Below are 144,179 nucleotides of genomic sequence, written 5' to 3'. Positions count from 1 at the left end.
TCTTCAGTTGATTAAGACACTTCATAGTAAAGTTGGATTCTGACTCATTTGTCGGGCTAAAATTGGTTCAGAAAAAATTAAGTTGGGCTAAAGTCAGATTCAGTCTAAAATGAATCTAGTTGGGCTATAGTTGGGTTCAGACAGAATTTAGTTGGCATAGATTACACAAATTTCAGATATTTTTATTTAATTTACTGTAGATTCAAACAAAATTCTGGATTAAAATCGATTCAGAAAAAAAAAATCAGTTATGTAAAACTCATATTCAGTCCAAATTTCCTTAAGCTACAGTTGATTCCGACTGATTTAAATGGATCTTCACTGTGCAGAAGAAGAAACCTCATTTTCACTGGTCTACAGTAAGTTCAGACTGAATCTAGTTAGGCTTTAGTTGGGTTCAGACAGAGTTTTGTTGGACTATGTTATATGTAGTATTTCAGACGTGATTTTAGTTGATCTTCAGTTGATTCAGACATTTTTTTTGTTAAGGTAAAATTGGATTCAGACTGAATTGTCTTGGGTTAAAATCAGTTCTTGTCAGTCTTAAGAATTGTCTACAGTAAATTCAGACTGAATATCTTGGGGCTATAGTCGGGTTTAGGCAGAATTTTGATGGGGGTACGTTATATTTAGAATTTTAGAATATTTAGAAAGATTTTCTGAGGTAAAGTTGGATTGAAATGTAATTTTCTCGGGTTCAAATCGGTTCAGACAAAATTTTGTTGTGCTGAAGCCAGATTTAGTAAAATTTTTCTTAGACTACATTTAATTCCAAGAGACTTTATTGGATCTTTGCTGAGTAGAAGAAGAAACTTCCTTTTCACTGGTCTACAGTAAGTTCAGACTAAATCTAGTTAGGCTATAGTTGGATTTTGTTGGGCTATGTTATATGTGGAATTTCAGATGTGATTTTGTTTGATCTATTTGATCTATAGTTGTAGAAGTAAAACTGGATTAAGACTGATTTTCTTGGGCTAAAATTGGTTCAGACAAAATTTTGTTGTGCTGAATTTTAAGATCTTCATTGTATCTTTGCTGTGTAGAAGAAGAAACCTCATTCTCCTGGTGACCACAGGAACTCTAGGACCAGGTCAGGTCAGTTCAGCCTCAGGAAGAACATTTTTCTGATCTATTTTGGTCAGAATATATCAGGTCAGAGGAAAGCTGTACTTTGTGTCCGAGCTCTTGTTTCTGCTCCGTCTCTCTGTGTAGATGTTCTCCAGGCTCGGCCCTGTCCATCCTGCTCTGTTTACGGAGAAATGGTTTATTAGAAAGCCATCTGTTGCTGGGGAGAAGGAGCAGAATGCATTCTTTTCACAAGTTCTTTCTCTCTCTCCTCTCACCAAGCCTGTCACTCCGTCTCCGGGGGAACAGAAACACCATCACTCTCACACACTCGCACGCACACACACACACAAGCTCACATACACACTCCTGTACACACACACACACACACACACACACACGGGAGAGAGAAACACCATCACAGCCCGGAGTGACAGCAGAGTGGAGGCAGATGCCACCCAGGGAATTCCCACAATGCCACAGGTCTCACTCAGCACGCATTTTTCACACACACACATATACACAAACACACTGAACAAACACACAAACGCACACACACAACTCATTAACACCTAAAGCTGCTTGTTTCCCTCGTCTGCCCTCCGGGCTCACCCTCAGGCTGCTCTCTCTCTCCTCCCACTGAGCCTCTCTCGCTCTCTCTTTCTTTCAATTTCATTTATTTTTAATTTGCTCATTTCTTTTGTCACGTCTGCATCCAAATGGTGCCGCAATGTTGAAAATAAAACAACAGACATGTTCTTTATAGTTCTAACAGCAGCCTTAGTGACATATCATTGTGTAAAAGTGTGTAATGCTCTTCCATCTGCTCTTTAGGTGGCAATATTACGCTGCTACTACACTATGGAACAATGGTGGGATCATTGCTGCACAAGACCTTTCTCCAGAACAGTGCAAAGCTGTGTAACCTGGGTTTTATCTGTGTAAAATCCTGTGTAACTCCTTTACTACTTCAGCTTGCATGCTTTTTCTGACTTCAAATGCTGCTTCTGTAGCTCTCAGCTTGTCCAGAAATGCATGTCTGTCAATAGCGCTTTCCAGGCGGGATTAGTTTCTCAGGGGGACGTCTGTGAAAAATATTTCACATTTCTACTCAGTGATAAAACTCTTGCATCTGGACTGCAGTTGAAAAAACAGGAGGGCCAGTGAGTTCAGTAGCTCCTCCATTTCCACTCGCTGTTGTGTTTACGTGGACCTCCGTGGAAACGTACATCCAAAGTATAACTATGGTGCGTGGCAGTGGACAAATATCTATTTCATTAAATGCAACCGTGGAGTTCAGGGAAAAAACGTAGGTAATTCAGCCTGTAAATACCCCAGGACCCCCTGAGAAACGAATCCCTTCCAGATATGGCTAATGAGGGGGTGTTCAAAGTGCAATTTCTATTCACGCCAAAAGTGAAGCAAAACTGAATTACACTCCCCACCTGTAGGGGGAAACCTGGAGTAAAACACATTATCAATTCTCACACAGTTGTCATACTCTAGGCCTCCTTTCTATCCTACCTCTGGCTCTAAATACTACATTTCCCACAATCCTCTCTCTGTGGAGGTAAACAGTTCCCACACTCACCTGAGTCACCTGAGTACTAACTTGATTTATCTGTGATTCATTTACCTGCCTGTAGACACTGTTTACTTGTGATGGTCCAATCCTTTGCAAAGTATTGCCAACCTTTTCCATAGCATACAAACTATTCTCTTGTGTTATGTCAGCCTGGTTATCAATCTACTTGTTGTCACTGGTCTCTATTTTTTTCAGAGTTATTGTGGGTGCACCACGATGTTCACAATAGTGCATAGAGTTGATGAACTTTTTTGTGTTCTACCATGATTTTATTGCTGGAAAAATAGACAAGGTTTTGTTCTTGCTGGATGCACTGTGTTTGCCTTAAGGACCATTGCACCAAATCGGTGCCATTTCTGTCCCCAGGAAATTACATGTATAAATGTGCACACAAAAGTTTAAACTTTAAAATAAATGTTATTATTAAGCAAGGTGTCTTGTACATTGACCTAATTGCAAATGTAACATATGTAATTATATAATAAAATAACTTTTTAAAATTTTATTATAAAAATAATAAAAACTACTTAGAACACTGGAAAAATAGCATTTATTACCTGTCCCCACTCTCTAACTATACAGTCATATGCAAAAGTTTGGGCACCCCTATTAATCTTAATCATTTTTAGTTCTAAATATTTGGGTGTTTGCAACAGCCATTTCAGTTTGATATATCTAATAACTGATGGACACAGTAAAATTCTTAAACACATCTTGCTGCAGATGGTGTCACTGTGCATCGGCCAACAATATAGCGCACTTTGCACAAGGAGATGGGAGAGTGGGAGAATGGGAGAGTGATGCGAAAGAAGCCATTTCTGCAAGCACGCCACAAACATAGTCGCCTGAGGTATGCAAAAGCAAAAGCACACCTCAGGCGACTCTGTTTGTGGTGTGCTTGCAGAAATGGCTTCTTTCGCATCACTCTCCCATACAGCTTCTCCTTGTGCAAAGTGCGCTGTATTGTTGACCGGTGCACACCGATGACACCATCTGCAGCAAGATGATGCTGCAGCTCTTTGGAGGTGGTCTGTGGATTGTCCTTTACTGTTCTCACCATTCTTCTTCTCTGCCTTTCTGATATTTTTCTTGATATTATTCCTGTTACCGTAACACATTACCCCATCTGAAACATCTGAAACATTCTACCAGTCACATCTACAACAGGAAGTGACAGCAGTTGGTCCTTTTGAAGATCATGGGAAGACCAAAATTAAGTTCCCTCATTTGTTTTTCTGTATATTTAATCTTATTGTAACTATGATTGAGCATGTCAATCTCAACACTCTGTCCTGTTACCTAAACTAATTCTTAGATCTTATTTGTTTATTTTAAAATACATATTTTAAAATCACTAACATCACTAGAATATTTATATATTTCTTTATATTTTTAGATTTTCTATGCTAAAACCCCATTCCTGTTACCTCAATTCCTGTTAGTCAAATCATAAAAATTAGCAGGAATGAGTTCGAGTAAGTCAAGTCAAGAGTCAAGTCAAGAGGCTTTTATTGTCAGTACAACTGAGTACAGGTACACAGTGTAATGAAATTTCGTTCCTCTGGAACCATGGTGCAACATAGAACAACAAGCAATAGACAACATAAAGTACAAAAGTGACGATAGAGCAACATAAAACTATAACACTAAATAACAATAAATACAATAAATACAAAAGACGAGACAATTTAAAGACAGGACAGTGCAGTACGGATACGGTATAATAAAGTGTTTAGTAAGGTGCAGAGATGTGTAACATACTGTAACATATAGAACATATATAATCACAGCAGTTACTGAGGTAGATAGTTTATAGTTTTTGAGAGTAGCAGCAAATATTGCTGATAGGAAAAAAGACATTTCAGTCTCTGTGTGCTGAGTGGGTGTGTGTGTGTGTGTGGGGAGGGGGGGTTTAGTCTTTGTGTGTGTAAAGGGTGGTGGTGGTGGGGGGTTCAGTTCAGTTTTGTGTGAGTGTGCTGGGTGTGTGGTGGGTGGGGTAGGGTTCAGCTCTGTCTCTGTGTGTTGAGGAGTCTGACTGCCTGGTGGAAGAAGCTGTTGCAGAGTCTGGTAGTGGAGGCTCGGATGCTCCTGTATCTTCTGCCGAACGGCATCATAGCGAAGAGTCCGTGTGAGGGATGGGTGGGGTCGTTCACAATGCTGGTAGCTTTGCGGATGCAGCGTGTGGTGTAGATCTCGGTGATGGAGGGAAGAGAGAGACTCCGATTATCGAAATTAACCGAAATTAGTGCCATTAACAGGAGTAATTTATTTTTTACTTAAATATCATTTACTTGAACATGCAGTCAACCATTTCTTTAAAATGATTTTTTGAAAAAAAAAAAAAAGTCAAAGGAATTACTGCACTTGCTTTTAAACATGCTTTTTAAATGTCACATGAGTTTTGTGCATTTGTGCTTTAAGTAAAGCTGCCTGAGTTTGACCAGTACATGTTTTGTATGGTTAAATATATATGTGATATTAGATTCAGAGTTGAAAAAAAGATAAAAATAAGACATTCGCATAACATGCGAATGGCACCTATTCAGTGGAATAGCCCTTAAATGTTTTTTGAGCTCATTCAGACCGTAATTTGGATTGTTAAAAGAGTCACTTTAGAGTCCATCTAATGATCTAATCTAATGTTGTTGCTGATTATTTATAATTGTTTTGCTAAAACTAGAACTATTACGATTACTATCAGTACTACTAATAATAGTACCAGCAGTAATAACACTTATAGTTTGCAGCTGAACGTGTGGCAGAATTGTGGTTTTGTTGTTGTACATATTGTTCTGCTCTTTCTATGGGCTTAATTATTTTAATAAGAAGGCAAACTGCACTCTGATGCCCCTCAGATAAAGTGGTCTGGATTATTTTTATTGTCTCTGAGCTCGGCTGGAGCCGCAGTGTGGCCTGTAATTGGACATTAATTAGCTCTCTGTGGCCCGTGTGTCTTTTTAACATGCTTATTAAGTGACTGAGTGGGTAGATGGGGGTTAGAGTTGGGTCTGCTGGGACGTTTTCCTCATCCCTGAACTCGCTCACATCACTAATGACGAACCCACTGTAGCAGCTCGTGACATTCAGCTAAAGAGCCCATGAAGCGTTCATACAAAACAAACTCTTCTGGCAGCAATCTGGAGCTTTAATAGATTTGCTATCCAAAAATGCAGGCTATATAAATATATTTTAACAATTAATTGACTGATTGAGGGCTAAAAATGACAAAAGTGACATATTATACCCTTTTTTACACAAGTTAGAATAGATCTATGGGCTATTTTCATAAAATCACTCTAACATAAAGAGATCCCACCAGCTCTATTCTTGCCAGTTTCAGTTCCTTCCAGAATGAGCAGTTTAAGGGCTCTGTCACCTTTATGCAAATAAGATGCTGTTGCTGGCCACACCCCATGTATATGCAGGTTAATTTTAGCTTGTGCTAAATGGCAAAACAGGAACAAGCTAGTCCATGCTTAACCCTTAGAACCCTACGGACGGATTTTCCGTCCAAAATCGCACTTTGTGTTCTCAGCTTAATTACTCAGGAATTCCTTCACACATAAACATAATCCATAAATGGTTAGAAAGGACAGAACTTACTCTTTTTAAAAATAGTGATGATATCCCAGTGCGGTAAAGCTAAATCTACAAGAAACCCATTGAGAAAAACATCAAAGTGAGATCTCCTTCCCCAACCAATATTATTTACCTTTAGTGCTTCAAACATATTTATATGATGTTTCAAACCAAATAATATCAGTAAATGACTCAAAAGTGTTCACAGAAAAAGTGTGAAACTACCTGCTTTACTCAAACTAAAGCTAGGTATGGCACTACTTTATATAGTTTTTATTTTACTTGCACATTTTTACTAAGCAGTTATTTTGCACTAAACATTTTTATTTATTTAGACTAAAAAGTTTACATTTTTGTATCTAGTTTTCTTTGTGTGTCCTGATCAAAATACTGAACGGCATAGGCTGCTATGAGTGTCAGGTTTTTAATAATCTACATGTATCCTAGAGGTGTGATTAACAAAAAAGAAAAAATCCGCCTGATGCTCTCCATGTATTTTGTCAAAGTAATAATTAATAAGCCATGTGATAAACTATCATCAGTATTCTTATGGTTTCAACTCTCAGACACTCTAGTCTAACCATTTTTGAAAATATATCCTAGGTGTGAAGATATTTAAAGTCTATACATTCAAAAATACTTAAAAAAAAAAAAAAAAAAAAGAGGCGCTTGGTAAAATTTTGACCAAAACATGACCAGTCCCATGAAAATATAACAATTCTGCTTCCTTTTACATTTTAAATGATTATATTTTTGAGCAGCCGCATGGCTTCTGAAGTAAAAGAGCTCAGGGCATGTGACTGTCTGATATAAGTACTGTGTTGTAAGACCTGAAAGAGGAACTGACAAAAACAGAGAAAAAACACACCAAAACAGCCTAGGGTTCAAACGGTTAACTATGATAGAAGCACAAAACCCATTATTTAAAAGTACCTATTGTAGCATTCAGAATATACTCAGACACGTGCGGATGAAATAAACAGATATATTTATTAAATAGAGCAGAATGACAATAATCACGGGGTAGTCAAATGAGAAACAGGTCGACAGGAGCAAACAACAGTCAGAGAGGATAACAGAGAGACAGTCCAAGGGTCATGCACGGCGAGGCAATAACAGAGAGCAGGACAGGACAGTTCAGGTAGTACACAATCATCCAATGGCAGAGAGTAGACAAAAATCTGGGTAAAAAAATACAATACAAAAAGTGTCAAAACCAGAAGAACAATAAAGGCAACAGGAAAATGCTTTGTAATATAGGATAAACAAACAATACTCGGCACCAGTGTGTGCGTAAAAGGGCTTTAACTACTGTTGAAAATCAGTATTCAGGGCTTCCGGGTGGTGTAGCGCTGAGTGTGGGGGAGACAGGAGTGCTTTGAGCACCAGACCTGACACCTATATCTCGCTCATCTGCTGACTTGCCACAGACAGTAGGTACAGATTCCTCCTTCAGACAAAGTCTGCTTTAAAATCCTGCTATGTAGTGTCTAACCTTTATCCAAGGATGGAGGAGTGCAGAGGCCAGGGGGGAACATAAGTCTTATCTTATTATGCTTGCCGTCAGCAGCCGGAGTCCGAGAGAGCACAGTTGCCCTTGCGCTCTCCAAGCACAGGCGTCTGTTAGCTGATGTTTTAGAGCTGGGTCGCTGCGCTTTCTTCCGAATTAGCTACCCAATAAAATTTGAAATAAATTATTTAAGAAACATAGCTGCATGCTTTTGAAGGTTTTTAACTCCTTCCCTCCTACCCTATCTCTCTCTATCTCTCTCATACACACACACACACACATACACATACACACACACAAACAAACACACACTGTCACAGTCCTACATGGGCCAACTTCGACCAGCCTCCGAGCAACAACCTCCCAACCTACCCGCAGCTTGTGCCTGTGTGTCCCCACTGCTCTCGAAACAGAAAAAAAACTAAATACGGACACACTATTACTGTTTAAATACACTGAAATTATTTCTACATGTCACATCTTGTCGTCTCTATCACATTTCAGCTCTGAAGGTCCATCACTTTTCAATCCTGTTTCAGTACAAGCCACAAATTTGCCACAAATCATTTAAATAAATTGAATTTTTCAGCTGATTTTCAGCGCTGGTGTCGCCAGCACCTGAAAATAAACTGGCTTTCATTATGGTGAAGGGCAGGACACACACATTCACTCACACACACACACACACACACACACACAAATGAATACTGGCATCTGTCTATTAGATTACTCCCATTCCATCTACCTGTCTGAGTGTATACCACATTTAAATATACCTAAAGCGACATGCTTTTGTAAACATACACACAAAAATATAGACAATGATACACACACACACACTGTTAGCATTTATTTAACGACATGAGAATATGAGATTTAAGCATTTGAAGGATTTCTTTGTGTTTGTGTGTGTATGCACCTGTGTACTTGTAGTGACTGTATGTTTAATATGTTTTGTGCATGTGTGTGTGTGCATGTGTGCGTGTGTGTGTGTGAGTCTGCAGTGATGCTGCAGAATGGCCACAGTCCCTATGACTCACACACTTGTGACGTTTCAAGAGCAGTAATAGGACAGACGGACGGACGCGATGGAGCAGAAATCTACTGCATCTGTGTGTGTGTGTGTGATTGTGTATGTGTGTTTGTGTGTGTGTGATTGTGTATGTGTGTGTGTCTTTGCATGAGTGTGAATGTGTGTGTGTGTGTTTGTGCTACATTTCTTTGAGCTGCAGGCAAAACCCAACAGTAGGATTAATCAGGCATTAAGGAGGGAAACGGCTACCTTTCCACATTTCATCTAAATTTCAGACGCATATTGTTATTATAATTGATTATTATTAATACACAGTAAAATCCATATTGTTATTTAACCCCCTGTATTTATCCTAACGACCCTCAGTGTTAAACAATCTACAGAGTTTATATCACTTGTAAGAGTGAATACATGATGGGCAGTCCTTATCCAACGTCCAACCCAACACCAACACAATTTTCCACCTGTGCAAAAGACATAAATATGTGGCACTCTAAAATAGTTAAATGTGTGAAAAAGTAGCCCCCTATTTTATTTTTATGTATATTTTTTCTCATATAACTACTGTTAAGATTCCTTTTATTATATAACAGGGTAATATAAGTTTCGCCAGTAGAGGGCGCTCGGTGACAGGCACCAGGGTCTAATACTCTAACCAGCAGAGAAAATTAGTCAGTACCTGGTGGAGCAGTTAGCAGATAACACAGCGAGTAGCTCCTGTAACCTTTTTCTGCTTTTTCTGTGTTTTGCAGGTAAGCTGGGTGATAAATTGTAGATAAAGTGAGAATTAAGTAGTAGTGACTCATAAGAGCTTTTTGTTGTGAAAATGTCAAACTTGTGTTCGAGGCAGTCGTTTTAATGAGTTTCAGAGCTGTTTTAGGTTTGAGAGCTAATCGGTAGAAGCTAAAGCTAAATGTGAATCATTCTGAGCCTCGTGCTAAGCTGTGGAGCACATGTGGTTTTATACTTGAACTAGTCTAGTTACTCGGCTAGAATTAAAGTCTGTATTTTCCATTTTTGCTATTTTTGAGCTATTTTTGGTTTAAAGCTGCACTATATATGTTCTGTTTACCAGATTAAGTGTAAATGCTTTCTGTTAATTCATTAATATGGAACATAAGAGGCATATGCTAAAAAGATATTCATTTAAAATGGATTCGGTTTAAAATACAATTCATAAGGACATTTGAGTTAAAAAGGGATTAAAAACGGATTAAAATGGTCGTTAAAAACACTATAAACTAGAATAAGAGTTAATGATACTTGTTTACACAGTAAATGCATTCTGATGACTTAGTGAGTTTACTACAGTGATGTATGTGGAAATAAAACTGTAAAAGTGCAGAGACAGTAATGTAATTAGCTATAATAAGAATTGTTTTGATAATACTGTTTTGTTATTTGGGATTTACTATACAAGTGTATTATGTCACTGTTGCTATAATGCAGAGAAAGTTAGTCAGTACCTGGTGGAGCAGTTAGCAGATAACACACCGAGTAGCTCCTGTAACCTGCTGTTTCTGTGTTTTGCAGTGCATATACAAAAATAAATATGTTGCACCGGAGATGAGTTGGCCCATCATTTTCAGCAGTGTAACCAATACGCACATAACCTTACACAAACAAAAAAACCTTAATAAACCTATCCAAAAAAGAAGTTCAAAATAAGGAGGCTTTTTGCAGAGTTAATCATTACAGACCTCTAAACATCATGTGGCCTTTAGATTAGCTTAAGAAAAGCAGAGCATAAAGAGCTTCATATAATAGGTTTCAATGGCTAAGCATCTGCACCCAAGCCTAACATCACCAAATAAAAGCGAGTAGATAATTTTGGTAATATATGTGCAAAATGTTAATTTATATCTATTAAAATGTAATGAAAATGGCAGGTACAGGCGAATGGGCTGTGACACAATCAGAAAACCATGAAAAACAGTAGCTATACTGAAGAATAAGGTACATTTTATCCTAGAATTGTTCAGATTAGGCTGCACCAGTGGAAACACCACAATCAATTAAAGCCCATTTATTCCCATTTAATTGCTGTTTATTAAATACATAAACCCATAAACACAAAAACTCACACACACATAACCAATTACCCCATACAAAAAAGAAAGGCAAAATAAAGAGGCTTAACCTGTGAGACAATCACACTGTGAGGTGTTGAAACTGCATATGATCTGTTAAGTCTGACAAATTACACTAAGGGGGTTGTTAACACTATGGATTTTACTGTGCAGTCTCCTAAATACCCCCACCATGTGTTTCTGTATTCCTTTACCACATTCAGCACATTTCCCATCTCTCCAAAAGCTTGTGTATAGGTTTCATTACCCTGGATACAATAAAATATTATGTCAAAATGTTCATATTTTCATCATCCTGGGGAACATCTGGTTCAATAGATACACACACACACACACACACACACACACACACACACACACACACAGGTTTTTATTTTGCTGTAGATCTGCTCGTGCTCTCTCGCTGTCGTTTCCTCTTCGTGTCTGGCCGAGGCAGAATGACCTTTTCGGTGGCGGCCACAGCTGATAGCCATGTCACTGAGATCAATACTGCACTAATGCATTCCCCTCACAGTCTCTCTCTCTCTCTTTCTCTCTCTCTCTCCATCTGCAAAGTCATCTCTCTCGTTCACTCACCCACAGCGCCTCTGTGACAAGTTTCATCAGTTCATGTGTCCATAAACCCTCCAGGCATGTCCCAATTCCCACAAATACCCCCGCCCTCTGGAGGGTCTGATAGAAGGACCACTGTGGCGTCTTTCAGGATCAGAAGATTAGTTTTAAGACCTGAAGAAGATTCTGTTTAAGTCTATAGAGATAAAACTGGCAAAGCATCCAGCACGTCATTCATCGCTGAGCGACTTCTGGTGAAGCTGGTTGGCCAGTTTCAGCTGTTGATGGGTGTTGCTGCCATTAAAGCTGAATGGAAAAAATATATTAGTTCACTCAACACTCCTGCATCTATTGCATTGTGAAAGATTCCATTTTACTTTGTTTAAAAGGAGAATACACATACCACAAAAAAAATCCACTGCTCAGTTCAGTCAATGCGTAGACAGTGAATGTGCGGGCTGCTGGAAACCGGAGGAGGTACTGTCAGCACCATTGCCATCTCACAATGTCCAGCATTTGCCAAATACTTATTATTTTTTATCATATACATGAACCCTAGGCTATGTTAAAGTAATATTCAACTAAACAATAAAACATTAGGAACAAGCATTGCCTTATTTACTGGTCAAAATGAATGGCATTTAGCTTACACTCTTATCCAGAGTGACTTACAAGGTTATTCCTATTACAGAGTTGGGCCAACGTAGTGTTAGGAGTCTTGCCCAAGGCTCTTATTGGATTACAGCAGTATGGTCACCTAGACTAGGAAACTGAACCCCAGTCTCCCACATGAGATGATCGCATAAATAGCCTGTAGTGGTGTTATCCGCTGTGCCACACAAACCACACTACAAGCTTACTGTAAGTAACCATAGGGTATTCTTAGTTGATGATAGTTCTTTGCAGTATTTGCTCCCCCCAGACACACTAGACATGTGTACAGTCTTTATAAGGAGCAGAAAGTAAGTCAAAATTTCCCGAACAGGACAGTTTTTTGTCTCACAATGTAAATGTTAGTGCAGTAAATCAATGTTAGGAAATATATTAGCTAGCTTAATGTTAGCAATTATTTCTTTAATTCAATCGATGAAAAAATTGATGGGAAACATATAACCATCATCACTAAGCTGTTAGGGCTAAATAACTAACTCAACCAAACTGGTTGACCATTATAACCAGCACAAACAAACAGGTTGACCAGTATAATAACCGTAAATAATCTGGTTAAATACTATAACCAACATTTAACCAACTATAACCAACCCTTATTACCAAGTTATTTGACCACTAAATTCAGCACAACCTAACTAGCTAAAGACTATAACCAACATGACCAAACCGGCTGACCAGTATAAACAGCATTACCAAGTTATTAGGCCAGTGTAACCATTACAACCAACTTAGTTGACAGGTATAAGAAGCTCAATCAATCTGGTTGACCAGTATAACCAGAATTACCAAGCTATTAGACCGGTATAACCATCACAACATACTTAGTCGACCAGTATAACAAGCTCAACCAAACTGCCTGACCAGTATAAACAACCAAACCAACTTAGATGATAATTAATAACAAGCTTAACCAAACTGGTTGACCAGTATAACCAGCATTACCAAGCTGTTAGACCAGCCTAACCATCACAACCAACTTTCTTGACCAGTATAACAAGCACAACCAACCCCCTTGTCCTTACAACAAGCACAGACAAACTGGTTGACTAGTGTCAGTAAAACCAGCACAACCAAACTGGTTAAATGCTGTAACCAACACAACCAAACTGGTTTACCAGTATAAAGAGCATTGCCAAGCTATTAGACCAGTATAAACAAGACAACCGACTTAGATGACCATTAATAACAAGCTCAAACAAACTGTTTGACCAGTATAACCAGCATTACCAAGTTGTTAGGCCAGTGTAGCCATCACATCAAACTTAGCTGACCAGTATAACCAGCATTACTAACCTGGTTAACCACAACATCCAGCACAAACAAACTGGTTAAATGCTGTAACCAACAAAAAAAAATGGTTGATCAGTACAACCAGAATGACAAAGATATTTGGCCAGTATAACTAACATGACCAAAGTGTTTGACCAGTATAACCAGCATGACCAAACTGGTTGACCAGTATAACACATACAACCAAGCTACATTCAACACAACTAGCTAAAGACTACAACCAACATGACCATACTGGTTGACCAGTATAACCAGCATGACCAAACTGTTAGTCCCGTGCAACCATCACATTAAGTGACCAGTATAATAAAAACAACCAACCTGCTTTTCATTATAACCAGCACAGACAAACTTATAATCCTTACTACCAAGTTATTTGACCACTAAATTCAGTACACCCTAACTAGCACTATAAACCACATGACCAAAATGGTTGACGAGTATAACCATCACCACCAACTTACTTGACCTGTATAACAGTACAACCAAGCTACTTGACCATTATAACCAGCACAGACAAACTAGTTGACCAGTATAGCCACTCCAAATAAACTGGTTAAATGCTGTAGCCAACAAGATCAAACTAGCTTATCAGTACAATCAGCATGACCAAGCTCTTTGGCCAGTATAACCACCACAAACAAACTGCTTAAATACAATAACCAACAAGATCTGACTGGTTGGCCAGTATAACCAGCACAACTGAACATGTTGATCAGAATAACCAGTAGAACCCAACTGGTTAAATGCTATATCTATCATGATCAAACTGGTAGACCAGTATAACCAGCATCACTAAGTTAACTGACCTTCAATATCAGCACGATCAAATTGGTTACATACTTTAACCAACAAGCTCCAGCTGAGCATCAGCAGACGAGGTACAGTCTGTTAAAAAGCACCAGCAAGGTGGAGCTACACGAGGGGGGCGGCGGGGGGTTTCTGATAAAGTGGCCGAGGTTGGTGTAATATATATCTCATGCTGCTGGAATAATAATTACCTAAGATTATCAGCGTGTAAATATGTGCATGCGTGCAAATCTTACCAACACCCCTCCTCCCCCACCCCCCATACATAAACACCTGCTGTAATAAGGTTCGCTAATGGTTCCTAGCTAGCACAATTATAGATAGCCCTGTGCTACACCTCTGTCAAGCACATGCAGCAGATGATTACCGTCATTTATTTATTTACTTACTTGCTTATCCTGGAAAGTTTAAATATTCAAAGTGAAGGAATGAGGTAGCGCCCCAATTAAACCACCTCAGTACACATCTAAAGGAGGCGCCATGATGGAAAATGAAGGATCTCCCAGCAGCACAGATAAACACACAGAGGATACATATATAACACACCTCACTCATACCACAAGTTTTTAGATGTTTTAAACACACTGTGATCTAGTCCCAGATTAACGCTTAAAACATATAAAAAATATTCTTATTAAACACATACACTTTAAATCATTATTTAGGCCAACTACGATTTAAAATATACAATTAAAATAACTAAACCTTACCAAATTCACAAGAGAATTTCGCACCTTTAAAAAACTCGAGTTTATGAATATATCTAAACTGATGGCCGTGGTCTGGAAGTGAGGTGTTTCTATCATGGTGGTGGGAAATACAGGTGCGCCACTGACTGATTAAAACCCTAACAACAGTCAGCAGTCAGCTACCCAATCCTGTCTTAGCCATGCAGTGCACCCTCGCCGCGCATACACCCCCACTCGTTACACACAAAACCATGGATGCAAAGCAGCTCACAAATCCAGCTTTTACATCAACAAAAAACAGAGTAAAGAATAAAATTAAATTGCTGTTTCCTTAAATGAGTTGCTGGCACATCTTCACAGTGTAAATGAGCAGGTTAGTATCCTCTGCTGAGATACATAAAGCACCGTGCTGTTAAGATCCCAATGTGCCAAAGTGTGCCAAATGTGCGCATCTGGCTCTTAAAGGGAATGATAACTGGCACTCTGATTGGTTTATTTCATTTAACACCCAAACACACCCACAATTAATTAAAATAATTAGTTCATGCCTTTTGCGCATTTTGAGATGCGTAAGGCACATTTTTTGCGTCCTCACGATACCAAACACACCGACACGCCTTAAATCAAACATCGCAATGCGCAGTTTACTGGTGAGCTATAGATACACTAAAATAGGTCCCCAGGTCTTCTAGGAGATATTTCACGAAATGCATCTTCTTTAGACTGTGGAAGAAAAAACAAATGGCATTTTTTGGAGTTTATTCGCACAATTCTTTTGTGTCCGGACATATACAGTACCAGTCAAAATTTGGACTCATCTTAAATTCAGATGTTTTTCACTATTTTAAAATTGTTTGCACTGTATATTAATAATAAAGTCATTGAAACTATGGCAAACATTTGCACATCTTGACATTTTTTCAGTCAGCTTTATTAATTATTATGTCAATAACTACTCAACTAAGTAATGAAAAGAAAAATACTTTAAGAAATGAAGGTTAGTCAATCCGAAATGTGCAGCCGCAAAGACCATCAAAAACTTTATGATGAAACTGGCTCTCATCAGAACTGCCCCAGAAAAGAAAGATCAAGAGTTAACCCTGTTGCGCAGGATAAGTTCATCAGAGTTACCAGCCTCAGAAAGCACAAGTTAACAGCAGCCCAAAGTATTTTAGTTTGTTTAACACTTTTAAGTTTAATAAATAATTTCTTATGAGTTCCTTCACAGTCTGGTTGACTTCATATTAATGTTCAATATAGGAAAAGTATTTAAAAAAAATGTATAAGGAGAAGGTGTGTTTTTGGTACTGTACATTGTGTACATCTTCAGGACCCTGAGTATATTTTCAAAAATTAAACATGGATCAATTTAGTCTCAATAAGTATTAAAAACTGTACACTACATGAACAATGAATATTAAACTTGGGAAATATACTTGAATTTTGTGCGTTTATTTAAGACAATTAACTTTAAAGTGACTTTTAATGATTAAGTGAGGTGGTTATGTTAAAGTGTACCCATAATCTGCTTTTCCGACAGTAGAGGGTTATGAATAAAGCGGCTGTATCTGCTGCGGTTAGGCTGTGTGGGTGTTTCAGAATGAAGAAGGTCTAGGAGAGAGCAATAACTAAATGCTGAAGATTAACTGTCTTCCACGCAGCCCTTCTTCATCAGCCCACGTACAACACCGCTGCCTCGCTAAAGGTTAAAGCATATTAAAGCTAAGTTATACTTTGCTAATTTAGTCAGAGTAAATTGAATTGTAGCTGTGGATTTAATAAAGAGGAATGAGGAGAGCAGGCTTACGCAATAAGATATCATCACTTTCAGATGAACAGTGAGTTTTTATTACAGTTTTATTAAACCTGAAATCCTTAAACTTTCTGCACTGAACAGTTCATGTCTAAAGTGAGATTTTAGCTTTTTTGATTTTAAGTTTTAAGCCACATGCAGTCAAATTCTCCAGATAAAAATATGCAAATTCACCCAACTGACAGCATGTTAGTTTGCTGAGCCAATCAGAGCCAGCCAGGTTTTGATATTTATCCAAACTGAAGGCATACACTGTAAGGGTCCAGGGTTCAAGTCCCGGTTTGGGCGTCTGCTAATTTCTTACAAGTATGAGTTTTAGAATGCAGGAGTCTCTTGATTTCAAGATACTTTCCGGCTGTTCAGAAGACAGTCAAGGCCTCGGCATACTTCTAGCGAAACGAATTTCGTGAGCATTGCACGAAGTCAAGCGCGCTTTCGCGAGCTTTCGAGCTGGCTTACTTTCTGCGGCTTCGCTTTGCCTGTCTCGCATGCTCCACAACTGCAGGTGGTGCTGTTACGTTAGTAACGCTTAGTTTCATGACTACCGGAAAACCATCGCGCTCCGGTATGGCAACGTGTGAAATACTCAAGGTGTATAAACATTCCCTAGAAGAAGAAGAGGAGGAAGAACTGTTGTCGCTGCTCGGTCTGTACGTAGGCAAGAAAACAGAAAAACGCAGGTGGTACGTGAGACCTTTAAATCGCACAAGGGATAAAGATGGCGAGTTTACAATGCTTGTAAAACCTATGAGATATATTGACGAGGAGACGCACTTTTCATACTTCAGGATGTGTGCAAGTCGGTTCGATAGCTTATTGCGTAAAGTTGCTCCGCATGTAAAACATGCAAGAACGCACAGTTCTCCGATAGACTTCGCAGAAAGACTTGCCGTGACCCTACGGATTCTTGCCAGCGGTTGTACTCAACAGAGTGCTGCAGAAAGCTACAAATTAGCATCATCGACAGTACGTGCTATTGTATCTGAAATGTGCACAGCTATTTGGCATGCTCTTGAAGACTTTGTGGAGTTTCCAAAGCCAACACAGTGGACTGATATTGCTAAGGAGTTTTGGAATTTATGGAATTATCCAAACTGTCTTGGATCAGTTGATGGCAAACATGTGCAGATAAGAGCCCCACCAAGAGGTGGTAGTGACTATTTTAATTACAAAGGCACACATTCCCTTGTGCTTTTGGCAGCATGTAATGCCAGGTATAAATTCACAATGACGGAGGAGTTTTTCAGGAAAGTGAATTTGGATCCAAACTGTTGCAGGGAAAATTAGGACTGCCACCACCATCCTTTGCCTGGTTGCCAGATGACCTCACCGTACGTGTTTGTGGCCGATGCAGCTTTCCCTTTGCATGTCAACCTCATGCGTCCTTATCCGGGTAAGTACTAAATACAACAATTTAATGTTTTACCTTCTATAGAACAAAATGTTAAAATACAAATTATTGTTGTTGTCATTTGTTACATCAGGACTTGAATCTTTGAATGTACACAGCCAGGCACTATCACAAAAAAATCTGATCTGGGCTCTTATGGGTTAATGTTTCTTCATCCTTTTAAATAAAATATTGCTTAAGTAGAAATACAGTCATTTTAGCTTAATACTTGATAAAATGAATGATGAATTTCAAATGATTGCACTAAAAGATAAATAATAATGAAGAGCTAATTCAGTATGTTGAGAAGGGGATTAGTTGATTTTACAAGAGTATATTAAATGATTTGTAGCAATAGTTTACACATACCTATATAACTTATTTGTTCCTGATATTTTTTTTTTGTTCCACTTTTTACAGGATCCTGTTTGTCAGAGGATCAAAGAATTTACAACTACAGACATTCTTGAGCACGAGAACGAGTTATTGAAAATGCATTTGGGTTTTTGGCAGCAAGGTGGCGGATACTTGGGCGGCCAATTGAGTGCACTCCTGAAAAGACAGTGAACATTGTAAAAGCATGTGTTGCACTCCAGAATTACCTGACATGCACAGATACAACCAACACACTCACCACATCATACGTTCCACCACATTTTGTGGACATGCCTATTGCATGTGGAGAAACACGGCCTGGAGAGTGGAGGAGACAAGTAAAGGGGGACAACAACCTCCAGCACCCAGGAAGATTCTCAAATGCACAAGCTACCAGAGCAGCCATTGCCACGCGTACTACCTTGATGCAGTTCTTCTGTTCAGCTCATGGATCTGTGCCCTGGCAAGATGCCATTATTAACAGAGGTGTACTTAATCAGGTGTGAGAAGAAATATTTCTATTTAGCTTAGGTAACAGAGCTATATTCTAACCCCACTCATCTTTGACTGTTATTTACACAAGTTTTATAACATGGCTAAATAATCAGAAATTTGAGAAAAAATTGCTTCCAAGCATATGTTTATTTAAACAAAAAATGTTCTGTATTATAATCCACATCAGTTGAACTGTTAACTTAAATGTGAAAGCTGTTTCCAAAGTTAAGCTCAAAGTAAAAAACAATATACAGTTTGCTGTACAATGTACATTCGTTCAACTGTAATTTTAGCACAATTAAATGTACTACGTTCTTTGAACATTTCTCCAAACTCAAGTTAGATCAATAAAAAAAAAAAAAAAAAAAAAACAAGTAACAGTATTTGCACTGTGTAATGGAATTTGGTTTAGCTGTAAGTGCTGGATATAAATGAAGTGCTTTCAAGACTTTATGCATTTCTTTGCAGTTAAATGTCGTAACAATGTACGAACTAGCAAATGTGAATAAAACATTTCACACATTACAAGACCTGGATTTTTGAACATTTGAAAGTGTGAACATTTAGTGCAAATTAACTCTGAACATTTAGAAGACTTTAGAAAAAAATGCACTCAAGTGACTAAAGCATCTCAAAATTTCCTTAGGTTTGCCTGGCCAGGACTGATTTTTCTGTCTCAAACATTAGATTCTGCAATTTAAATTTAAACTCGCAGCACAACTCGGGGGGTATAGGGACCGCATGAAATCAGCCACATGCTGGACATAACGAGAGAAGCTGTCATTAGTTTTCAGTACTTTTTCAAACTGCTGATCTCTTTCAGATCAACACTTATCAAGCATCTCTGTGATGTTTTTTAAGCTCAAGCCCTCAGAGGAGTCTCTCTTTCTTTTCTGCACTCGTTGGTTGTTCTCCCTTTTCTCCTCTGAAATATCAGAGGATGCATCTGATGAAGTGGATGGTGTACTTGACGAGGGGCCTGGTGCTAAAGGAGTAGATCCTGGAGATGTGAATACTGGGCTGTCAAGGTCTTCGTAGTTTATAGTGGCAATGTCAGAAGGTAGGTCAGATGGTGGCGTTGAGTTCTGGCAGAGATCTGTTGCTCCTTGGTTTGGAAATGAGTACATTTCCACCTCCCTGGTTTTCTTTTGGGGACACAAAAAGAGATTATTTCACAGCTATAAACATACATATATACACACATCAGTGTCTCAGAAAATTAGAATATTATATAAGAACAACTGATACTTTGGGCAGTGTGCCAAATCCTGCTGGAAAATGAACAAATCTGCATCTCCATAAAAGTTGTGAGCAGAGGGAAACATGAAGTGCTGTAAGATTTTGTGGGAAAACACTGCACTGACTTTAGACTTGATAATATAACACAGTGAATCAACACCAGTAGATAACATGACTCTCCAAACCATCACTGATTGGTGGACACTAGACCTCAAGCAGCTTGGACTGTGTCTTTCCACTCTTCCTCCAGACTCTGATGCTTGATTTACAAATGAAATGAAAAATTTACTGATGATCAGTGATGGTTTAGAGCCTTATCATCTGCTGATGCTGAGCTACCTCTTGAACAGCAAAGTAAGTTAAATACCTAGCAAGTTAGTTAACTTAGCTACGTTGTAAACAATGTTACAGGCTTGCAAGCAATTCATATATTTAACTTGCTAAACTCCTTTGTCTTTGTTAGGACATAGAATACACACATACAGTATTACTCACCTCAGAGGAGTTTGGCATGTTTGTTTCTGTCTCACGGTGTTTTATGAAGCCAGAGAGCCAAGACAAGGCTGTGTACAGTGCAGGGGTCTTGTTGCCACCAGCATCTCCACTGCGACCCTTCATTCGCTTTTTTGCCTTCACAAATTTGTCACGGAGATTTTTCCACTTTTGGCGGCAAAGATTAGAATCTTTTCCAAGAGTTTCTCCGATCTCTCTCCACGAGTTTAAACCAATCTGGGTGTCTTTGTATTCTTTTAATGACGAATCGTAAAGGTGAGGGTACCGCTGTACCTGCTCAGCCAGCCCCTCTTCAAAATCGTCCATGTTTGTTTTCTTGGCACGCCTCTTTTTTAACGACCAATCACAGCCTTTGTCGCGTTGTGTCTTCGGCCGTGGAGTTCGCCCAGCTTCCATGTGCACGACACGGCGAACGAAGCCCCTGTGCGACGTCCGCGCCTGTTCGTTTTCTCCGCAATTACGTCACATTGTTCGCTAGAGCCACGCGAACGTCGTCTCCGCATGAAGTATGCCGAGGTCTTCAGAGGCCAATCCTAGAAAATATTCCTCTATTTACTTCTTGACCACCGTGTATCAGTTGAACAATGTAAATCCGCTATAAGAAGGCATCCTCAAGGGCCCGGATAGCTCAGTCGGTAGAGCATCAGCCTTTTAATCTGAGGGTCCAGGGTTCAAGTCCCTGTTCGGGCGGCCAAAGCCTGTGCTTCTTTGTTACCAATTAAACCTTTAAACGCCTCAACTGAGCATGACCTATAGACGTTAAAAGTGCCCTTCAAGTGTCTCACATAACTCTGTGTAACTGAGGTAATTTTAAAGCTGTGCACAAACTGTTTAGACTCAATGACTAGATTAAAAGCAACACTTGACCCCAACATGATTTAAACACGCAACCTTCTGATCTGGAGTCAGACGCGCTACCGTTGCGCCATGAAGTCATCGATGCTGTGTGACTTTTGTTGCCTGCTTTTGGACAGCACTGTTATTCAAGAGTAACTCCTTTAACTGGAGACAAACTGGATAGCTCAGGAAGATGTAAACAAGGCATTTAATGTGGAACTTTAGGTATGAGGACAAAAATGGATTAAGTAATGGGATAAGCAACCTAATTCTCGATTTGCTGAGATGTAGTATTTGAGTGAGAGTGACCTTGTCTGGCAAGATAGAACTTTGAATCAGGGCCTGGATAGCTCAGTCGGTAGAGCATCAGTCTTTTAATCTGAGGGTCCAGGGTTCAAGTCCCTGTTTGAGTACCTACCAGTTTCTTACAAGTATGAGTTTTAGAATGCAGAATTTCAGAAGACAATCAGAGGCCAACCCTAGAAAATATTCCTCCATTTACTACTTGATCACCATGTATCAGTTGAACATTGTTAATCCGCTATAAGAAGGCCTCCCCAAGGGCCCGGGTAGCTCAGTCGGTAGAGCATCAGACTTTTAAGGCAAACAACTTTAAGTCAGCTGAACAAGAAATATTGAATTGCACCGTAAACTATAGCAAACTAGTTGCCTTAACTAATTATGTTTCTTGTTAAAGTTGGCATAACGTAAGCATTTGTGTTGGCAAAATTTACAAATTGTAGTTGAGGCTCTTTATTTAAACAGGGTCTACTGAATTTTCACCTGATGTAGGTCACGCTATTTGCATATTCGGTGTGTCCTCCCATCTCTCACTCACCATCAGTGTATAGTCATTCTCCACAGGCTGCCTTCTCTTGACTTTTGTATATTTGTTATATAGTGGTTAACTGAGACAGGTGAGCTCGGACTTTGGCGCATTTGTATCTTAACAGTGCAGTGCTTTGTCTGTCTCAGCAGAGGACACTGACCTGCATGTTCACTCTGTGAACTCCTAACCATCTCTTCTAGGATTAGTAGGACCTAATACGTATAAAAATTTTGTTCTTGTACAGGAAGTCATTGTTTAATGGGGACAGCAGTATTGCAATCCACACAACATTATTTGTAACATACCAGAGTTCAAAAGAGGACAAATTGTTGGTGCACGTCTTGCTGGTGCATCTGTGACCAAGCCAGCAAGTCTCCAGCCACGGTATCCAGGGTAATGTCAGCATACCATCAAGAAGGACCAACTACATCCAACAGGATTAACTGTGGATGCAAGAAGAAGCTGTCTGAAAGGGATGGTAAGGTGCTTACCTGGATTGTATCCAAAAAACATAAAGCCAAGGCTGACCAAATCACGGCAGAATTCAGTGTGCACCTCAACTCCCCGTTTTTTACCAGAACGGTCCGTCGGGACAATAAATTATTGTGCTCAAAAACTAGGTGTTTCAGTTTCATTGTCCAACACCTGTAAATAAATCTGACAAAATCACTTTTTTTTAGAGCGTGTTAACATAAGGAAGTCATGTTTGAAAAGCAGCTTAAGTAATTCTACCATTGTTCTCCATAATGACTGTGTCACGTCTTAGCCCTGTCTCATGTCTCTGTGTGTCTTCCCCACGTGACCTGTGCCCCTCTGTGTCTCCTGTCAGTAGTTTTCCATCACGTGTTTCTCATTTGTAGCTCCGCCCCTTCCCCAGGTGTTTCCAATTATTGCGTGTTTCATGTTACTATAAATAGCCCTCCTCTGTCACTTGTCCCTTGTTTCATTCGTCGCTCCCTAGTTCCCTGCTTAGTGTTTTGCTTCTTGTTGTTTTTGCCGTGTAAATATATCCCTGCCCTGTTTAGTTTATGTTCTTAGCTTTGTTTGTTTCTTTGTTTATTTACTCCCTGTTTGTTTATATCTTTAGTACTTCTTGTTTGTTTAGTTTATGTTCACTAGTTCCTCTCGTTTGTTTTGGTTTACTTTATTATTATGTGTTCTTTGTTATTTGTTTATCTTTGTTATTTATTTATATATATATTTATTAAATTATTCGTTTCGTCCCTACCTGCACTTGCGTCCGTCTCCTCGTCTCCCTGCCTGGGTCAGTTCCTGACAGACTGCCTCTAACATTTGATGTCTTTTTTAATATTAATGAAATTATTTAAGTCATTAATTTGCTGATAAAGTAACTAATCCAAAATAAACAAACAATGTATGTTATTTATTAACACCCCCACCAGCAGGCTGTCTCTGTTTCTCTCCGGAGCTTTCCACAGAGCAGGGTTGTTCTCAGCTGTGACTCAGGACAGATTGTAGTTTCTGAAATGTAATTACCACAGCGGGAGGTGAGAGAATCCCCAGGCCTGTACGGACATCGACACATGCCCACCAGTTCCCCCACGCTGGTGTTTACCATCTCACACATCACTCGCACCTTCTCACTTAGCTGCTCCTCCAGCTTTCTCCTCAGAGAGCATCGTGAAGGGCCATGGAACTGTACGACATAATGTTCTCATCCACTATAACCTAAAACAACCTTTCAGACAATTATCAAATTAGGTGCATCACAAAATGTTCAACTCAGGTTCATTTGTATCACATTTCAGGCCCTATTTTAGGGATCTATAGGCGAGCTGTCAACAGCGCAACAGACAGCTTGGTTTGGGAGGGTGTCAGTGTGTCTTTGCTATCATAATGACGGGAAAAGTACACCTTGCATGTTTCGAAACGTACAAAAGGCAAATACTAATTCTCTTAAATAATCATTGGTATGTTTTGGGAATAAAGTGCAACAAACAAATCATCACGTCACTTGCCCCCACATTCCGTTTAAGAGCCAGCTGCACTCTGACTTTGGTGGATTGCTATTTCAGGGGCACAGCTAAAGCTGGATGTGTCACTTCTCAGCAGCAGAAACTGACCTGCTCATTCATTCTGTTTATTGGTAATGTAAAATCTTGCATATCCAAGATAGCAGTGAACGCCTGACTGTTGACGGAAGGCGTGAAAATAGACTGTTGACAGAGTGCAAGTTAGTAATGAACATCGCAATGCTGCTTGTGCAGGGTGTAAGACAGCGCCCTTCATGTTTAACACATTTTCGTTAAACATTATGACAGTACAGACCTTGGCTTTAAGGAGAACTTCGGTGTAAAATTGACTTTTGGTGTAGTAAAAACAGATCCAGTAGTTTTGTGCTTTTTGCCCAGCACTCGTACAACAGCTGTAAATCGCTTTTTGCACTGTTATCCAGGCTCAAAGTAGCTCCACACCTCTGGAAAGCCCTGGCATTTAAATCGAGGCATTAAGAAATGTGTACAAGAAGCTTATTGAAAACTAATGTTTACATCCCATAACACTAGCTTTCAGCTCTGATCGCCGCCATCAGTGTACTGATAATGATAGACCTATATACATAGACTCTGCATACCCTGCCACATGGTGTAGCAGCCGGTGCCAGGAGGCATGCTATACGGAGTCTATGTATGTATGATTTAAATCTCGATGTAAATGTCAGGGCTCTCCAGATTCTACCAAGAAGGTGTGGAGCTATTTTGAGTCTGGATAACGGTATAAAAAGCCCATATATGCCCCAATAGGGCCGTGGTACAGACTGCTGGGAAAAAAGCACAAAATTAATGGATCTTTGAAAGCTGTAGGAGAGCGGAGGTGGGCTATTTAACAAAGGTAAGTACTTTTTATCATGTTTTACTACACCCAAATCAAATTTACACCGGAGTTCTCCTTTAAGTGAATTCCTCTAATAATAATAATAATAATAAGAAAAGTGCTTTAACTGAACCTTACTAAACTCTAATTAAATACCTGTGCTTTAGAGCACCTGGAGTAATAACAAACTCATTGAAAGATCAGTTAACTGGTCCCACCAGGTTCTCTCTACAGCTACAGTTGGTCCACAAAGCATCCCGGGAAGAATGCATAACACATTAAGTGAAGTTTGCAGCCTCCGAACACGCACAGGCAGATCTAGGCGAAGACACCCCCCTCACCTCCCCATGGACTGCACAAAGCTCAGACCACAGTTATTAATTAATTGTCATGCAAGGTAATGAGGTCTGCAATGAGAAATTCCCACCTGTACGGAATTGCGAAACACGTGAAATATGTGTTCCGTTTGCAAATGGGACTCTTCTGGGCGCGGTGGTCCGGAAGGAGAAACTTCGACACTGAACGATGGTACAAATGTATTCTTTTCAACCCCAGGCCAATTTGCTCCCAGTGTAGCCGCTATTTGTCAATGTCTGGAGGTTTTTGTCAGAGCCCTCATGCTCTCCAGGTGCAGTACAGTACAGACATATGCAGTCTATGTAGAAGTTAGACAAGCTGGGGGAGAGAGAAGTGAAAAAAATAAAAAGAAGGAGAGCGTGTGTGTTATCTACTGGTTCTATTTGGTTCTTAGGATGAGTGAAGAAAGAAAGCATGACGTCAGTGTCAAGCTGCTTCTGATTTCTAAGGGTGTTTTCACACCAGCACTATTTGGTCCAGTTAAACGAGTTTGGTGGGTGTGAAAACAGTAATCGCACTTGAGACCTCAAAGAAGAGGTGGTCTGGTCTCTGTCTAGTCCCAAACAAATTTGGTAGCGATTCCTATATTCCTGATTTATTACCCACATCATTTCTATAGTTATTAACAATTGCTGTCTCTGCTGCTGCTTTTCACACTGAATGCATCCTCTCTAATCCGATGAAACTATGCAGAGCTTTAAGCAATATAGCATATTCCACTGTTAATTTTTTTTTAAGTGAACACTGCAAAAATATATGTGCTAGTTCGGAACACAGGAACTTCTTACTGTACTTATTTTCTAGCTGCGCCCCAGACTGCTCTGACCAACAAGCGAAGACAGTGTTTTTTCTTCTCCTGGATGTTAAAGTTACATGAATACTGGTCTGATTTACCTACTGAGTAATTTCAGGAGTTATTTCTGCCTTGTGCCCAGTGATTCTGGCTGGGTACTTTCCAGACCCAATGACCAGAAAGAATCAAATAAGAAACTGAATGAATGGTTGGATGTTTTGGTCATACTTGGTCATACCTGTTGGATGAGCATAAGCTGGGCAGAGAGTATGATGAACGGGTCATGGTTCTGCTGGCTGGTTTCGGTTCTTCTCAACAGGTTCTTGCATAGGTTCACTACATTTAGACAAACATGGTCATTGTGTGGCCAATATCTGGTAGTTTCATAGCTCGAAGCATCTAGAATTTTGGGTCAATCCGTATTTGCTTTGTATGCTCTGTGTTAAAGTAAATGTATATTAACTCCAGGCTGAGTTAAATTTTGCAGGACACCCTTTCATTTAGTTTTGAAAGGCACCATATTTTGTTCCTAAAATAAAAGAGTGTACTGCAACTTTTGACTCTTTTAACCTTGTAGAAGTTTGTATTGTTTCTTCTTGTTAAACTCCAACACATGACTAATCTATACCTTGGTCTAATTTTACCCTGCAATTTCCAGGATCTGAGCCTTTTAGTCTGTTTTGCTTTTTTGTCAGAGCAAAAGTTGCTTTTTAAGAAAGAGTGGCTGATGGTGTAGAACAGGTTATGGCAAAGCACCTCGACTCACAGTTTTGGAGACAGAAACTGGGCCACTCGCTCCCACTGGGATGGTGAGGAAAAATGTTTGTTTCAAACAGCAGAGAAAGTAAAGAGAGGTGGGTAATGTTCTGAACTGAGGCACTGTCTGGTTATAAAAGGACAGGCTGAACAAATATGCTTCCTAAAGCCAACCCTAATTAGGCTCTACGACACTAATGAGTCCCGTATGATTAGCATTATGTTAGATTCATGTTAGGAGTGTTCTGTCAGGCTGACTAAAAAACAAACAAACATATACATAAAAAACAGTCTGATTTTAAATAACCTAAAATCCCCCCTTTATAAGTAGACTTTTGTTAGAATTTTGTTACTAGTCATGCAATCAGTGACTGGAGAAGACTTTAAAAAGATTGACCAAAAGCTCCTAATGTGATTATGATTAAATATATATATATATATATATATATATATATATATATATATATATATATATATATATTTTTTTTTTTTTTACAATAAAAGCTATTCAAACTCAAGTAGGAACATGCAAAATAGTTTTTATTAGCACTATGTTAACATCTCTGTAGCAATGGATACATTATAAAGATTTTTGTAATGTGACTGAAGTACAACTAGTCAGTTGCTTATGTAAATAGATAGATAGACAGATAAATAGATAGATAGATATCAGTGGGTATACATAGTACACAAGTATATAATATACTTATACAACAGTTAGTTCCGACCTCACAATCTGATTGGTTGAGAAGTGATCTAGCCGTGATGATATTTCGTGATAATATCACGGCCTTCTCACACTAAACTTGTATCTCTCCGCCGACGCGTTGCCGAGTAACGGCGTATATACACAGGACACCCGCAGCAGCGTTAGCTTAGCACAGACTAGCGCTCAGCCGCGGCACGCTCGCCCGCAGCACTGGCTCGTCTTTCGTGGAAAAAAGGGAACGAAAATCGCTCGGTTAATGCCGTCTTGCAGCCAGAACGCTAACCAGCCAGGCTAGGCTAAGATAAGTTAATGCTGAGCTAAAGCAAGCTACTCTAACCTAACCACAGTCCAGCCACCTAGCTAAAACCAACACCACCCAGGAAAATAAGCAGAAATACTAAAATTCGCGGCTTTCACCTGAAGACGACTCCACGGAGCTGGAGAGGAGAGTATTAGCGTTATTTCACGCTCCTAACGTTACCATCTTCACTATTCCCAATTTTGCTTTCAAGCTAACTTTCGTGGCGTTAGTCTGCCTGAACCATACACTGTATGTAGTTAAGTTGTGGTGGAACTACTTTTTGGCGGAAGGCTCAGTCCATATTAAAGCATATTCAAACTGAATTTCTTAAAGTTCTTTGATTTATTTTCTTTCTTTATTTAGTAAAAAAAGAAACTGTTGTGTAAAAGCAATAGAACACTCGAGGGAGTGTGTTATCGCGAATAAGATCACGGTGATGTTATTTCGCGATAACACACTCCCTCTCGTGTTCTATTGCTTAATTATAACATGATACTGTCAAAAATTTGCATTAGTGCATTACACCATTTAGTAACAATGATAATTTCGCTACAAATAATAGCTACCCTAGCTCTGTTAACATGATCTTAAATTGTTATTATTATTATTATTATTATTATTATTATTATTATTATTATTATTATTATGTTAGCAGTCCTGTACAGATGTGAAATGAATTGAAATGGAGAAACTGACAAAAAGGTCTAAAAAAAAGTGCTAACATGGCTTTAAGTGAACAAAAGCAATCTAAGGGTAATTAACATATTGATGCTAATATTAATAATGATTCACATCAAGTTAACATTGTATTAAGATTATTTAATCAGGGGTTTTAGAGGAATTAAAAGAACAGAAATAGAGAGTGACCAAAAAGCCTAAAGTGCTAAAATAACTGAATGAATAAAAGCATTCAAATTATGATTAGCATTGTGTTAGCATTTTGTTAGCAGTCATTTACTGACAGACTGGAAAAGAACAGAAATAGAGACTCACCAAAAAGCCTGAGGTGCTAAAATAACTCTGAGGGAGTGAAAGCATTATGATTATGATTAGCATTATTTTAGCATTTTTTATTAGCACTCATTTACTGACAGGCTGGGAAAGCAAAAAAACAGAAGTAAAGACAAGCCAAAAAGCCTGAAGTGTTAACATGGCTGTAAGTGAACAAAAGCTAGCTAGCTCAGTTTAATTAACAACAAATCCTGTATGGTTAGCATAATGCTAGTATTTTTATTAGTGTTATTGTTTAAGCCCTTATGTATAAAATGACTTAAGGAAGTTTTAAATGGACAGACTGTCTAAAAGGCTGGCATGGTTGTGAATGAACAGTTATCTCAGGTTAATTAGCATGATGTTTTGTTTGTGGTTGTGTTTATATTAGCATTTGTGGTGGTGCTGCTTCTTTAACAGCAGGCTGTCTGATAAGCCCTCCAGCAAAAGTCCCTTACACACTTTGCTAGTTGCCTTCCCCCCTGCTGGTTCCCCCGGGACCTGCTCGCATCAGCCTGTTCTGAGTGGTACAGAACGTTCACAGCAAAGTTCTGGCAGTATGTGAGTGTCTGTGTGTGTGTGTGTGTGTGTGTGTGTAGCGTAGAGTTTAAACAGTGGCTATAGTCAGCTGGTACTGATGCAGTGGAATAGGGAATATAATTTGGGTCATAATCTGATCGGTTTTCATAACTTTTAGTAGACTTTTATTGTGTAAAATGTTATGGGAATTTGTTCTTGGTATGGGTGTTCTGTTTTGTACGAAGAAACTCAGATTGGTTTGACCTAGAATAAGCTGGCTAGCTTAACCCTTTAACATCATCAACATGGGAAAACAAGCAATGTAATATTGTATTGGTTGTTTAGGACAATAATGAAAACAATTACAGTCCTATTTTTCTCTTTAAAGGTCCCATTTTTAAATAAAAAAAAGTGTGCAATCATTTATGTTTTGATTTTTTTTCTAATATATTTACAAAAATGTCTGCAATTCTGATTTTACTTTCACATTATGAGGTATAAAGTACAAAAAAAATAGGAAAAAACGTTTTTGTTTTTTTGTGAAAAAAAGGTCGAAAGATATGAAGACTTCCTGACTGCAATGTATTCATTTATTTGAAACGTTAAATTTGAAGTGTATTTCTTCTTCTTCATACAATGCCTTTTCAGGCTATAAAACAGAATCTGAGAGCGGAGCTGGGTGCCGTTATCTAAATGAACATTTATCATGGTTGGCTTTTTACGATCACATTACCATATGGTAATTCCCATCATGTGCTTGAGTGGCTATCTGGTAAGCAGAGGGGATGGAGAGAGAGAAAACGAGAAAAAGAGAAAGCGAGAGAGACATCAGGAGTGTGTGTGTGTGTGTGTGTGCTGAATGCTGATGGAAGCAGGGATAATTTGTGCAGTGTGTTTTTTTGTAGTGTGTAGATAAAGTAGGGCTGTGTTGACTGTACCAGTTCACAGAGGTCAAGTGGACTGACCTCCGCTGTCTGAGAGAGGAGAGCAAACTGCTCACAGCTACACACACACACGCACACACACACAGACTCATTCACTAATGCCCTGCCCCATTTAAGTCATGCAAAACACATTCCTTCAAACACACACACACAGTCTGTGCCTGTCTGAAACACAGTAGACCTACTTTAGGAAGGCAAAAAACATTTCTCAAACACACACACACTCACAGCCCCACACACACTCTCTCTCACTCCTTATGATTTATTGAGGGTTCTTAGCTCCATGACTCATCTTGGATTCTGAAGATAATGGCTATACAGTCGAGCACCAATGGCAGTATTTATATAAACAAAGCTTCTGCTACATCATACTGGTACAGAATAGAGGGCAGTGGGTCTTAAACCTGAAGCCCATCTATTTGGGACTCTCCAGCATATCAATAGTGATTACCTGACACCAACAAATTATATATATATATATATATATATATATATATATATATATATATATAACCCTAATTCTGATAAAATTAGCACAGTATAGAAAATACAATGCAAAATACATAGTTACTTACATTTACATTAACTTTTATTAATAGAATTCTCCAGACATTCCCTAGGCAGGCTAATCAGGCCAGATCAGTTCCTGTATCAACTTCCTTTTTCTTCTGCTGCCATGCCTTTTATCATGTGCAGCATGTGGTTTTGCATTGTCTTCTAAAGAATCACCATCATTGATCATCAGTAAATTTTTAATTTCATTTGAAATGAAGGTACGAGAGTCTGGAAGAAGAGTAGAGAAGCTCCAAGCTGCTTGAGGTCTAGTGTGAAGTTTCCACAATCAGTGATGGTTTGGAGAGACATGTCATCTGCTGGTGTTGGTCCACTGTGTTATATAAAGTCCAAAGTCAGTGCAGTGTTTTTCGGAAAATCTTACAGCACTTCATGTCTCTCTCTGCTGACAACTTTTATGAAGATGCGGATTTCATTTTCCAGCAGGACTTGGCACACTGCCCACTCTGCCCAAAGTATTAATTAGTCTTAGTACCAAAATCATAAAAATAAAAAATTCTGAATGAGAAGCAGAATTAGATGCAGAGCAGAATTTAGAATTTAATTGATGCCCCAAAACACCAGGAGGGTGAAGACTAGCAAATGCCTCCTCTGATACACGTGAAATCAGCCACCGCTTCTTTTCGAGCTGCTGCTGATGCAGCATTACCGAGTAGCATCACAGTGCACTCGGAGGAAAGTTTAGACTCAGTTCTGATACATCAGCTCACAGATGCCCTGTGCCCCGGACATCACCCTTTAGTGATGTGGGGAGGGAGCAGGGCCAATTTTGCTCCCTCTGAACGCCGGCAGCTGATGGCAAAGCTGCATGAGCTGGGAGCATGAGGGGGTCAGTATTCTAAATTGACATTAGAACCAGAACTAGTATTGCACTGGTGACTTCCTGATTAAACAATCCAAATACTCAGTTCCCTGTGCAGCTCTGTGCGCAAATATTGTAAACAAGTAAACTCAAAGTGCTGTTTTTTTGTGTATGGTGTATGTTCCCTCCCCCTGCACCTGTTGTGTTAACCTGAACTTCTGAAGTGGGCGGATTAACAGTTTTTCACTCTCCAGAAGCTCCTCCCCCTGAGTGGCCGTAGGGACAGCTGGCCCTCTCAGACCTCAGTGGCCTGAGAGAATACTAATAAACGGCACATGATGAGTGCATACTAACTACAGCATTGATATTCTAAACTATTCCAGCACAGCAGGAGGCCAGGACCCGCCGCAGTCGCTCCACAGAGGAAGTGACGGCTCTGTGTGTGTGGCAAAAGGAGACGTCCTTATTAACCTTTATTACACACATACACACATACACACACACATTTATAGATATACTCAGCAGCAGCCATTAATGTCAAAAACAGCTGGCAACAACAAAAAAAAAAACGTCCAAATTGTGTCAAAAGTGTCAATATGTTGTGTGGCCACCATTATTATCTAACACTGCATTAACCCTCACCCCAATTCACCAGGATTCATTCACAGGTTTAAACTGGAATTATTTTCCATTCTTCTCGAATGACATCAAGCAGGACACATGGTGCTCTATTCACTCTAAAAAACAGAGGTACGATATGAGTACTTTTTTGTACTCAAAGGTACATTCTTTATAATTGTACCCTCAATGGTACAATACTGGTCTTTACAGGGTCAGATTTGTTCCCTCTGAAGTACAAAGTGTTTTCTAACAGCAATAAGTACAAATTTGTACCATTTAACCAGCCAAAGGGTACATTCAGTATTCTGTATCACTGAACTAATAAACAATATTTATTTTAATTGCACATTTTTTATTTGAAAGCCAGACAATTTTGGATCATCAAGTTCTTGACACATATTCAGTTGATGATAATGTTTATAATCTTTATAATCTTTACTGGCACAAAAATATGGGTACAAAAAAGGACTTTCCCTGAAAGGTACTTTTTTGTACCTCAATATAAGGTACAGCCCCAGCGACAAGCTTTGTACTCTTTTAGGTACAAATCTGTACTTATTTTTCTTAGTGTGTTGGGTTTAGGTCTGGATACCTAATTGTCCAGTCTTAATCACCTTTACCTTTAGCTTCTACTGCAAAGTAGTTGTCATCTTAGAGGTGTGTGTTTGGGGTTGACCTCCCACTTCTTCAACCTCTGCAGCAATGCTGGCAACGCTTATCTGTGTCTATTTTTTAAAGCCAACTTTTTTGGTTGAGTATGGCCCGTTCTAAATAGAAACTTTCCAGGAAGATCTATAAGAATCTTTTTGTAGTCTTTGCAGAGAGCAACGATTCTGTTTTTGCTATGAGATTCTGTTATTTGCTATGAGATGCCATGTTAAATATCAAGTTGCTATTATGAGGGAATTGAAAGGGTATTTGGAAAAACCAAATACGGGTCTGGGGATAAAAATTAAACAAACCATACCACACTCAAAGAAAAATGTATATATAAACAAAACAAAAGAATAGACAAAAACAGCAATCCATTAAAAAACGAATTAAAAACAATCACAGGCTTTTTGTGCAGAATAATAAAAGTTTTGGTTAGTTTCAGTTTCAAATCATGAAAACAGCTCATCAAAACCTCAACCTATCCTTTATATTTGACAATATTTGATTAACTTGCAGGTCCTTACTTATTTTTATTTAACTGAACTGAGTTGTATTTTATTTATAGCCTCTCGCTGAATTCAGCTCCGCGCTGCAAAAGAGAGAGAGAGAGAGAGAGAGAGAGAGAGAGAGAGAGAGAGAGGCGCAGCGCATTTTGACTGATTTCTCTTGATTATTATACACTTGTCCAACCTTATTTATTAAACGTGTTTTTTTTAGAAGACAGAGGTTATTCTGCGGGCAATGCCACTTTGCGTGCCTGACATTTTAGAGCGCTGGACGAGATTTTAATTCATAAATTAATATATTTCATATTTTAATAAATTTGCCCTGGTGATAAGAAACGAATGCTAACATATAGCTTTATATTTCTGTGTATTTCAAATGTTTTAAGTTTTATATAATTGACGGGCAGCACCAGACGCCAGGGTGACAACATGCTTTATTTTTCAGATATAAAAGTGAAATTCTTAAATATAAATATAAATCCTTAAAACTGACAGAAACAAATATAACTAATAATAATTTATAGTTACTGTGCAGATTTTAAGTATATTTTATTTTTTATAGTGGGTGAGGTTTATTTTTCTGTGATGGTATGGGGTATTTTGGAGTGCAGGGTGATTAATCATGCAAAGCTTTTTTACCTGAACACACATCATTTCCAGACCACCCCGCCTATCGGCGTTAATATATTCCAGAAGTCCAACGCTATTTTAAGGACGCGTGCAAGGCGTAAAAATAGACTGTTGATGGGGTGTACGATGGCAACGCGCCACGCTACACGCCTTGCGCGGGGTGTACGATAGGGCCCTTTGTCTGTATGCGCGAAGTAAAAAAAAAGTTTATTCAGCTGCTAAAGTAACGTGCAGTAATGGGGTGTCGGAAATGGTAACGGCGTTATAGTTACAGCCAGAGTAATTTGTTAAATTACTCGTTACTGAAAAAAGTAACGGCGTTAGTAACACCATTTATTTCAATGCCGTTACTACCATCACTGTATATGAGTTTGTACATCAATACAGTGTAATACAAACAGATAAACTGGTGCAGGCACACACATAAATAACAACACACACACACACACACACACACTCCTTTCAGCTAGCTGGACAGTGTGTTTGCTCAGGGCTTTGCTAATACCTGCATGTGCCCATTTGTTCCGTGTTTACCATGAGGCTGACTGTCAGAAAGTAAACACACTCGTCAGGGCATCTGTCGCTTCTTCAACAGGAGCACACACACGCACACACACACACACACACACACACACACACACGTACGTTTGGTAAATAATTAGCAGTCAGAGCACTAATCACAGTTCAGCTGTTGTGATAGGACTCCCATGACTGAGAAACCTAGAATACTGGAATACACACACACACACACACACACATATAGATATATGAAACAAAGTGCCCTGGGGAACATTGAAACATTATTACAGTGCCCATCAGAATTTGATTAAGAATGAATCAGAGTCAGAATTTGGAAGAGAATTAGAATCTGAATTTGGACCAAAATCAATCAAGAATCTGAATATGAATTATATGAATATGAACAGTCAGAACAAGAACCATTTTTAGAAACACAATCAGGGTCTGAATTAGAATTCAGATTTTGAACATTAATTATTCACTCAAAATAAGAAAAAAAAATACACATATACACTCTTGTGTGTATGTTTACTGCTATATAATTATAAACCCCTATTATGTGGGTCCATATGAGTATTTCATTTTGTGTATTCTTTCTCATTTTGCTATTGTATTTGAAGAGGGAAATTTTGCTTTGTCTCAAAATATGTAATTAGGTTTTCTGGGGGCTTTTAAAAGTATCACACAGGTGATGTAAGGATAAATATATATATTTTTTTGCAAAACTGAATGTGCATGGTTGTTGGAGGAGCCTGTCCAAAAGCGCTTACCTGATTGTCCAGGGTGGTTTTTCATGTATAATAGTAGTTTGCAGTTGTAGAATGCTAATTTACACTTTTATTAACAATGTGCACATTACGTACAATGTACGATATAAAATATATATATATATAATATATAATATATATATATATATATATATATATATATATATATATGAAGTAGAGACTGACAATTGGTGGTTACTATTTTTTAAAGTTTTGCATTAACCATACAATGATTTAATCTTTATAACAAAAAAATTAAAGAGTGTATAAAAACACAATTAAATAATGTCTGAGTTCGTATATCTTGACCTAAAATGACCTAAAAAAACAAACCATATATTTTTTAGTTTAATGCTTTGTGATTTATTAAGTCAATAAATTTGACATTTGACATAAAAGAAATCCCATGTGTGTGCCTGAAAGAGTTATTCAGAAAACATTAATAAATATTAATAAATAACAATAATATTTTATACAGACCATTCTCCAGTAGCAGCTTTTTTCATTCTTTTTTTATTTCCTTTTTTCTTTTATTCTTTTATTTCAATTGAAATCAGTTCCGTTTTATTTGTATAGCCTTAATTTATAGGATGCATTTCCCTAAGCAGCTTCAGGCTCAAATAAAAAAGACCTCTTTCTTTTCTTTCTTTCTTTCTTTATTTCTTTTCTTTCTTTCTTTTGTAGAGGCTCGGTTTGCTTCTGCTGTGACTCTCATTCTTCACCTGTCTGTATTTCTGGTCGCTGTTGAATAGATGCGGCGGGACGGCTATTCTCTGGGCTGCTCCTGCGGGAGACCCTGCCTGCAGTGTCCCCAAAAACTCCTTAAAAAACCCTGAGGGTCTGCATCAGAACATCCATAAACCCCCCCCACTACCCCACACCTCTGAATCAGGATGAGAGAGAGCGTAGGCGAGAGATTGAGAGAGAGCACAACTCAACACGAAATACGAATTCGTTTTAAAAAACAGTCATTTTTTAACAGTATAATGGGCCCCTTTTTAAGGATCTATTAAAATAGTCCATTGCAGATCACACAGCTGGATTTAGGGTGTGTTCGTGTAAAAAAAAAAAAAAAAAGTGCACAAAAAAACACCTTGCACGGCTTGAAACTCGCAAAAGGCATGTACTAATTCTCTTCATTAATCATGGGTTTGTTTCGGGCATAACGTGAAATAAACCAATCATTGTGTTATATATTCGGTATTGCCTTTAAGAGCCAGGTGAGCTCTGACTTTGGCACGTTCATATCTTAACAGCGTGGCACTTTTGCGCGTCTCAGCAGAGGATACTGACCTGCATGTTCACACAACGAAGGTACGCCAGCAGCTCATTTAAAAGAACAGCAATGTTATTTTATTTTTTATTCTGTTTATTGTTGAGTTGTGTACGGGGGTTTACATGTGCTCGGAGTAAGCATGGACCATGACGATTGACTGTTGTCTAGGTTCACTCTTAAAGCTCCAATGCTCTTTGAACGGCGCAAGCTCAAAGTGTAAAAATAGAGTGTTGAAGGGGTGTAAGATAGCAAAAAGCATCGTGACACGCCTTGTGCAGGGTGTACGATAGGGCCCTATGTATTAAAATACATCTGCGCTTCTATAATTCAGAGATAATTGAGCGATACTGTGGCGATAGCAGCACAGAGCCGATTTGCATCCGTTAACATTTAAAGGGCTGTGGGTGAGGATTGTGGGTAAATGTGGTGACCTCTCTGTCTCTCACAAACACTCTGTGACAGACAGACACGCGCACACACACACATGCACACGCACACACACACACACACAGAAAGGAGCAGGGATTTTCCTCTTTTGTAATGCGATGACAGTCAGTCAAACCTCAGCCTCAATAAACACCCTTATCACCCGCAGGCCTGCACACCGGTATACAGTGAGAGGGGGCGGAGGAGGCAATCATCACACACAGGAGCACAGACACCCCAACGGACACAACCATTTCAGTTCAAAACAGTCATCCTTTCAGAAAGAAAAAGAAAAGTTTAAATCGATTCTGCCGGACTTAAACTACGCTGATGGACACAGGGTCACCTAGCACACCTCTGTGAAACAGCCAGACAGGCTAAAAAAATAAATACTGCAAATAATCAGTCAACCTGAAAACTGACCAGTAAACAGTTTATTGCGATTTAAATCCTTAAAGAGGCACTAAACGCAAAACCGTATTTTTTATCAATATCTGAAATGTGTTTATTTGAAGTAATGAAAGCGCTACCACTATGATCAGGAGATCGCCGGTTCGAATCCTGCTCATGTAACTTGCTGCATCAGTTGCCGGAGCCCTGAGAGAGCACAATTGGCCTTGCTCTCTGGTGGGTAGATGGTGCTCTCTCTCCCCACATCACTCCAAAGGGTGATGTCGCTCAGCACATGACGTCTGTTAGCTGATGTATCGGAACTGTGTCACTGCGCTTTCCTCCGAGTGCGCTGTGATGCTACTCAGCAATGCTGCAATAGCAGCAGTTTGAAAAGAGGCGGTGGCTGAATTCACATGTATCAGAAGAGGCATGTGCTAGTCTTCACCCTCCTGGTGTTGGGGCATCACTAGTGATGGGGGGAGTCCTAATGAGTGGGTTGGGTAATCGGCTGTGTAAATTAGGAGAAAATGGGATAAAAATTATAAATAAAATTATATATATATAAAAAAAAACATTGTTATAAACCTTTTCTAACCTTTTCAAAATTTCTGACCTTACTGCAGAATCCTTTTAGGTTCAATGGTGCTATAGGCGAGGATGATGTTGCTGTGTATCTTGGTAGACAGACACATCACAATGTGCAAATCAGTCAAACAGTAATACCTGCCCCTGGTGACGTCCAACCATCTGTACCTCACCACTGCTCAGAGCCCAATCAGCTCTTCCTTCTGCCCTCCCCTAAACCCATACATCACTCAGTGCCCCTCCAAAACTGCCCCTCCCATTTTTCAAATTTGAGCTGAGGGTGGAGTCAGATAAAATCAGGGGTTTAATTACACTTTAAATACAACAGAAGGAGTTATTAGAATGAAACGAAACTTTATACAGTACCAGTCAAAACGTTTGGACACACCTTAGATTCAGTGTTTTTTTTTTAATAACATTGTCTGTGTAATAGAGTAATTAATACTAAAGTCATCCAAACTGTGAAGACATACATATGCAATTATTTAGCAAATAAAAAAAGTTAATTACTTAAATTTGTATGCCCTCTTAATGTCAAGAACTTTAAAAGTATCCTCAAAACATTATGATGAAACTGGCACCCATTAGGACTGCCCCATGGAAGGAAGTCCAAGAGTTTTCTCTGTTACACAGGATAAGTTCATCAGAGTTAGCTGCATCAGAATCCACATAAGAGCCAACTAAATGCTTCACAGAGTGTTTTGGTTTGTTTAACACTTTTAAGTTACTACATCATTCCTTATGTGATCCTTTATAGTCTGGATGATAGTCTGAATCCCTGTGCACAAGGGACAAGGTCAGCGGTCAGGAATAGATGCTGGGGATCTTCAGGCCCTCAGGTGACACTGGCTTTCTGTACTGGAAATCTTATTTTACATTTTAAACATGGCTTCTATATGGCTTATATATAAACATTAGATTTTCTTACTTACTTGAGATGATGTAGAGCACATACTTGGCATTGCCACTGAAACCACCTGAGATACCATAGCAACCACTGGGTAGCATAGCAGGGACTTAGAAACAACATATTAGCCACCAAACAAACACCTGGGATACATCTGGGATCAAGCAACACCCAAAAGAACTTTGAGTAACACCATATGAACCACTTCATAACCAAATATCAAATGCCTGGAAGTTACATACATCTCTTTGCTGATCTCGCATAATTGGAACATTGTTTTCATCTGACAGATACGTTTTTAAAGAAAGAGACTGTGCACTTTTGTTTTTAGAGAAAGAGAGAGTGAAAGAGAGAGAGAAAGAAAGAGAGAGAGGGAAAAAAGAGAGAGAGTGAATGAATGAAATTAAAGGAAAATGCCTCCAGCAGTGTGTGGGTCACTTTGAACACTGCAGGACTCCCCAGTGGAAGTGGACTTACTTAGTGAAGGTCTCTAATGAACAGCAGTGTTGGAGCTCAGTGTGTGTTTTTGTTTGAATGACTGAGTTCAGGTAATCTCTCCTTTTGTTCTTCTCCTTCTCTTTCCTTTTACACTTCTCTACCCTTGAAGGTCAAACACATCCCAGACATCTAGAAAAAAGAGTCAGTAGGGACCAATAGGATTGATTTATCATCTCAGAAATGACCAGTGGTGTTCTGGCAGGACTTTCTGAGGTATGAAATCAGGTCAGGCTTTTACCTCAGTGTGTTTCTAACAAAGACGAATAAAGAAGAAAAAAGAGATGTTTGTATTAGAAAATGTGAGATCTGAATTCTTAGTCATGATTTTAACCAGGCAGAGACAAATCTCACTGCGTTTTATGTTTATGGTTATGCTCTGCAACTACAGGCTTTAAAGTGTTGATCACTTTTTTGAAGATCCACCAAAAATTGGATTTCAATTTAAAAAAAATTGTAAAGAAAATATAGATAAATAAATTCTAACATTTTTGCCCACATTCCCTTTGCATTTAACTTTCTCTAATTGGCCACTTTATTAGAAAAACTTATTTTTGATTCCACTCACTGGCCACTTCGTCAGAATCACTCACCTTGTGCTTCCACTCACTGGCCACTTTATTAGAAACACTTACCTTGACTATATATTTTTACTCACTGGCCACTTTATTAGAAACACTTACCTTGTACTTTCACTCACTGGCCACTTTATTAGAAACACCTACCTTGTGTTTTCACTTACTGGCCATTTTATCAGAAACACTTTCCTTGCGCATCCACTCACTGGCCACTTTATTAAAAACACTTCACTTGTACTCCCACTTACTGGCCACTTTATAAGAAACACCTACCTTGTGCTTCCACTCACTGGCCACTTTATTAGAAACACTTACCTTGTACTCCCACTCACTGCCAACTTTATTAGAAACACTTACCTTGTGTTTTCACTCACTGGCCACTTTATTAGAAACACTTACCTTGTGTTTTCACTCACTGCCAACTTTATTAGAAACACTTACCTTGTGCTTCCACTCACTGGCCACTTTATTAGAAACATTTACCTTGTGCTTACACTCACTGGCCACTTTATTAGAAACACTTACCTTGTGCTTCCACTCACTGGCCACTTTATTAGAAACACTTACTTTGTGCTTCCACTCACTGGCCACTTTATTAGAAACACTAAATGCTAAATGTTTCTAATGAAGAGTAAAGCTACCACATCTGCTCCACACCTGCTTAAGATCCACAGCTACACGATGCAGGTGTCTACTGTAGTTACCAAAACTTTAACTAATTTGTTTTAAACTCTAAAAGACCTTGAGAGTGTGTGAAGGACACACAGGGACTCAGGGAGGAGGGACACACACTTATGCACGAGTCTAATGATGATGTGCAAGAGGCTGGAGGAGGGAGCTGAGATGGATTACACACACAAACACACGGAGAGTTGAAGAGAGAGACAGAGAGGGAGAGAGAGGGAAAGGGAAAGGTTGGTGTGTGATGGATGAGTGTGAGCACTGTTGGTCTGCTGTTGGAGATAGAGGGTAATGTTGAGGGGTCTGATGGATGTTCCTCAGGTAAAAAATCAACGTCTAAACACACTCTTTACACTACAACCACAAGTATGAGAGCAACTGAGGAAAAAAATGTTTAAATATCATTCTTAAGTGATTTAGTGAGGGCTAACAGTCTAAACATGGAGTTACAATGCTAATGAAGATGTGATGCTAATGTTGCTGGAGGGTGACTGGTTCAACTGTCATCCTAGCTGAGGCTAACAGGCTAAACATGTATTTTACCGGAGTGACAATGTTAATGTTTATGTGAGGCTAATTTGCTACAGGCTACATTAGCCTAGTCTTCCTAGCTGAGGCTAAGAGGCTATTGCATGTTTTATACTGAACACTGACATGGTCTAATGCTGCATTCCAGTTAAAAATTCAGATCAGTGTTTACTATTAAAAAAAATCAACAAAACATTTAGCTAAAGCTTTAATCTAAACTAATTTAGCGAGGGTTAACAGGCTTAGCTATGTCGTACACTGGAGTGACAATGCTAATATAAATATGAGGCTAATGTTGTTACTAGATACATTAGCCTAGTTATCCTAGCTGGGGAAAGATCAGTGTTTACTAATTCAAAACATTTCCAACAAAATAGTTATCTAAATAATTTAGAGCTTAAACTGATTAACCCGACCAAAATATTTCCTCTTTCTTTGTCCTGTCTTATAACTGGTAGAATTTTCCAAGGTCAGCATTGTTAGCAATACCTGCAGTTCATCTAAACACCATGTAAACATGTCCACAGATACATGTCGGGCAGTGTTGTGTGTACAACTGATTGAAAGACACACAAATAGAGAGAGAAATGCTTATTAGGTATATAATAGGTATAAAATATATATCTATTATCTTTACCACTGTTGATAAGCCATCTGAGCTTGGAATTTCGCAAGTTTCCTGTTGAAATGTGTTACTCGAAACTAGGACATTCTGATACCGGTTATTAATTATTATTATATTATTATTATTATAATTATATTATTATTATAATTATTATAATTATTAGGCTATAAACTCCTGGTTGTTAGCTACATTGGCATCATAGCTATAATCAAAAAACTAAATCAGCTAAACTTCAGCCCGGCAAACTATTTTCTTAATGTTACAATTAACGTTCTTAGAGCATTCAATCTGACATGTTTTCTTAATGTTCTTATTTAAAATTTTTAAACAGTCCTGTAACTTCAACGTCACTTGTGATAGTGTTTATATTTGGGATGTTTAATATTGCCATAATTTTAGTATCTGTCTAGCTGGGAACATTATGTGAGAAACATTCTAATAACGTTGCGATGCAAAACACATTCTCATAACATTCTCTGTTAGCTGGTTTGCTGTTAGTATCATCATCGATTGTTATGCTACAAACTTCTGCTTGTGTTAGCTATATTGGAATCATAGTGCCAATCTGAGGCCAAATCCCTTTTTACCCCTTGGCCCTACCCCTTACCCCTACCCCCCCCCCCCCCCCCTACCTTTGCACGTGCACGCTGAAGGGTACAGGTGTCTCGATTCTTGTTAGGCTGGAGGGGTAGGGGGAAGGGATAGATAGGGCTTGTTAGCCCTACAAATGGAGATTTTTCAGGGTATGAGAATCACTGGTTGGAAACCCACAAATGTAAATATTATCCTTGTTAAAAATGACGAATAGCACTAACTACCATAGTTTAATGTGTAATTTCAATGGTAGTTGGTACAACAGATGGCAGGGGCTGCAGCATTTAGGGTGGAACAGAAAAGTAAAATAAAATAAAATAAAATAAAAGCTAATCAAAGCTAATTTTAGCTCGCCCTTCACAGAGAAATTAAGAAATATACAATAATAATTCATTTCTGTACCATCTCAAGACATACAATGCCCTAAAGTGAAGGATTTTCACAATTCTTAGGGGGGGAGGATTTCACACTTGAAAACAAGGGGTAAGGGTAAGTGGTAGGGCCGAGGGGTGAAATGGGATTGGGCCTTAAGACTAAAGAAACAAAACTTCAGACACCAAACATGACTTGCACTTGAGCCACAGGTCTACAGTAGCACAAAACCTAATGTTGATTCAAGTTAGCTACTTTAGTATAGTTTAGTTCCTGGTTTAAGTTAACAGGCTAATGTAGGAACATTAGCCTTACAGCCTATATCTTACAGTAAAGTGACGATGCTAGTATAGATATAAGGCTATTGATGCTACTTTCTCTCTCTCTCATTTAAGGTTTAGTGACTCTCACACAGTCTTTGTAATATATCAGATTTATCTGGTCAGGAGGATCGAACCGGCCACAGTGAGCATGTTTAGATAGCCGCTACATCCATTATCTGTCCAAACCTGATTTAGCCTTTCACTCACAGAATTAGTCATTCTGCTCCACACGTACCCAAACACACTCTTTCTTTCTTTGTACACTTGTGGCTTCTCTCTCTCTCTCTCTCTCTCTTTCTAACAATCTTCTCACATCTGTATTTTTTTTTTCTTTGGAGAAGAATGTTAAGTTTGCAAACCATGTGAAAATGTAAATATGTGCATATTGGTTTAACCTCTCTGGGGCTCACTCGCCGAGCGCGGGGCATAGCCTCGCCGGGGCTCACAGTTTAGAATTGCTGTATTTCTCTTAACTTTATGTAGATTGTGTAGATTCAGCCTGCTGAATTTGGCAACCCGAGTAACTTTCGTGGCTGGGGAGGGGTGGGCGGAGTAGACTACGCTCTGTGGTGTTTTGAAATTGGACTGCTGTAGCCATTTCACACGCTCTCTCTGGGGCTACATAATGCACCTTTAAATAAACTTAAGATGAGTAAGGACATGTAAAGTTAATCAAATATTGCCAAATGTAAAGAATAGGTTGAGGTTTTGGTGTTGTTTCCATGATTTGAAAGTGATTTAAAAGTGAAATGTTGGCCTCTAGCTTTATCTGTTCTAGTGTTAAAGACAGTGAACATCTGGCATATATGGATACTGCTGAACATGTTCCAGTCTGGTTGTATGCTACTGTTAGTAATTAGTGGGAGGCGCTCCCTTGAGGGGGATTCTGATAACAGTGTTGCTGTACTTGTGTTGCTGTTGTCTGGGGGCCCCAGGCCAGCTCGGGGCCCTATGCAATTGCTTGATTTGCCTTTCCTGTTTCAACAGACCTGAGTACAACCAACAGCTCAGTTGGATTGAGGTCAGATCAGGTTAACACCACAAACAAAGCTCATCAGAGCTTGTCTGGGACCAGATTGAGGCCACTTTCTCTCAAAGGTATGGGTACAGTTGTTTTGATTCGAATCCAGATTATTAATCATTGTATTCACACCAAGGTTGAAAACAGAATCAAACTCTGAATTACAATAGCGAAAATCTCTCTTGTGTTTAATTGGCCCATTTATCCTTTAGTTCTTTGTGTAACTCACCCCATAGAAGGAAGAAGCAGTGTATTGTAAAAATAACAAATGAAACAGTATTATGGGTGAAGGACTGGAGAACACTTTGTTAGAGAACAGAAGATTCTGATTCTCAAGCAGTTTTGAGGCGATTCAGTCTGAACAGGGGGTTCTCAACCCTGGACCACACTGCCCTCCCAAAGGAATCCTAAAAGGGAAATAACAGTAAATAATTTCTGTCAGGAAAAACCAGAGCACAGCCATGTTCGTGTTGATGTTTGTTTCTGTTAGATTATCATTTTGCTTATTAAATAAAAAATATATATATATTTATATATTATTTATCCTAACAGGAAACATCACTATCCATTAATTCATCTTCTTTTCAATTCTCCAAAGTCATTGTTGTGGTGGTGGGTCTGAAACCTGCCAGGACGGCCTTGTTTCGATGTGGCACGCCTTGGAAACCCAACACATCTGGTTCTCCAGTTTGACAGAGGAGATTTAGAGGAGCTCAGGCTGGTAATAGATCTAAGGTAAGGAAATTGATCTTTATCAGCCGTGTCTCTCTCTCCGTCTCTTTCCTTTCTTATGGAATCAGGAAAGATGAAGGGAATATGTTAAATCTACAGGAATCCTGATAGGAGATTACTGAACTGTGAGACGTCAAACCTCAAACAAATCCTCCCCATTCAGGTATAATCCTCCACTTTATTCACAAAAAAAAACACACACACTACTACCTTTTCTGTCAAATGTTAACATGCTAGAGCTTTAATACAAACACATCCACACACACATATGCTGATTTGCTATGGTTTCTAGAAGACCTTGACCTTTGGTTTCTGTTTGGTTTTACCCTTCATCAGTAAGATCAGTAAAGGTACAGTAATATACTTCTTTAGTTATGTATGTATTTTTTGGACTATAATGCACAATTACACACAAAAACTCACCAGTCTGGCGGCCTTTTATTGTGAATTAGTTTCACATTGAAGGACAGCCTTTAAAAAGGGCTTTTTAATATGATGTGACACAATATCTGTCTGATTTGCAGCCGCAATTCCATTATAGTTAGCTAACTATTGAATTAAACCAGCATGTCCGCTGTTTTATGACTAAGCAACGCGCAGCCCCTTCATCACAGTGCTGAGAAGGGATTAGACAGCCATGGCCCCGCCCCCGTAGTGAAAATCATGAATCTGATTGGTTAAACTGTCCTACGACTTTGCTAACAGATTCATTACTACACCCTTTTAAAAAATCAGGAGAAGGGTCCACACAGACACAGGGGGCAGAAACCATTTTAAAAAGCTTTGATTGGTTAAAACAGCTGTCAGTCAGATAAGACGCAAGGCAAGGCAAGTTTATTTACATAGCACTTTTCATACACAATGGTCATTCCAAGTGCTTTACAAATTAGAAAATACACAGAGAAATCAAATTCAAAAACGTAAAATAATAACAGTAAAAATGGAAATAAAAACTAAAATAAGAATAAAGCATGATAGATTTCCCATAGCAACTGAAAAACGCAGACTAATGCTTTGAATTAGTTGCTGTTTTTTATTTTAGTTAATTTATAAAATATATACTTATAGTTTACAATAACTATAATATATACTTCCTGATTAAATATGATTTGATGATATGATTGATTAAAAATCATTTCTGGTTATGCTTACTGACCTCAAATTGATTTTACGTGATACATGGCCCTCAAAAATCGGTCTAAATGTTTTAGTACAATTTGGCAATTTGGGTAAGCTACGAAGCCGCATCGCTTGATAGATTGTCGTAGCATTACGGCTACCATAGTCAGGAGCCTTGTGGAATAATACTAAATGCCATGGTGGCCTCTATTATTAGCTATTTTAATCAAAACTATGGAAATAAAAGGTTAAAATGTGCAGAAATATGTGTAGATAAACACCCAGGACTCATTTAATTTGGAAAGAAAATGGCTTTTTTTTCACCCAACTTACTTTCTGCTTAAAATACGCTGGAAATGGGTGTAATAATGCCTATTTTCAAAGTACTGAGGACCACGTCTGTGCCTGCACCACCTTTGTTCTGTGTGGGCATCCATACACTGATAACATCAGAAAAACATGGCAACACCCTTGTTTACTTGAATTTAGGCATCCTTAGTAGGGTTGCTTAATGCGCTTTGTAGTCCTGTAAACCTTATAGTCCAAAAAATACGGTAGTACCTTGCATGGATATAAAAGTTGTCAGCAGAGGAAAGCATTAAATGCTGTAGGAGTTTGCGGGAAAACACTGCACTGACTTTGAACTTAATAATAAAACACAGTGGATCAACACCAGCAGATGACATGTCTCTCCAAACCATCACTGATCTTCAGTAAATTTCACATTTCATTTGGAAATCAAGTTGTACACTTGACTAAAACTTCCCAGATTTGCTTAACTCAGGTCTTGTAATCATTGGAGTAAATCAAAATGTTCTTAATGTAAGCAAAAGGGTATTAATTTATTTAGCATGTGCTATATGATATCATTAATGAAGGCCTGGAACATGTAAGGGGCATTAAATAACCCGAATGGCATGACAGAATACTCTTAATGCCCTCTAGTGGTGACAAATGCAGGGTTTCACTTTGTACCCTTCATCATGCGCTATGGATTGCATGTGTGATACGAAGGTCGAGCTTAGAGAAATTTGTTCTAAGTGTTTATAATTTAGTGTATAGCATTTAAAAATCTTTTTATGAATGTGAGTATTTCCAGGTGATCATGCAGTGTGTAGGTGGGTCGGTTTTGGAGAGATATGACTGCAGGTTAGGTGGAACAGCAGCGGTCACTGAGCAGCGCTGTGTGACCATACAGGAGGACGACAGGCAGCCCTGCTGCAGGGAGGCGCGGCTGTCGGCCTCCTCTCTGCTCCATTAGGCTGAGTGAGTGTGACCTCACACACACACAGACACACACACACAGCAGGAAGAGAAGTGTGCTACCTTTATTCCTCTCTTTTGTTCTTCAGGCATCTTCTGAGTCAACGGTTTCACATAAAAGACATGTCATGTGCTTAAACCACCGGAGTTTAACACACACACACACACACACATTAAAGGCTCAGGATCACACGATTTCACAAAGACAAATCCTACGCTATTAAAAAAAATCTTCTCTCCAATCATTGTGGCACTTTCTGTGTGTGTGTGAGTAGCGATCTTTACATCAAATGAAAAGTGAAAGAATTAAAGTGGTGATTCATCATCATGTCAGTGTCCAAGACATCTTCCCCTTTATCTAGCTCTTTTGCTCTTTTCCACTCTCTCTCTCTCTCTCTCTCTCTCTCGCTCTCTCTCTCACACACAGACTCTTTGCTGTCACTCGTCTATTATCTGTTAACACCCACTCCAGCTCTCGCTCTTTCTTTTTCAATTTCATGAAAAGAACAGCCCTCCATCTGTTAAGCATGGTGGTGGGTGGATCAAACTTTGTGCCTCTGTTGCAGCCGAAGGCATTGGAAACATTTCTCTGGTTGAGGAAAGAACAGATTCAATAAAAAAAACAGCGAAAATACCAGAAAAATCACCAAAAAATGTATTTATTTAAATTGTTACATGTTAGCATTGTTAGAGGTACCAGTTAATTACAATACTTATGGCATTTTCTGAATCGAAACAACCATGAAATCACCCGCAGAATGTGTGTAAAACTGATTTAGTGAGACACAAAAAGACAGTAGTGCTAATAAACTGAACTATACTGTTTTCACTACTCTAGATGTGTGGCACAGCCATTGTGGATTTTTGAAATTTGTGTTTTAATTAAAACGTGTTGTGTAAAACCCAGTTCAAATAGATCTGTCAAAGGTGTCAAATGTTTTGACATTCATTGCTCAGGTAGAGGTATAGATACTAAGTAAAATAGTAAAAGTACTGGTTTCAAAACTACTATTCTTTAAAAGCTTTAATAACTATAATGTTATATTAAAATGTTAATGTTGGAAAATGTGGGCTGCACTAGGCTGCTTGTTTCAGCCGCATATATACTCAATTAAAGAAAATCATGCATTTTAGTACAATGCACATATATAAAAGATAAATCTTAGTTGGGACATTTCACTCGAGTTCTCTTGAGTCTCTGCCACTTATAATCTTCATGCTAGGTTACATACGTCTGCTATGTTCTTGCTGTATTTTGGAGTGTGACCTGATATGATGTGCAGGTGTGATGGATCACATATGAACCAATAGGGAGTCGGAATGGTATATGTTTATTCTTCTCATAATCAAACCACAATCAAATTCACACTATCTGAAACCAACATTTCTACTTAAGTAAGCTAACACAGTATTAGTACTATTTGTACTATTTTGACCTCTTGAATGAGTTGTTGCTGTGCTCTTGGGGTAATTTTGGTCGGCCGGTCACTCTAGAGAAGGTTCATCACTGTTCCACATTTTTGCTATTTGTGGATAATGGCTCCCTCTATGAATTGTTGACGCCCCAAAACTTTAGAATGAAACCAAAATTTCTACCTAAGTAAGGTAATGAAGTATTCGTACTTCATTACTCAACATCTCTGTACTTTGCATATACAGCTCTGGAAAAAATAAAATACCACTTAATTTCTTTTTATTTATTTTTTTATTTTACCAAATTAAAAACCTCTGCAATATAATCAAGAGGAAGATGGATAATCACAAGCCATCAAACCAAGCTGAACTGCTTTCATTTTTGCACCAGGAGTGGCTTAAAGTTATCCAAAAGCAGTGTGTAAGGCTGGTGGAGGAGAACATGCCAAGATGCATGAAAACTGTGATTAAACCAGGGTTATTCAACCAAATATTGATTTCTGAACTCCTAAAACTTTATGAATATGAACTTGTTTTCTTTGCATTATTTGAGGTCTAAAAGCTCTGGATCTTTTTTCATTTTTCTCATTTTCTGCAAATAAATGTTCTAAATTGCAATATTTTTATTTGGAAATGTTGTTTGTAGTTTATAGAATAAATAAACAATCTTCATTTTACATATAAATAGCAAAATCAGAGAAACTGATTCAGAAAGGTAAAAGTGGTCTCTTAATTTTTTCCAGCGCTGTATCATATTTTGTAAATTTGGAATGTTGTGTTTAGACATTTTAGACAAATTTATGTAATTTGTGTTATTTTAAGAATATTAATTCTATATCATTTCATGATCATTTAGTAATAATTTAATTATCACACTCATGTTTCAGAGGTTTCAAAAACTTAAAAAAGGTCTCAAATATTGTCTAAGATTTAATGGGTTAAACTAATGAATAAAATGTATCACCTATATTTTATACATTCTGGAAATCCAGTACTGTAGCTATTCACTGCATTATAAAGATAACAAATGTCACTCAGTTTCTATTTGACTATGGAGGCGTGTCTGGGGTCTTCAGGACCCTCGAAACAGAGCAGGAAGGTGAAAGCGTGTGACTTTCACACTCCCATCGTGTTAAGCTGCGGGAGGAGTGAGGTGTGAGTGGACTGCTGATGGGCCTCGGAGTGAGTTGTTATTTCCACGTTCATTTACAGCCACTTTCACGCCTTAACTTCTTCAAATCAAACAAAATGAAAGGAGAAGTCCGCTGCACAAAGCCCACTCATTAGGACCCCCACTCTCTCTGTTAGAGATTACAGCGCAGCTGCAGCTTCAGCACCACAAACCCTCTCTGAGGTGGAGGTCTGGGGGGCATCAGCACAAACTGAACAGTTAAACATCTTAAATGAGTCAGCAGAACACACACACGCACACACACACACACACACACACACACACACACACACACACACACATACACACACACACACAAACAGACTTGGTTTTATACAATGTCAAAATATGGAGCCCTACAAGTTTATGTACATTACATAGACTGTGTATAGCTGGACAGAGCATCATCTCTCAAAAGTGAAGCCACCACAGGTCGGGCGCCCCCTGCTGTTCGGTTTCAGAAAGCTGTGTAACCCCACCCATCCCCATAGGTTTCAATGGCAAAATAGACAACATTCAATCACGTTTTTTTCTAATATACTGTAATTCTACCTCCATTATTTAAATGCAACAGCTAGTGTAATCTCTGCTTATATTGTCAATTTTTTATATCCCCACATAATTCGGTTTTTAAAACGTTATTCAGCTCTATTCAAAAAAGTTGTGTTTATTGTAAAAGGGCTGGTTATGGGCGGGACCAGTAACAGACCGTCAGCTCCGCTCCGCTCTGCAGTCTGTGACCGTAAGGCAGCCCTCAGGGGCGGGGTTATTTAAATGAGTAGGCTGCTCTCCACAGTCTTTCTCCCTCCTCTGGTCTCTACTGCGCAGAATCGGGGGTGTCAGGATCGCCAACATGGCGGAAGATTTTGGCTTCATTTTCATTGAATGAATGGGAACTGCGACACGGTGTCCATCTTTTTTTACAGTCTCTGGTACAGTATCATTTGACTTGTATGTAAACCAAAGACAGATTAAGAATAGTGGCTCTCACTGTGGTTCGCTGGATTCCCAAAACTTTAGAAATGGCTTTAGAACCTTTTCCAGACTGATAGATCTCAATTACTTTCTTTCTCATTTGTTCCTGAATTTCTAGGATATTGGCATCATGTGTAGTTTTCAGTATCTTTTGGTGGACTTCACTTTGTCAGGCAGGTCCTATTTAAGTGATTTCTTAATTGAGAACAGGTGTGGTAATAATCACTACTGGGTTTGGCTAGAGAAACTGAACAGTTATTTTTATGTTTTGGGGCAAACACTTTTTCACACAGGGCCATGTAGGTGTGTTTGTTTCTCCATTTAATCTTCATTTAACTGCATTTTTTGTTTAACTTGTGTTGTCTTTAACTAATATTTAAATTAGTTTGATCTGAAATTTGTGAGTCACAAAAAATATGAATTCATGAAAGGGCAAACACTTTTTCACACCACTAATAATAATGATAACAATGATGTTTTACATAAGATTTTGTCCTGAAATGTATGAAACGTATAAACACACACACACACACACACACACACACACACACACAGTGTCCTGGGGTAATTGCTGTAATTATGTTTTTTTTCTCCTCCATTATCTGTCCTTTAGTCCTCTTATCATAAGGTGTTCCTTATCAAGTGCAACTCTTTAATTAAATCCAAATTCAATTAATAAAGTTGATTAGCCCGAGTGTTAAGCTCTTCTGCACTGTCATCAAACAGCCGTGGGCTATTACACCCTTTCGCCCGAGCATCTGAGACTTTATTCAAGTTTTTTTTTTTTTCCCAAGAACACTGATAGAGAGAGGACTTAGTCCAGACTGTGGGTGTAATTTTTAAATAAAGTTTTTTTACTATCTATCTCAGGTCACTAAAGGCCCTGTTTAACTGTGTAATTTAGCGCGAAACTCAGATAAATGAGGTTAAACTGAAAACAGGAGCAGAGATTTTGATTAAAACCAAAACAACTGACTAACAATCTGTCAAAAATCAAGTTTCACACAGTTTTGCTTTGAAATCTTGAAATAAATTTCCAATCATGGAATTTCCTCTACAAGGTAAATGTGCAATCATTTAAAGATTGATAAAGCAGCAAATAACATGTTAAATAGATTTGAGTACAGGCATATTAAGCATATTGTTCATCACACATTGCACTGAATTGGATTAGAGATGGCCAGAGATTAATTTCATCCACTTTTTTTTCTAATTTCTAATTTTCATCCCATTTTCTCCTCAATTTACAAGGCCAGTTACCCAACCCACTCATTAGGACTCCCCCTATCACTAGTGATGCCCCAACACCAGGAGGGTGAAGAATAGCACATGCCTCCTCTGATCCATGTGAAATCAGCCACCACCTCTTTTCAAACTGCTGCTTGCTGAGTAGCATCACAGTGAACTCGGAGGAAAGCGCAGCGACTCGGTTCTGATACATCAGCTCACAGACGCCGCCTAGTGCTGATTTCTTAATTTTTACTTTTCTATGAGCATTACAAATCTACTAAATACTAAAATTGTATTTCACTTGACCATAACATTCAAAGTAGAATTGATATAACAAAACATAAAAATTAATTAAATGTTCTTACAATTTAGACATAATAACTAAAAGTGTTTAGTCGAATTAACTTAAGTTGTCAGTAAACATTACTTAAAAATCTTAAGGAAACCGTTTTTCTCATTTTTTTTTAAAGTAAATTCAACTTATCTGGGCTTACAGTGCGCATCTTTACAATACTTTTATCCATCTCTGTCTTTTAAACACCATTAATTGCTAATAAAACTTTATAACAGCATTATTAATGGAACAATGCTTTGAAAATGTTATTCAAATCCGTCTCCTTTTACTCCACACACACACAACAGAGGCTGTATCAGGTAACCAAGACACAGAGCAGGTGTGTGTGTGTGTGTGTGTGTTACAATAGGTCATATAAAATGTCCATAGCTCCACCTACCTCATGTTCCAACACTAGAACTGAAGAGACCTTTGGATAGGTAGTGTGAACCTGGAGCATTCAGAATGGATCCTGGAAAATAGCGAACCTGTGAGTATTCACTTCTTCACTTTAAATACAAGACGTTTATGAAATTGTATAAACTGATATATGAGTTGTGGCCATTGTGAACATCACACTTGTGCAGTAGTGTGATTTACTATTACAGGCTTGTGGCTGTTAGTAATAGTTAGTTGGTAATAAGCCTCCGTTGGTCTCAGGCGTCTCTGAGATGACAATGGAAGTAAACAGTTACCTTGGTAGCAGCGCTATGCCTCAGCTGCTCGTGAAGATCGCTGGAGGAAAACAACTTAAACTCAATTCATTGATCCGAACAGGCATGTTTTATATACAGTCATTTTATATACAGTACACTTCTCGTGCAGAACTGCGGAAGTCTTAGGCAAGTATAAATAGACTCTGTATGTAACCCATCACATCCTGTTTCACTCTAATAACTAAATTACCATTATAATTAACATCAGTATCATAGACGCTAAAACATAGAACCCTTTGCGACTTCACAAGGTATGCTAAAGCAAATGCCATATTTTTCGCACTCTAAGGCGCACTTAACCTCTTTTAATTTTCCCCAAAATTAGTCAGTGCACCTTATAATCCAGTGCACTTTATGTATGAATTTTACCTGTCAGGTTGTAAGAAGCAGTAAAGCTACTCTGCAGAAGTACAGAGTTACACAGGAGTTTCAGTTTAGGTCTCTAGCAGTATTAGCATTAGCTGCTAACCATACTAAGCGCTAGCTCTTACGCCATTCAGAGGTGAGTATTATTGGTCTGTAGCCTGCTGCTAACCCTGGCTAGCACTGCCAAAGTAATCTTAGCATTAGCCGCTAATGAGTATTATAGGCCTGTACCCTGTGTGTTTACCAGTTTTAAAACAAGCTACGTGGGTCAAACCGCTAGTGCTGTCGGGCGACATTAGGAGTTAGCTAGCAGTTATGTTGCTGCACCCAGCCTTAGTGAAAATCTGTGAATCTAAGGTTACTGTAAATAAGTGGAAGCGCTTTACTTACCCAAATGAACATCCAGTGCTTGTTTGGCTTTAAAAGAAAACAGTTTTTTAGGGATTACAGTTGTTTATTTAACATATCTTAGCTTTACAGGTCACCTGCTGAAGAACACCCGTTTCATACCCTTTATTAAAGTAAACTATCAAAACTCTAAACAAAAAAGAGAATTGTTGGACCAACTTAAAAAAAGTACTTCAATTGGTAACATGTAATTGAATTAAGTTTTTCAAAATTAAGTTAACAATTTAAATGAACACAGTTACTTTAAGTTAGCTCAAGCTAATTATCTGACTGTTTTGATTAGTGGAATTTAAATGTAGGGCAAGTGAACTTAAACCATTTAAGTGTTAATAAGTTAAATTATTTGAGCCTTAATAACAAACTGAACCAAGTACAGACTAATTAAGTGAATCAAGTTTACTGTCCCGTTTTTTTACGCACAATAATGATAATAAATTATGATCTGGTGATCCTTGCGTATAAATTTTACCAATCAGGTTGTAAGGAGAAGTAAAGCCACTTCGCTTAAGTACAGCTTTATACAAGAGTTTCAGTGACATTTTTACACCAGTATTAGCAGAGCTACTGTAGTTATATCGCTATTTAGAGGTGAGTATATCGGACTGTAGCCTGCATGTTTGCGGTGCTAAAACAAGCTACCTAGAACAACTAGCTGATAGCAGACATCCCAAGTTGCAAAAGTTGGTTTCAGGGAGGTTACCCCCCACCCCTGCCAAAAAAAAAAAACAAAACAAAAAAAACTTGCACACACACCAAGAGATAACGAAAATGTACTTTTATTTTAATTAATTTTACTTTTTTTTAATTAAATTTAGAGTATTCAGAGGTGAAATTAGTTTTATATTTTTTCTTTTTTGAAGGCCCTGCCTCTGCTTTCCCTGCCTCCGTCATGATCTGCTTTCTCTCACTCACTGAACAATTCCCGTCCGGGAGGGGGAAAAACACTGCCCGCCCACACTAAAAACTGATTGGCTGTCTCACAGATTCTTTGCAGAGAACAGGCCAATCAGAACCCTCTCTGTTTTCTCTCTCTCCTTCCCACACGCGATTACAGAAAAAAAGTCTGTCGCCTGTGTGCACTCTTGGGGCACTCGTTCTGAATTCCGGGACATTATATGTGACTCGCGGGCATCAGGGAGCCACTACCAAAATGCGGGAGACTCCCGCCGCTTCAGGGAGACTTGGTTTGTCTGTGATAGTGCCTTGGTTTACCGGAACACTTACTGTAAACAAACAGAAGCGATTTACTCACACAAATAAACAGTTTTCAGGAGAAAAATTTGTGTAGCTTACTCTTCTACACCCTTGTCCTAGCTATTGTCACTTAAAATGTGTCTTATAACCCAGTGCAGCTTATTTATTATAAACATTGATAGTCACTTTATAATATGGTGTACCTTATAGTCCGTAAAATACGGTACCTAATTTATGTTGACCTTGAATCCAGGATATAGTACTGGATTTTGTAATATTTTGTAGGTGTGGTGTTACCTGTTCCTTTTACTTTCAACTAAAACCTGAACAGAATTAAGTACACAGCTTACCGATCAAACATTTAATTCCGTCTCTATTCTCTGCATATCTCTGACAAAATATAATCTGGGGCAGTGTTAAATTAAACACTCTAAATTTCACTGTGTAGCATCACAGTGTCTCCTAGTGGAACTTTTGCTGGAGCTTAATTTTTACAGCTTTATAGAAGACCTCTTTTAATGGCATTCTTAAAACCGGAAACTTTTGGGTGAATCCATGTATTTTACTTTTTTTTTTTTTTTTGAGGGGGGCAGTAGAGGCAGTACAGTAAATTAGCACATTGGATTTTTATTCAGTGTTGAGTTTTGTGAAGTGAAATGCTGAGAAAGTGCTTATTCCCTCAGGCTTCAGACAGTGTGTGTAACGGCTCACAGTCCTACATCCACCTCAAGAGACCTGCTTCTAACAACCTTAAACAAATGCAGACAAAACCACACGTTACAGAGGTAAGGAAGCATGGAGGAGCATCATTATGGCCTCTAAGGTGGTTTAGTGTGCACACCTAGTAGACTTGACCTTATTGCAATATTAATGTACCTCCTTATTGTCATATTTATCTTAATAATCCACATGCTATGAGAATACTTATAGAGTATGTATCTTGTTGAAAATGTTTCAGCAGATAAGGTTCTTATACCCTGAGGACTCACTGCTCCTGGCTCTCTCAGAGGAGCTTAAGGACTTGGAACTTCACTCATTGGAAAGAATTGAGAAGGATATTAGAACAGCTCTTGACACCTCCCGCAGAGGGACCATCCACCAATCAGAGCTGACCTACCTGTTCCTCAGGTGGAAGGTGCCTCTCAGGTTGCCCACCCTGGCATCTCTCATGAAGACCTTCTCTAGCTCCACCCACCCTGAGCAGGTATAGATAGATGATTGTCTTAATGATATCCTTGCTTGGGCCGGAGGATTTTCAGCCACAATATTAAAACCACTGGCACTTTAAGTAATTTACATGTAATACCTGATTCCAGTGGCACATCTCGTTGGGTAAAAACATTCAAATGGGCAAATATAGAATTCTGTCCATATCTTGGTAGTTTGGAGCTGTCTTGATGCTGCACAATACAAAGCATGTGGTTTTAATGTTATGGTTGGTTTGTGCATGTTTACATTTTGAATGAAACTAACTATAAGCTGTAAAATTCCATGTATGGCAGATATATCATTAAGTTTATAATCTGTAGTTTACCCTCACACTATTAATTTGCAATACATGATTCAAATAATCCAAATGATAAAGATCCCATTTTCTTGATTGATTTCTTATTGTGTTAATTTATTGTTTAACATAGCATAAAAAGGATTTTACTTCTTTTACTTTAAGGATCAATCAGTAATAAATGCAAGAGAGTGTGTGCTAGCTGTGGATAGCAATCGTACTGAAGCTCAGTGATTTCATCATTCATGCTGTTGTCTATACCTGGCAACCCTGACTGTGGAAATGGGACTAGAGGAATGGCGGTGGGCAGATTCAAAGTCCAAATATTGTAAACTAAATATTATAAACTCTACTGACAAGAGCTCTCAGTGCTTAAACTTAGAGAAAATATTGTGTTTAATGTACCAGTGTGCTGAAATCCCTGCTAAGCCTAAAATATTCATTCTAAAAACTGGGTTGTCGTGTTGCTTTTCGCAGGAGTTCTTCTGGCCACGTCACAATATCTGATGATACTTTCTTATCATGTTTTAAGTTTCTACAGAAAATATCATCCTTAATGGTTGTTTAATTTTGAATAGAAATAGTTAGTGATGGAGTGTTCATTTCTCTTATTAAGGCCGATATTACCTTTCTATTTTACAGGTGCTTTATAAGGAGCTGCTGCAGTTCATACAGAAATTGATTCAAAATCAGGAGTTACGGGGAGGTAGGCCTGCAGTTTCATATGTTACTTTTTCATGTTACCTCATACAGCGTTTATCTCACATAGCACAAGTACACAAGCACAAGATACCACACTAGACAAACTTCATGTAGTTAGAAACAGTGGTTTCATGTCTTCCATGTCAATCCATGTCTTTTTTTGGGACTACACAAAATCCTGATGTGTCAAAAACACAACAAATGTTGGCCAGTCCAACCCTACTCTTAAACGTTTTGCCTGAATAGGGTATCTGCAGTTATAGTAAAATTAAATATAGCACCTTTCCAATTTTTTAATACCACAGAGAATTATTTAAAGGAGAACTGCGGTGTCAAATTGACTTTTGATGTAGTAAAACATGATAAAAAGTACTTACCTTTGTTGAATAGCACACCTCTACTCTCCTACAGTTTTCTGAGATCCAGCAATTTTGTACTTTTCCTACTGTGGATCTTGAATAATGGAGGACATATGCCACCTGCTGGTGCTGGTCTGAAGTTCTGGAGCCCAAAAAATTAAATGTTTTTTGCACATCCTTTTTACAAAAATGTATCAGTAAACTGTACAATTGAAACCTTCTAGACACAAAAATAGCAGAATAATTAAATCTAAACAAGACCCAAAAAAACATGCCCAAGTCTATGTTTATGTCAACTGGAAACTGGAAAGTTTTGCCCATGGTTTCCATATGAACCCCACATATGGATGTCAGTGATGAGTCCCATCAGGGTCAGTGCTGAGATCAGGAGGAGTTAAGCATGGACCCCATCTGCTTTATCTATTGCACATAGGGCCTAGATAGGACACCTGTGAGATTAGCGTGGGCCATTTATCAAACCCATTAAGAGCCACTAATATTGTACAAATGATCATTTTTTAAGTAGTCAGGAAAAAACCAAATACAAATCAAGAGAAACAATTTTGTCTTGCAATTTTTACTTTGTTTTGTATTTTTTTATTATTCAAAAAAAGTTTTAAAATCATATCCTAAAAATTAAATCCTAAATATTGTGGCAGTTTCCCAGACAGGGGTTAGGCCGAATTGTAGACTATATTTTCTTTTCAATGGAAAAAAATTCATTCAAACTGCTGGGTAGTCCAAGGCTTTGTTATCTGGGAAACTACCTGATTAAGTCTGTGCTTCCACTCAAACAATTACTATTATTATAGTTATTATACTAACACATAAGCTAAACCTGGGGCGTTGTGATTTTTTCCAGATAATAAGACAATATATCAAATTATCTGGTTATCAGATTACTGGCCCTTTTGGCATCTCATAACTTGATTTTTTTATCTTTTAATTATAGTGACTATCATAGCTCAGACTGCACATCAATAACTTTCTCCAGCGTTATATTTGTACTTTTTCCTGTCATGCATGTATTCATTGTGCCATGGCAAACTGCCTGAGAGAGTGGACAACTTAATTTGAATTTGGCATTTGAATAAAACATGGTCAAGTTGCATGGTTTGCATAGATTTTCAATGGTCCACAGTGAATTTGATATATTTTGACACCTTGATATTTTACCATGACAGAACCGGACAGATTAAATCTTACCTCGGCTAAACATAGAGACATTATGAGAAATACTAAACTGTAAAATTCAGTTGTTTTTACTTGAGAGAATTTGGAAAACCAATTGCCCTGAAAAAGTTAAGCAAATGTAACTGTTTTTTGTTTTAGGAAATGTTTACTTAATGTGTTCTATTTTCTACTTAATTTATCTAAGTTGCTCTAAATAAAACAAAGTAATGTTAATGTTTATGTGTGTATATATGTTTATACATGTAGTTTCTCACTGAAGGCATTAAAACTATGAATGAACACATGTGGAGTTTTATGTACTTAACAAAAAATGACCTGGCCTCCACAGTCACCGGACCTGAAGCCAATCCAGATGGTTTGGGGTGAGCTGGACCACAGAGTGAAGGCAAAGGGCCAACAAGTGCTAAACACCTCTGGGAACTCCTTCAAGACTGTTGTACTACCTCTTGAAGCTCATTAAGAGAATGCCAAGTGTGTTTTTTTTTAGTTATTTCACCTTTTTTTGGTTAAGTACATAAAACTCCACATGTGTTCATTCATAGTTTTGATGTCTTTAGTGAGAATTTACAATGCAAATATTCATGAAAATAAAGAAAACACATTAAAAAAGAGAGGGTGTGTCCGAACGTTTGGCCTGTACTGTATATGAGTTTCACATTTCGAACTGAATTACTGAAATAAAGTAACTTTTCAGTCTTTTTCTGTTTTTTTAGATGCAGTAGTATGTAGTGTGGGACAAGGGGGTTAAAAGGGGGTGTGTTCAGTGTGTACAGTGAGAGGAGTCAGCTGAAGGACTGTTCCTCAGGGCTGGGCAGCTTCTTCCAGGCTGCAATAGAAGAGCTGGATCTGCTGGCAGGCTGTTCATCATTATCGCTAATCAGATATAAACCGGTTATGAAGCTCAGTGAGGATCAGGGCGGACCTGCGCGCGCTCTACATCACCCGCAGCTCGTAATGAAACGAGAGCGCGAGCGGCTTTCTGAGAAACGAAAGAGGAAGTGAGAGAGAGAGAGAGAGAGAGAGAGAGAGAGAGAGAGAGAGAGCCGGGGGAGCAGTGAAGTTCATCCGCGCGCTTCGAGGTGATTTTATTCATTATACTTTCATTATACTGACTTTAACTGAGCGGGTCTCGCGGTTCCGAGGGTTCCAGTTGTGTACCTGAGGGTTCTTGTGTTTTGTCAGGGGGCTGAGGTAGTACTGGTGTTGTGACTAATGACTGAGGTACTGGTTCTTTGTCTTGTATCTGGTGGCTCTGATAGTGGTTCTTGTGTTTTGTCTGGTGGTTGAGGTAGTTCTGGTGTTGCGAGTGATGGTTTTAGTGCTTTGTGTTGTACCTGATGGTTCTGAGAGTGGTTCTTGTGTTTAGTCTGGTTCTGGTGTTGTGACTGATGGTTTTAGTTCTTTGTGTTGTGTCTGGTGGTTCTGAGAGAGGTTCTTGTGTTTAGTCTGGTGGTTTAAGTAGTTCAGGTGTTGGGTCTCGTAGTTCTGGTATTGTCTCTTGTATTCTTGTGTTGTGTCTGGTGGTTATAAGTGTTTTTTTTTTTTTGCTTTTTGTCTAATGGTTTTGGTGTTGTGATTGATGATTCTGGTACTGGAATGTGCTTACGTGGTTTATTGGAGAGCATTTGAGGTGCGTTTTGGTTTTACCTGTGTGATTTTGTATATAAAAAAATACATCTTCAAACTTTTGTTAATGTTTCACTACTTCATTACTTTTAAATGAGCAACATATAAAACACAAGTTTTACATAACATTGAAACATAACATTGCATTTTTATTAGTTTTTATTATATGTTGATTACACTAATTAAGGCAAGCAGAAGACGTTTTATACTGAAAAAATACTTATAACTATTTTTTCTTGATCTTCAAACTTAAAAATAGGTCAATTTGACCCAGAACATAATTGGAGGGTTAGTTGAAACCACTATTATAAATATAATTGCTTTTTTTTACATTAAAATGTTAACTAAGAAACCTGCGTCTTAAGAAGAACAAGTGTGTTTAATCGCAGTTAATCACAGAATATTGTTGGGATTAATCTGATTAAATGTTTTAATCGATTGACACACACACACACACACACACATACATATATATATATATATATAATGGGTAATATTGGTTTAACTCTTCACCATGATGATGGAAAGCTGATAAAGATGTCGGGGTTCAGAGTGGTACCTTATTATATTGAGTAGTCAGTATTCAGTGTTTTTTTTTGCGTACGGTTGTGTTTTGTCTGGTGGTAAGCGATCGCTCACACAGGGCTCTTTGTACACTATAGACAAAAATTATTATTCTTACAAACATTTTCAAGTAATTGCCCCAAATTTTACTTGCAAAATGTTTCTCTGAAAAAAAAAACACATTTAAAAAAAATTAACACACTGTTCATTAAAATGGTTGCATTTCTAGCTGGGAGGTTAGTCGTAATATCTGTAATATCTATGTAACAAACATTTTCTATCCGTCAGAAACCAGGGGTGCGTTTCCCGATAGCGATTGTTCTTAGGGATTTAAGAACAACTTTAAGAACGACTTAACTTTAAGAACGCCATTTTTCCGACTGTTTCCAGAAGCCACTCTTAAGTCTCCATACTTACGAAGGACCTTTAAGTAGCACTTTGGTGGCTCCGCCCCCGTGTCTGTGAGGTTTAAGGCAAAGCCAGATGAAAACTAGACCACCGATTTATATACAGTTCTTCATTATTAAGCCACAAAGGTATAATTTTGTATGATATAAAAAGCCAAATAAAATATATTTACTTATTTGTTTACTACTACGACTGTCAGACTGGGGAAAACCGTTAATTTAATCCATATGTGTGTGATATGTGTGAATAAAAATTATATTTGTAGGTAATTGTAACTTTTTCTTCACGTGAATACGATTATTTCAACCATATAATAAACCCAAATACTATGAATAAATATGCGCAGGTTAATAAATTAATTTAAATAGTCTGGAATTTAGTCTTTTTTTTATTGTTTATTTTTTTATAAATACGTATGCTGAATGCATCTTTAAATGCATTTTTTTAAGGATCAAAAGCGGCCTCTTTCGTTTTTGAGTCAGAACTGCACGTGGATTCCACGTTAAGAAGAACTTAGTTATTTACGAGTGGGTCAGACCACTCGTAAAGTTACGAACGAGTTTAAGTACTACGTTAGTTACGAAGGCTTTCGGGAAACGCTCGTAATTTTAAGATTGTTCGTAAGTACGAAGTTACGAAGTACTTAGCGTTAAGAACGTTTTGGGAAACGCACCCCAGAGCAGTAATGTTGTAATGAGTGTTTTTTTACAGTACTGTGATGAAGGAGTGCTCCCATGGTGCTTAGGTGGTTGATTGGGATTTGTATCTAAAAAGTGTGAATAGTGTGAAATTATTCGTAATTTTATTACGTATTTTTCAAGAGATGTTTTGTGAGGTTCACTGGATTTCTTGGCTAATTTTAAGTAATCACCATTACGATGGAAACCAAGCTGAGTTATTTTGGTATTACAGTATTAGAGCATGTCAGTTTTTAAGTCCCCTTGTGAAAACAGCTTTCTCTATAGTTAATATCTTTCCTAACATGTAATATAATATCAACTGGTATGTGACCATATATATTTTGTCACTGTACATTGATTTTTGGTTTACTACATAATTTGTACACACAAACTCTCTCTTACTTTGTGTCAAAATCACCTTCATGAATGGACCATGTCACGTCTGATGTTGTTGGTGCTCCCTGTCCTTCCACACTTAGCTCCAACGGAGGTTCTCAGTCTATCAACTACAACACCCAGAATGCACCACACACTGACATCACACACTCTGCCGATCACCTCACCTGCCCCGGCCAGGAAGTCCTGAATACTGATTACCTGTACTATTTAAGGTCTGCTCACACACACACACACGCCGCGTATTGCCTGGTTTCGCCCACATTACAAAGCGTTTTTCTCTGTTATAGTTTTCTTGTGTATGACCATGCTTTTGTTTTCTCGACTCTGATTTTTGCCTTGCCTACTCTGTGGATTATTGTTTATTACCTGGACTGTGTATTGTCTCTGATTGTGGATCTTCTCTGACACTGTCTGCCTCGTGTATGACCATTGGACTGCCTCACTATCCGGTAATGGTCTCTCCCTCCTGGTTTCTGTTTAACAGTGTTCACTACCTGCTGCTACTGTTTTATTTTGTACCTTGTGGGTTTTTAATAAAATCCTTAACTGATTCCGCGAGTGTCTGTATTCTGTATCCCATCATGACAGACCAATAGAATTTCTTCAAAATGGCCTAAAATAAAAACTTTTTACATTTACTTCCATTGAAAGTTAAGAGGGTTTTATCTGTCTCCTGTAAAGTTGCTTCATATTCAGCTCTGGAAACAATAAGAAACTCAATGCTGATGTTTTTCCTTGATTTTACCAAACTGAAAACCTCTGGAATATAATCAAGAGGAAAATGGATGATCACAAGCCATCAAACCAAGCTGAACTGCTTGATTTTTTATACCAGGAGTGGCGTAAAGTTATCCAAAAGCAGTGTGTAAGACTGGTGGAGGAGAACATGCCAAGATGCATGAAAACTGTGATTATGGTTCTGGTGTTGTGTTTGTGTAGGAGATCTGATATGTTTTGTGTTTTTGATCAGGAGATTCTGAGATGACAGTGGATCAGACTGGAACATCTGGATCTACATCCAGATCCTACAAAGATGCAGCGCTCGCTAATCTACCAGCAGACTTCCACAAACGTGAGTAATAGACAGAGACTATCCCCCCTGCATTACAAAGCTACTGGTCCAGAGGTCCAGACATCTGACACCTGCTGTTATTTACCCGATTGCAGTGGTTTACAGTGAGACATTCTGAAACAGGCAATGAGGTAAAAGTTTATCGTACCAAAAAAACTAAATAATGTGTTAAATAACCTCCCACAGAGTTGCTTTTGACTCTTTTTCAATAGCTTAAATCAGCAATTTGAAATAGTATAGTTAACATTTAACACCTTGCCAGAGTTCCTAAGTCTCTAAATTGTTACCATCAAAAATAGTTAGATTTAGATTTAAAAGATTAGTCAGTCAATAATACAACAACTGTTGCTTGAGTAGAATATATATAACATTTCTTTTTTTGGTCTACAATTAAGAAACAGGATAGCGCCGTTTTGTCCATCTAAGTTGCAGTTTACATGCTGTACTTGTTTTGTTTTGTAGTATTTTTTTTCTACTTAATGTATAAACACATTGCTATATTTACACTCAGTAAAACTAACTATAATTATTTATTGTTTATTTATTTTGGTTTAGTAAGATATTCTTAAAATTAAAAAAAATATCCTAAACTACTGTGTTATCATTTTGGGGCCATATCACCCACTTCTATTGAACACTGTCCAGTGTGCTCATGGCAAGGCCATTTAAATTATCCTTAATCTACAGTGAGACAAGTGTAATAAGAATAACACTAGAAAAGCATAAGGCGAGGACGATGTGTCCGCTTACAATATGCAAATCAGTCAGTCAATAATACGATAATACTGTGATGTCCAGCCATCTGCGTCTCACTGCTATCAGATTCACACTGCTCAGCCAAATCAGCTCTCCATTCTGTGCCGCCCCTAAACCCATACATCACCCCTCGTATTTCCATTTCCATTTTTTTTATTTTAGCTGTGGAATCAGCTAAAATCTTGTGGTTTAGTTACTGTTTAAATTCTTCCTCTCTTTTTTCTAGAGCCCCCTGTTGACTCTGCTATGTCGCAGCTGATTGGTTCTCTCAAAAATCTACTGGCCTGTCACCCTGAGGGACTGACCCTGAATCAGACCCGCAGATTCTGTCCACAACTCCTCAATCAAGACGTGCTTAAAGACTACCCGTCTGTCCGCCACCTGCTGCAGTCCATGCCCAAGGTCGTCCGGTTGGAGGGGATTGGCGTCCAGACCCGCGTCCTCCTTGCTCTCCCTTAGAGGTGATGGGAGATGTTGACCCTTGATGTTTACCAGCAGTTCCTTCCTCTGGTAGCTGCCTCTTTTTACTCAGGAGATGGAGATGCACTGACAGAGAAACTGGCACCCACTACACTTACCAAATTCCATTATAGATGAAGCCCATTTGGTTCCTTTAATAACTTTGTTTAGATATGTTAGTATTTCTTAAAAACAATTGAGTTTTTTTCAAGCTTTAAAAAGGATCTTCACACATGGTTATACGCAAGTATGGTTCCTGAAGGAACCTAAAGCTTAACGATGAGGCTATGATGTATTTCACTCAGGCTATTTGCTGTAATTTGGGGACATTACACAGATTTTATCTCATACAATTAGTCAGTCAGTCAAATCACAGTAATAAAATCAGCAGACTTTCCCTGCTATGACATTTCCGACGTCATTCCCCCCAGGCTACATTAGATTAGCTGACTGTTCTCTATGTTGTAAGCTGTAAGAGCAAGCCTTGTTTTCTGAGCTGCTAATTGATTGTTAGTTGTATACTATACTGTTCATTCCTTTATATTTTATTCCCAAGGTATTTAACATTTATATTTTATTTAAATGAAAAAAATAAAAATACAAGAGCAAAAGCAAAACTATATATTTTTTTACCTGGCAATAAAATTTATAAAAGAAATTGTATTATTTTAATCTGTAGGCAGAATAACTTTTAAATTTAAGTAAAAAATACTGAAATAAGTTGAAGTAATTCAGTGTCTCAATTTATTTAGGTAAATTCAACTTATCCAGACTTAAAATGTATTATTATTGTATAGTTATAGGTCAAGCTGCCTAAATAAACTATTAAGCTATATAGTATTTTTGATAGAATAAAAAAAGCACACAGAGAATGCTCCCAGCAGAAGTATATTCAGAAATGTACAAAGCTATTTATATAGCATAAATCACTATAGCAGTGTATGTCCTGGTGAATATAAGGTAATTGAGGGTTACCCATTGGTAAGACTCAAGCAAATAATAACAGTAAGATCAGATTATATCTTCTAATATAGATTATAAAACAGATTTATTATAAAATACACTTGAAAAACTTTACATGCTCAGAGTCGTTAAGTAGCACATGTTGGTGATTACAACAATATTAGATTCCTTAAAGTGCCACAACAAACTACACAGAACTAGAAATCACTGGATTAATTTAAAGCCATATCACATTAGAGTAAACAATGCAATATCAAATCAAATAGTAATTGTTCTTTATTTTTTCGAATACATTTTTTCGAATAAATTATTTAGTTTGCAGAACATTCAGTGCATCCCTATTTTTTTTTATCAGATTTCATCAGAAACTCTGTTAGTTATAAACAATAATTAATAATTGCTCTTAAAGAGGCACTAAACTATTTTTTTTTTATTAATAGCTGAATTGTGTTCCAGTGAAGTAATTAAACATACCAGTCCTGCTTAAAATCTTTATAAATATTTCCTAACCGTTGAAAAACGGTTTTATTTCGGTCGTTTCCGCCTCTGCAGCGCCCTCACAGGCTCAACTGTGCTATAGGCAAGGATGATGTTTCAGTCAATCAATAATACCGCTCCCTGGTGACGTCCATCCATCTGGTCTCGCCGCTATCAAAGGCACACTGCTTAGAGACCAATCAGCTCTCCCTCCTGCCCCGCCTCTAAACCCATACATCACCCATCACTCCTCCCATTTTTCAGCATTTTTCAAATTTGAGCTGAGGGTGGAGTCAATCAGGGAATTTTGTTACCATGCAGTTGAGGAATATGCAGTTAATTCCATGCAGTTGAAGAATAGGCTACAATACAAACTGTTACTCTAAGCACTCTATGGTGTAGTACCAGCATTTGACCACTAGATGTACATCTTATTACACAACATAGAGTGACCAGCAAAACAGCCATAACATTAAAACCACTGCAAGGTAAAATATGTAACTTACAATGGCACCTATCAAAAGGTGGGATATACATATTAGGCATAATTCCAAGTGGATCACAGGAGAAATAAAATAATAATAATAATAATAATAATATAAAACATTCCAGTAAATTTAAAACCAGCAGCTTTTAGACGACTACTTATGTAAAAGCTGGTACTAATATCATTTCAGGATCAGCCTCTTAAAAATGTATCAATCACTAATTGATAGTGTTCTTTAAATAAGTCTTTTTACAAATTTACTTAGAGAAAGTTGTATATATATACACTCTAAGAAATATAAGTACAGATTTGTACTTAAAAGAGTACAAAGCTTGTCGCTGGGGCTGTACCTTATATTGAGGCACAAAAAAGTACCTTTCAGTGAAAGTCCTTTTTTGTACCCATGGTTTTTGTGGCAGTAAAGATCATAAAGATTATAAACATTATCATCAACTAAATATGGCTCAAAAACTTGATGATACAAAATTGTCTGGCTTTCAAATAAAAAATGTGCAATTTAAATATATATTGTTCATTAGTACAGTGATGCAGAATACTGAATGTACCCTTTGGCTGGTTAAATGGTACAAATTTGTACTTATTGCTGTTAGAAATTACTTTGTACTTCAGAGGGAACAAATCTGACCCCGTAAAGACCAATATTATACCTTTGAGGGTACAATTATAAAGAGTGTACCTTCGAGTACAAAAAAGTACTCATATCGTACCTCTGTTTTTTAGAGTGTAATGTATATAAGGTTTTTAACTTTTAGCTTTTTTAAGCTGATCTGGGGCCAGTTTTTAATGTACCTCATTCCTCTAAAGCTATTTGATTGAGATGCTGGATCTGAACACATGACTGTGGATTTTTTTTCAATTAATGTTCTTTTATTGAACATTTTTAATTAAAAATAAATTCTATATGGTTGTAAAGTATATTATATTAAGTAAATGTATTGTTTTGTTGTCTACAATCAAACAAAACCTAGACCTGAAAATTATTTTTGTACATTTAAATAAATATGAATTGTATGTGTCATTGCATAGTTCCATTTATTAAAAGTGTTTGTAATTATTTTAATAAACATCTTGTGTTTTGGACTTATGAAGTATATGATTAAATAAAAATACATAAATACAACAAAACAGTGTTTGATCATGTTAATACAGTCCTTTACACTGCAGTAGTTGAAAACATGCCACCATGTTTTTGTACATTGTTCAACCTCAAGCTTAAAACTTTGTTGTGAGACTAAACACCAGGCAAAAAACAACAAAAAAACATTAAATTTACCACATGCAAAAGCTTCTTAAATTTTACTCAATTATACTATTGTATCTAAAAAAAATTGAATATAAATGAAAAGTTACTTTTACTTTATTTTGGCTGTGTGGGCAGTGTGCCAAGTCCTGCTGGAAAATGAAATCCACATCTCCATAAAAGTTGTCAGCAGAGGGAAACATGAAGTGCTGTAAGATTTTGTGGGAAAACAAACTGCACTGACTTTAGACTTGATAAAACACAGTGGATCAACACCAGCAGATGACATGTTTCTCCAAACCATCACTGTTCATCAGTAAATTTTACATTTCACTTGGAAATCTTACAGCACTTCAGGCTTCCCTCTGCTGACAACTTTTATGTAAATGCGGATTTCATTTTCCAGCAGGACTTGGCACACTGCCAAAAAATACCAATTGGTCTTATATAATATGCTAATTTTCGGAGACACTGCTTTTTGGGTTTTCACTGGCTGTAATCAATAATCGTCTTTCTCAATGTACTGAATCTCTGGAGATCAGCCACAGTGATCTTTGGGTTCTTCTTTACTTCTCTCACCAAGTCTCACCTAGTCCCACAATGGCTCAGTTTGGTTAGACGGCCAGGTCAAGGAAGAGTTCTGGTCGTCCCAAACTTCTTCCATTTAAGGATTATTATGGAGGCCTCTGTGCTCTTTGGAACCTTGAGTGCTCCAAAGAGCACAGAGGCCTCCATAATAATCCTTAAATGGAAGAAGTTTGGGACGACCAGAACTCTTCCTTGGGGTGATGAGTGTACATTAATAAGAGATAAATGAACTTTTTGGATTTTAGGGGTCTGAATACTCTCCATACTCAAAGTATTTCGTTCAGGAGTTGTTAAGAAACATAATAATTCAGTTGCCTTTGTATTGACTTATTTTTACTGCTTTGTTGAAATTTAAAGCAACCTTTGCACTCACTTTATTTGAGTAGAGTAGGGTTGCCACCCGTCCTGTAAAACATTGAATCGTCCTTTATTTGGCAACTAAATGTTGCGATTTGTTCCGTATTTCCATGAAATTTCTAATCCACACGTCTGTCACACACAGATCAGCACTAAACCCCTCCTCCCTTCACTCCTCTCCTCTGTGTGCTGCTTGTTACCTGTTACCTACAGACTCCACCCTCCCACACACACACACACACACACACACACGTAGTATAAGACAATCTAAATATTATATGTGCTTATTCAAAGAAAGATAAACTAATGGATTAACAGATACTAAATGAATAATACAGTTGTTCAGAAAAAAAAAACGATATGTATGAGAATCACTTTATATAAGTATGTTACACATACAAGGAATTTGGCTTGGTGAGAGCAACACATGTGTGACATGTAAGAGTTACACAGACTATTGACAAACATTACACTACGAACGAAAGCACAATAAACAATAAATAGAATGAGAATATAGTTAAAAGTACATAAATTGGAGTAGAGTAAACTGGAGCAGCCTGGTGGCCAATCTTCATGAATTGCCCATTGCACCAGTAAGAGCAGAATGTGAAGGTTGAATTAGCAGGTTTTCTCTTAATAACTGTATATGGCTGTGTCTCAATTCAGCGGCTGTATCCTTCGAAGGACGCGGTCTACGAAGGTGTCCTTTGAAGGATGGGTAGGATGCGATGGCTGTACTAAAATGGGACAGTCTACCCTACGGAGTATTTCCTGTTTCCTGTTTGAGATTCTACCCGCCACAACCAAAGTCAGAGCTGAGACATGAGCCAGAGATTATGATTCTAGTTTTGTTTCAGACCACAATATACCAAATTAATTAAGGCCAGTTTAATTAACTGTGCAGTTACTTAAATATTTTAAATGTGAACCTTTTAATCTAAGAAATGGTTTCTTAGATTAAAAGGTTTTGTACAGATTTCTCTGTAATTTGTGTCAAGATAGTAATAGTTATATTTTGAGGGATACAGTGATCATTACATAAAATAATATAATAAGTGGTTTACTAAAAACACTAGCACAAATTAATAATACATCACTGCTGCCGGTGCCCCCTTCCACAGGTGTCGGGTCTGTGGTATACATTTAAAATTTTGAAAGGTGGCAACCCTAGGTTAGAGTTCACTCCATATTTACCTAAATTGAACAGCTGGGACAATCCAAAAACCAAGGTGAAGTCTAGTCAACATTTCACAGTTATGTTGCATAAAAAGTACTTTATCTTTATTATTGGCTCCTGGCTTCAGTATTTCCATAATGTGTGTGTCCACCAACCTGTACCATTAGTGTGTAGTCTTTCCCCTTGCAGCTTCCTTTCCTTGGGTATTAAAATGTGTTTGATATAAACCTGGTAGCTGTATTGTAGACTATTAGAGCAAGTCACAGTTTTCTTGTGATTCTATCCTGTTTGAGAAGTACAGTTGGGTTTACTCTATGAGTAAAACTGTTTTAATGACTTTGGGAAGGAGCTGTACTTTAATATGCTTTCTGTAAATGGATTTGAACAGCGAGTTTATTCTCAGCATGCAAAAGTTCTCCAAGGTAGAAACATTTTCTAATGTTCTGATGTTGTCCAGTCTTATAATAAAGGCTGAACTTGGTGGTCTGAGTCAGTGGGTGGTGTCCCTGCTGTGGCAGACTGTATTGAAGGGGAATGGAGAGCGGACCATGCCCACAGTACCATCCATATTTGGACGAGGTTCTCCAGGAGGCCATGAGAACTTCATCCGCTGGATCAGAGAGGTGAAGAAGATGAAGAGCTCTGTCTTCGCCAAAGACTCACCCAGACACACCCTCGGACCTGCAGTAAAACACACAAACACACACACACACACACACACACATGTTAACCCTCCATGTTCTGTGAATTTGTTTACATCCTAATAAATAATAATTGGTAAAAACATGCAAACTGGCTGAGTGTTATAACAGTGTGGAACCACAGACCTTAAAAAGCCACTAAACCCTAAACCAGGGGTCAGCAATAGAGGTTGATTGAACTATAATGAACAAAATTGGGAGCAAAATTGGCCCTGCTCCCTCCGGGTGGGTAAATGGCGCTCTCTCCCCACATCACTCCTAGGGTGATGATGTCCACAGCACAGGGCGTCTGTGAGCTGATGTACCGGAACCGAGCCGCTGCGCTTTCTTTTTACTTTTATCCCCTGTCTCTCTGTCGCGCTCAGCATGATTTAGTTTCTACCCGTTCTCATTTTTATGCCCATTCTTTGGCTCCTTTGATCTCCTTATAAGGGTGTTTTTTCCAGCTGTGTCCCAATTCACTAGCCAGGGCAGTGGTAGTATATTGGACCGCGACTCTAATGACGCGGGTTCAATCCCGTGTGAGGAGCAATGTGTTTATTTATGTATTTATTTATTTATTTACTTTGAATTCAACTTTTTTGTGCAATTGGCTGCAACAACCCTCTGGGCTAGAGAGCTACTAGTCTGTAGCACTCCATCCCATTACACTTTATTTTCCAAAACAGAATTTTTTTTGTGGCCAGCCACGTAATGGCTTGGAAATATATCTGGCCTGCGGCAAAACTTAATTGCCGATCCCTGCCCTGAACTATATTTTTTCCATTTATAGCTGAAATGTGTTCCTTTGAAGTAATGAAACACAACAGTCCTGCTTAAATTTGTATTAAACCTTTCCTAACCTTTAAAACACGTTTATTGTGAAAATTTCTGCCTCTTCAGTGCCCTCACAGGTTCAATTACCCCTTTTGTTTTTTTAGCCTTTTTCAGATTTGAGCTGAGAGTGAAGTCAGCTAAAATCAGGGGGTTTAGGGCCCCTTTAAGAGTTCAGGAGTACTTTCTGGTGGTGTAGTTTTTCAGTAGAGTTTATTTACAAGGTGTTAAAGAGCATGATTTAACACTCCTGGTGTTCATTCCCTTTTTTTCCCTGCTTTGTTGCAGTTTAAAGCAACTTTTTTTTGAAGTCTTTGTCCCATATTCTCAGTAAATATTACCTACATTGAACAGCTGAGACACATAAAAAAATAACTAAAGCCTCTCTAAGATTCTTACAATATGCAGAAAGTACACCTTTCCTATCAGTACCTTGCATTAGTTATTAGCATAATGAGTGTGTCCTACAATTCGTCATGCACCCTCAATGTGTAGTCTTACCCAACAGGACTTCATTCCCTTGGGAAGTTAATTGAGAACTGCATGACCACAGTGTGTTCAAATTTCCACAGTCTTAATTTGATGGGTTTTCAGGACATGCTCATTATGCAAAAGAAGCCAATAAGAAAGATGCACTTCTTGTACTTCTGATCTTGTAATAAAATACATGTATGTTAGGTAAACTTAACCCTCATTTCCCTTTAAAAAATTGTAAAAAAAGTCTTATATATAAGATGAAAATGAATTGATTGAACAGTGCACAGTCTTTATTCCAAATGTAAAATTTAAAGCATATGCCTTTTGAGCTTTTGTATTTAAAACAATTGATTGACAGACACTTGATACTGGCAACAGGCTTACCAAGAGAGAATGGCAGAAAGAAGTCGTTCTTGCAGAATTGTCCTTTCTCATCCAGAAAGTTCTCTGGGTTAAATGTGTCGGAGTACTTCCACTGGTCTGGATCAGTCAGAATGGCTGTTAAGTTAGGTAAGATGTCTGTTCCCTGTCACAGAAAAAAACAAACAGCTTCACCAGGTAAAGATTTTTATTAACATTTTCATTATTTTCTTCATTTTGTCAAGTCAGAGGGCTAGTACAATATTACAATAACCATTATATTACCATAGTGTAATGTGTAGTTTCAATGTTTCATGCCCATTTTGTTCATAACAAGCATTAAACATTTGATAGTAGTTTGTACTGCAGCATTTAAGGGGATTGGAAAAATGTAAAAAAATAATTGATTAAATAAAATAATGAAAGCTCATTTTAACTCCCAATCACAGAGGAATTGAGGTATGGACGATAATAATGAATTGCTGCACCACCTGCCCCCATTCTGAAGGCATGATGCTCTAAAGTTAACTAGTTAACCAGCAGCTAGGTTGCTGAATTTTAGCGCTCCACTGCTATAGACCACTGAATTTGTGCGTCATTCTGTAGTGCTCGTCCGGCTTCCATGTCTAAGCGTTTTTTTCCCTATGAGAAAAATGAATGGGGTTTTTAAAAACTCGCCTCTGTCACATTCTGTGGTAAATTAATCTGTTCAGAACCCTGTACGTTTTATTCTGTGTACATTTTACTTCTGAAAAACACTGGATCCTCTGAATTTCGAGATCGTTTAAGGGTCATAATGAGAAAAATGCTAACTTTAAGCTAATGCTACAGCGGAGTGAACTGACCTCCCAGCGCCGCTGCATAGATTAGCAGGGGACTGTTTTTGGCGCGACACCAGCGAACTCCAGCCGTAAGTTAGGAGCTTTTAGACACTGCTGAGCCTAATAATGAACTAACTGTAATACTGAGGAGAGCTGAGTGTGAAACAGCATAAAATCACTAAAACAGGTCAGTGATACTCCAGAAGCAGCTGTAACAAGTTTTAACATTTACCCTCTTTATTATGCAGTGAAATAAATGGGTGTTTCTGGTTCGTTGTTGCCTCAGAGAGGGCAGGAAGTTAGTTGATTAGTTGATTAGTTAGTTGTTAGTTAATTATTTGGGTCAGGTTGTAAATAGTATAAACTAATGACCGTAATTAAATACTAAACCTGCAGAGAAGCCTGATCCTGAACTGAGAGCCACTTTCTCTTATTATCTGCCTTTTAAAGCTCTAACACAGTCTACACTGCTCAACATCACACTGCTTAACATTACTGAAAGAGTTTTCACCTGTTTAAATGCTTTAATGATCCTGTGTGAAGAAGCATAATAATCCAAAACGCTTTCTGATGGGAGTTCGCTGTTGTTATGCAGAATCCAGTCCTGGGTCATTTCCAGCCGTGGTGCTGTGACGTCAGTTAAGCATTAGCTTAAAGTTAGCCTTTTTCTGATTACTCCCCTTAAACGATCTCGAAATTCAGAGGATTTAGTGATATTTAGGAGGTAAATGTACACAGAATAAAACGTACAGGGTTCTGAACATATTTATTTACCACAGAATGTGACAGAGGGCAGTTTTTGAAAAGCCCATTCAAATCCCGTATTGACTTGTGCGGCTTAGACACGGAACCCCAAAGGAGCCCCAAATATGGGCATAAACAATTCACCATTTATTTTCTAATTTTTGGGTAATTTTTCAGTCTACAGTAGAATTTCTCTTTATTACCTTGGGGAGGTGGTATCCTCGTAGCTGTGTCGGCTGTGTGATTTGGTGCATCACACTCAGAGGAACAACATTAGCATAGCGCTGGATCTCGTGAACAGTGGCGTGAGTGTAGGGGAGCTGTGTACGGTCATCCATGCAGGGAGAACGATCAAAACCCAGCACCCGAACTATCTCCTCATGACAGCGCTCTGAGACGTGCAAAACCAGATACAAAAGTAGAGAAAGAGAGGGAGTACAGTAAAGAGAGTAAAGGAGGCAATGAGTTATATGTTTGCTTAAAATCAATTTAAATAGTTTAAATAGTATGCTTGTTTACCCTTTATCCATATAAGTCTAGATGTTTTACATCATAAAAGAACATTTACTGATTTTGAGCCCCAAATTGTGCACAGAAAAAAAAAGAATTCCTTTAAATTATCATAGCAAAGTTTTGCATAATTTTTTTAAGTAGATAAAAAATAATAGTATAGACTCAGAATAACAATTTCAAACAATTATCATTTCAACCGTAATGCACTCTGTAAGCTGACATCCCTCAAATTGCAATTAAGAGATGTTTATGCTTTTACATGATATTGTGAGTTCTTAATTAATATCTTATGCTTGTAACTACTGCAACATTAACAGATGCCACATTACTCCTGGTACCATTTGAAGGTGTATGATTTACACCCACTTTCAATATGTCGTTTTCCCATGAGCTACAATGTCCAAACAAACGCAGCTAAAATGTGCTAAATGTAAGCTAGGCAGTCAACAGTTACATAACACCCAAGATATGGTGGCTCAGGGGGAACAATTAAAAATTATTACTAATTGTTTGTGACAAAAGGTTGTGCCAGGAGCCAATGGGAAAATGTGGCAATGTGTTAATAACTTTATTTTTACACATATAAAATTATTTACATTTTCCCAAAAATCTTCAGTGCGCCTTATGTATGAATTTTACCAATTAGGTTGTAAGTTCAGTGTTATACAGGAGTTTCAGCTATTCAGAATGGAGTATTGTCGGCCTGTAGCACTGCTGGAGCAGCATTAGCATTACCCACTAACTGCTCTAAGTGCTAGGTATTTCCCTGTTCAGAGATGAGTTAGCCTGCTGCTAACTCCTGCTAGCTAAAATCACCCTGGCTTACTGGAACACCCAGAGTTCTTCAGTGTAGCACTAGCCGCTAATGCTAACGCCGCTGCACCCAGCCTTAATGGAAATCTGGAATTCTAAGCTTACTGTAAATAAATGGAAGGTTTTAGGAGAGAAATCTGTGTAGATAAACATCCAGCACTCGTTTTACTTTAGAATGATTTTTTTTTAAGAATTAAAGTTTTGTTTACTAAACTTAGGATTTACAGGTCACCTGCTGAATTAGAAGGAAAACATGGTGTCTACTATACTAGTGTTGTATAATGCACCTTATAATCTGGTGCAACTTGAGTATGAAAACTGACGGTGCGCCTTATAGTGCAAAAAATACGCTAGTGTAAAATGTTGTATTGATTTATTGGATTTGGGTGAACTTGAATTTGACTGAAGGTAGAAACAACTGGAAAATATTCTATTATTCAATGTATTTATTTATTTATAGCGCCTCTACTTCCTGCGGAGACTGAGGAAAGCACATCTCCCACCCCCCATCCTCACCATGTTCTACAGAGGGACTGTAGAAAGCATCCTGAGCACCTGCATTACCGTCTGGTTTGGGAATTGCAACACCTCAGACCGCAAGACCCTACAGCGGATAGTGCGGACAGCTGAGAAAATCATCGGAGTCTCTCTTCCCTCCATCACCGAGATCTACACCACACGCTGCATCCGCAAAGCCACCAGCATTGTGGACGACCCCACCCATCCCTCACACGGACTCTTCGCTCTGATGCCATCCGGCAGAAGATACAGGAGCATCCGAGCCTCCACTACCAGACTCTGCAACAGCTTCATCCACCAGGCAGTCAGACTTCTCAACGCACAGAGACAGAACTGAACCCCACCCCACCCACCACTCACCCAACACACTCGCACAAAACTAAACTGTACACCCCACCCCCCCCCCCCCCTTTACACTCACAAAGAACTGAACTTCACCCCCACACACACCCAGTCAGCACACAGAGGCTGACATGACTTTATTTGCTGCACTCTTAAAAACTATAAACTCTACCTCAGTAACTGCTGTGATTATGTATGTTCTATATGTTACAGTATGTCACACATCTCTGCACCTTATCCCCACTATACACTTATTATACCGTATCGGTACTGCACTGTCCTGTCTTTAAATTGTCTCGTCTTTTGTATTTATTGTATTTATTGTTATTTAGTGTTATAATTTTATAATTTTATGTTGCACTGTCGTCACTCCTGCACTTTATGTTGTCTATTGCTTGTTGTTCTATGTTGCACCATGGTTCTGGAGGAACGTAATTTCATCACACTGTGTACTCAGATGTAATGACAATAAAAGCCTCTTGACTCTTGACTTGACTTGACTTGACTTATTTGAAATTTCCGAGTTGCATATACTTATTTCTATTAATTAAAGGTTAATAACTCGACACATCCAGGCACAGATGCTTTTAATCAGTGATATTAACTAGTATTGGTGAACTGTAACAGTACCTTGCACATCAGGGTGCTCCATCATGAAAATAAGGCCCCATCTTAGAGTTGTTGCTACAGTGTCTGTCCCAGCAAAGAAGAGGTCAGAAATGGACATAACCATGTTCTGCTCATGGAAGGTGGAGTCTTCGTTTGGCTCTTGCTGTTCGGAATAAGAAAAGATGCTGTTCTATAATTCTGTTCCAGGAAAGACTAAAGGCTTCTAACACTGATTAATTATAAAATGCAATGATCAGTTCTCAATGTTCATTGCATAATTGCCCTCTATGGCCTCTTTTTCACCCATTGCAGGGCCAAATTGTTACAAGGCTTGCCCAACATCGCTAACACAGCTGTAGCATACTGGTTACAGGTCAGTCATACGTCACTACCTGGCTAACAAATAGGCAGATCTATCAGTTGGTAAGCCACCTCATTGCTAAGTAAGTATAGAAGCTGTAAAGTGTGCAGCTCTCAGGAGCACCTTCAGCATTTCAAACTCTTACCTTGGCCATCTCAACCAGGTAAGCGTCAATGAAGTCCCGGAGGTTTGCTGGATCCAGAGTCTCCCTGTGCTGATCAGCAGCCTCACGTATGAACACCTTGAAGCAGTTGGCGTTCTGCAACATTTTCTGGTGTGGTCCTGGAAAGTATTTTATTATGGGGAGTAAGTTGAAGATCTGCAAAAAAAAAAAAAATGATGCAACAGTTTTAAAGATCTCAATCTAAATGTATAATCAACTAAATATTGAGACCAAGGCCTGAATATCTGGTTTATATGTTCTGGAAACCAGTCATAGACCAGGATAGACCAATCAGGTCAATTAATGTGAATGTGGGCACTATTGTACACCCTGCGTAAGGCGTGTTGTGATGCTCATTGCTACCTCACACTCCATCAACAGTCTATTTTCATGTCTTGTGCCTGTGCCGTTAAAATAGTAGCAGAGTTTAGGTATATATCTACACTGATGTGGTGTGGTTGTCTGGAAATAAGGTGCGTTCAGGTCAACTTTACCTCAACAATAAACAGAATAAAAAATAAAATAACATTGCTGTTTCCTTAAATGTTTCCCTGAACTGAGAACTGAGACTTTCATACCTGTCTGGACTCTAAACATGAATAGTGCTTTTTCAGCCAAATTAAATAAAATATTCATGATACTTATCTATGTATGTTCATACTCGTGCATGGAAAGTATGATGTGGCATGACCAGACCCACAACTAATTTAACTGACCACTGATGGTTTGGGGCTTAAAAGAGTGCCTTTCAAAATATTAGAGTGTGTGACCTATTTTTTGGTGGCAACGTTTTTGTTGGCCAGGCAGCGTATGTGGAGGCCCTGACCATGGACAGAATCTTTCCACAAAACATTGAGGTTAAATATTGTGGAAAATGTTAGGATATTAAAGTCTCATCATGAAGGCATGAAGTGTGGTTTGGTAGCAAGCACATTTTCCTGTCACTGCTGGGGTCCTTTGTGGAGCCTCCATGCTTTTCACATGCTTCTCTTGTGTGAAATCGCTGCCGGTTTTAGACAATGAATGTTGGTTGAGTGTTGAGTATAATGGATGCTTAGGTATTATAACAGCACATTTTAAATGTAACTTTCATTGATTCTTAATTAAAAGAAAAAGATCTTTGTTTGAACAGTTTGTTTTCAAACGATGAGTTTGCTAAAATTTTATTAAAAAAATGTACTAAACTTTCTGCATTTGTTTTTTTAAAGTAAATTTAATTTCATGTAAATTTAAGTATCTTCAACTCGGTTTCAAGACTTAAATGTTACATAGAGTAAAAAAGTGAACTAAACTTCAGTCAATCCTTTCTTTTAGTAAACTTACTCAATTTATGCATACAATATTACCTAATTACAATTACTTCATTTATACACTATTACTCAAATAATTTATGATATAGATTATATTAAAATTCCTGATATTTAAATATTTTTAGTTAACACACACATTCAAATATTTATATAATCTCAAATATTTATTTTGTAACCAGACCAAGTCTCACTGTCTCAACACATGGATGTCATGTAATACATTCTTTTTAGTATACTAAACCACACTATACTATACTATACTGTACTATACTATACTGTACTATACTCTACTATACTTTAGTATATTAAAAAGGATGATTGCAATATGTGTGTTTTAACTCAAATATTTACATTTCAAGAATTATGTATCATAAATTATTTGAGTAATATTGTATAAATGAAGTAATTGTAATTAGGTAATATTGTATGCAGAAATTATGTAAAGTTTACGAAAAGAAAGGATTGATTCAGCAAAAATGAAATGCCTTGAAAATGCCTTGCTGGTTGTTACCTTTCCAACAGGTGATCCACCAACTCTCATATTTTCATTCAAAATCTCCAGGAGTTGAGCAAAGCGCTTGTCATCATACTCGAAGCGGTCTCCAAAGATGATGGAGCAGATGATGTTGGAGACTGCGTTCATGATGGGGTGGATGGGATAAAAGGCCTTTCCTTTAGAAAAAAAAAAACAGAAGAATGGATTTTTGAAATGAATTGTGGGACATCCATTCTGACCCCCAGATAATTACAAATCCATTAAGAGCTTAAAAAGAGCTCAAAAAAAAGTTAAGAAGCTAATCATCAGTTACCTTCCTGTTTGAGTAGCTCTCTAATAAGGTACCGTGCCTCTTCGGCCACACGTTCCTCCACGGTTTTCTTCCCCAGACCAAAGTTGCGCAGAGTGTGCAGAGCAAACCGACGCTGCTGTTTCCACGAAATTCCATATGTGACCATCACGATACCTGAGATTTTATGACATTTTATGGAAAAAGGGATTACTGGTTGACCATAAAACAAGCATTCAAAGTCAATGTTAAGCAAAGAAGTTAGTAGGTCTACTGACCATACCCCTCAGAGATCCAGTTCAGTAATGGTATAAAAGGCCTTCCAGCGAACACAGCCCCGTTCTGAACAAACGCCTTCTTCACAACATCCATGCTATTCAGCATGACTACTGGCTTCCTGCCCAGGTACATGGAGGACATCTCACCATATTTTGCCATCTGGAAGAAAAGAATGTCAGAATGTTTGCTGGACATACAGGTTTGGCAGGATGAAGGCATGTAGGCGTTGGATGCAACCGTTTTAAAGGTCTACGCCTGGAGGTATGATCCACTGAAGGTTTTAGAGCAGCTGGAAAACCTGCTGGTTGAGATCTTATGGAAACTAGGATAGAAGAAAACTGTGGCCCATCACCCAATCAGAATAATGAATCTGACTCCACCAAGAACTGCGCTGAGAACTGCTGCTTTTATTGGTCCACCATCTATACTAGACCAAGCATCTATCATACCAGTCTGCAAGCACTGCATCTACAGCCCTAGAAAACTATAAGAGACCTCATTGTTTTCAGCATTGAATTCAGCTTCTGAATCAGTTTCTCTGATTTTGCTATTTATAGGTATATGTTTGAGTAGAATGAACATTGTTGTTTCTCCCAAATTACAACAACAACAAAAAATCATTTAAAACATTTATTTGCAGGAAATGACAAATGACTGAAATAACAAAAAAGATGCAGAGCTTTTAGACCTCAAAAATGCAAAGAAAACAGGTTTATATTTATAAAGTTTAAGTGTCCAGAAATAAATGTTTGGTGGAACAACCCTGGTTTTTAATCACAGTTTTTATGCATCTTGGCATGTTCTCCTCCATCAGTCTTACACACTGCTTTTGGATAACTTTATGCCACTCCTGGTGCAAGAATTCAAGCAGTTCAGCCTGGTTTGATGGCTTGTGATCATTCAACTTCCTCTTGATTATATTCTAGAGCTTTTCATTTGTGGTAAAATCAAAGGAACTCATAATTTGTAAGTGGTCTCTTGTTTTTTTTTTACAGAGCTGTATATGAGTGCATCGTCCTTCTTCACTTGTTGGCAATATGTAGTCTTTCCCCTAGGCATTCCTGGTTACTTGTCATTTATATTAAATTATGCCTGTTACATCTGCAGCGACAACTCATGAATTAATATAAGATTATTTTATTTTTGAAGATGAAGGTGATGATGGTGTTAAAATGTAAGTTATGTAAAAATGATTAGGTATTAAGTTGTATTCGGAGTCTCTAGCGCAAAATTTCCAAGTTTCCAGTTCAAGCATGCCTGGATTAAGTAACAGAGTAAATCAGTTCTGAGATTGCATTTTGATTTTAAAACAACTTCTTGGAAACATTGCAAAAAAGAATATGTATAATTTCTCAGCAGTTGTCTGATCATTTAGAGGCAGATGACTGACACATATATTGTTGCAAGCTACAGTGAGAAAATACTTGAGAAGTTTCTCTGATGGTAATGATGAGGAACTAGAGAAGGGGAAGTGGTAAAGGGCTTGCGTTTACAGCACTTTTTCAAACCATTAACCCAAACATTTAGCAATTTCCTCAAGTGCCAACAACATTATGACACCAAGCAAGATTCAAAACGAGCTTTGACATTTAGCTGTTTTACCAGAATAGAAAACAATCGAATTTTACCCTTAAAACATCTTGAAAGACCAAAGAGTCTTCCACAGGGTTTGCAACTGTAGGCTGGCTATTCTCTGGGCAAATTCAAGCCTTAAATCAAGTTAATTTATTCATTGACAGTGGTTCTACATTACTAAATAATGTTTTTTCAACATTAAAAATGATGTGACAAAAACAAAACTAAATTGGGCCAATCAAACAAACAAAGACATGGCGCCCTATCTATAGCATACCGGTCAATTGAGCATGGCACAGCTTGATTTAGGGCATGTTGGTCTTTGGTATCGTGAGGGGGCCAAAAAATATGACTTGTGCAGCTTGAACTAATTCTTGGACTAATTCTTTTAATTAATCATGGGTGTGTTTTGGGCATAATGTGAAATAAACCAATCTGTGAGCCAGTTGTCATTAAGACGATGTGCTCTGACTTTGGTGCATTGATATTTTAACACCATGGCACTTTGACGCACTTTTACTGGCACTTTGCGCTGTGAAGGCACGCCAGCCGGTAATTTACGGGAACTTTATTCTGTTGATTGTTGATGTAAAAATTTTATTTGCGCGCTGTAGCACACAACTCGATAAGATAGGCTTGGGCAGCTAAGTGTTGTCAGGGTTTTAATGAGTAAGTGGCCCACCTATTTCCCGTTGTAAAGACAGAAACATGCCAGATGCATGGGCACAGGGCTTAAAAATAGACTATTGAACGGGACTTAGATAGCAACGAGCATCATAATGCACTTTGCACAGGGTGTATGATAGGGTCCATAGTGTTTACCTAAAAAGTATAAATTAAGCTTTCTGACCATGCCAAATTAGTTTTGTTATTACACATAAACTAAAATATATTGACTTATTCAGTTACAAAGGCCTAGTAGATTAGAAAACTATTAATTGTAGGATTGCTGGGAAAATGGGCTCCAAAGTAGCTACAGTTGTTTAAAGCAAACAATTTGCTTTAAACATGGAAAAATAACTGCATTCAGAGCAGAGTTCTGAGATTTTTTTAAATCTTGTAGATCAGAGCTGGGAAATATTGTCTGGAGTCCAGCACAGTTTGCCCACTTCAAACCAGGCAAAACACAAATACAGTGTTTAGTGGTGGTTGATTCAACATCATATAAAAGATGAATCAGCTGTGAATTATGTTTCGAAAAAGATGAATTAACATCAATATTATAATTAACATTGTTTACTTTGCAACATTTCATTACACTTTCATTCTATATTGTACACTCTTAAAAATGACAGTACCTTGAGAGTGTACAGAATTATCGACAATCCAAAAAAGTTATTGACTGATCTCCAACCAGTCGAAGACGCCCGGTAAATATTTGGCATGCTAAACATCTGACCCAAAGCGATCACATAGAGAGAAAGAGCCACGTATACAGTACAGGCCAAAAATTTGGACACACCTTCTTATTCAATGTGTTTTCTTTGTTTTCATGACTATTTACATTGTAGATTCTCACTGAAGGCATCAAAAATATGAATGAACACATGTGGAGTTTTACGTACTTTACAAAAAAAAAGGTGAAATGACTGAAAACATGTTTTATATTCTAGCTTCTTCAAAATAGCAACCCTTTGCTCTGATTACTACTTTGCACACTCTTGGCATCATTCTCTCAATGAGCTTCATCAAGAGGTGGTCACCTGAAATGAAAAGTTTTCCAACAGTCTTGAAGGAAGGAGTTCCCAGAGGTGTTTATTAGCACTTGTTGGCCCCTTTGTCTTCACTTTGCAGTCCAGCTCACCCCAAACCATCTGGATTGGGTTCAGGTCATTCATAGTTAATGTGTTCATTCATAGTTTTGATGCCTTCAATGAGAATCTACAATATAAAGAGTCATGAAAATAAAGAAAACACATTGAATGAGAAGGTGTGTCCAAATTTTTAGCCTGTACTGTATGTCGAATTTAATAAACAGATGAAAAACTTTGGCGACATGTGAGACTATCCTTTGTCTAAACAAAGAGGTACGTTTTAATTTATAAAATATTTACCTCCAAATCTCTCTGTACAACAGACAGTCCCTGCTGGCCGCATGCCTTTTCCCATCTTCTCAACCACATTTTTTTATTTTTCTTCATTCTTTTATTGGTGCAAATCAGAGCATATTGCTTGTTTCTAGATGTCCATTTTGGAAATAACATAGCACATGCATGGCATTGCTAGTTCTAATGTGAGTTCATGTGAGTGCAATTAGTTTTCAAGTGTTCTCATGACAAAGCGTTATTTTGAAGATCAGCCAGGTGAATCAGGATTTCCCACAGGGAGAAATCGTGTCATTTGTCACAGATCGAACACAGATCGAGGTCTGAAAGCTCTGCATCTTTTTTTTGTTGTTGTTTCAGCCATTTCTCATTTTCTGCAAATAATAATATTTTTATTTGGATTTTGAGAGAAATGTTGTCCGTAGTTGATAGAATATTTTTTTTTTTTTAAATCAATGTTCATTTTACAACATAAACCTATAAATAACCCTTGTGTGGTGTTCGGGTCTGTGGGACCCGTTTTCATTTTTCATCAAATGATAGTAAAAAAAATATTTTTTCTAACTCAAACTCATTGGCATTGGCTCATTTTTTGTGAAAAAACATATATCCAAACACATTTTCGATAAACACACACTGTACACCCCCCTCCCCCCAACCTTTTATATTACATACAGTATGTTTGGCCAAGGGCTAATAAACATTGCTTCATTTGTAAATTTGAAATTTAAAGAAATTTTCTACTCATATCTTGAGTTTAATTCATTTTCTTTTACATTTTATTAAAAAAATAAAATAAAAAAAAAGAGTAGCACTTTTTGAAAGAAATGTAACATAAGAAAGGTAAAGGGCAAATATTAACCATGTAAGCTGTTTATATTGCTTGCAATTTAGGTGAAGCAAGCATGTGTAAAGCATTTTAATGTAGAATTGCTTAATTTTCCTGAATTAAATACAAGTAACAAAGTAAACGAGTAACAAAAACATGAACACCACACAAGGGATGAATAGCAAAATCAGAGAAACTAATTCAGAAACTGAAGTGGCCTCTTAATTTTTTTTCAGAGCTGTATGTGAACAAACATACATAAAAACAACACCACAATGGGTGATTTATTTCACAATTACATCACAAATATCATCGAGGTCATGTCTGTTTATTGTATGATAATTTGATAATGTATTTATTGTGACAGGTCTAATTGCACCTGACTCACAGCAGCTAACAATTTGTGGTTAGTAGAACGTTCTTAGTCAGGTTTTCTGGATGTTCTTAGAATATTCTTACTCAATGTTTTTAAAGGTTGTGGCTGATCTTCCTGGAAAGCTCATAAATGTTCTGCTTTAAAGAAAGAAAAAATAGGAAACTCACAGATCTGATGAAATCCATGGGATTCTTCATGAATTCCGGCAGGTTTCCCACAAAAGGCAGGGGTTTGGGTCCTGGAGGGATGTGAAACCTGGAGGAGTTCAACCTGAAGATCTCCAGCAGAAACAGAGAGAGAAAACCAGCCAGCAGGACCAAGACAACAGATATCCAGTCCAGATATCTCAGTATAGACTCCATTCTGAGAGAGTTTGAGTTTACTACAGCTGCTCACAGCTTTACAGAGAGCAGAACTGAGAAGAAGGATGTACTGATGTTCATGGGCGTGTTTAGTGCATACGTCTTGCTGTAACTTGTTGAGGTGTGAAGTAAACTTCCTTTTCGAGACCTTACACTCAGTTTCCTGGCAGATATCGACTCAGCCACTGCTGTATAGTACACTGGTACACATTGTCTTCTATCTAATCTCAAATCTTTAATCAGTACTTAGAAATGTTCTTAAAAAACAACACCAACATTGCTCAGCAAAATATAAAGACCATTCCACTGAATGGTGCCATTTCTTTCCCCAGGAAATTTACATGTATAAATGTGCTTAAAAAATAAATTTAAATACATTTCAATATTAAGCATAGTGTCTTGTACATTGACCTAATTCCAAAAGTAAAATATATAATTTAAAAAAGATATAAAACTACTTAGAACACTGAAAAATAGCATTTGTTACCTGTTCTAACCCCACTCTCTAACTATAAACCTTACCCTGAAATATAATTATTAAAATCCTTCAGAGATGGGTTTTTTTTTTTTTTTTGGCATTTTTTGTCATTTTTGTGACTCTAAATCCCATCTATGCTTTACAAATATATATTTGTAATTATATTATTATATAGTCCATAATATTTATGTTAAAATATAAATTTTAGATGTGTGCCTGCCTGGGTTTCACTCATTCCTGTTACCCTAAAGCATTACCCCATCTGAAAAAGTCACATCTACCACAGGAAGTGACATAAGCTGGTTCTTCTGAAGATCGTTGGAAAACCAAAATTAAGATCCTTCATTTGTTTTTCTGTGTATTTGATCTTATTTTAATTATAACTGAGGAGCTCAATCTCAACACTCACTCCTGTTACCTAAATTCATTCTCAGATCTTATTTGTTTATTTTTAAAATATAATATTTTTGGAAAATCAATAGAATGTGCTTACTGTCTTCATGCTGTTAGCATAGCCACCATTTAGCTAATTGTCTTTGTTTTTGCTAATTCTATGCTAAAAATAATTTATGTTACTTTAATTCCTGTTACTCAAAACATAAAAAGTAACATGAGTGAGAGCCAGTAACAGCAGTGATTATTTCTTTTGTCATAAATATCAATTATTTGAACATGCAGTTAATCATTTCTTTAAAATTCTTTAAAATGTTCTTTAAAACACTTTCTAAGAGAAAATCAAATTAATTAGTGGACTTGCTTTTAAACATGCTCTTTAAATGTCACATGAGCTTTGTTACCATATTTAGCTTAGAAACCTTGTAAAAAAAAAAAATAAAAAAAGGAAAGCTGCCCCAGATTGACTCACATGATTCTAAGAAGATGAATTACTGTAAATACTATATTAAAGATTAGTATGAAATTTTGTTAAATCGATATGATGATTAAGACCGAAAAAAAGGGTTTTATAAAGATTCAGCCCCCTCTTGCTGATGTCACTGCCTGACACTTCACTGTGGTTGCAACATAGTGGTTGCATCAACATACAGAACACAACCATGAGTAACACGGGTATGCTGTTATGTACGTGCACACAGTAAAACGTTTCTTGTAAATTATATAGTAATTTACCGGCAAAGAGTGGCCAAAAAAATTTAATGCTACTGTAAAATTACAGTAATTCACTTTGGAGAAAGATTACAGTCATTTGCTGTAAACATATGACAGTGTTACATATGAGTGTTGCAGCTTTTTAGAGTGAGTTTTCTCATATATAAATGCAACAATATAATTGAATGTAATTATTCTTTACAAAAAACATATTGGCACTGTCCAATGAAAAACACTTATCTCCATTTTTGTTTGAACAGACAAACTGTCCCTTACACTGTGCCAAAATTTCTTGATGAATAGACCAGTAGAAACACTTCAAATTTACCTAAAAATAAACTCTTTTTACATTGACTTCCATTAAAAGTTTATAAGGTTTTTCCTCTCTCCTGTAAAGTTGCTGTTTTGGAGATAAGTGTTTTTCATTGGACAGCGACAATATGCACTTTAAATGGGCCTTTATTTCATAATAAAGTAAAACTATAGTTAACCTAAAGAAATTCACCACAAATAAACAGTAAACAAGTAACTTACTCTTACAGCCTACAACACCATAGCCAGACAGGCAGCTACTATATAAAATATAACTCAATACCCAAGACAAGAAACCCTAGTAGACAAGAGTTCACACTAATAGTGAGATGGGGTGGGAGGGGCCATGCCCATTGCCGAAAAAAAGGATGTCCCCAGCCAATATGAAAGATGTAACTTTTGTATAACAAACTAAGAAATATTAGATTTTTTTTAGTGAGTCTTAGCTGTTCAATTTAGGTAGTATTTACAATTTAGGGAATATGTAGTAAATAAGAGCACACTGTTGCTTCAAATGTATTGAGCATATTATATATGGTACTAACCCTAACCCTGGATAAAATAAGGTTCTGCATGTGGTAGATTTATGTGTTTTTGCTGGTGTTTAGTCTCAAAACAAAGCATTTAATTTCTGGGAAACATTTTAAATCTAACCACACATTTTTCCCTTAAATGCTGCTGTTATACATACAGGTATCTCAAGATGCATCGCTTTCTACAGTTTTACGACAGAACATATAACAGGGATTTGGTTACTGTGTAGGTGAATACCAGGGGCGGATCTAGCCATTTTGGGGCCCTAGGCAAAACATAAACAAGGGGCCCTCATTCTTAAAACACACACATAAACCAAATAACTAGAGCTCAGCAGTGTATCGGTATCGGCCCATTTTTTTTTTTGCCAAAATACGGTATCAGCGATCGGCAGATATTCTTCTGATTTTAGCCGATCTGATTCAGGAGTTTAGGGTTAAGCAGTTTATCAGTGCGGTGTGTGGATGAAACTGGTGAAACCGGTGAAACTGCTCGCTTACAGGAAGCTGCAGTTCCTCATCCAATTTATAACTACGGAGTTTAGTGTACACACCACGGCTGCAAGGTTAGACTGTTGAAGGCTACTGAAGACTATTAAAGGCTATTGGAGGTTATTGAAATGGTTATTGGGGCAGAAATCAGTAAAGACGTCCTCGTCCTTTGCTGCAGTGAAACTGCGACTAGCGCTGTCACAGTGATGTTTATTCACGTCATTAAAACAGATTTTGTCAGGTATTGTCTTATAAATATTTACACAGAACTTATATCTCTCCTAAAAAGCGTTTATTTTGGTCAGTAACACTCCTGTTTATTTACTAGCAGTGTAAATTACCAGTGTTTGCTTTGGCGTGGATGTAATTAGGGGAAACACGTCGTGTGGCACATTGCTACGTCATCATATTATGGACTAGTTCAATGCAAGCAACGGAGGGGGGTATGTGTGTTTGGGCAATTAGTATTTAGACATTAATTTGGTATTCTACTGATATTTCTGTTGTTTTTCTTAAATAGAAATATGTTTTTTCTTTACTTAAGTAACAAATTAACATTGTTTTTGGTGTATTTACTGTAGCTGGGATGGTCAGATTTGGGGGCCCCTATTTGGTCGAGGCCCTAGGCAAATGCCTAGGTTTGCCTAATTAAAGAACCGCCTCTGGTGAATACAGTGTATAAAAGGTTCCTTTAAATTTTACAGTAAAAAGCCATTAATAAAGGATTGTAAAATGACAGTAATTGACTGAGCAGAAATATTACAGCATATTACTCTTTAATAAGAATTAGACTTTTACAGTTTTCTTTTTAGTTTTGGCATAAAAAATCACTACATATTTTTTATAATAATTATATGTTATGATATAAATGTTTCGGGTATGTAGTTGCCAATAAAGTACTGTAAATTTAAAGACATACTCTGTGTAGAATCACTGTAAATGAGCTGTAAAACATTGGACACTGCAAAGTTACTGCATTGCAGTTCTCAGTCAACATTAAATCATGCTTTGCTGTAAAGAAAAAATGTTTTATTGGCACCATTTTATTTTTTACACTTTCATAAAACAAGTAATCAATTGTTTTTCACAACAAAACCAGCACATCTATTTAAAATATATATTTTTTACGTTAAAATTCATATTTGACACAAAAAATATTTCTTAAAAAAAGATTTGCTAAATTTTTTACTGCTAGCATTTCATTTCATTTTTGTACACAACAGTTTAAAACCAAGTGATCCATTTTTTCCCACTTAAAAACCAAGATGTAAGAATCATTTCATTTTACTTTAACATTTATGAAACTGTAAAACTCATTATTCTCATTATGCACATGTTTTTTTTTTAAACATTTTTTATGAATAAAATTAGTTAAAATACACATTTGGATGAAGTCCATTATGCAAATAAAAGGATGTCAGGGGGCAATAGGAAATGTCTTTTGTGTAATGAAAAAAATAAAACATTATATTTAGGTTCCCAAGAGCTTTAAATAAGAACTACTTTTAGATTCTAACTGCCAACAGGTGTGGCTGAATATACAAATAAATTAAAAAATAAATACATGCCATTTTGTGTATATTTGCATCAATGAGATCACTTATGATAGAGATAACACTGCTCTCTATAGAAAAACATATATACACATTTTAATACACTTAAAAAAATTCTCAATTAGCATATATATTATAATTAGCACATATGCTAAATAGGTGACTGCTTTAGTTCTGTAAAAATACACAAATAAAGTTACTAGTTGGCTCACCAGCTTGCCAGTTCCTGTTGATCAGACTCGAAGAGAGGGTCGAGTAGAGATATAGTACTGTTTAGATGTAATATTAATATTTAAATGAACACTACTCAAGTATTACAATATAGTATTGTGTTTTTCAGGAATGGTGCTGCTCTCTCTCATACAGAAGCTGATCTTGGTGGTCTAATTCAGTGGGTGGTCTCCCTGCTGCTGCAGATTGTATTATAGGGGAAGGGACAGCGGACCAAGCCCATGATGCCGTTCATGTTTGGACGAGGTTCTCCAGGAGGCCATGAGAACTTCAGCCGCTGGATCAGAGAAGTGAAGAAGATGAAGAGCTCTGTCCTCGCCAGACTCTCACCCAGACACACCCTCTGACCTGCAGTAACAAACACACACACACACACAGTAATGAGTTTATACACACACTTTCTTAGCTTGTTAAAGATGTGGCTTGTATATCTTGTTTTAATAAAAAGTCCAGGTGAATGAGTTGAATGAATTTAACATGGTCCTAGATAACATATGGCCCCACTCACTATACTGTAAAAATAACTCAACCACAAGAGTTAATATTTTAGAATTAATTCAACACTGTATGGAGTCATATACAGTATTAACCCCACAGGGTAAAACAACTCACAAAATTGTTGATTCAATTATTTTTCACCTGAAATTATAAACCACAGTATCTCTAAGACATTATAAAATATCATAGTATCTAAGAATGAATAACTTTTTTTATCCTATATAAGCTTTATTATACAAGAGAGGACATCAAAAACTGCCAAAAAGCTGCTGTGGTTCTCCCATAACAGAGAAAATCTTAGGTGGAGACCCTTATCCTCCATTCAACCCAACACCAAGAGGGTGAAAAACGCTCCACCAGGGGAAACAACACAACTAAGTCCTATTTACCCACAAACAAATATAAGACACACACACACACATAATAACCTCAAACAAAGAATAATGGTGACCGCAGGGCATGCTGAGAGGAAAGCAGAATCAATTTTAACTCTGAATAATAACACCAATAACACCAATATAGCTCTGTATCATACTTAGAATACTGTATACAAGAGCTAAGCAGTATAACAGCAACACAGTATAAAGCAGTATCTAAGAACTATGATGTTATCTCCATATTTCAAAAATATGATGTGTTTGATGAGTTTAAAATGATGATTTGTCTGTTCTGTATCTAATCTAATCTAATCTAATCTAATCTAATCTAATCTAATACATGGCCAAAAATATCTAATTATTCTTGTGCATTTCAAATGGCACTGGGCAGAAGCATGGTAGGCTGGTGATGTTACAGTGCCGAAAATAGCTGGGGACAAAACACAGGAATTTTAGCAACATGCTATGTTCAAACTAATGGTGACAAGCAAACCTGGATGAACCAGTTTGAAATATGTGGCCCAAAACATACAGAAACATCGCTAAGGGTCTTTTTACAACTATGGATTTAAAAAAACAGGCTTCACTTGTCATCTGTGTCATCTGCCATTTTTTACTACAAAGTGTGAATTAATGCTGGGTCATTTTTCCCTGCAAATGCCTATAATGACAACAATTTTCCTAACTTTTAAATAATTCCCAAAGGAGAATGTAACCCTGGTTGACAAGACTAGACACTGATAGTGATTTGCAATGTGGGACACACTCATTATCCAAATAAATGATGCCAGAACCTAGAAGAGAAGATGTATCCTTGTTAACTCATTGCAGACACTCACCCATAGAAAATGGCAGAAAGAAGTCATTTTTACAGAACTGTCCTTTCTCATCTAGGAAGTTCTCCGGGTTGAACACATCTGGATGCTTCCAGTGGTTTCTGTCAGTCATGATGGCTGTAGAATTGGCCAAAATCTGTGTTCCCTGCCATGGGAGAGAAAAAAACACTCCACACAATTAGTCAGTCAATTAATCTACATTTATAACTCTCTTATAACATTAAATTACAATTCTTCATCAGTACCGCTGGGATGTGGTATCCATGCAGCTGTGTTGATTGTGTGGTCTCGTGGGGTGGACCAATAGGAATGATGTTGGAACAGCGCAGGATCTCGTGAATAGTGGCATGAGTGTAGGGGAGCTGTGCACGATCATCCATGCAGGGAGAACGATCAAAACCCAGCACCCGAACTATCTCCTCGTGACAGCGCTCTGAAATGTGGTAAACCAGGAACACAAACATAAGAGAACATGATATTATAGTTATTGCATGAACAGAAATAGTGCCAGTTTCATCAGCTGTACTCACAATGATGCATTTATAAGGCAGGGGTCTATCAATGATAATCAATATTCTCTTCATCACTCCCTCTGAATGACCATACTACCATGCACACTGTTCTAGAATGCTTTTACTACCATGCATACAGTTTTAGAATGCTCTCACTACCATGCATATAGTTTTAGAATGATCTTACTTCTATGCATAAAGTTTTAGAATGATCTCACTACCTTGCACACAGTTTTCGAATGATCTCACTACCATGCATACAGTTTTAGAATGCTCTTACTACCATGCACACTGTTCTAAAATGATCTCATAACTAGTGATGGGACGATACACTTTTTTCAGCTCTGATCCGATACCGTTATAAAACTGATATAAAATTACCGATACAAACACCGATACTTTTAGTTTATTAATAGCACTATAATTACGGTTACATAATGAGGCTGAAACAGATCACACAGCCATTTGAAGAGTATACACAAGTGCATTTAATGTAAATGCATTCAAAAGTTATTTATTTGACACACTTTATATGCAAATACACAATAGTTTCCTTTCAAATTAAATGTTTTAATTTTTTTTAAATATAAAAAAAAGTTAAATATTAACTACCTTAAAAATTTAATTCAGGCCATTTTTTGCAACGGTTGCACAGGAGACTTTTATTTTGACAGGTAGCATAGAGGATTAGCTGCATTAGCTAACGACTAACCGGCGATGCTAACTGTATTTCCGAGCTGAATTAATCACTGTTTATTAATAACTGATTGATTACTTAGTGCTGGTTAGGGTTGGTAGGATCTGTGGTTTGATATTAGATGTGGATTTTGACTGTCGTTCACTCAAGATTATTTATTAGTTATTTATTACATTCATAATGCCGGAATGCGTGTGGTAGCTAGGCTAACAGACTGCAGATCTTAATAGAGATGGCTAACGGCTAACTGGCAATGATAACTGTATTTCCGAACTAAATTAATGACTGTTTTTTAATAACAGATAGGTGAGTTTGTGCTGGTTAGTGTTTGTAGATCCAGTGGTTTTATAGGATATGTGGATTATGAATATGGTTTACTCCAGTCACCCCAGTTACGGCAGGTTGATTGGGCAGCTGTTGGATTTATATGCTAAGGCTACATTTTAAAGCTACATTTTTATCCTACCTTTCAGTAATCAATTTAATCACATATTTTACTTTTCTATTCTATCTCACTATGATAATCAAGTTGCTCATAATAAAGTTAATTACATATTTTACTTTTCTATTTTACCTTCAGTTAATCATATATTAATTTCCTTTGCAGGCTATTTTCGATCTTACTTTGTATAACCAAGTTAATCAAAACATATATCCATTCCGCTTAATCAGCTAAGACATTTAATTCACTATACTTAATCTACTGCAATGCCTAAAGCATGTAACATTGCTCAAAAAAGGGTCACTGTAAGGTCAGAGAGTTCAACCCGGCTGGCTTTAGCAAACCAGACAAGAACAATTTCTCTGCAGCAGCAAGAGACAGAAGACTCCTTATCTTTGATAACAGACGGGGTTCGGCCCAACGAACGGGATGACAATGTAAATTACAGACCCTGTGCATATGCTCTGGAAGCACGTACGCATGATTTGGCAGAAATTAAGTTTTCATATAAAAGAGGAGTCAGATGGGGGGGTGGGGGGTGGGGGGTGTTTGGGGGTCAGAATTGTCACTAGGATGTACTGATGAATGTCTTGGTGTAAATTCTCCTGTTCTGTTAATAAACCTGTGAGTGTTTGAACTTCACTTTCTGATCTCAAGAGTCTTCTTCTCCACCAATTCAACGAACACGCAAGGACTGCTTTGTGGTTAGAATCACAGTCAAACACTGAAATATGGACTGAAATATGGATCGGTAAGTGCATCGGCCGTGCTCGCCGGATATCCGATTTGTATCCGATATTGTATCGGATCATCTCTACTCATAACCATGCATACAGTTTTCGAATGCTCTCACCGTGCACACTGTTTTATGATGCTCTCATTACCATGCACACAATACTAGAAAGTTCTCTACCATGCACACTGATCTAGAATGCGCTCACTACCATGCACACTGTTTTATGATGCTCTCATTACCATGCACACAATTCTAGAATGTTCTCTACCATGCACACTGTTCTAGAATGTGCTCACTACCATGCATACAGTTCTAGAATGCCCTAACTACCATGCACACACTTCTAGAATGCTCTCACTACCGTGCACACTGTTCTAGAATGTACTGTTCACCATTCAAACTGTGCTAAAAAATTTTCACCATCTGTAACATTCACACTGTTCTTGAATGTTTCCTACTTTTCTATTATAATATTTCCCTTGCTGAATGGTAAATGGGGATCTATAGCAGTACCTTGCACATCAGGGTGGTCCATCATGTAAATGAGGCCCCATCTAAGAGTGGTAGCTGTGGTGTCTGTTCCGGCAAGGAAAAGATCAGTGGTGGATATTATCATGTTCTCTTCATGGAATGTAGATTCTTCCATTGCTTTTTGCTGCTCAAAACAAGAATAGGGTGTTTATAAAATGCTAAATACTTCATAGAACTGACTTGTAGCTTACTCACATTTTAACAGCCTGTTTTGTAAAAAAAATGTCTTTAGGAAACTCTGCCTAAATCTCTTGCTTCTGGTAGACTTAGCTTGATAGTAGCATTAAAAGGCACTAAACCCTAAACCATATTTTGAGTTTCTTTGAAGTTGTGAAACATACCAGTCCTGGTTAATATTTTTATAAACCTTTCCTAGCCTTTTAAAACCATTTTAATTTTGGTTATTTCCGCCTCTGCAGCGCCCTCACGGGTTCAGCTGTGCTATTGGCGAGGATGAAGTTTCAGTGTACTTTCATACACGGACACACAATATGCAAATCAGGCAATCAATAATACTGCCCCTGGTGACCATCTGTTTCTGACTGCTATCAAAAGCACACTGCTCAGAGACCAATCGGCTTTCCCTTCTGCCCCTAAACCCATACATCACCCAGTGCCCCTCCCAAACTCCTTCTCCTATTGGAGTCAGCTAAAACCAGGAAGCTTAGTTACCCTACACAGTTTCATGGTGACAGTATTAGAATGAGAATGAAAACTGTGGGTGTTGAAAATGTTAAAATGATACCCAGCCCTAGTCTACAGTACATCCAGAAAGAATTCACATCACTTCACTTTTTACACATTTTGTTACATTACAGCCTTATTCCAAATTGTATTATATTAATCTTTCCTCAAAAATCTACACAAAACACCCCATTATGACCATGTGAAAAAAAATTTCTTGAGGGTTCTGAAAATGTATTAAAAATAAAAAACTAAGAAATCACATTTATATAAGTATTCACAGCCTTCGCCATGAAGCTCAAAATTGAGTTCAGGTGCATCCCGTTTCCACTGATCATCTGTGAGATGTTTCTACATCTTAAATTGAGTCCACCTGTGGTAAATGCAGTTGATTGGACATGATTTGGAAAGGCACACACCTGTCTATATAAGGTCCCACAGTTGACTGCATGTCAGAGCGCAAACACCAAGCGTGAAGTCAAAGGAATTGTCTGTAGACCTCCGAGACAAAATTGTCTCGAGGCACAAATCTGGGGAAGGATACAGAAAAAAATTCTGCTGCTTTGAAGGTCCCAATGAGCACAGTGGCCTCCATCATTCGTAAATGGAAGAAGTTTGGAAACACCAGGACTCTTCCTAGAGCTGGCCTGCTGTCTAAACTGAGCGATCGGGGGAGAATGGCCTTGGTCAGGGAGGTGACCAAGAACCCGATGGTCACTCTGTTAGAGCTCCAGAGTTCCTCCGCGGAGAGAGGAGAACCTTGCAGAAGGACAACCATCTCTGCAGCAATGCACCAATCAGGCCTGTGTGACAGAGTGGCCAGGTGAAAGCCACTCCTTAGTAAAAGGCACAAGGCAACCCATGTGGGATTTGCCAAAAGGCACCTGAAGGACTCTCAGACCATGAGAAACAAAATTCTCTGGTCTGATGAGACAAAGATTGAACTCTTTGGTGTGAATGCCAGGCGTCATGTTTGAAGAAAACCAGGCACTGTTCATCACGAGGTCAATACCATCCCTACAAGCATGGTGGTGGCAGCATCATGCTATGGGGATGTTTTTCAGCAGCAGGAACTGGCAGACTAGTCAGGAAAGAGGGAAAGATGAATGCAGCGATGTACAGAGACATCCTGGAGGAAAACTTGCTCCAGAGCGCTCTTGACCTCAGACTGGGGCGATGGTTCATTTTCCAGCAGGACAACGATCCGAAGCACACAATCAAGATCTCAAAGGAGTGTCCTCTTTATTACTGAATACTTTTAATTCAGAATTTTAGCTAAGAAATTCCAATAAGATTTTTTTTTTATTTAAAAAGAAAATTTGAAATCAGAATGCCAATGAAGAAGTTTCAGTATTTTAATGAGGCACTGATGGCTCATTGGTTAGAGCTCAGGGCCTTCGACAACAAGTATGTGGCTTCAATACTTATAGCTATGTTTGGTGTCTTGACAACATTTTGCAAAGCATATTATTGCCATGGTCTGTCCTCATATGTGGAGGACAAATATATTCTCTGCATTTGATTTCTGGTAATATTTTGTCCTGATGATTTCACCTTGGTCATTTCCACCAGGTAGGCATCAATGAAGTCCCGCAGGTTTTCTGGGTCCAGAGTCTTCCTGTGTTCCTCTACAATCTCACGAATAAAGCCTTTCAAGGAATTAGCATTTCTCAAGACCTTCTGATGAGGCCCCGGAAAGTGTTTTATAAAGGGGGCCAAGTTAAAGATCTGCAGCACAAACCAAAATAATTAATTTTCACATTTCTAGTCAATTTTGTGATGAATAGACTAACAGAAATCCTCTACGATTAATGCAATTAAAGGTAAATTATTACGGACTAACAGTTATGTTCTTTCATGCTATAAAAGTGTTATATATTTGAGATAAAAAGTCCATGAAAAGTTTGGTTAAATCATATTAAACAGCTGGATTTCTTGCTGGTTGTTACCTGTCCTATCATTGATCCAGGAAGCCCAACGTACTCATTTAGGAGTTTCAGCAGATGAGCGAAGCGCTTGTCTTCATAATCAAAGCGGTCTCCGAAGACGATGGAGCAGATGATGTTGGAGACTGAGTTCATAATAGGATGGATAGGAAAAAAAGCCTTCCCTTCAAGACAAGTGGAAAAGGAATAGACTGAATTAGGAAGAATACACTGACAAAGCACTTTTTGATAAGTAAGAGATACAGTACACAAAAAGCTAGTTTTTTATGTGTATTAATTTATAGAAACTGTACCATTCAGACTAGGGAAGAAACTCAAAAGTTTGTAGTAACTTTAAAAACATTAAACAAACCAAAATACACTGTGAAGAAGCATTTTGGTGTTTCTTATCTGGGGTGATGTTAACTTGCGATTTCTGAGGCTGGTAACTCTGATCAACGTATCCTGTGCAGCAGAGGATACTCTTGCTTTTCATTTCCTTAAGGAGGTCCTGAAAACTGCCAGTTACATCATAATGTTTTGATGGTCTTTGTGACTGCACCTGAGGAAAGTTTCAACTTTCAAAGGTCTTAAAATGTTTAAGATAGATACCAACACATATGATGCTCTCAAACACATTAAAAAGTTCAGCACAGCTGTTAACTAAAAGCCATTCCAGTTGACTCTACCTCAGAAAACTGACTGAGAAAATGCCAAGAAAGCAGTCATCTAAGCAAGAGCTGCTATTTTGAATAATCTAAAAGATTCTGGAATGACTTCTCATTTCTCCAGTTAAAAATTAATCCAATCGCCAGAGATGTGTCACTACCTTCATGCTTTAGCATCTCTTCAACAAGGTACCGTGCCTCCTCAGCCACGCGCTCCTCCACACTTTTCTTCCCCAGACCAAAATCACGCAGAGTGTGCAGAGCAAACCGACGTTGCTGTTTCCACGAATTCCCATAAGGGGCCATCACAATACCTGAGAAAAGCAGAAAAAGATGGAGATATAGAGACATATGTACAATACAGAGACTTAAGACTAAAGATTAAAAATTGTTCACTATAAGAGAAGAAATTAATTAATTTGTTACTTACCCAACCCATTAGTGACCCACTCCAGTAACGGCACTTGTGGTCTTCCAGAAAACACAGACCCATTATTAACGAAAGCCTCCTTCACAATCTCCATCTTATTCAGAACAATCATTGGTTTTCTGCCCACGAACAGACAGGACATCTCACCATAGTTCTCCATCTGAAAGAGACTTAAAACCTTTACTATAGGAGGTAAATGTGTAGCATCTGATGCAACAGCTTTAGTATCAAGTTTATTCATTATGCCAAGCTCATACTACACAACATTTTTGTCCCTCACAATGTTTACTTTGTCAGATTAAGCAGTTCTCTTTGTTTCTCGGGGGCACTGGCAACACTACACGTTAGTCACCGACCAATCATCATCTACATCCTTGCGTGAGTTCGTAGGTCATCGCAGGGGAGGAGCATAGAATCTGACAATCACGGCTACAGAAGCGCTTTGTGTGATTGTAGTGCTTTTGTGCTCAGAAAAACACAAAAAGAAGAGGAAGAAGCAACTGTGGGCTCATTCCTGGGTGACCCAAAGAGGACATCACGGGCAATTGGGAACAGCAAAAGTTAGACTGACAGTATTTGAACAACCACTGTGTTTCTTTGGTGGTGCTGTTCTACAGTATGGCACTGCGGTATGTAAAAAAAAAAATACTGGTACAAAATTGCGCCACGGTATACCGTATGAACCGGTACACCACCCAGCATCTCCCCAGGATCAATGTAGTTTGACATAGTATTAATCATCTGCCTATAACACCCGTAATGCTCAGTGTATCATGCTACAGGCCCCCAAGATGAATACAGTAATTGGTTTATCAGCATTTCAAGCTGCTGCAGCCAAAGACCGGAACTCGCTGCAAAAAAAACATTAAAACTGGATAAATTTATTTCTAAGCCAGCTTTTAAGAATTTGTTGTATGATGTTTGTCATTGTCTGTTCCCCTTCTACGTTTGTATTTTTTCCCTCTCTCTTTAAGAGTCTTTTTTCCCTCTTGCCAGGCTGCCATTGTAAATAAGGTGTTCTTAATGACTTGCCTGGTTAAATAAAGAATAAATAAAACATAATATGCTTTATTCACCATCGTCTAGCAAAATGAAGCTCTGGGGTACAGAAATAGCGTTGGACCGCTGGATACCAACAATGCCACCTCACTGCTGCATTCCTAAATGCACTTCTTCAAAAATAAATAAATCTTAAAGAGGTCAACCCCTCCATAGTTTCCCCAAAGATCCTGTACTTCACCGTGAATAGATTCACAAAGTCAATAGAGATTTCCATTTCTATTTAAGATGTATGTTATTGTGCTAGCTAGCTAGCTAAGGCTAGCCATATTAATATTACACAGCCAGCTGTGTCCACTTTATTTGCCTGGACAGATAGACGTAGTTAGACGAACTACAAGGAGGTATTGTAGTGTCCGGCTGGATGTTTGGAAGAATGACAGAGAAAGACATTTAAAATTCGCTGTATTGCTAAACTGGAAAAAGATTGCTGTTAGCCGCAACTACGCCTTAAAAATAACAAAAAGCTAGCGCTAACAAGCTAACCTAGCAGCGGAGAGTGACGGAGAATAGGCGGAGAATAATACAGGGTGGAACAATGCAATGTTTAAACCTCTTACTGCAGATCCAATTTTATGCTCATTTTCATGCAATTTGCACTAATACGATATAACAATGAATATCTTAAGTTTTACATATATAGCACAATGACCATTCAGGGCTTAAATTGAAGTAGAGACGATCACTCAAGAAAAGTAGTTGTTTGTGAACCAATAAAAAACACAGAATCTAGAAGAAGACACCCTTAGCTTTGTATTCACGTACAACTTTAAGTAAAAACATTACATTGTGTGGTCGCTAGGAGCTTGAGAATATGACGTTGCGGCTGCGCTGAAACTAAAGCAAGCAAGGAGAAGTGAGCAGGCGAATAAAGGACTTTATGGATATTTTATCTGCAGTTCAGAGCTGTACTGTGGATGCTGTGATAGTAAGTGAATTTTCTATAATATAATCTGATGTTATTTTATATACTTATAATATTTTATAAGGCTATTTTGTTGGGGAGGCGTGTTCAGGCTGTTTTCAGTTGGAGATTTCTGGCCACTGGTTTCATGTAGATGGCTGTAATTTTGCATGCAGGTAGTTAAAGTAGTACTAATGAATATGAGTTGGTTAGTTGGTCGCTCTGTTTAGAATATTTGACGCTTTGAAACATTCTACTTTACATAGTCAGAACGGGCCCGCCGGCGACCCTGAAGACGGCGCTTCTGCAGTAACCGGTTAAACGCACGTGAAAAACACATGTATCGATGTTTTTACGTCAAATCGATGCATTGTATCGTTCATAGTTGTATCGATGCATCGATACAGATCAATATATTGTTACAGCACTAGTAACTAGCTAGCAAGCTAGCTAACACACAAGTGTTTAATACAGCAAATAAAGGCAATTTGCTAGTGTGTCATATTTCTTCTGATATGACACACTCACCCCTCTTGGCAATTCTTCTTAAATTCATGTACAGTCCTTTTTTTTCTATTTTGCAAAGTATGTAAAAATTAGCTATGTAAAAAAAAAAATAATAATATATAAATAGTTCAGAAAATATAATTTAAGACGTGAAGTTAATTAATAATAAGTTAAGAAACAAAACATTTTAGGTCAAGTTAGTTGACTGGTTTGGCGTAATACAGTCACAAGCAGATTTAGCTGGTAGATTAACACACTAGTTGTCTGATTGAAGCGGTTTTCTTGTGCTATACGTTTAATAGGTGCACAGGTTCTGGTTGGGCTGGATTTTTGGGTCCTGATCTAGACAGGAAAACTTCAATGAAGTTGATGGTTGGGCTGTATGTTTGTAATTTGCAAAAAAAAAAAAAATTAAATTAAATTAAATTAAAAAATCCAATTCTGTAGGGGCCATTTTCAGTGGGTTAAGTGGGACATGAGATGAAATGACAATCAATACAATTTTCAAACATTTGACTTCTTTCTGTAATAACTACACAATACATACCCATACTTCTACTTTCAGTACTTAAGTAGAACATTTTAGAATAAACTATTTGCAATACTTATGTATATTTTTTAATACATTAGTACTTGAGTATAAAGTTTAAAAAACACTTCATATTCTACTCTCTAGTAGTTCATACATTCTGATTGTTTTATTCTGTGTTCTATTTTTTGTTGATGTAAAAGTTGGGTTTGAGCACAGCCAAGTGTACGGTGGCCGAGAAAGCCCAACGCAGTGCAAATTGAAAAGCGCTGCAAAAGCACAAAACACATCCATCAAAATTACAACACAGGCGCAGCAAATAGAAAAACGCGCTGCAACTAGAAAAACGCGCTGCAAATAGAACCACAACACAACGGAAGTGAGTCACAACACAACGGAATTTTCCCGGGGGACCTTAAAAGATACTGTACCAGCTAAGCTGCGTCTTCAGTAACGTCTCGGACTTCACTATGTGTACAAAGGACAATAAGTGGCAAACAAGGCGTTTTGTGAAGCAGAACTTTTAATAATATGCACACAACCGTGGTGATCACAGGTAATAAACATAACTTACTTTTCAGAAGCTTGTTTGCCACTTATTGTCCTTTGTATACAGCTGGTACAGCATCTTTTAAGGTCCCCCGGGAAAATTCTGTTGTGTTGTGACTCACTTCCGTTGTGTTGTGGTTCTATTTGCAGCGCGTTTTTCTATTTGCAGCGCGTTTTTCTATTTGCAGCGCGTTTTTCTATTTGCTGCGCCTGTGTTGTAATTTTGATGGATGTGTTTTGTGCTTTTGCAGCGCTTTTCAATTTGCACTGCGCTGGGCTTTCTCGGCCACCGTACAAGTGTCCTTGTAACAAGTGTAACAACAGGGGTGTACGCATGTTGAGTGTGCGAGGCACATTTTCATCTTAGTAGAGCTTAGAAGTCTGGTCAGTATTCTGATGCTGGTGTCTGCAAAACCACGGCATGAAGCATGCATGGAATAGTTACGTAATTCTTGGAAGGGTATCTGGCAGCGTTCCAGTGGAACACGTCACAAGAGTCGTGCAAACTTTACAGCAAGAGTAAACATGCCCCTGTAGAAAGGAGCTGTTTTTTCTGACATGCATATAATCGCTGTCCAGTGGAAAAAACAAGTATCTCCATTTTTGTAGATTTAAAGTTTACTACATAATTTAAACATACAATCTGTCCCTTACTCTTTGTCAACTTTTCTTGATGAATGGACCAAAGAAGATTCTCCAAAATTACCTGGTGGGTTGTTTCTCTCTCCTGGAAAGTTGCTGCTTTCGAGATACATGTTTTCCACTGGACAGCGACAATATACACAGTCATATACAGTTACATAGAAAAACAGGAAACTGACCGATCTGATAAGGTCCATTGGCTCCTTAAAGAGCTGCATCACGTTTCCCACATAGGGCAGACTTTTAGGTCCGGGTGGGAAGCGTCTCCTGAAGGAGTTAAACCTGAAAATCTCCAGCAGAACCAGAGAGAGAAGACCACCCAGCAGGGCCAAGCCCACAGACGTCCAGTCCAGATATCTCAGCACAGACTCCATTCTGAGAGAACTGCTGGAGAGTTCAGCAGTTCAGAGCTTTATACAGGAAAACAGGTAGAGGGAGGGGGAAAAGGGAAAAGAGAGAGAGAGAGAGAGAGAGAGAGGTCTGAAAAGAAAGCCAAGTTTATTGAAGCAATACAAGCAATAAAAGGGATTGAGAAATGCTGCACCTTTTGATGATGCAACCTTGTCTCAGAGTTCAAAATTTCACGTTATTTCAACATATAGGGTGTGATTGTGTAATAGTAAAGGAAGGCGTGGCTTTCTGAGCTTCTTTCTTTTGTTTATGTGGAGGCTAATCTGTGGCCAACAGCATAATCCCTGTGCAATACTCTGTTACATTGACTTTTACATAAGCTGCCCAAGTGTTCAGTTTAAATCATTCTAAAATATCTCTTTATTGTCATTATACTCATACTGGGTTGTATAGAAATGTATAATAAAAAGTAGAACAATTTCACCACTCTTCTTAAGTACTATACTGTTGTATTTGTGATGGGATTGAATGTGATGAGGTTTAATGTGATTGGGTTAAATGTGATGAGGTTGAATGTCAGGGGGTTAAGAGGGATGGGGTAGAATGTGATGGGGTAGAATGTGATGGAATTGATTGTGACGGGGTTGAATGTGACGGAATTGAATGTGACTGGATTAAATGTGATGGGGCAAATGTGATGGGGTTGAAAGTGATAGGGTTGAATGTGATGGATTGAATGTGATGGGACTGAATTAGAAAAGGGTTGAAAGTGATGGGGTTAAATGTGATGGGACTGAATTGGACAGGGTTGAATGTGATGGGGTTGAATGAAATGCGGTTGAATGTGTCAGAATTGTATGTGACGAAGTTGAATGTGATTGATTGTAATGGGCTTGAATGTAACAGGGTTAAATGTAATGGGGTTAAATGTGATGAGGTTGAATGTGATGGGGTTGAATGTGATGGGGTTGAAAGTGATTAGGTTGAATGTGATGGGGTTGAATGTTATGGAATTGATTGTGACGGGGTTGAACGTGATGGGTTTAAAGTGATGGAGTTGAAGTGATGTGATTGTTATGAGGTTGAATGTGATGGGGTTGAAAGTGATGGAGTTTAATGTGATGGGTTGCAAGTATTGGAGTTGAAAGTGATGGAGTTTAATGTGATTGGATTGTATGTGACAGGATTAAATGTGATTGGGTTGAATGTGATGGGGTTAAATGTGGTGGGACTGAATGTGACAGGGTTAGATATATGTGGTAGACATATGTGTTTTGCTGATGTTAAGTCTCAAAACAAAGCAGTACAATTTCTGGGAAATGTTTTAAACCTAACCACCCATTTTGCCCCTTAAATGTTATTGTTTTATATATACAGGTGGCAGCAGTTTTCATAAAGCATCACAAGATGTATTACATTTCACAGTTTCACAACAGAACATCTGTAAAGTTATTTAGCGTCTGAATTTACTGTAAAAATACCAGGGATTTGGTTTAAGTGTAGTGTAGGTGTAGTTAGAAGTTAACGGTACGTATTACATTAAAAAAATTACAATAATTCACTGTAAAACATGTTACTCTATGATCAAATTACATAGTTCTACAGAATTAATACAATAAAACATTGTAATTATGTTTTACAATAATCATGTTATGTTATAAATGTTCAGGATATTTAGTTGCCAGTAAAGTAGTGTAAAATTATAGACATACTTTGTATAAAATTTGAACCATAAAATATTGGCAGTATAAACGCTGCAAAGTTACTGCGCTGCAGTTCTCAGCCAATGAGGCTTTGCTGTAAAGAAAACCGCAACTTGCACAAATGTCTCTTCTGAACAAAGGTTTTGTCACCATTTCATTTTTAGACTTTCAAAAAACAAGTAATCAATTGTTTTCCACATTAAAACCAGCACATCTATTTAAAAAACATGTAAATTGTCTTTTTTCACTTTAAAATTCATATGTGACACTAAAAAAACATTACTATTTTCTTAAAACCACTTGTATTTTTCTTTTGAAAAAGTTTTATTAAAACCAAGTGATCATTTTTTTCCACATTAAAATCCAATACACATATAAAACCAACATGTTAGAAACATTTTTGTCACTTTAAAATTATTATTTTTTTCCTAAACCCCTTTTATAAAATAGAATTCATTAATAAAATTAATGAACATTTCACAACTCACTTAAAACAAAACATTATTATTTTGTGTGGATAACTTTATGCAAAAAAGGTAAAGGGTGTCAGGGGGCAATAGGAAAGAAAAAGGATAAACTTTTGTTTAATGAAGAAAACTTTTTGGTTCCCAAGAGCTTTAAATAAGATCAACTTTTAGGTGCTAACTGCCAACAGGTGTGGCTGAATATACAAATAAATAATACAAATAAATAAATTCATCTCATTTTGTGTATATTTGCATCAATGAGAGCACAAATAATAGAGAGAACACATGCTTTAATAGAAAGATATATAAAAATATCTTAATACACTGTATTATTTACCATACATATTGTAATTAGTATATATGTTAAGTAAGTAATCGATTTAGTTTTATAAAATATACAAATAAAGGATGGGCATAGGTGAAAGAAATTAATAATTAGTATTCAATTGGGATGCACCCATAGTGAATATTTGGAGAGCTTGCTATTTGGCTCACCATCTTGCAAGTTCTGGTTGCTCAGACTGAAAGAGAGGGTCAAGTGGAAATATACTACTGCTAAGATTTAATTTTAATATTTAAATATAAAGCTGATAATGTTCTTCAGGAATGGTGCTGCTCTCTCTCATACAGAAGCTGGTCTTGGTGGTGTAATTCAGTGGGTGGTCTCCCTGCTGCTGCAGATTGTATTATAGGGGAACGGAGAGCGGATCATGCCCAAGATGCCGTCCATGTTTGGACGAGGTTCTCCTTTAGGCCATGAGAACTTCAGCCGCTGGATCAGAGAGGTGAAGAAGATGAAGAGCTCTGTCCTCGCCAGACTCTCACCCAGACACACCCTCGGACCTGCAGTAATATATATATATATAAATATACACACACTTTTTTAGCTTGTTAAAGATGTGGCTTGTTTACAGAATTCATTAAGAAAGTCCAGGTGATGCAAATTTCAAACCTTCATAAGAACCTTGTCTCAGCAACTAATCTAATCACGTGCATGGCCAAAAATAGGTCAATTATTCGATTACATTTAAGATAATACTAGGCTAGGCATGTACTAATGGGTGGGGAAAAAATACAGGCACAATTTTAATAGCAATTTTAACAAAGTTATATTCAAACTAACCTGCACGAACCAGTCTAAAATTTGTGCCCCAAAACAGCAAAAACATCACTACTTGTAGTTCATTTCTCTGGTCTGAATCAGTTGTATAATAAAATAATTTTATTTGGAGCATTCCTTGGTTTGGTATGTTTTCACACAGGCACAAAATTAAACACCAAATGCTCCGCAATTAAAGTAAATACAGCAGGAAGGTCCAGCATGCATATCTGTGCAGTGTAAATCAGTCTCTGCATGCGATTACCGATTTCACACCTGCAGAAATTAACCACACCAAAAGTGCAAACAAACCAGAGTCTGTTTTAATCAGAGCAGTCCTCTCTCCTATCTTGTAAACTTGAGCGATCTGAATTTGGCAGACTGCTTTAAAGGTGCACAAGAAGGTAATTTAACACTAACAAAATTTATTTGACAATGACGTAAAGTTTGTTATTTTATTTTATGTTGTAGTCTGGCGCTGCTGTGTGTCCATGTGTGCACGACATGTGTGTTGCACACACAATTCACTGCCAAAATAGCAATGATCATCTGACTGAAGACATCTGCCTAGGTTCACTTCAGTCAGTAACGTACCTGTGTTTTCTTTTGCCAAGATAGCAAAACACCAGAAATTTACTTAAACAAATCTAATTTCGAGTAAATCTTGTATTGGCTCCTGGCATAATTTATTCACATAATAGATGTGCCCCCCCAACTCACTTGCCATCCGTGTGGATATATTGTTTACCTGCCTGGTTACAGTGTTGTAGGTCATAAGAGCAAGTTATTGTTTACTTTACTACTAAGTGTAACTTAATGTTGGTTAATTTTCCCATGCAAATGCCTATAATGACTAGGGAAGATGTATCCTTGTTAACTCATTGCAGACACTCACCCATAGAAAATGGCAGAAAGAAGTCATTTTTACAGAACTGTCCTTTCTCATCTAGAAAGTTCTCTGGGTTGAACACATCTGGATACTTCCAGTGGTTTCTGTCACTCATGATGGCTGTAAAATTAGCCAAAACCTGTGTTCCCTGCCATGAGACACAAAAAACACAGTAAATCATTCCCACACAATTAGTCAGTCAATGAATCTACATGTATAATTCCTCTATTTCCCCATCAGTACCGCTGGGATGTGGTATCCATGCAGCTGTGTTTGTTGTGTGGTCTCGTGGACTCCACCAAAAGGGGAGATGTTGGAACAGCGCAGAATTTCCTGAACAGTGGCGTGAGTGTAGGGGAGCTGTGCACGATCGTCCATGCAGGGAGAACGATCAAAACCCAGCACCTGAACTATCTCCTCGTGACAGCGCTCTGAGACGTGGAAAACCAGGAACACAAACATAAGAGAACATGATATAGTTATAGCATGAGCAGAAATAGTGCCAGTTTCATCATTTGTACTTGTTAAAATGCAGTTAAAAGATCAATGATCTTTTTCAATGATAATCAATGTTCTTCTCATTACTCACACTGATTGCTCTCACTACCATTTATATAGTTCTAGAATGCTTTCACTACCATTCTCACTATTTTACAATATTTTTTTCTTAGCATTCATACTAATCTGTAATGTTTTCATCACTGTTCATACTGTTCTAGAAAGTCGTTTTTAACATTTACCATATTTTAAAATATTATCTGTTCTAGAATATTTAACTTTCCTTAACTCACCCTTCTAGAATGTCTTCCCTGCTATGCACACTATTCTATAATACTATCCTCATCATTCACACTGTTCAACAATGTTTTCCTAACCATTCACACTGTTCTACAACACTGTTTTCTCAGCATTGCCATAGTTCTGGAATGTTTTCCTTAGCATTCACACTTTTCTAGAATGTATCCTTGCCCTTAAGTCTCTTCTACAATGTTTTCCTAAGCATGCACACTGTTCCAGAACATCTTCAACGTTCACAGTATTTTAGAATATTAGCTGTACTCTTCACTCTGATCTAGAATATTTACCTCACCAATTACTCTGTTCTAGAATATTTACCTCACCAACAACTCTGTTCTAGAATATTTACCTCACCAACAACTCTGTTCCAGAATATTTACCTCACCATCAACTCTGTTCTAGAATATTTACCTCACCATCCGCTCTATTCTTGAACATCTTCTTCAACGTTCACAGTATTTTAGAATAAGACCTGTACAGTTCACTCTGTTCTAGAATATTTACCTCACCATCCGCTCTATTCTTGAACATCTTCTTCAACGTTCACAGTATTTTAGAATAAGACCTGTACAGTTCACTCTGTTCTAGAATATTTACCTCACCATCAACACTGTTCTAGAATATTTACCTCACCAACAACTCTGTTCTAGAATATTTACCTCACCAACAACTCTGTTCTAAAATATTTACCTCACCAACAACTCTGTTCTAGAATATTTACCTCACCAACAACTCTGTTCTAGAATATTTACCTCACCAATTACTCTGTTATAGAATATTTACCTCACCATCAACTCTGTTCTAGAATATTTACCTCACCAATTACTCTGTTCTAGAATATTTACCTCACCATCAACTCTGTTCTAGAATATTTACCTCACCAACAACTCTGTTTTAGAATATATACCTCACCATCAACTCTGTTCTAGAATATTTAACTCACCAACAACTCTGTTCTAGAATATTTACCTCACCAACAACTCTGTTCTAGAATATTTACCTCACCATCGACACTGTTCTAGAATATTTACCTCACCAACAACTCTGTTCTAGAATATTTACCTCACCATCGACACTGTTCTAGAATATTTACCTCACCAACAACTCTGTTCTAGAATATTACCTCACCATCGACACTGTTCTAGAATATTTACCTCACCAACAACTCTGTTCTAGAATATTTACCTCACCAACAACTCTGTTCTAGAATATATACCTCACCATCAACTCTGTTCTAGAATATTTAACTCACCAACAACTCTGTTCTAGAATATTTACCTCACCAATTACTCTGTTCTAGAATATTTACCTCACCATCAACTCTGTTCTAGAATATTTACCTCACCAACAACTCTGTTTTAGAATATATACCTCACCATCAACTCTGTTCTAGAATATTTAACTCACCAACAACTCTGTTCTAGAATATTTACCTCACCAACAACTCTGTTCTAGAATATTTACCTCACCATCGACACTGTTCTAGAATATTTACCTCACCAACAACTCTGTTCTAGAATATTACCTCACCATCGACACTGTTCTAGAATATTTACCTCACCAACAACTCTGTTCTAGAATATATACCTCACCAACAACTCTGTTCTAGAATATATACCTCACCATCAACTCTGTTCTAGAATATTTAACTCACCAACAACTCTGTTCTAGAATATATACCTCACCAACAACTCTGTTCTAGCATTCACACTGTTCTAGAATTTTACCTCCACCTATCACATTGTTCTCTTCAGCATTCACATTGTTCTACAATTTCCCCTCCACCATTCACACTGTTCTACAATGTCTTCTTCAACATTCACAGTATTCTTTATTGTCTCTATATTGTCTATACCATTTTAGACTGGTTCCCCCAACCATTTACATTATTCTACAATGTTTTCTATAATTATGTCTTTTTGTTTACATACTTCTGGAATACTCTCAACCATGTACACTGTTCTAGGATGTTTGACATCGAGGAACCTTTTTATTTTTGGGGGGGTTGGAGGTGATTTCTCCACAGTTTAGAACTGTTTTAGAACTAGAACATAATACTGTTCTAGAGTATGTTCCCCACAGTCCACACTGTTCTGGAAAGTATTTCTCGCCATTTAAACTGTGCTAAAAAAACGTTTTTCTATCCACTGTTCCTTAACGTTCATCACTTTTCTATTATAATATTGATTATTATGGATCTGTAACAGTACCTTGCACATCAGGGTGGTCCATTATGTAAATGAGGCCCCATCTAAGAGTGGTAGCTGTGGTGTCGGTCCCGGCAAGAAAAAGGTCAGAGGTGGATATAATCATGTTCTCTTCATGGAATGTAGATTCTTCCTTTGCCTCTTGCTGCTCAAAACAAGAAGAGGATGTTTAGAAAACGCTAAATGACTCATGGCTTGCTACTTGCACTTTAATGTGGCCCCTGTTGAAGACCAACCTTCTGCATCTTGCCACTATCAGAGGCACACTTCTCAGCCCAATCAGCTCTCCCTTCTGCCCTGCCTCTAAACCCAAACATCACCCATTGCCCTTCCCAAAATACTTCTCCCATTTTGTACCATTTGTTAAATTTGAGCTAAGGATTGAGTCAGATAAAATCAGGCGGCATAATTACCCTTTAAAAAGATTCTTGTTCAGTCATTAATGCTTAATGCATTAGCACTTTCCACTTACAAGATACAACAAATTGCTTGTTCAGAAGCTACAACTGAAGATATGTGATGGATTGAAGTGTGCAAACACATAGAGACCAATCACTATAGAGAACAGAGTCAGAATCCTAAGCGAACATTAAACTTAGTCTTAAACTACATGTGCCTTTTAGTAGAGAATTACTATTATCATTCTTAATTCCATTCTGAATGAATTCTTATTTGTATAGATTAGCAAAGAAACTTTTATCTGAGAAATTCCTTTCATGACAAGTATGTGGTTTTGATACCTAGCTATGTTTGGAGGGCCTCTGAGCAAGGTCCTTAACCTTAACTGCAACAGCTGCCCACCACTCCAGGCACGTGGTCTCAAAAAATCACCTTGGGGAGTGGCCAAATTTCACTTGTGCCCAGCACAAGTATTGTAAATATATGCATATTATTGCCATTGACGATCCTTATATGTTTTATTTTTCTCTGCATTTGATTTCTGACAATATTTTGTCCTAATGTTTTCACCTTGGTCATCTCCACCAGGTACGCATCAATGAAGTCCCGCAGGTTTTCTGGGTCCAGAGTCTTCCTGTGTTCCTCTACAACCTCACGAATGAAGCCTTTCAAAGAACAGGCATTTCTCCAGATCTTCTGGTGAGGCCCCGGAAAGTGTTTTATGAAGGGAACCAAGTTGAAGACCTACAGGACCAAGAAAAATCCACATTTCTAGTTAATTTTGTGATGAATGGACCAATAGAAATTCTCCACAATTAATACAATAAAAGTTAATTTATTACTAATTAACAGTTACGTTAATTTATGCTTTAAGGTGTCATATTTAAAAGATACGAAGTCCATGAAAGGTCTAGTCAACATTATATTAAATAGCTGAATGCTTAGCAGCTGAGATCTTGTTGGTTGTTACCTGTGCTACTATTGATCCAGCAAGCCAAATGTTCTCATTTATAAGTTTCAGCAGATGAGCGAAGCGCTTGTCTTCATAATCAAAGCGGTCTCCAAAGACGATGGAGCAGATGATGTTGGAGACTGAGTTCATAATAGGATGGATAGGAAAAAAAGCCTTCCCTTCAAGACAAGTGGAAAAGGCATAGACTAGATTAGAAAGAATACACTGACAGAACACTTTTTGTATTTTATAGATACAGTTCCAACCAGACTATGAATAAAATCACTTGAGAATACTTTTAAACTTTTTTAAGTTTGTGAAAGTATTTTGTCCTTATGTAGTTAAGTAGTTCTTGCTATAATATGAAATAGAACATTACACAAAAAAAAAACTGATGCTCTCAGACACATTTAGAGCCCTATTTTTTTAATCAATTGCAGATCGCACAGCTGGATTTAGTTGGTGTGTCTTTTAGTCAACATTTTAGTCTAGTTTAAGTCTAATATCTTTTAGTCAAATAAATTGTGTGTATTATGTATTTTTATTGTGTTACTATTTTAAATGTAAATTTACATTGTGTTACTATTTTTAAATGTAAATTTGTACGATTTATTACTGCTAAAACAAGTGAACTGTAAAGATGATACAAATAAAGCCAAGTTTCTCAAATTACACACTTACTGAAATAGAGATTTATACTAATATTACTGGCTTTCAGTAGACTACACTTACATTATTTAACAAGTGTATTTAAAACTCATGCAGTCCAGTAACATTGAGCGTTAGGAAAAAGACAGGAAGAGCTGCTTTTCGATGAGTTTACTGGTGACCGCTAGAGTCTGAGTCAAGACCAAAACTGGAAAAAAATGAGCCTGAAAACAAATTAGGATTTAAAAATAAAAATATTAAAGTATCTTTCCTATTTATCAATATTATTCTTAATCTGTCTCTTCTCAAACTTAATCAGGAGTCACCACATGAAGTCAACTGAATCAAATTGTATTTATTTTTATTATAAAATATAAAAACCGATCACAATTTGCCCTCAAACAACTTGTTACTAAGGTTGACTAGCTTGTACTCTCCCACGTAACATTAGTATTTAAGCTAGCTTGTCGCTGAGGTTAGCTAGCTTGTCACTAAGGTTAGCTAGCTCGTCACTAAGGTTAGCTAGCTCGTCACTAAGGTTAGCTAGCTTGTCGCTAAGGTTAGTTAGCTCGTCATTAGCTTTAGTACTCTCCCACGTAACATTAGTATTTAAGCTAGCTCGTCACTAAGGTTAGCTAGCTTGTCGCTAAGATTAGCTAGCTTGTCGCTAAGGTTAGCTAGCTTGTCACTAAGGTTAGTTAGCTCGTCATTAGCTTTACTACTCTCCCACATAACATTAGTATTTTAGCTAGCTCGTCACTAATGTTAGCTAGCTTGTCGCTAAGGTTAATTAGCTCGTCATTAGCTTTAGTACTCTCCCAGGTAACATTAGTATTTTAGCTAGCTCGTCACTTAGGTTAGCTAGCTTGTCGCTAAGGTTAGCTAGCTCGTCATTAGCTTTAGTACTCTCCCAGATAACATTAGTATTTCAGCTAGCTCATCACTAAGGTTAGCTAGCTTGTCGCTAAGGTTAGTTAGCTCGTCATTAGATTTACTACTCTCCCACGTAACATTAGTATTTTAGCTAGCTCGTCACTAAGGTTAGCTAGCTCGTCATTAGCTTTAGTACTCTCCCAGGTAACATTAGTATTTTAGCTAGCTCGTCACTTAGGTTAGCTAGCTTGTCGCTAAGGTTAGCTAGCTTGTCACTAAGGTTAGCTAGCTCGTCATTAGCTTTAGTACTCTTCCAGGTAACATTAGTATTTTAGCTAGCTCGTCACTAAGGTTAGCTAGCTTGTCGCTAAGGTTAGCTAGCTTGTCACTAAGGTTAGCTAGCTTGTCACTAAGGTTAGCTAGCTTGTCGCTAAGGTTAGCTAGCTTGTCACTAAGGTTAGCTAGCTTGTCGCTAAGGTTAGCTAGCTCGTCATTATCTTTAGTACTTCCCCAGGTAACAATAGTATTTTAGCTAGCTCGTCACACTTTTAGGCATTAAACATCGCTAAAACTAAACCGAAGACATATTAAACAAGCCATGTTACACGGGTTATCTGCCTCCAGAAATCTGAACCAGCTTACCTTTCTAAATATCTTGGTGACGAGTAATATGCCACAAAATGTTTTTATTCCTCATATTTTGCGTGGGAGAAGATCTGCTGTATGAATGAGTGAGTAAAGGGGTTTAGGGGAACCAGTCAATATGTTATAGTCATAGTCAGTCATAGTTCTCCATTTACTGCTCAAAAATATTATTTATTACAAATAATTTCCCCATTTGTCAGTCTTCGACATTTTTGTTTAGTTTTTATTAGTTAACTAAAAAGCCATTCCAGTTGACTCTACCTCATAAAGCTGACTGAGAAAATAATGCCAGGATGTGCAACGCTGTCATCTAAGCAATAGGTGCTACTTTGAAGAATCTAAAAATATTTAAAAAAATTTCTCCTGTTAAAAATTAATCCCCTATCCACAGGAATGTATCACAATAGCTAATCTTAAACTACCTTCATGCTTTAGCATCTCTTCAACAAGGTATCGTGCCTCCTCAGCCACGCGCTCCTCCACACTTTTCTTCCCCAGACCAAAATCACGCAGAGTGTGCAGAGCAAACCGGCGCTGCTGTTTCCAAGCATTACCATAAGGGGCCATCACAATACCTGAGAAAAGCAGAAGAGGATGGAGATATAGAGACATATGTAGGATTTTACAGAGTGGTAGAGACTTAAGAATGTTTATTGTAAGAGAAGATACTGATTCATTTTTTACTGACCCAACCCTTCAGTGATCCAGTCCATTATTGGCACATGTGGTCTTCCAGAAAACACAGATCCATTATGAACGAAAGCCTCCTTCACAATCTCCATCTTATTTAGCATAATTATTGGCCTTCCACCCAGGTATAGACAGGACATCTCACCATAGGTCTCCATCTGAAAGAGACATGAAACCTTTACTATAGGAAAAGTTTGTCCATTAAGCAAATTTTGTAAATCTTAAAACACCACTAGACTGAACTGATCAAAGGTTTCATAGCAAATATAAGACCTAAGACTGAACTAAAAATCCTGATGACTGCCAGTTTCATCATAATGTTTTTGATGGTCTTTCACTTGAGTGTAGAACTTTCAAAGTTCATACTTTTTTTCAAATTGACTGACCATCAGGTCTTACAGTATTTTTTCCCCTTCATAGTCATAGTCAAGAACTATAAATCTTGCCATAATATGGATTAGAACATTACTCAAATACTGTAGAGCTATTCATTGTACAACAACACACACAAATTATGCTTTAAAACACATTAAGCGAATTCTGTAGATCTTAAAACACCACCAAACTGAACTGATCAGGCTTCATAGCGAATATAAGACTTAAGTTTGAATAGAAAACATATTTACAAAGCTTAATCATTTTTATTTTTAGGACTTTTCATTTCCTTGTATGACTTTGGGTTGTATCAAAATTTTACCACATCACAGTGAACAGTTTAAGCTTTACACCCAACTAAGTATGCAGACAATATGAGAAATATTAAGAGGGAAATTAATATCAATTATTGATAAACATGAACAGCAGCAAGGGTCCTTAGTCCCTTTGAATATAAAACAATAGTATGAAGGTTGTGATTTCACTGATGTCAAAGATTACTTCCTTAGAGGGGCGGAGTTATCCGAAGATGATTGGGTGAACAGGGAACTCCTGGATATGTTTAAATAGCTTAATATCTCTATGGAAATATCTAAATGAATATTTAAAATGCCTAAAAATGAAGGACTGATTAGTTAAACTAAGGTTTGGAGGAGAACTGGAAATATGGAACCTTATTAAGAACAGGGTTGGCAAAGACTTGAATAAGATAATTTCCTCAAAATCATAAGGGGCAGTTTCCAAGACAGGGATTAAGCCTAGTCTATAGACACTGTGCAGCTTGAATTTGTCACATTTTTGTCCTGTCTTCCGTGTCCTCCCTGCTGCATCCCTGACAGATTTAGGAAATGTCAGTGTGTCTTTGATACCGCAACAACGAGAAAAGTACTCCTTGCTCGACTTGAAACATGAAAAACGACATGTACTAATTCTCTTAATTAATCATGGTTGTATTTTTGGCTCAACATGCAATAAACCAATCAGTGTGTCAATTGCCCCCACATTCCTTTTAACCTTTTATCGCAGATTCAGTTTTATGCAATTTTTTTAGCTGATTTGCACTACTACGCTATGTCTTAAGTTTTACTTATAGCACAATGACCATTCAGGGCTTTTACAATGTGTGTATAAATGTTACCTGTCACGCTCTACATTTTCTGATTCAGTAGGGTCTTAACAAACAGATTACAAAACATGAAAAAGATACAAGAAAGCATTGATAAGCTACACAGCATTATATTAGATGTCCACTAGGCGTCTCCAAATGGTTCAAAACCTCTCCAGAGTGTCCCCAACCTCTCCAAATACACAGAAGAAATCTGTCACTATACAAAAAGTTTGTAATTTTTTTTTTGTTTGTTTGTGATAGAACAAATTAATGTAAGTCAATATTATTATTATTTTTTTTTTATGAAATGACACACAAAGTCACACGTGTGTGCTCTGTGTGCGCCCTGGAGTTTATAGTGGTGATTGTATTTTTTCTGATGACTGCGCACTGGCTCTGTGTTCTTGTGTGTGGGTAAAAAGCAGTGGTGTACAAACAATTAGCGTGCGAGGTGCACCTTCAGATTAGCAATCTTAGACGTCTGATCAATATCAGTATAAACATTGTTGCTGGTGTCTGCAAATCCAAGGCATGAAGCATGCGTGGAATAGTTACGTAATTCTTGGAAGAGTATCTGGCAGCGTTCCAGTGGAACACGTGACAAGAGTTACAAACTTACAGCAAGAGTAAACATGCCCCTGTAGGAAGGAGCTGTTTTCCTGACATGCATATCATCGCTGTTCAGTGGAAAAACAAGTATCTCCATTTTTTTGTAGAGTTTAATTTGCTAAATAATTTGAACACAAAGACTGTCCCTTACTCTGTATCAAATTTTCTTGATGAATGGACCAAAATAAATTCTCCAAAATTACCTGATGGTTTCATCTCTCTCCTGGAAAGTTGCTGTTTGAAGATACATGTTTTTCATTGGACACTGATGATATACACATTTTTGTACTGCTCCATAGAAAAACAGGAAACTGACCGATCTGACGAGGTCCATTGGGTTCTGAAAGAGCTGCATCAGGTTTCCCACAAAGGGTAGAGGTTTGGGTCCGGGGGGGAAGCGTCTCCTGGAGGAGTTTAACCTGAAAATCTCCAGCAGAACCAGAGAGAGAAGACCACCCAGCAGGGCAAAGCCCACAGACGTCCAGTCCAGATATCTCAGTACAGACTCCATTCTGAGAGAAGTGCTGGAGAGTTCAGCAGTTCAGAGCTTTATAAAGAAAAAGCGGTAGAGGGAGGGGGAAAAGAGAAAGAGAGAGAGAGAGAGAGAGAGAGAGAGAGAGAGAGAGAGAGGTCGCTTTGCTTTAAAAAAACTCGACAGACAAGTTTCTAGGAATTCACACACACACACACACTTCTGAAAAAGAAAACGCCTAAAGAGAAAGCCAAGTTTAATGAAGTACAGAAATCTGTGGCATGTAAAAAGTACAAGCAATACAAGTAATTGAGGAATGCTGCACTTTTTAATGATGCAATCTCGTATCAGCTTTCAGAATTTCACATTGTAAAGGAAGGTGTGGCTTCCTGAGCTGCTTCTATTGTTTAGGTTGAGGCTAATGGTCTGTAATCTTTGGCCAACAGCATGAAATCCATGTGCACTTTTCTGTTCCATCGAGATTACATTATCTGCCCAGGGTTCAATTTAATTCATTCCAAATGATCTCTACTGTCATTATACTGATACTGGATTGTACACAGAGAGGAATAGTAAAGAATTACTACACTACTGTTTTTAGTACTTAAATACTGTATCTGTACCTACTAGAGTATTATTTTTCCTTACACTTTTACTTAACTACATATTTGGATGAGAATACTTTTACTCTGCATTATGTAGCATATGTGCTGCATCATTACTGGTTACAATCATCTGCGATCTGCCTTTTGCTCTGCTGCCTACCTGCAATATGCTATTCAAGTACAAGCAGCACGTGTGTGATCAAGGTAGAGTTATTACTGACTGTAGAGAATATGTAGTCAGTGATATGAATGTGATGGGCGGTGTAATGTAATGAGGTTGAATGTGATGGGATTGAAAGTGACAGGGTTGAATGTAATGAGGTTAGATGTTTTGTTGTACTTTATTAGCAGTTAAATACGCCAAATATGTGTAACTTTTATGGTTATTGTAAAGCTTCTTTATATAATTATAATATTTTTATATCAAAACTTATTTTTTCTGAAGTTTGTTTTAGTGCTGAAAGTTAGACAACATGTGGATTTTACTCAATTCTCCTTCCATTTGTTTACTCAGTTATTATGTGTAACTGCTACAAAATCCAGCAGTTTAATCTTTTGTAAGGTTCTTCACACTTATACATCTCTCCTACAAACATGTTTCATTAGAACTAAAATGATTTTTCTTCTTTTTACCTCTGAACCTTCATTTGTACAATAAAAGTGACGGTTGCTGTGTTCTATTACTGTAATACTTTAGAGAAAATTACAGATTGCTAGGTGTTATGGTTGGGGTAGGTGTTGGATCCAAGTGCAGAGCAGATAGGAAGATTTATATAATACATATATAAAATGAATATATTTGTGTATTTATTATTTAATTAAAATGGATATAGTACTATTATTGATCAGTCAGTTCTATTTATAGTTTTGAAATAATGTCGTATGAAATGTGTCACGAAGGAGACTGGAGAACAAAAACTCACTAGAAGTGTAGGAAAAAAGGTAGGTGTAGAGGTGTAGGAAAAAAGGCGGGAAACAGAACGAAGAAAACGCTGCAAATGGTGTGTACAAACAAAAGACAGCTTTCAGCTTCAAATAAACCAAACTAAAACACAACCAAAATCTTTTTTTCTTTTTTTTGTGGCTTTCTTTTCAGATCTCTTTGCTTTTTTTGTGAGCATTTTGTTTTTTTTAAAAAAACGTATTTTCTTTTCCTCTCTGTTACTGGTCACCCCTCTACAAAGGTGCGACAGTGATGTCTGGTTTGACTGAGGTTTATATAGCGTGCTGTACAGGTGCAGCTGCTTGATGCTAATCACCGACAGGGATTCTGGGATTTGGAGTATTGAGATCCAACTCAGTCATTTCTTCCCCGTGTCTACCAGCCCCCCTGCTGGCAGTCTGTGGTGCCTTACTGCCCTTCACACTAGATGCTACGGTTGTAGCTGTATGATTTGAATGAAGTACAGGAGACGTATTGCATGCTGTTAAGTTTATTTAAATGTAATTAACAGTGGAGAGAAAGACAAGTGAGGCTAAACTGCAGGATAAACAACAGCCAGGTGTCTGCATCACTCGGTTTGAACAGGTCTGGTTCTTCTTTTTCCTTTCTCAATAGCGTAGCAAAGTGGATGAGCTATGGTTTTATACTGTGGAGACAGAACAAGATCACAATTACACAGAAACAATCACAATCTGTTCACAATAAACTATTTCCATAAATTAGCTCTCCTCTAAAATCTAAAGTGTTACAAACCTGATTGCACTCAGAATGGCCGTCACCATAACGTATCTTTGTAGCGATGTGTTCACATGTGTTTGAAAATTTCCAGGTTCCACATCTTTTATACATATTTGTAATACTTCTCGCCATCTCATCCCATGATCTGGGCTTAACTACAGGGCCGTTTGTTCTATTTTCCATATAGTTGAAGACCTCATAGGGATCTCTTAGATTTCCAAAAACACAGCCATTTTCTCCTACACAAACACACACACACACACACACACACACATTAACAGAAATCAGAATATTTTTAAGAGAAACTCTATAGATGTAATCTTTCATGTGTTTTCTCCCAAAATTTAGAGATACAAAAACATCACCTTTGATTGATAAGATTTAACAATAATCACCACCTGTTTAGCTTTTGTTCTACTCGGGCCCCCAAGACCAATCCACATACTGCTACTCTGTGCACATGACTTCCGAACACCAGCACTATTTTACACCAGCTGCTGGATTTCCAATAATAAGAGTAGATTTTGAAATATACGACTCTTCCAAATACAAATCAAATGCACATTATATTGCATATAGCACAGCTTTCTTCTGATTGGGAAACACAAACAATATCCTGTAAATTGTCAGTTCTAGAAACAACTTGAAAAAAACAATTTATCCATTGAATGTGGAAGATGAGCAGCTATTTAGCTAATTAGTTTAAACTTCAGTTAATTAAGTATGTTTCTCCTTTTAGTTTCTCCTTTCTTTATTTATTTTTATTTCTTTCATTATTTTATTTTTAATTGTTTTGTATTGTTATGTTTAACTTATTTAAATTTCTTTTTTCTATTTTATATTCTTTTCTACATGTTTTCTATATATTCTTCTTCTTATTATTATTAGTACTATTTTTATTATTTTTATTTATTTTTATAATAATTATTATTAATATTATTTATTGTACTATGTAAAAGTTGTTTTAGCTTGTTTTTCTATTTTATTTTATCTTCTTCTTATCTTTATTTTAATTTCTTGTCAGTTAAAGCTCAAGCTTGATTTTTTAAATCTATTTTATCTTTTATTCATTGTTATTTTATTTTTTTTTTTTTCATAGTTAGTAGTTTTCATTGTCAATCCCTGTTTTTGTAAACTTTCGGCTACATTGAAAATGAGAGTTGACTTCAATGTACTTCCGAGTCAAAATAAAGGTTGATTGATTGACTGTTTAATGAAAAGTTAAATATATTAGAATGCCAGAGGCTGTAAAACTCTCCATAGACTATGTGCTATAATGTTCAATCTATAGAATTTTAAGTATTTTAGTTTAATTAGTTCAAAATAAAGACTAAATACAAATATGTATTTTATTTACCTGACCAAAACATTTGAAATGAAAGTAACTGATGTGACAAAAACCTTAAAACATTAAATTGATTTACAATTTAGGCATAACAACTTCAAATCCTCACAGAATTTAATTAGTAACACTTTAAAATGAGGGTCACAAATAACAGTACTTGTGATAGTAATAAACATTGTTAAATATAATTAATCATAAATTGATACTAGTTAAGACATTATTAAACAGTACTATATTTTAATGCTTAGTAATATTATATATGATCATATTCATTATTTGAGACATTAATTAAATGATTCTGTAATAATTGATAATGTCTTAACTAATGTCAATTAATTATTTGAGACATTCTGTAATAAGTACTGTCAATTAATGTACCTTTATTGTAAAGTGTTCCATTTAATTTGATTTAATTCAGCGTATCCAGGCTTACAGTGTATGAGATACTGAGTGCTCAGCAAATAACAGTTTGGCTACAGCTTTCTCTACAACTTCAAACTAGACCAGTGTTGCAGCTGCTTTGTTTTTTAAACATCCATATTTAATGTTAACTCAAGCCACAACCACAACTGATGACATAATATTATAACACTGTGAATTACAGATGATTTATTGTCATGTATACTGAACAGGTTGATGCACATACTTGTCATTTCAAACGTATCCTGTTCTGCTGTCTTATTAGGCAGTGCATTATTTAGCCCTTCTCCGACATACACGGCGTAATGGTTGTAGAAATAACAGTGTCCGGGATATCTGATAATATCACCTCTTTCAACCTGTAAAAAATAACAAAACAACAGTGATTATAGAAAATACAACAGAAATGTGTCCTGTAAATGCTTAACCCTTTGATGAGCAACGTACTCAAAAGTGACCCGGCTGAGATTTAATTTTCTATATATCTGCAATAAATTACTGAATTATTTAGTATTCAATGTATTCCATGAATTGACTTGTTTTGGTCATCATACATCCTTCACTACTCCTCTAATGCACACAGGGGTCAAAAATGACCCGCATTCATTTTCTATGCCAATTAATGTATGGCTGAAGGTTTCTTTTACACAAATCTGCATTTTTTTTATTATTTACTACTTTATAAAGAAACACACAGTTCAGACATGATCCACAATTACCATTTCTCTCACCTTCATTTAAAAACTGCATTTTGTTTTTATTTGATGATCTGAAACATTTAAGAGTGACAAACATGCAAAAAAAAAATTCACATCTATATTCTAGTTTAATTAGTTCAAAATAAAGACAAAATACAAAAATATTTTGTTCACCTGATCACATAAATTGAATTACAGTTTAGGCATAACAACTTTAAATATTCAGTATTCAACGTATTCCTTGAAGTAACTTGTTTTTGGTCATTATACAGCCTTTTTTACTTCTTTTTTACTGTTTGAATAAAGGCCCTTTTTGTATCACTACTCCTCTAATGTACACATGTGTCAAACATGACCCCCTTATTAATTTTCTATGCTAACGGTTTCTTTAGCACAAATCTTAATTTTTATTATACTTTATTACTTTATAAAGAAGAAGCTTCTGTATTTCTACATCAAGTTTACACACACGCTTTAGACACGACCCACATTTACCATTTCTCACTTAATACAAATAATAAAAACCTTAACCATTAAAAATCTGCATTTTGTGTTAACTTGTGTTGTCTTTGACTAATATTTCAATTTATTTGATAATCTGAAACATTTAAGAGTGACAAACATGCAAAAAAAGAAATCAAAAAAAGAAGGGCAAACAGTTTTTCACATCACTGTAAGCTACTGATCAAAGCTATTCATTATTACTCAATATAGATTTATAAACACATTATCATGATTGTGAGTGTTTTCCAAGTAATTAAGCTTTAAATAAAGTATAACTGACCAAACTAACAATGAGATTATTAATAATAGACTTAATATTAAAATCATACCTCAACGGAGAACCCGAGAAGTGCAGAGATCAGGACTAACTTTAGAATCATCTTCACAACCACCATCTTCACTAGACCTTCACTAAAACACAAAACTAAAGACAAACAACAAAAATAACAGAAACAGATATGAAATTACTGTATTGATTAAAAAAAGCTAATATTTGAATTCACTTGAAGGTTTAGAATGGGATCATAATGGATCCACTTTTTTAAACTCTTATAATGAAAAGTGCAAATCTGTAAAACTCAGAGTGTACAGTTTATATACTGTAGTAATTTATATAAATATAGAGCCCCACTTTCTAATCAGTGTCTGTAGTAAGTGTGTAGTTACTGTAGTGTAATTACTGGTGAAGGACGCATTGTTAAAGATTTATTACAGTTGTACAGCTCAGTACAGCTCCCGTCACACAACTAACTCAGTACAGTTATTAATAGTTTTAACATTATTTTTCTCTGCAGCCCCTTATAAGGGTGCTTAGCGTGGCAGCATCCCAATCCACTAGCCAGTTCGGCGGTAGAGCATTGGGCCGCAATGGCCCGGGTTTGATTCCCCTTGGGGTAAAGGTTCAGTAATAATAATGAGTGGAAGTTAAAAATGAAGATTTGTGCTAAAGAAATTCTCAGCCATACATTAATTAACACAGAAAATGAATGTGGGTCATTTTAAACAACGTGTGTTAATTAGATGTAGTGATATAAAAACTATTTTCTTTTAGAAAGTATTAGTGAAAAAGTGAAATTAAAATAATGATCAGCGGTGATCACAAACAAGATATGTAAAGAAAACTTGCACTTCTAATAATAAAATAAACTGATTTCCTGCATCCCTTGTAGCCTGCATTAAATAACCTGGGAAATGAATGCAGGTCATGTTTGACCCGTGCATCTGATACACATGTGAACTTAAATTATAACATGTACAGCTGTAATTAATCTTTAACAAATTTAACAAAGGCTAATAGTGACACTTTTATGACATCATTGTTAAAGTGTAAATATACAGTTATTATATCAAATATGATTCATTCATGATCATAGCCCACAATTTAAACAAAATGAAATAGAGAAGATTCAGTTCTTAAATAGCCAGTCTTCTCCTAAATTAAAACTAAAATGATATGGTCACTAAATAATGACAAACAGAAAGAAGAGAGTTCTAGGCTTACCTGTTGAGCAGATCAGGAGCAGATGCTGAAGACTGAATTCTGAGAGGGACTTAAATACTGTTGCCCTCTGACCAATCTAAGAACATTCATCACATCTAAGAGGATATTTCCACTGGAGTCAATGAGCTTCAGTTTTACATTGACCAGTGTTTTGCATAATTACAGATATGAAGACTGAATTCCATAACAGTAGTGAAGATAATCTCATGCTGTGGTCACATTTGCACACAGAGTGCACGATACTATGTGTGCAGACTTCCTATCACAGGTGATATGGGTTCCTCATGCAAAACTTCCTAACAAATACCAGTTACAGATGCAAAACATGAGTTTAATGGTTACTATGAAGGACCCGGGACAGTTATTGACTGTTTGTAAAACATTTACTGCTCAGTAGGTGTGCAGTACATACAGTAATTTACTATTCTATACTACTGCAGAACTGTAGAACCCTGTGGTGCAAAGTAGAAATTAAAGACTATTAAGGCTTTTTTAAATGCACTTTAATATGAAAAATAATTAAAATGTTAAGGAATAAAGGCCAAGTTTTAAGGAAAACCACAGACTGTTGTACAAATTCAAACACTTTACTTTTTTTTACATGTATAAAAGCTTTGTTGTTGTTTTAAGTTGTGAGAAGTATGTACTATAAGTTAACCATTCTTTAAGATCAACTTCAGGTCAATGACATGCTTTACATAGTTCCCAACAGCTTTAAATAAGAACCACTGTTAGTTTCTTACTGCCAACAGGTGTGGCAGATATCTAAAAAATACATTTAATGTTCAGTATATGTGCATAAATAAGAGAAAACACATACAAAACTCCATATTTAATAGGGGTGTCACGATTTCAATATTTCATCGAAATCGATCAAGATTTTGTCATGGTCTGGAGCCTCGGATTCAAAAAAAAAGAATTGACAATCCCTCCCTCTAAGTTATGCAAGCGAGCACTACGCAAATGGTGCAGCACGCTATGAAAATGGCGCAGCACACTGTAGCCGACGCCGGGAAAGCAGCCCTTTCTCCAGAGAATGTGGAGATTCTCATCTTCTTAAAGAAAAACTTGAAAATGTAAAAATAACAGCTGTTTTGTCTAGCCTCAAATATGTTAATAGTTTTGGTACCGTAAGGAGCATTTTTCTCTCAGATAAAGTTAATAATATATCTTTGTTAAAAAAAAAAGTCTTAAAGTCTTATTTTTCATGTTTAACTGTTATAGTAGGATAGAGTTCAGTTTGTTAGGGCTCTAATTTTTCTATTATTTTGTACATGACTGTTCCTGTATTTTTTTGGTAATTATTTTGTTATGTTGCACATTGCTGTTTTAATAGTGCACACTGCTGTTACCAAAAAAGCCCCTAGATGGCATTACATATATATCTTAATTAAATTATTTAAATTTGACCATTAGTGCCTAATGTGGTGTATTACAGATCACATTGCATCACTTATATCAAGCCCACCTTTTGAAATAAGATATTGTAAATTTGATTAATCAAATCAATGACCATAGACTAATCTAAAACTGGCATAGGCCTCTCTACTGTAAAAAAAAAAATAAAGAAAATCGAGAATCGAATCGAATCGTGACCCTAAAATCGGAAGTAATATCGAATCAAGGATTTAGAGAATCGTGACACCCTTAGTAATTAACATCTAAATTATATATTTTGTTTCCTGTAGTTGCAGATCAGACCTACACCAGCTCAGGAGGAATTTTGGACCTTATCCCAATATTCTTGGGATATCTGGTGTGAATCGCTCTCTTGAGGTCATGAGGCCACGGTATCTCAATTGGGTTGAGGTCAGGACTCTCCAGTAGGGGTATTTTCTTCTGTTGAAGCCATTCGGTTGTTGATTTACTTCTATGTTTTGGGTCGTTGTCCTGTTGCATCATCCATCCTCTGTTGAGCTTTAGTTGGTGAACAGATGGTCTTAAGTTTTCCTGCAAAATGTCTTGGTAAACTTGGGAATTCATTTTTCCGTTGATGATGGCAATCCGTCCAGACCCTGAGGCAGCAAATCAGCCCCAAACCATGATGCCCCTCCACCATATTTCACAGTTGAGTTAATTGGTTTTGTTTATCCACACATAGCATTGTGTGATCTTCCAAACAACTTAATTTTGGTTTCATCTGTCCACAGTATATGTTGCCAGTAGTGCAGGTGCTCTTTTGCACACTTCAAATGTGCAGCAATGTTTTATTTTTTTGGACAGCAGTGGCTTCCTCCATGGTGTCCTCCCATGATCTCTATTCTTGTTTAAAGTTTTCCTTATTGTAGATTTGTCAAAAAAATGTTAGCATGTGCCAGAGATTTCGGTAAGTCTTTAGCTGACACACTTGTAGACCGTCTGTCTTACTGTGGACACATGAACATCAAGGCTTTTACAGATATTTTTGTAACCCTTTCCAGCTTCATGTCAACAGGGTTCACATCAAGCAATGCTTCTTAAGAACAGCAAACTCAAAACTGGTGTGTGTTTTCTATAGGACAGGGCAGCTTTAAGCAACACATCCAATATCCTCCCATTGATTAGACTTCAGGTTGGCTGACTCCTGGCTCCAATTAGCTTTTAGAAAAGTCATAAGCCTAGGGGTTCACATATTTTTTCCACGCTGCACTGTGAATGTTAACATGTTGTGTTCAATAAAACCATGCAAACATATATTTTTGTGTGGTATTACTGTGTTTGTCTATTGTTGTGACTAGATGAAGATCAGAACACATTTATTGACCAATTTACGCAGAAATCCAAGTCATCCCAAAGGGTTTACTTACTTTTTCTTGCAACTGTATACATGACAGAATTCATTCACTATATAGTGCTCTCTCTTTCTCTCTCTCTCTCTCTCATGATATGTATATACATATATAGACCGTTACCATTCAAAATTAATATTTAAATGAACACTACATAAGTATAACAAGTATTTTAGGTTAGTCTTGATATAAAGCTGATAAAGTTCTTCAGGAATGGTGTTGCTCTGTCACGCTGGCCAGACACTCGCAGATACAAAACACAGAGTTTATTTGAGGGATTAGGCTTCAAGGAACAGTGAGGGACAGGCAAGGTCGACAACAAAATGGCAGCATACACAAACAACATACCAAGGGTAGTCAGGCGGTCCAGGGTCATACACAGTTAAATCCAAAGTACAGAGGAGAAGGCAAAAACGAAGTAAAAAACAAAACGGATGGCAACAGGCAATCAATACAACGGGCAAGGCAAAAGTCCAGGTCGGAAAAAAAAGTCAATACACAATGAGGTGTCAATACTAAGTGAGGGGTATATATACACATGTGACCAGGTGGAAACAATTAGTTTCCACCTGGAAACAATTAAACAACTCAGTGGGTTGTCTCCCTGCTGCTGCAGATTGTATTATAGGGGAAGGGAGAGCGGACCAAGCCCAAGGCGCCGTTCATGTTTGGACGTGGTTCTCCAGGAGGCCATGAGAACTTCAGCCGCTGGATCAGAGAGGAGAAGAAGATAAAGAGCTCTGTCCTTGCCAGACTCTCACCCAGACACACCCTCGGACCTGCAGTAAAAAACACACACACAGTAATGAGTTTATACATACTTCCTAAATTAGTTTGTAGTTCATAAGAACTTCATAAGAATCTTGTCTCAGCAATCAGCAGACATAGAGTCCTCTAAGCAGCTGCCCAGAACTATGCACATTAAAATATGATGTCCAAGAGATCTTGATTTAATCTAATCTAATGTAATCTAAAAAATCTAATACACAGCCAAAATAGCTAATTTATTCTTTCTAGTAGCAATTTTAGCAACATGCTACATTCAAACTAATGGGGACAAGCAACCCTGGATGAACTTGTCCAGAATATGTGCACCAAAACAGTCAAAAATATCACTAAGAGAGTTTACTCAATTATGTGCTCTTAGGGTTAAAGCTTTATCTTGTAACCTTGAGTGATTGGCCTGTACTATGATGCTTAGCCTTTTAGCTAGCCTAGCTATCTTGCGTAAGACAAGCTGGCTGGCTATGAGTCAAGAAACTGTGAAACTGTCACATGTAGGGCCCTATAATACACCCTGCTCAAAGTGCGTCACAATGGCCATTGCTATCTTACACCCCTCCCACAGTCTATTTTCAGGCCTTGCACTGGTGTCATTTAACTGGCAATAGCAGTGCTTGTGAATATATCTACGCAGCGAGATGTGTCTGTCTTGAAATAAGGTGTGTTTAGGTAATTTTTTGGCATATTGCTATCTTGGCAACGAAAAACTTAGGTGTGTCATTGACTGAATTCAACCTAGACAGACACCAGACAGAACAGTCAGAAGTTCATTGCTATCTTGGCAAAGAATTGTCAATACAGATGCGACCCTAATACACATACACATGTACACCCCTGCTTGTTAAGCACACATGCAGCAGTGCAAAACCTCATAGCACGTGCCAGCTGGCAGCTATGCAAACGTTTACATCAACAATAAAAAGAATGCAGAATAAAATAACATTATTCTACATCATTAGGTCAGTGTCATATTACATTTGTTAGTGTTTGCTAATTGTTGAATGGAATGGAATGGTAAATGATATTCGCTAATTGGTTGAGCAATTGCGTCAATATCCAAAAAACAATTCCCGTAAATGACCTGCTCATCTGCTGAAAAGCGTTGGACATGTCCAGGTAGCTGAGCCCCTGAAATAGCAATCCGCCAAAGTCAAGAGAGCACCTGGCTCTTAAAGGGAAAGGCAAGTGACACACTGATTGGTTTATTTCATGTTGCGGCCAAAACACACCCATGATTATTTAAGAGTATTAGTACATGCACAGTTCGGTTGCCTGGGAGGGAGGATGAGTGTAAATCCAACCCTCAAACAACACTGCTTGGTCTATTGAGCACAAGGTGAGACCAATCAGAATCTGTGTCACTCGCTCTGCATCTGCACTGAGCTGCAACTCATAGTGTAAAAAACATTCCACAGGGTTAAGAAATGTTAAGAGGTCAAATTAATTGAGGAGGATTTAAATAATTAAATATTAGAAATCATTGTGCACCTTATGTACTGAAAATAAATAAGTAAAATAAACTAATTCAACCAATATTTTGTAAAAAAAGAAAAAAAAAGAAAAAGAAAATAGTAACTACACTAAACAGCTGAGACACAGTAATAAAATAACATAACATCTACCTAACATTTCTTAGTACATAACACAAAACATCAATATTTCCTATTGGTTCCGGAAATAATTTATTTGCATGATGTGTGTGTGTGTGTGTTTGTCCAACGTTCACTTGTCATCAATGTGGAGTCCTGCCCACCAGTGCTACCTTAATGTAATGTTTACCTGCCTGGGCACAGTGTTATAGGTCATAAGAGCAAGTTACTGTTTACTTTACTACAAAGTGTGACTTAAAGCTGGTTTTAAGACTACACACAGATGAATTATTCATAAAAATGAATAACGCCTGGAATAATGAGAGAAGATGTATCCTTGTTTACGCACTGCAGACACTCACCCATAGAAAATGGCAGGAAGAAGTCATTTTTACAGAACTGTCCTTTCTCATCTAGGAAGTTTTCCGGGTTGAACACATCTGGATGCTTCCAGTGGTTTCTGTCACTCATGATGGCTGTAAAATTGGCCAAAACCTGTGTTCCCTGCCATGAGACACAAAAAACACAGTAAATCATTCCCACACAATTAGTCAGTCAATGAATCTACATGTATAACTCCTCTATTTCTCCATCAGTACCGCTGGGATGTGGTATCCATGCAGCTGTGTTGGTTGTGTGGTCTCATGGCCTACGCCAAGAGGAACGATGTTGGAACAGCGCAGGATCTCGTGAACAGTGGCGTGAGTGTAGGGGAGCTGTGCACGATCATCCATGCAGGGAGAACGATCAAAACCCAGCACCCGAACTATCTCGTTGTGACAGCGCTCTGAGACGTGGTAAACCGGGAACACAAACATAGGAGAACATGATATTATAGTTAAAGCATTAACAGAAATGCTCCAAGTTTCATCAGTTGTACAGGGTGCTTTCACTGAGTCATTTCCACAGGTGGTCAAATGGAAAAGGTATTCCAAGTGTATCACAGCTATTTCAGTGGTGTGCAGTGAGGCCCTTCTAACCCTATAGAGAAGGGGTGACAATAAGTGCATGTAAAACATTACATAATATTTAATCAGGCAATATTTATTACAGTTATCGCAAATTGTAAACATATATTTTATAAATTAACTAAAATAAAAAAGCAACTAAAGCATTATTCTGCGTTTTTCAGTAGCTAGAGGACTCTTATCTGACTGACAGCTGTTCTAACCAATCAAAGCTTTTAAAAATGGCTTCTGCCATGCTTGTGTCTGCGTGGACCCTTCTCGTGATTTTGAGAAGGGTGTAGTAATGAGTCTATTAGCAAAGTCGTAGGACAATCTAACCAATCAGATTCATGATTTTCACTGTGAGGGCGGGGCCATGGCTGTCTAACCCCTTCTCAGAGCTCTGATGAAGGGGCTACGCATTGGTTAGTCATAAAATGCTGGCTTATAGTTAGCTAACTATCATGGATTTGCGACTGCCAATGAGACAAATATTGTGTCGTATCTAATTAAAAAGACTTTTTAAAGGCTGTTCTTCAATGTGAAAATAATTTACAATAATAGGCCATCTGACTGGTGAGTTTTTGGGTGTACTTAATGTTTTGGCTGCCCTGGAAAACTGTAGAAGTGATCTTGAACGATTGTATTTGTAGTAAAATTAAGCATTGATTTTTGTGATCTACTGTACATGGTACTTTTGTAGTTTGTAGTTGTATTTGTGGGCTGTTGATGTGTATTAAGTTCATATATCTAAGTCAAGAAGAGAATACTGTATGTAGTTATTGTAATATTCATCTATGTGTAGGTCGGCGGGGGTGGGGTGTTGCAGAAGGGATAGTACTGTTCTAGAATGTTTTCGCCATCATACATACTGTTCTACAGCGTCTTCTTCAACATTCACTGTGCTGGTATAACTTCAAATGAGAGACTTGAGGCACATTACATGGTTCTAACACCCCCTAATGGCTTAGTAACAGCATAGCCTCAATGCAAACTGGTTTAGCTGTTAACTGACCATTCAGCAGTGCAGTCAGTCATTGTTTTCCCTTGGTGAAATCTTGGCCCACATAGGCCTGTAAGTTGCTAATTTTTATGTTTTAATTATATTGTTTTTGTGAGTTGAATATATCTTGTTTTTAGTTAGTTTGATAGACCAAACAAGCTGTTAAATATTTGAAATCTAAGCTAACTGTATTAGCATGTATGCTAGTGTGTTTACATGGAGGTAACTAGCTCTGAAAAAATGTAGATAGAGCTGTGTGTACATGTATCTGAGATTAGTTAATAATGTTAATATTGTAGTAACTATCTCAGTAATGTTAGACTGAACCAATGTATATTTGGTGGTTTAGAAACTGATATTTTTCCTTGTTTATTTCAGTTTTACCAAGAGATAAGAGAGAAGAAATAAAGACTTTGAGTTTGAACTCTCTACTGTATGCTGTCTGTCTAACTGGATAGCTCCAGCCAGTTTCACGTTCAGTTGGGACAGAACATTCACAATATTTTAAAATATTACCTGAGCTGTTTATACTGTTCTAGAATGTTTTCATAAAAATACAGACCATTCTACAATGTTTTTCTCATCAATTAAACTGTTCTAGAATTTTCTTTTTACTGTTGTCACTGGTCTAGAAGGTTTTTCCCACCATTAACAATGTTTTAAAATTATTTCTTGACATTTACACTGCTCTAAAGGGTCTTCTCCACCAAAAAAAAAACTGTTCTGTAATATTCTCTTTACCGTTTACACTGTACAGTGAATATTCATCACTCTTCAATTATGATATTTACCTCGCTGAATGGTCATTGGGGATCTGTCACAGTACCTTGCACATCAGGGTGGTCCATCATGTAAATGATGCCCCATCTAAGAGTGGTAGCTGTGGTGTCGGTCCCGGCGAGAAAAAGGTCAGCGGTGGATATTATCATGTTCTCTTCATGGAATGTAGATTCTTCCATTGCCTCTTGCTGCTCAAAACAAACGTGGATAATTTTTTAGAATTTCAATAAGGAATTTCCATTTGTATAGGAAAATAAAAATTTCTATTTAGAATTTCAGTGGAAATATTTTATTCTTATTTTTTATTTAGAATTTATTTTATCTGAGAAATAAGAGAATTTTTTTTATCAGAGGATCCTATTTTAGCGATCTATAGCGCACCGGTCAATTGCGCAAAAAATACACCTTGTTTAGCTTAAAATGTGCAAAAGGCATGAACTAATTCTCTTATGGGTGTGTGTTGGGTGTAGTGTGAAATAAACCAATCAGCGTTTCACTTGCCATTCCCTTTAAGAGGCAGGTGCACTCTGACTTTGGCGCCTTCTTATCTTAACAGCTCTGCACTTTGCACGTCTCAACAGAGGATACTGACCTAAGCACTCGCTCTGTGAAGGTACGCCAGCAGCTCATTTTTATTGTTAAGCTAAAAGTCAGGTTTGTGATCTGCAGTGATTTCGCGTGTGTGTGTGTTTGATGAGCGGGGGTGTACACCTATAGAAATAACTTTTGACTATCGTGTAGCATAATTTCTCTGCTTTTGATTTCTGGTCAATTTTTGTCCTGATGTTTTCACCTTGGTCATCTCCACCAGGTAGGCATCAATGAAGTCCCGCAGGTTTTCTGGGTCCAGAGTCTTCCTGTGTTCCTATACAACCTCACGAATGAAGCCTTTCAGAGAATTGGCATTTCTCAAGACCTTCTGGTGAGGCCCCGGAAAGTGTTTTATAAAGGGAACCAAGTTGAAAACCTGTAGGACAAACCAAAATAATTCCACATTTCTAGTTAATTTTGTGATGAATGGATCAACAGAAATTCTCCAAAACTAATACAATGAAAGTTAATCTATTGATAATTAAAAGTTATGTTCTTTTATTCTATAAAGGTGTCATATTTTGAAGATATGAAGTCCATGAAAAGTCTAGTCAACATTATATTGAATAGCTAAATGTTGGTTGTTACCTGTCCTATCATTGATCCAGCAAACCGAATGTTCTCAGTTACGAGTTTCAGCAGTTGAGCGAAGCGCTTGTCTTCATAATCATAGCGGTCTCCAAAGACGATGGAGCAGATGATGTTGGAGACTGAGTTCATAATAGGATGGATAGGAAAAAAAGCCTTCCCTTCAAGACAAGTGAAAAAGGAAAAGACTGGATTAGAAAGTATACGATGGACAGAGCACTTTGTGACAAGTGAGAGATAACCAACACAAAAAGCATTTTTTCTGTCATTTTATAGGTAGATTACCAGTGAAAAGCTGTCATCTAAGCAGGAGGTACTACGTTTAATAATCTAAAATATAAAACGTATTCCGGTTTGTTTAACACCTTTTTGTTTACTAAATTGTGTCATATGTTTGAATGACTAGTATTAGTGTACAATACAGAAAAAAACACTGAATTTGATGTGTGTCTAAACTATTGACTGGTACTGTACATTTCATAGGGTGGAGAGGAGTTTAATGTGTAGTTTCAATGTTTTAAAACAATTTTCACTTGATAATATTTTGTCTCAGTAGCTAGCTAGCTAATTTTCCTGTTCCACCTTAAATGATGGAACTGATGGTAGAGGCTAAGGGATTTAAGGAACGAAAAAATAAAATGAAAGCTAATAAATGCTAATTTAATTGCTGCAGCACATGCCCCCTTTCTGTTCTGAATGTTACTAGTTAACCAGCAGCTATCAGACGAGCACTATGGACTGATTAGCCAAGCGGGGCAGATTTAAAGGCTGCCTCAGCCGTCACACGAGAGAGGACTGACTTCTTATTTCTCCAGTTTTAGGGTTAACTTTGTGGTGGAGGGCAAAATTATGTTAATTAAAACAAATTGTCTGGAGTTCACTTAAAGGAGAACTCCGGTGTAAAATGGACTTTTGGTGTAGTACAACATGATAAAAAGTACTTATCTTTGATGAATAGCACACCTATGTTCTCCCACAGTGTTCCGAGATCCAGTAATTTTAACAGTTTGTCCAAACACCCTTCAGACTGGGTGACATGGGGCATAATTTGCCCCGATAAACGTTTCCAACGTTATCAAGCTTAAAGTAGCTCCACACCTCTTTGCTAGAATCCGGAGAGCCCTGACATTTAAAACGAAGCAATAATAACTTAAAAAGTGCACAAGAACCTTATTAAAAACACTGTTTACATCCCATAATGCTAGCTTCTATGTCATTATCAGTACCATGGAAAAAGCAATTTATCGGGGCACATTATGCTGTTAAAATTTCTGTATCTCGGAACACTGTGGGAGAACAAAGGTGTGCTATTCATCAAAGGTAAGAACTTTTTATCATGTTTTACTAAACCACCTAACTTACTGACAGACCACAGTAGGCACGACTTTATCCCCAGGGACGTGTCACAATAGCTTATCTTCAACTACATTATATTACATTACATTTGGCAGATGTAGTTTTGAGGTTTTCACATCAGCAAGGATCTGACCTGGACAGAACACACCACACGGGTGGTGAAGAAGTCACAACAATGCCTGTACTTCCTCAGACGGCTGAGGAGGTTTGGTCTGAATCCCAGCATCCTCAGGACTTTCTACACCTGCACTGTGGAAAGCATTCTGACTGGCAGCATCACCACCTGGTATGGGAACTGTACTGCTCTGGAGAGGAAATCCCTGCAGAGTATATCACTGGGTTTCAGCTCCCAAACCTTTTGAATTCATACACCAACCGCTGCCTGAGGAAATCCAGAAGGATCATGAAGGACCCGTCCCATCCAAACCACTCCCTGTTCTCACAGCTGCCGAGTGGAATGAGGCTCAGAAGCTTGAAGAACAGAACCAGCCGGTTCCAGGACAGCTTCTTCCCCCAGGCGACCAGGCTGTGGAACAGCCAGTAGAACAGTGTTCTCCCCAACCCACTCCACTGACACCCATACAACTCTGCAGCGTGCACTTTACTTTACACTGCATCTATCAGACTTTCCCATATTATACAGCATTCTGCCCCCTGCACTCCCCACTCAACTCATTCCTTACCCGCACTTACTCATAGTTAATCTGTCACCTACTGGACTATTTCCTCACTTCCACACACACACACACACACACACACTCTTGATATCTGCATATCTACATCTGTGCAATATTTGTCTATAGTGTAAGTTATTATGTGTATTGTTATTGAGTGTATTGTGTATAGTGTTTATACCGTAAAGCTATCTGTATGTCTTATTTTATATTATATTTTATTTTATTATTCTTCTTGTAAATATTATTCTCTATACATTGGTGGGAATCTGCGCCCAAGTTTTTCACTCACATGTACACCTGTACTCTGTGATGTGACAATAAAAATCTTGAATCTTGAATGCTTTTGTACAAAGCGTCAATAATATATAGTAATAGAAGTTCAATGTTAAACTACCTTCATGCTTTAGCATCTCTTCAACAAGGTATCGTGCCTCCTCAGTCACATGCTCCTCCACACTTTTCTTCCCCAGACCAAAATCACGCAGAGTGTGCAGAGCAAACCGGCGCTGCTGTCTCCAAGCATTACCATAAGTGACCATTATGATACCTGAGAAAAGAAGAAAAATATGTTTTTTGCCCGATTATGGATTTCTTTTGTTTTTGGATTTTTGACACACTTACATTTTCTTTAATATCAGACAAAAATAACCTGAGTTAATATAAAAATCAGTAATTAAATGATTTTAGGAATTAGCTATTATTAACCATATGAGTTAAGCTGAGTTCAATTTCACAACCAGGCCTGATTACTGCCAGACCTGTAGAATCAAGAAAGAAGCAGCTAAAAGATCTCAAAAAGCATCACGTTATGTCCTGATTTGAAGAAATTCAAATTCAAAACAAAATAAATTTGTAGAGGGCATTTGTACAGTTGCAGGAAAAGTATGTGAAAGTGTGTTAAATGTGTTCTAATCTTTATCTAAGTCACAACATTAGACAGTACACAATACACAGTCTGCTTAAAATAGAACCACACAAAAAATGATATGTTTGCATGGTTTTATTGAACACAACATGTTAACATTCACAGTGGGGGGGGGGGTTATGTGAACCCCTAGGCTAATGACTTTTCTACGAGCTATTAGAGCCAGGATGTGATGAGATTGGATGTGTTGGTTAAAGCTGCCCTGCCCTAAAAAAAACACAGCAGTTTAGAATTTGCTGTGTTTAAGAAGCATTGTGTTGATGTGAATCATGCTTCACACAAAAGAGCTCTCAATAAACCTACGTTCAAGAATTGTTGGCTTGCATGAAGCTGGAAAGCGTTACTAAAGTATCTCTAAAAGTCTTGACGTTTGTGTGTCCAGTCCCTGCACTGTGAATGTTAAAATGTTGTGTTCAATAAAACCATGCAAACATATACTTTATGTTTATTGTGTGGTATTAGTTTAAGCAGACTGTGTTTGACTATTGTTGTGACTTAGATGAAGATCTGAACACATTTAAGGACCAATTTATGCAGAAATCCAAGTCATCCCAAAGGGTTCACATAATTTTTTTGCAACTGAACTTTTAAACAGCACTGTAAGTATGATATGACAGAATGGTAGAGACTAAAGACTGCAGATTGTTTATAGTAAAAGAAGATACTGATTCATTTGTTACTGACCCAAACCCTCAGTGATCCAGTCCAGTAATGGCACTCTTGGTCTTCCAGAAAACACAGATCCATTATGAACAAAAGCATCCTTCACAATCTCCATCTTATTCAGCACAATCATTGGTCTCCCACCCAGGTACAGACAGGACATCTCACCATAGTTCTCCAACTGAAAGAGACATAAAATATTTATACTGGGATGGAAAGGTGTAGCATCTGATGCAACAGCTTTTGTATCAAGTTTGTTCATTAAGCAAATTCTGTACATCTTGAAACAACACCACACTGAACTGATTCAATACTTCATAGGTTCATTATTGGAAAGCTTTTTTATAATTATCATTTTTTTTTTGTTTGTTTTGATCATTTATCATATTTATAACTACACAGAAATCATATTTTCTAAGCTTAATCATTTTTATTTTTCAAACATTTTATTTCCTTGTATGACTTTGGTCAAAGGTTTTACCACATCAGGGTTGTCAGCTTATTAAGTATGGACACAATATGAGAAATATTAAGTATTATTAATATTATTCATTGCTGAATCTGCAGTCCATTGAAAATAAAAGTTACTTTGTAACTTCAATCCAAAACCTAATCCTGTTAGAATTAGAGAGAGAGAGAGAGAGGTAGAGATCTCTGACTGGGTTGGAGCTGGAAGTCTGAACCGGAGTGTTACTGCTGGACACAGTAAGAGCGTGCGGTTCAATCATTCAGGCAGAAAACTATCAGTACGTCGGGCGGGGGCGGGGCAGATTACAGCGGAAGTAGGGGTCAAACTTGGTGCCTTAATTAACTTGCGTTAAAAAACAGTAACGCATTACTGATTTCAAATTAACAGCGCGCTTTAATGTTGACAGTCCTATCAAAAAACCCAATCCTTACTATCTACCTGGCCCAAATCCTAACCTTAAACATGAAATAAAAAATAACCTCAGCCTAATTCATCAGCCCATCATCCTGGGCCTGGTCCAAAACTCCACCTTAACCCAAACCTAATCCTAATCCTCATTTTGGCCCAATAAATGCCAAATAAAAAAATAAAGTTCTAACAGAGTTTTAAACAGTACTGTATGTTCAGCTTAGAAGATTTTAGCAGTCTTATTAGTACTAAACCAAGGCATGAAGCATGCATGACATAGTTATGTAATTCTTGGAAGGGTATCTGGCAGCGTTCCAGTGGAACACGTGACAAGAGTCGTGCAAACTTACAGCAAGAGTAAACATGCCCTTATAGGAAGGAGCTGTTTTCCTGACATGCATATCATCGCTGTCCAGTGGAAAAACAAGTATCTCAGTTTTTGTAGGGTTTTAGTTTGCTACATAATTTAAACACAATAGAAATTCTCCAAAATTACCTGTAATAAATGATTATTATTGAATTCCATTAAAAGTAAAGATGGTTGGAGGATGGATGGATGGATGTTTTTCATTGGACAGCAACAATATACAGTTATATACATAGAAAAACAGGAAACTGACCGATCTGACGAGGGCCATTGGGTTCTTTAATAGCTGCATGGTGTTTCCCACAAAGGGTAGAGGTTTGGGTCCGGGGGGGAAGCGTCTCCTGGAGGAGTTTAACCTGAAAATCTCAAGCAGAATTAGAGAGAAAAGACCTCCCAGCAGGGCCAAGCCCACAGACGTCCAGTCCAGATATCTCAGTACAGACTCCATTCTGAGAGAAGTGCTGGAGAGTTCAGCAGTTCAGAGCTTTATACAGGAAAAGCGGTAGAGGGAGGAGGGGGAAGAGAGAGAGAGAGAGAGAGAGAGAGAGAGAGAGAGAGAGAGGTCGCCTCGCTTTAAAAACGTGACGGACAAGTTTCTAGGAATTCAGACACACACACACACACACACACACACAGAAAAAGAAAAGGTCTGAAGAGAAGGTTCAGTTTAATGAAACATTACAAGCAATAAAAGTAACTGAGGAATGCTGCAGCTTTTAAAGATGAAAGCTCCTGTCAATGTTCAGAATTTTACATTGTTTTAACATATAGAGTGTAATTAGTGTAATAGTAAAGGAGGGTGTGGTTTCTTGAGCTGCTTCCTGTAATTAGGCAGAGGTTAATCTATAGCCAACAGCATGAAATCCCTGTACGATACTCTGCTACAGTTGCAAGAAAAAGTATGTGAACCATTTTGGATGACTTGGATTTCTGCATAAATTGCTCATTAAATGTGTTCTGCATCTAAGTCATAACAATAGACAAACACAGTCTGCTTAAATTAATACCACACAAATAATTATATGTTTGCATGGTTTTATTGAACACAACATGTTAACATTTACAGTGAGTGGGGAAAAAGTATGTGAACCTTTGGTTTAATAACTGGCTGACCCTCCTTTAGTAGCAATAACCTCAATAACCTCAATAACCTCAACCAAACGTTTCCTTTGTAGTTGCAGATCAGACCTGCACAACAGTCAGGAGGAATTTTGGATCATTCCTCTTCACAAAACTGTTTCAGTTCAGCAATATTCTTGGGATATCCGGTGTGAATGTGGGTATTTTCTTCTGTTGAAGCCATTCGGTTGTGAATTTACTTCTATGTTTTGGGTCGTTGTCCTGTTGCATCATCCATCCTCTGTTGAGCTTCAGCTGGTGGACAGATGGTCTTAGGTTTTCCTGCAAAATGTCTTGGTAAATTTGGGAATTCATTTTTTCCGTTGATGATGGCAATCTGTCCAGACCCTGAGGCAGCAAAGCAGCCCCAAACCATGATGCCCCCTCCACCATGTTTCACAGTTGGGATGAGGTTTTGATGATGGTGTGCTGTGCCTTTTTTCTCCACACATAGTGTTGTGTGTTCCTTCCAAACAACTCAATTTTGGTTTCATCTGTCCACAGTATATTTAACTAGTACTGCTGTGGAACATCCAGGTGCTCTTTTGCAAACTTCAAACATGAAGCAATGTTTTTTTTGACAGCAGTGGCTTCCTAATGTTTTCCTTATTGTAGATTTGTCAACAAAAATGTTAGCATGTGCCAGATATTTTTGTAAGTCTTTAGCTGATACTCTAGGATTCTTTCTCACCTCATTGATCATTCTGTGCTGTGCTTTTGCAGTCATCTTTACAGGATGACAACGCCTAGGGAGAGTAGCAACAGTGCTGAACTTTCTTCATTTGTAGACCGTCTGTCTTAGCGTGGACACATGAACATCAAGACTTTTAGAGATACTTTTGTAAGCAAGTCAACAATTCTTGAACGTAGGTCTTCTGAGAGCTCTTTTGTGAGAGGCATGATTCACATCAAGCAATGCTTCTTAAGAACAGCAAACTCAAAACTGGTGTGTGTTTTTTATAGGACAGGGCAGCTTTAACCAACACATCCAATCTTGGCTGACTCCTGGCTCTAGTTACTGTAGTCAACTGTAGTAAATATGTAGTCAGTGATATAATTACGCAAAGACATATATATATATATAAATTAGTGAAAAATTTAGTATAAGGTAATTTTATTACAAAAAATACTCAGCATCTTTTTTTCTAGTTTACAGTATATCATAGTATTTTTTTTTTTGGCATGAAGTCAGATGACATTATCTCTGTAGTAAATTGCACAAATAAATACAACTGTTACGTATGAGGAAGGGGATGGAAGTGCAGAGTATAGTGATAAAGTATATATTTATTAAACAAACAAGATAAATCAAAACAGTAAACAAAATGCGGGTAACGCAAAAAACTCAGAACTAAGAAAACTATGAACAAAACTAGGTGTAACTACATAAATAAAACACAGAATAACTATAATAACACTAGAAACATATAATTAACAAACGTTGTAAACTAACTAAGATAACAAAACAGTCCTGGATTCAGGGACCACAGAACACAAAACTACAGTACACGGAAGACAAAGATACAAAAGACTCGACACTGCACAGAGGGGCTTATATACACTAGGAGAGTGAGAAACACCTGGGCTTAGATGACAAGGGGGCAGGGTTACAGACAAGACACAGGTGAGAACACTAATTGCTAGGGCAGGGCTGGGGTGGAGCTAGGGTGGAGACAGGTACAAAAACACAACAGAACCACATGGCTGGGAAACACATGACAGGTAAACAGAGGGGCAGGAGGACAAGAGACCAAATAAGGGAGAAACACAAGACAGACATGGGCTAAACTGTGACCCCCCCTCAACGGCGCCACTACCAGAGGCGCAGAGAGAGAGGGGACAGAAAAACAAAAGACATGGCTAGACAAGACCAGGGGAAGAACACAGGGGCAGGAACTGAGACAGGAGACTAGACAGGGGATACATACTGGGACTGGAATGGAGACTGGAGAGGTGGAAAAAACAGACTGGACAGGGGATGAGAACTGAGATTGGACAGGGGGCTGTACATTGGACAAGATCACAGATCGAACAGGGGGCTGGACATTGGGCAGACGGAGACTGGACAGGGGGCTGAGACTGGAAAGGGGGTTGAAACACAGACTGGACAGTGGCCGGGAACTGGGACTGGACATGGGGCTTAACACTAGACAGGAATGCAGATGGGGTAGTGGACGGGAACGAGGACTGGGCAGGGGAACTGGGACAAATACATTGACAGGGACGGACACGAACACAGTGACAGGGACGGGAACAGGAAAACCACCGGGGACAGGAACGGGAACAAACACAGACACAGGGACCAGGACAGGGAGAGACATGGGTACAAACAAATGAGGGTGCCCAGGACTGGCAAAAGTTCTCGAAGTCTGTGAGACCACCTGGCCTGGGAGATGGCCTGGGGGTGTACAAAGTTCTGGGAGCGGGCACAGGGTCAGAGGTGGCCGGAGTCGCGGACACGGGGTCAGGAGCAGTGGCTACCACATGGGTGGCAGGCACTGCTGGTGCTGGAGCTGAGGCTGTAGCAGCGGGAGCTGCTGGTGCTGGAGCTGAGGCTGTAGCAGCAGGAGCTGCTGGTGCTGGAGCTGAGGCTGTAGCAGCAGGAGCTGCTGGAGCTGAGGCTGTAGCAGCGGGAGCTGCTGGTGCTGGAGCTGGGGCAGCAGGCGCGGCGGGTGCAGCTTGAGCAGGCGCGGCGGGTGCAGCTTGAGCAGGCGCGGCGGGTGCAGCTTCATCAGGCGCGGCGGTTCTAGGAGCTCGTGACCTGGGAGTAGGCACAGGAGCAGAGGCGGGTGGCCCAGGCACATGAACTGGGGTGGCAGCGGGCACAGAGTCAGAGGCGGCTGGAGCCGCGGGCACAGGGTCAGAGGCGTCCGGAGCCGCGGGCACAGGGTCAGAGGCGGCCGGAGCCGCGGGCACAGGGTCAGAGGCGGCCGGAGCCACGGGCAGCGCTGATCCAGAGGCGGCCGGAGCCGCGGGCAGTGCTGATCCAGAGGCGGCCGGAGCCGCGGGCAGTGCTGATCCAGAGGCGGCTGGAGCCGCGGGCAGCGCTGATACAGAGGTGGCCGGAGCCGCGGGCAGCGCTGATACAGAGGCGGTGGGTCCTGCTGGCGTGAGCGCGGCAGGCACCGCTGATGTGGAGGCGGCTGCCACCGCGGGCTTGGAAGCGGCTGGCACCACTGGCGAAGAAGCCGCTTCAGCGGGAGCTGAGAGTGCAGCTGCCGCCAAGATCAGGACTGGAGCCGCAGATTCAGCAGTGGGTGAGGCTGTGGAAACCGGACAGGAGCTTGCTTCTGGAGCAGGAGTCGAAAACCTGGAATCCGGCCGGGCTGTAGAGCTGGGAGCCGGCCGGGCTTGAGAGCTGGGAGCCGGCCGGGCTTGAGAGCTGGGAGCCGGCCGGGCTTGAGAGCTGGGAGCCGGCCGGCCTGTAGAGCTGGAAACCGTCCAGGCTTGAGAGCTGGAAGTCGGCCGGGCTGGAGAGCTGGAAGCTGGCCGAGCTAGAGAGCTGGAAGCCGGCCGGGCTGGAGAGCTCGGTGGAGCTAGCAGGCTAGCTAGCTTAGCTGGAGCTGGACTGACGAGCTCCAAGCCGAGGAGAGGCGCCGGGAGCGGTTCATCTCCCCGAATTTGCTCGGCGAGGAACCGGAGATACTCTAGGTCCGCCTTCCTCGTAGCCTGCCACTTTGCTACATCCATATTAAGGTCGAGTCTTATGTTATGTATGAGGAAGGGGATGGACGTAAGTGCAGAATATAGTGATAAAGTATATATTTATTAAACAAACAAGATAAATCAAACCAGTAAACCAGACGCGGGTAACGCAAAAAACTCAGAACTAAGAAAACTATGAACAAAACTAGGTGTAACTACATAAATAAAACACAGAATAACTATAATAACACTAGAAACATATAATTAACAAACTTTGTAAACTAACTAAGATAACAAAACAGACCTGGATTCAGGGACCACAGAACACAAAACTAGAGTACACGGAAGACAAAGATACAAAAGACTCGACACTGCACATTCAAACAGAGGGGCTTATATACACTAGGAGAGTGAGAAACACCTGGGCTTGGATGACGAGGGGGCGGGGTTACAGACAAGACACAGGTGAGAACACTAATTGCTAGGGCAGGGCTGGGGTGGAGCTAGGGTGGAGACAGGTACAAAAACACAACAGAACCACATGGCTGGGAAACACATGACAGGTAAACAGAGGGGCAGGAGGACAAGAGACCAAATAAGGGAGAAACACAAGACAGACATGGGCTAAACTGTGACAACAACAGTAATGGAAAAAATGGAACAAACTATTTCAGTTTGGGGCGGCTGACAAAATTTAGGACAGCTGGGGAAAAAGTCTGGAGCATTTCTTTTTTAACTTTTTTAACTACCTAACTTCTGCTTTTTGTTTATTGCATGACTGGGCTTTATTATAGGTTTATTATATGGCTTTATCACTTACTCTGTGGTTAGTAGTACATACAATTTAAAACACTAAGGCTTTAAATTAAGGCTTTATTTAGCATTGGGTTTTACTTTGTCCCACAAAATTACACAATATATGAAAACATCAGACTTCTAAAGAATGTAAACAATAGACTAGGGGTGAAACAATTACTCAAGTAATTCTAGTTACTCGATTTAAAAAAATGATCGAGTCATTTTCTGTGCCTTGAGTAATCGTTTATTTAATTAAAAAACCCAGCACACGGTAATTCGCGCTTTTAATGTGACAACGCGCTCACCTGCGCACAGGAAGAAGGAGCATGCAGCGGAGGTTTTAGTTGAGAAGATAGTATTTGAAAGCGGTGAGGGAAAAGCGCGACAACTTACGAGGAAAAAGGCCAATAATACTGGATCATTTTAGGCTGGACAGCGTGTATTCGGTGCAGCATGGCTCTTTCCTCCCACAACAGCACGTCTTTAATGCTGAACCGTCTCTGCCGAACTCGTCTCAGCCGAGGACACGTTAGCGGTGGAGCCGAGAGATGGTTAATATAACTTATAACAAATCAATGAGATGAACATTAATGTACCTTAATAACATAACGAGTGCTGATTGTTAGGAATACTGTCTAATGTGTGGTTAGTTTATAAAAACAGACAATTCTGGACTTAGGCTTATGTAAGTGAACACAGCGCTGAGGAGTTTATAAACTAGTACAGGTCACCTGCTTGGTGAGAGGAACTGGCAACATCTCTGCTGTTCAGAAGCTAAGATGTAAAACATAATGCAAATGTTTATGCCTTTTTTATTGATTAATTCCCTTTTGATACTTCCTTGTTGGAAATAATTTAACTTAATTTATTAAAGTACTAATGATCAAACTATTATTATTCCTTTATTTATTTCTATTTGTGTTTGCAGTTTGGAAATGTATGTTGTGAATTTAAAAATATAACTTCATCAATTGGTCATTCATTATTCAGTGAAATGTCTTATTTTCTCTTGTGTATTTTTAAATACTTTTTAAGCAAACAAATATGTTTTATCCGATTACTCAATTAATCGAATCGATTTTTCAGTAGAGTACTCGAATACTAAAATAATCGATAGCTGCAGCCCTACAATAGACCTTAACCCAGCTAGCAAAATGTAGTTGGCCCAGCTCTGGCCCGATCCCAACTTGCCGGCAAAAAGTTGTAGGTCCGATTCTGGCAAGTAGACTCGGCCCGAG

At 37.9% G+C, this 144,179-nt stretch overlaps 5 protein-coding genes and 1 non-coding gene across 9 annotated transcripts; 1 reads left to right on the top strand and 5 right to left on the bottom strand.

Annotated features, from left to right (window-relative positions):
* Positions 1–21,563: 21,563 nt before the first annotated feature.
* trnaw-cca (transfer RNA tryptophan (anticodon CCA)) lies at positions 21,564–21,635 on the bottom strand. Its single transcript has one exon. It is a non-coding gene; the product is annotated as a tRNA-Trp (tRNA).
* A 31,422-nt stretch (positions 21,636–53,057) lies between these two features.
* On the top strand, positions 53,058–68,160 carry LOC103028585 (uncharacterized protein C1orf87 homolog). 2 transcript variants are annotated; one of them, XM_022685729.2, is made up of 6 exons: positions 53,058–53,170; positions 56,048–56,149; positions 56,326–56,568; positions 57,511–57,574; positions 63,771–63,872; positions 64,855–68,160. In XM_022685729.2, exons 2-6 carry the CDS (start codon positions 56,123–56,125, stop codon positions 65,085–65,087), a joined length of 669 nt encoding a protein of 222 aa, XP_022541450.1. In that variant the 5' UTR covers positions 53,058–53,170; positions 56,048–56,122; the 3' UTR covers positions 65,088–68,160. The 2 variants fall into 2 exon arrangements, with proteins under 2 accessions (XP_022541450.1, XP_022541449.1); XM_022685728.2 differs by having other exon boundaries at positions 56,323–56,568.
* A 1,421-nt stretch (positions 68,161–69,581) lies between these two features.
* On the bottom strand, positions 69,582–85,240 carry LOC103035358 (cytochrome P450 2J2). Of its 2 annotated transcripts, XM_022685734.2 has the most exons (9): positions 85,000–85,240; positions 80,007–80,166; positions 79,753–79,905; positions 79,455–79,615; positions 77,616–77,789; positions 77,131–77,272; positions 74,517–74,704; positions 72,773–72,914; positions 69,582–71,078 (listed from the first exon to the last, which is right to left on the bottom strand). In XM_022685734.2, exons 1-9 carry the CDS (start codon positions 85,192–85,194, stop codon positions 70,888–70,890), a joined length of 1,506 nt encoding a protein of 501 aa, XP_022541455.2. In that variant the 5' UTR covers positions 85,195–85,240; the 3' UTR covers positions 69,582–70,887. The 2 variants fall into 2 exon arrangements, with proteins under 2 accessions (XP_022541455.2, XP_022541456.2); XM_022685735.2 differs by lacking the exon at positions 85,000–85,240 and having other exon boundaries at positions 80,012–80,096.
* Positions 85,241–89,020: 3,780 nt separating this feature from the next.
* LOC103029307 (cytochrome P450 2J4) lies at positions 89,021–102,860 on the bottom strand. Of its 2 annotated transcripts, XM_007233094.4 has the most exons (9): positions 102,606–102,858; positions 98,237–98,396; positions 97,968–98,120; positions 97,163–97,323; positions 96,768–96,941; positions 94,512–94,653; positions 91,857–92,044; positions 91,615–91,756; positions 89,134–90,248 (listed from the first exon to the last, which is right to left on the bottom strand). In XM_007233094.4, exons 1-9 carry the CDS (start codon positions 102,798–102,800, stop codon positions 90,058–90,060), a joined length of 1,506 nt encoding a protein of 501 aa, XP_007233156.3. In that variant the 5' UTR covers positions 102,801–102,858; the 3' UTR covers positions 89,134–90,057. The 2 variants fall into 2 exon arrangements, with proteins under 2 accessions (XP_007233157.3, XP_007233156.3); XM_007233095.4 differs by lacking the exon at positions 96,768–96,941 and having other exon boundaries at positions 89,021–90,248; positions 102,606–102,860.
* Positions 102,861–104,800: 1,940 nt separating this feature from the next.
* Positions 104,801–116,793, bottom strand: LOC125780535 (cytochrome P450 2B4-like). The gene is made up of 9 exons (XM_049462747.1): positions 116,556–116,793; positions 114,146–114,305; positions 113,880–114,032; positions 111,310–111,470; positions 110,910–111,083; positions 109,944–110,085; positions 107,179–107,366; positions 106,942–107,083; positions 104,801–105,790 (listed from the first exon to the last, which is right to left on the bottom strand). The coding sequence occupies exons 1-9, from the start codon at positions 116,748–116,750 to the stop codon at positions 105,600–105,602; spliced, it is 1,506 nt and encodes a 501-aa protein (XP_049318704.1). The 5' UTR covers positions 116,751–116,793; the 3' UTR covers positions 104,801–105,599.
* A 9,691-nt stretch (positions 116,794–126,484) lies between these two features.
* LOC125780537 (cytochrome P450 2B4-like) lies at positions 126,485–137,864 on the bottom strand. Its single transcript, XM_049462750.1, is given in 9 exon segments — positions 126,485–127,012; positions 128,968–129,109; positions 129,205–129,392; positions 131,382–131,523; positions 132,129–132,302; positions 132,515–132,675; positions 134,942–135,094; positions 136,157–136,316; positions 137,633–137,864. Coding segments are annotated over 9 exon segments (1,506 nt in total). The 5' UTR covers positions 137,828–137,864; the 3' UTR covers positions 126,485–126,821.
* Between the last annotated feature and the right edge of the window lie 6,315 nt (positions 137,865–144,179).

This window comes from Astyanax mexicanus, chromosome 13 (genome assembly GCF_023375975.1).
Source record: "Astyanax mexicanus isolate ESR-SI-001 chromosome 13, AstMex3_surface, whole genome shotgun sequence".
NCBI classification, from domain to species: domain Eukaryota; kingdom Metazoa; phylum Chordata; class Actinopteri; order Characiformes; family Acestrorhamphidae; genus Astyanax; species Astyanax mexicanus.
This window is presented reverse-complemented; position numbering and strand designations above follow the sequence as displayed.

Bases quoted from the DNA above. Each gene is read 5' to 3' on its own strand.
- LOC103028585 (XM_022685728.2), top strand. From the start codon at position 56,123: ATGCAGACAAAACCACACGTTACAGAG. The intron at 56,569-57,510 runs GTATAGATAGAT...TCTATTTTACAG, and splicing joins GCTCCACCCACCCTGAGCAG to GTGCTTTATAAGGAGCTGCT. The intron at 63,873-64,854 runs GTGAGTAATAGA...TCTTTTTTCTAG, and splicing joins ACCAGCAGACTTCCACAAAC to AGCCCCCTGTTGACTCTGCT.
- LOC103035358 (XM_022685734.2), bottom strand. From the start codon at position 85,194: ATGGAGTCTATACTGAGATATCTGGACTGGATATCTGTTGTCTTGGTC. The intron at 80,167-84,999 runs GTGAGTTTCCTA...CTTTTCTTCCAG, and splicing joins CCATGGATTTCATCAGATCT to ATGGCAAAATATGGTGAGAT. The intron at 77,790-79,454 runs GTAACAACCAGC...TTTTTTTTGCAG, and splicing joins GTGGATCACCTGTTGGAAAG to ATCTTCAACTTACTCCCCAT.
- LOC103029307 (XM_007233094.4), bottom strand. From the start codon at position 102,800: ATGGAGTCTGTGCTGAGATATCTGGACTGGACGTCTGTGGGCTTGGCC. The intron at 98,397-102,605 runs GTCAGTTTCCTG...AGTCTCTTTCAG, and splicing joins CAATGGACCTTATCAGATCG to ATGGAGAACTATGGTGAGAT. The intron at 90,249-91,614 runs GTGAGTGTCTGC...TTGTTACTGCAG, and splicing joins CTTTCTGCCATTTTCTATGG to GTCAGAGGGTGTGTCTGGGT.
- LOC125780535 (XM_049462747.1), bottom strand. From the start codon at position 116,750: ATGGAGTCTGTACTGAGATATCTGGACTGGACGTCTGTGGGCTTTGCC. The intron at 114,306-116,555 runs GTCAGTTTCCTG...TGTCTCTTTCAG, and splicing joins CAATGGACCTCGTCAGATCG to ATGGAGACCTATGGTGAGAT. The intron at 110,086-110,909 runs GTGAAAACATTA...TGTTTTGAGCAG, and splicing joins ACCTGGTGGAGATGACCAAG to CAAGAGGCAAAGGAAGAATC.